Raw genomic sequence first — 109,571 nt, 5'->3', positions numbered from 1 at the left:
GTGCTCTGAAAAGAACTCAACGTACAGCCATTATTGTTAAAATAGCTGGCAACAAAAGTAAGTACACCCAAAGTGATTACAGCTGTATGTCGCTTAACCTTGCAAAGCCACATGTCCTATTCACCATGTTTTTGTCTGCTTGACATGACCATACAAATTTTTGTATCTTGTATTAAAGCTGGTAAAATTTGGTGCTTTGAGTACAATTCTCTCATACTGATCACTGGATGTTCAACATGGTACCAAATAGTAAAAACTCGCTGAGGATTTGAGAATTAGAATCGTTGATCTCCACAAAGATGCCGAGGCAATAAGAAGATTGGTAACACCCTGAAGCGCAGTTACAGTACAGTGACCAGGGTCATACAGAGGTTTTCTCAGATGTGTTCCACTCAGAACAGGCCTCACAAAGGTCCATTAAAGAAGTCCTCGAGCTGTGCGTGAAGTGCAGAAAATGGCTTCAAAAAACAGATGTATGGAGTGTATATATATATATATATATATATATATATATATATATATATATATATATATATATATATACACACACACACACTGTATATATGACCTGTGAGGAACTGTGAATTCAGAAAAAATGTAAGAGTAAGAGATACCTCTAAAAGGATGTACGGTAGCGTTGTTATATCACCAGATCATTGGCTTACATTAAATTGTGAGTCATGAGAAGCTCTTGGCTGCTTAAACACTGCTGAGGCACTAAGCTCACATCAGCAATGTTGCGTACTCAAGTCCCATGAAACCTCACACAGGCTTTCCATCCTGTAAGCTGGCCTTAAAATACACCTTCTGTCCATTCTCTTTGCACCAGGGATGTGTACGTGTGTGTATGTGTGCGTGCATGCGGGGGGGCGTATATGGCAGCTAATGAAAGAGATCAGAAAAACTTCTGGAATAGTTGTGAGAAGTGGGTGGCTGGCTGGCTAGCTGCAGGGGATTAGAGAGATGAGTATAAAAGTGGATGATGAGAGACAGAAGAGAAAGAAGAAGAGAGACTGCGGGAGAAAAAAAAAAAAAACAGCTCAGGATTCAAACTCATCTTTGTTTTGCATCTCTGCACGTGGCCTCTGAGCAGGAAATCCAATCTTCTGAAAGGCTCACCGCTGTGAAACGAGGTAAGTGTCCAGGTTTTCTTTTCAGCACCGAGCCCAGTGGTGTTGCAAAAGAGGTTTGTTCTTCATGAGATGATATTTAATCTGGCTGACTAAGACAGCTACAAGACTGGAGAAAGAACAAAAGCACAGGAGCAAGACAAGAAAAAAAATTGGCAAGAGAAAATAGCTTGCATTTCTTGTGAAAAAGAAAGTACACCCTCTTCGAATTCTATGGTTTTACATATCATGACATAAAAAAAAAATCATCTAGACCTTAGCACAGCCTCAGATGAACACAATCACATGGTGTTATGTCATGTGTTGATCATCTGAGGTAGTACTTTTCCTAAATAATTTCATCATTTTCTTGTCATCGTGTATTTTATAAAATAAAGTTAAATTGGAGAAGCCATGTGTGAGGTAGACCCTTACTGCTGGAATTTAGAGGTTAAGTAGACGCCAGGTGCTGTTAATCACATGCCCTTGATGCCTTAAATGTTTTGGCTACAGTCTTTGACTTTTATCTAGTATTTCTTGTTATAAGATTACAACAAACTCAAGTACAACATTATATTATTAGATATTTTACACATTTAGACATTTTACTCGTGTCAAACTTGTTACATTGGTATTTGCTTATTTAGGCATTTATTTGTAGAAAGAAGCTCAATTATTGAGCATGTTGAGTACAAATTTTCAGGATTATTAATATTAATACTAGTACTAATAATTGTATATTTGTTTTTTGGAGCAGGGAGGAAACCACAGAACCCTGATGAAACCCCACATAAGCATTAAAAAAAACCCTGTACTGTAACCTGGACTCTTTCTTTTGGGGTCTTTATTATATTTGACCATGAAAGAACACCTGTGAAACAAGACACTAAAATGTGATGCTAAGTTTCATTGCACTTTTTCAATTACATTTCCATTTTATTCTCATCTGAAACAACTTCCAAAATAAAAAGCATGTGAAAGGCTTAAAAGGTCAGAAGCTGCACTTTGACTCTTCTGGGAACTCTGAAGCTTGAAAACATAACCTTTAAGCTACCATTACCCAGCATGCTTTGTGGTGAGAATCAGGGTTGCAGTTAGAGTCTGATAGATATGAACTCAGATAATGGCACCCTCCACAGTGTCAAGAGCTTTTTCTGAATTCACTTTCATTGAATGCAAGTCAAAAGTCATCTGCCTTGCAATCCCTTGCACAAAATTTAAATGAGAGATCTCAGGCTCAGTGGCCTACATTAGCTCATTGAGGTCAGGGGTTATGTAAACATACTATAAATAGCCTAGTTTTTAGAAATAGCCAGGCTCATTTGGAATTACAGCAACGGAGTCAGTCGAATGATTGCACCGTCTAATTTGTCAGGATCAGTAATTGACCTGATAAAGCAGTGTGGAGGAAATGAATTAGTGAGAGAAAGAGAGAGATTAAAACATCCAGAGGAACGATGAACCAGCGGAACCAGACAAATTTACCACTTAATTGATGGCGTCTGATGAGGAAGGACTCGGAAATCCTGCAGTGGATCGTTTGATGTGTCTCAGCCAAAAGCACATTACTTTTGATCCTGGCACTCTCGGCTTTTAGCCAAAGCCAATTACAACTAAAGCAGAAATCGAATCAATATTTATGCATTATAGCTAAACACTTGCGACTCGATTAAGGGCCAGATGTGGCTCTCTGGCGAAACTAGGATTCGATAGTCACCGTCATCTTGTTTGGAGCGCAGACCATTAAACCTTAGGCTAACAATATTTGAAGTTGTATCAAATATGATATCAATCTCTAGCATATTTTTGTATTTCATATCCTTAAATAAAGTAAATACATATAATGAATGCCCAAGCACAGACAGTTATGAAGGGACCCCCCCCAGGTCCAGGCAGAGGACATTCAGGACTTTCAAGAGCTAAGCACCGGGACCGGGACAAAAGGGTTTCGGAGATGACATCCCTGGAATGGAGGGCCTTGGCACAGGTAACAATCCTCTGTTTTTCACATTAATTCTATCTCTCCAAGGATGAGGAATTCTTTGGAATCATTATGTTACACATATTGTGCAGTGGTAATAGTAGTACCCAGCTAATATACACTTTACAAAACACTAACAAAACTTTATCGACAGTTTGCCGATCTCATTCTATTTGAAGTCCTATTCATTTTTAGTAATAGATTCTATTCTTTTGGAAAACATTTACTAGAAAAGTTTTTACGAGATTTTTCTAGAACTGATGTCAGACGAAACGGTCTGGTGTCAGAAATCATCCTAAAGCTGCTCAGTAGGGTCTTCATTAGATCTCGACCGATTATTCGGTTTTGAGAATTAGTCGGCACCAATAGTCGATTGCTGACACTTAGCAAAAATCCATACGTATAGTTTTTCCGGCTTCCGGTCCGCTGTCCTTACAAGAGCAGCCTCTAGAGGCAAATTGCTGATGCCACGTGCTGTTTGTTTATATACTAGATAGCGTGCTGCACGGAGAGCACTATATATTATTAATTAATTATAAAATTATATTTATTAATGAATATATTCATATGTATTTCCTTTAGCACATTTTCATGCTTCAGTAGTTTTTTATATTTCTAATAAAGCTCAGTACTATTTTACATGGAGTGTTCGTTCCATTTCCAATATCCATGTTAAGATTTCGGGTTGATTCATCGGTTTTCAGCAAGTACGATCCAACCGAGCTACAGGTATTGATAAAATTTAAGTTGGCATACGACAACATTCTGTACAAACTTGTGTGTCCATCAGTAGGGTGAACAGTTTGGTGTGAAGGTTAAATGTCCACATACCTTTGGTAATACAGTGTACTGTATGCATTTTTCTTTGTTGCTCTCTTCTCCAGATTTCACCGTGATTTGTCCATGGGAGGCTTACAGCAACATGGAAATAAGCAATCTGGCTGAATATGGAATTTTGTAGGTTTCTGCGTTGTCAGGTTTTCCTCATTCTCAACAGTGGCAACATGTCAAAAGAAAATATTTGAAGCTGGTACATTCTGGCAATTAACATCACTAAATTGCTCTAGAAGCTTTGTATCATTTCCAGATTCCTTCAAGGTTATTTTAGGAATTGGCATGTCCAAAAAGATTGCACACGAGAAAGTAAACGTGAGGAATCCCTCCAAGCTGGATCCTGAAACTCAATTGGTTCCTACATTATATGACTCTGTTACAGTGTCAAACACAATGCTGTTGTGCTTCAGCTTAGAATTTAGTTGTTTTACAGAAAATTATATTATAACAGAAACTAACAAGCAATTTGTTCCGTTCACTAAATGTGGTGAAACGGTCAGGGAACCATCCCCAGCCACTCTCAGTGCCGGTCCCAAGCCCGGATAAATTGGGGAGGGTTGCGTTAGGAAGGGCATCCAGCGTAAAAACATGTGCCAAATCAAACTTGCGGAGGATCCGCTGTGGCGACCCCTAACGGGAGAAGCCGAAAGAAAGTTTTTTACTAAATGTGGTGAAACGACTTTTTCCCTGTAATAAAAAAAGACAAAAAATGTCAGCACCAATGAAGTGACCCCTTATTTCTGTCCTCTCATCTCGCAAATCAGTTACACAACGGTATTAAGAAACATCATTCGCTCCAGTGCATACAGCTGGACCTGAAAGGAATCGCTGCAATCGTTTTTTCAGGAAAACCTATTTAACAACTGAAAAAACCCAGATTTAATCTTTTTTAGCCTAATAGTGTGCTCCCCGACTTCTAAACTTATTAGTAAACTTATTTTAATTGAAAAAGTGCATATCTTAAACAGCTTATTACTACATTCATGATGGTCACATGGCCATTGCAGCCTGTTCAGAATATTTTTTTGTTATGGTTAGGATTTTTATAGATTACAAAAGAACTAAAAAATAAGAAACACATGATAAACTGTGTGAGGAGCCTAGAAAAACCTTCCTTATATAACTGAACATGTTCTACACACTTACACCATACTATAAACGTTTTTGACGCCTGACCATAAAACTGGAAGATGTTCCACTAGATTTTGGAGTGTGCTTGTGAAGATTTGTGATCATTCAGCCTCAAGGGTGTGAGTATTCAGGTCAGGTATTCATGTCGGTGAGGAGGCCTGGGGTGCAGTCAGCGTTCCAGTTCATCCCAAAGGTGTTCTGTAGGGTTGAATTCAGAGCTCCATAGCAGGCCATTCAAGATCTTCCACTACAATCCTTTTAAACCAAATCCTCATGAAGCTGGCTTTGTGCACAGGAATACGGTCATGCTGGAACAGGGAAGAGTTCATGCTACAGCATCCAAAAACATCCGATTCAAAATGTGTGCTTCTGGAATATGAGTGGAACATGTGGGTGCAAAAGTCAGGTGTCCCAATACTTTTGTCCATATAGTATGATTAAGAACCAATCAATCTATCAATCTATCTATAAAATCAGTCATTAGCTACAATTTAGGATTGTGTTTTTTTGATTGTGTACCTTGAAAAAGTGCCATTCACCGTGTGAGAAAATCAAACTTAGCTAAAAAGCCTTCTTGGGGCATTTATTAAATTTGATTTTGTATATATCTTTTATGGGATATTCTGTGAAGCCGACTATAAAAATGAAATACAAATAAGTAGGTGCCATTTTGTTGGAATTTACAGTATGTATGATTAATGTAGTTGTGTGGACGTATGTTGCAGCCAGAAAACTCCTATTTTGCTTGAAACCTATAATGAGACATTTCACAATTCTCCTGAATGCTAGGGGAAAAAAAAAAAAAATATATATATATATATATTATATTATGATCGAACGACTAAATCCATATTCAAAATCAGCACTGGTGCAACTCGGAACACTCTTTTTGGTTCTGCACACAAAGAAATTTACCTAAAATGATTTAATCTTAAAATAAAATAAAAAGCATAAAAAAAACCAAGATGGCAGACTTGAATACTTGTAGCTGGAATGAAACTCGGCGCACTCGTTAAGCTCGATGATTTTTGCACCCCCAAAGACAAAAACCCAAACTCGTTTGTGCATATATTTTAAAAAAAGGAAAACAGTTTATATGGACATTCAGATACAAATTACATCACAAATGGCATCAGAGTATGCAGAGAGGAAGAGTTCAAACCGAAAACACACTCACATTGTAAACTAAAGGATAATATGCACAACATGTATTTATATAATAATGTGCAAAGATGGAAAGGAGATATAGGATAAGGATTGGGACGCCGCCCGAGATGGCAGCTCGTTTCATTCCCACCCTGTACTGTACAGCTGGACGGTATTTAGTATAAACCTGTGCTCTATAAGAAGATCCAACAAATCTAGACTCGCACGCCCTTCGCCTTTTATTTTTTGGACTTTCCGGATATTTCTAATCAGATGCACAAATTCCTGTCTTGTTTCAAGCGCACGATGGAATTCGTTAATAAACATCACTGGACTATGATGACGCTAATCCTGTGATTTTGGAGTACTGTTTAAACAGTAGTCCATCAGTCACTAGAAAACATAGGAGGGCTACAAAAAATGTAAAAATCCATCCTAATTTATCTGAAGTTCTCAAAAAGTGGGGAAAAAAGAAAAGGAAAAAAAAAGGCATGAGGGGGGAATGAAGGCTTGAACGCAGCTAGTGATGTCTTAAATCTTCTTGATAACACTGAGAAACGTAGTGCATAGGCTGCAAAGTACCTAATTGACAGCGAAAATACACAAAAAAAAAAAAAAAAAAAAAAAAAAAAAAAAAGTTAACACCCTTCCATCTCAATGAGGTTTCTGAGAGAGGAGGGATTAAAACTGCTTAAATCTTAATACAAGTTCCACTTCCAGGACTTGGAAAGAGTGGAATATAATAATTCGACCTCTACATGGCATGAACACAAAACGGAAAAAAAAAAGAAAAAAAAAAAGAAAAAAAAAATGTAATTAAATTAAAAAAACAAACAAACAAAAAAAAAAACGCTTACAATGCTTAAAATGTTTGCTATTCTTTACCTACAGTGTAAGTGTTGAGTTGATAAGCAACACGGCTGAATTTTTTTCCCCCCTTCCTCAAATGGGTGAATCCAGAACACGATTAATACCTAGTAGCTCAGGTTTCATGCTTTTTTTTTCCAACATTCCAGCACGGAAGTACTGATACACGACTCGGGAATAAAAAATTAAGCACGTACACCGATTAAAAAAAAAAACTGGACCACAGAAGAACCTGCTTAATATTCCACTGATCCACTGGTTTTGCTAATAAATTACGGCGGAAACTGGATGGCAATGGCACAGCAGACAAAAAAAAAAAAAAAAAAAAGAAAAAGAAAAAAGAAACTCGTTTTCAAACCGTTTTTCAAATGCACTTCAAAAAAAAAAAGAAATTCAAAAAAAAAAAATTCAAAAAAAAAAAAAAAATTAACAGTAAAATATATTGAAACAAAAATAAAACAAGGCAAACAACAGAAATTACCATAGGCTCACACGTATACCAAAAAACAAACAAAACAAAAATGTGCTTCACGAAATCTTTGGAACCAAAATTCATAAGACATAATATCAATATTCAGATAAGAGTAAATACATGTAAAGAAGCGAGAGAAAAAAATAGCATGTCGTTTAGCGTTTGTTTGTTTTAAAACATCCAAAGTTTTCACTTGCTGCGCACCCTGTCGTGAAATGACGCAAGTTGCATATATGACAACAGGACTCTTGTAAAAAGGGCACGACGTCGCCCAAAATAATCCAATGAGGGCCATAACAAAACATAAAAAATTCTTAGTGTGCGTTTCTTTCTTTTTCTGATCAGAATAGTGTGTAGTGTTACATTACTCATGATAATTTCACGATTTTAACCTCCACGTTTCGATAGGAGTCGACAGGGACGGCGAGATAAAGAAATTGCCTAATAATAATAATTATAACAATAATAATGAAGTTTGGTAACTTTTGTGTTCTAATCTAGTTTATTTGCATATCGTCACTATTCAATTTTTAAAGGTACGTCTTTTTTTCCGAAAAGACCTCAAAAGCAGGAGGTAATTTTTTAAACACACACACACACACACACACACACACCAAAAAAAAAAAAAAAAAAAAAAAAAGTTCTAAGCAAGGTTTTTCTGTATGTTATTTTATGACACATCGTCCCGTATGTGTGCGGAAAACGTCCGATCCGTAACAGTTGTTGGTTTCGTTTCTTTCTTCCTTTTTTTTTTTTTTTTTTTTTTTTACATCCCCGGCCCTTTCTTTCCATTTAAGGAATGAAGGGGAAAAAACAAACAACAAAAAAAAAAAAAAAACAACAAAAAAAAAAAAACAACAACACTTCGAACAATCGTGTCCGTCCATGCCACGTTTTCTCAGTTCCTTTACTAAAGCACGTGCGGATTCTGTTTGTCTGTGGCTCGTGTGGTCCGTGTCGTCTTCCTGTCAGTGTGGTGGTGGATTGGGGCCAGGCTTCTTTGAGAAGGTTTAAGGAGGAGGATGTAGTGTGATACTCTGTGTACAAACTTTGTCCGTTGTAGTCCAGACACTCTGTGCACATGGAGTTTGTCGGCTGCTAGAACCGTTCCTCTAGAGCCATTACTGCATGCATATGTGCAGAGAAACGTGCCAAAAGTAGGAAGGAAAGAATTTTTTTTTCCCCTCAGTCGTGCAATTCCTCAGTCAGCGTCTCACTCGACATGTAAAGTTATTTTTAGGTATGTGATTTCATATGATTTTTTTTTAAAACCCATGTTGTAGTGATGTACTTTCCTTTCTCAAGTATTTATTCTTTAAACTGTGTGTTTTCAGGGGGGGTTTGTCCACAAAAAAGGACTTGTGTGCTCCTAAAGACTGGCTGTTGGTAAAAGATTGGGCGAAGTCTGGGTGGAGCTGAGAGGTTTCGGGTTCGAGTTTAATAGGGAGAAAACCTGCTGTATCCGCCCCTATAGAGGGTAGCCTGAAAGAAAAGAAAAGAAAAGAAAAAGAAAAGAAAAGAAAAGAAAAGAAAAGAAAAGAAAAGAAAAGAAAAGAAAAGAAAAGAAAAGAAAAGAAAAGAAAAGAAAAGAAAAGAAAAGAAAAGAAAAGAAAAGAAAAGAAAAGAAAAGAAAAGAAAAGAAAAGAAAAGAAAGAAAAAGAAAAAGGAAAGAGAGAAAGAAAAAGAAAAAGGAAGGAAAGAAAGAAAAAAGAAAAGGAAGGAAAGAAAAGAAAAGAAAAGAAAAGAAAAGAAAAGAAAAGAAAGAGAAGAAAAAAATGGTTAGCACAGTTCCAGAAAGTCAAATTTCATATATTCCTTAAATGTGATGAACAGACAGCGTGTAAACGAGTGTTAATAATAAACAGACATCACTGTATGAATCACAGACTTTCAATTTCCCGATTTATCCGTTAAAGAGAAATCAGGGGGGCATTTTCTTACAAATTATAAGTATTCCTTTTTTATATATATATTTTTTCGCCCTGGTGCTTGGAGATTTCCACTGTTCACTTATTAAATCCTTTTCACAAACTTTGTGATTTTAACATTTAACATCTGCAATGCAGTGGTACCAACATCACACCCTGATAGAAATCATTACACAATCACTCTAAGCATGTAGGACAAAAATATACAAATGAAAAGAAGAGAGAAGGAAATGAAGAAATTAAGGAAGAAAGAATACTGAAAAATAAATGAAGCAAGGAAGGACGAAAGGAAGTTGAGAAATGAATGAAAGAGGAAAACTGAAAGGTAGGAAGGAATGAAACTGAGATCGAAGGTAAAGGAGAAAGGGTGGAAATCAAGAAATAAATGAAGGAAAGATGAAAACCGATAAAGGTAGGAATTAAGAAAAGAATTAAGTAAGGGAGGAAGAAAGGAAGGAAGGAAACAGAAATAAATGGAGGAAAAAGGAAACTGAGAAGTGCAGTAAAGAAACACACAACCAAGGCAGCTGACAGAAATGGGGTTCGAGTGTGAAAGACTAGAAATCATTACTGTAAGAAAGAGAGGAAGAGGGTGGGGCTTCTTAGTTGTCTGTCCATATTAGAGAGTTCAAAACTGTCAATCATCAGAAAAGATTGGGAAGACGACTGATCTGTATTTTTAAGTGTTTGCTCCTATTGAACTTGTGAGCCCCAATTTAAAAGAACAAACAAACAAACACCTTTCTACACAAAATGCATTAGGTGTCTATAGGACTTGTCCCTAGCAGATGAAAGCATTACGACATGTTCTCTACGTAATGCTTCATGCGAATGAAATGGAAGAGCGAGCTGTACCATTGCTCCCACTCCGTAAGCGGCAGCCGTGGGGGCTGCTAGTGCTGTAGCGTAGGGATCTGCTGCGTACACACGGCCATAACTGAAATACAACGAGAAGAAAATTTTATTTTTTTTTTACAAACTTTGCAAGCAGTGGGTGTAAACAGGGCTGAAACAGCTGTACAGATGCTAACCTGTCGCTATAGGCTGCTGCGGCGGCGGCGGCTGCTGCTGCTGTAGGACCTGCTACGGCGGTGGGCTGGGCGTAGCGATACGCCGCATAACCACCCTAAAGACAAAAAGAGAGAAAGAGAGAAAGAGGGAGGGAGGGAGAGAATATTATATAGTTCAGATCAAGTCCAAGTTGCACCTATAGTAGCTTTAATAGTCTAGCTTGGTAGAAGGAACACATTAAGCATTAGGCATGATACAATATCAAATAACAAGCAAACTGCCATTAATGATCAGATGCAAACCACATTCTGAGAACAGAGCTGAATTTGGCTGTTTTAGCTGTGAGTGTGTCTCTTCCTCACTGGCAAATCACGGCCGTGGGATTTACCTCAAAAACTCGATTAACGTCATGCCAAAAATAAGACGAACAAGCAAACACCATGTTGACTTTTTTTTTTTTTTTTTGGTTGTTTTTTTTTGTCGATGAGGAAGACACAAACTGAGATCAGTTGTAATTACGTGTGCAGCCTGAGTACCACATCTCACCCTCCCCATACCCCCAATGCACACACCACACAACCCAGGGTGAGGCAAGTCATTTCACTGGTGCCAGTACACACACAGACTGTCAGAAACAGTGAGATTAAGGGTAACGTTCATTCACACTCGTGGCACCACAACCACACAGACAGACAGACATACAGACAAGTAGACAGACGGACAGACACGCATACAGACAGCATGCACCCCAAACTGAACAAAAAAAGAAAAAAATAAACAAGCGATTTCTGCCAATCACACCACTGCATTCTACCCTAGAGCCAATCAAGTAATACTCCCACATTCCACCACACACCTGCAGGGAGGGTGGGCGAGAGCAGGGGTACAGGGAGAGAGAGAGAGAGAGGAAAAGAAAGAGGAAAGAAGGAAACCAAATAAGACAGAATGTAAGAATCAAAGTAAAAATAAAAAAGAAAGAAAAAAGAAAGATTACGAAATAAACGGAAAAATAACTGGGGAAAGAAAGGGGACAGGAAAGACAAATGGAAAAAAATTCTTAAGCAATAAAAAAGATAACTAGGTAGATAGAAATAAACAGTCTGATAAACTAGAAGTAAGTGTGACAAGATCGTAAGAAAGGAATTATTAAAGACAAGAAAAAATGAAAGAAGGTAAACAAAGAAGGGTCAACAAATGTGAGAGAAAGAGGTTAGAAAATAAACAGGAAATAGAGAGAAGGAAAAAGGGGTGTAAAAGAAAGAAAAGAAGATTGAGAGAGGAAGGGGGGGGGGGGGGGGTATGGGGAGGTGAGAGCAGGTATCTAAGGGCGGTAAGTGTGCCTGCATGCCAACACTGCTCCAGTCAGCATGCCACAGTGAGACAGAGATACGGGGAGATTCTGGGAAGGGGTCAGAATCACAAGATCATTTCTTTACAGCTAAATAACTAAAAGCACTGGGGACCCAGATCGGATTTCGGCTGGAAAACTCCACACGTCTGGGAAAAATGGAGATTTGGAAATGGAGCTAGAGTGGGATTGAGTGGGAAACACGTTATTAGGCATGTGCTGATAATCGCTTGTACTTTCTGGAAGACACAAAATCAAGTCTACAGAGATTGGTGTATATTAATAAATACAAAAAGCGAAGGAATCAGCTTTTTCCTGACTGGCATATTGTGTGTGTATATATAAAGTTTTGAACCAATTCACCGGTTTCACCAATTAATCGGCACCGATATTCGATTGCTAGAACTATCGGCAAAAAATCCATACTGGTAGTTTTTCCGGCTTCAGTTCGACAGTCCTCACAAGAGTGGCCTCTAGAGGCGAATCACTGACACCACATGTTTTGTTATTTTAATTATATTTTATTATTTATAATTTATTATCTAATTATATTTATTAATACATTTATATTTTTTCCTTTAGCACATTTTCATAATTGAGCATGTTTTTATTTTTGTTAACTTCAGTACTTGTACAGTACGTGTTACGTATGTTTTTTTAAAAAAAACTATTGGTCGATTTATTAGTTATCTGCAATCCAACCTAACTATTGGTATCGGTTTTTATACCTGATAGATATAAAGATTCATCAGCCTGAAAAATGAATGACGGTAGAACAAATGCTAATATATAATGACTATGTGGGAACACGACAAAACAATAGGACCCAACCTAGAGCACGTTCCACACCATTAACCGTAAATATAAATGGACCAAAAAACAAAACAAAAAACAAAAACTATTTTGGAATAAAATGTAGAAGAATAAAAACACTTCAGGGCGTACTGTTATTGGCAACTCAATCGTTTCCTATTTACTATTTTAACAAATGGTCAGCTAGGGAATAGTCATGTGACCTGGCATAATAGCTCATTTATGATCTCGATGTCAATTGATTATGAAGTAACAGATATAAAAATGACACATGAACAATGAGCTAGCTATTATGGCATACAGAGAGGGTCCTGAATATGATTCAGCTCAGTAAGTTTCAGTAAAGTACAATTCGGTTCATTGTGATGTAGTTCAGGAAGACCTGGAACCAATTTAGTACGATTCAGTTCAGTAGGATTCAATTCAGTATATTTTGGTTCACATTGTAATGCGATGTGGTTCTGTGCAAAGTATAATGGCCAATGCATTAAATATTTTTTATACCAAATAGTAATAAATGGTAAATATTTGACAAATTAATATTAAATAAATATATAAAAATAAATATATATATATATATATATATATATACACAAATATATCGGCACATGCCTTTTTTTTTATACATTTATTTTAAATACCACCACATTTGCTTGTTTATTCCTTCGAACAGAAAGTTTTTTCTCTCTCACGTGAGTGGAAAGGCAGCAGAAAATCAATTCTTATGCTGGATCATTTTCTCCCCCTTCCCTTCACCCATGTCAGATTGCAGTGAGTTAGTAGGGAAACAGAAACGCATTAACAATCTCAAACAATCAATATGTCAAACAAATTTATTAATTGATAAATCAGTCAGTCAGAACGAGAGATGCACACTATCCATCAGAGAAACCCTACCTGCGGCAATCTGCTACTAACCACAGAGTCCTGAAACACTATTCTACGGGGAGAACAGAAAGAGCTATCGTCAACCTGGACACACACACACTCATACACACACACACACACACACAGGCAGGCGCTCAGTCACTCGCTCTCTGTCATACGTACACACAAATACACAGAGACGCTCAGGTTCATGCCGCTCTCGCACACACGCATGGAGCCATCCATTCGTCGACCTGCAGTTTGACCTTGATGGGATTTTGAAGGTCAGATTTATATGTTCAATAAACGATTGAGCTTGCTTGTGTCGATGGACTGGCCGAACGACTCGTGAATAACAATTTAGGAGGAAAAACTGCCGATCTGCTGTCATTCCGAATTAGATGACTCCATGCTGCTCGCCGTCACACATCCTGCAAACCACTCTGACTCAGAGTGAAGGAGAAAGAGAAGAGGATGAGGAGAAAAAAAGAGGAGAGAGAGAGAGAGAGGGAGCGATACTTACATAGAGGTCTGCGGGCCCATAGAAACCATCCTGGTACACCACGCTGGGAGAGAAAGAGAGATAGAGAGATGGAGAGAGAGAGAGAGAGACAGAAAGAGAGGGAGTGCGAGATTTGGAAAGAAGAAGAAACAAGGGGTGGGAGGGAGAGAGAGGGGGCAAAAAGAAAAGCAAGGACAAGAAAAGGCAAGAAAGATGAAAGGATGAGAAGAGCAGAAAGAAAAGCAAAATGTGTAGAGAGTGCCACAGAGTGGCCGTGTCAGGAGAGGCAGAAGATGAATGGAAAAGAAAAACAAACAATGTTGGAGAGAGGGTGGGAGGAAGGGGAGAGAAAGAAAGAAAGAAAGAAAGAAAGAAAGAAAGAGAGAGAGAGAGAGAGAGAGAGAGAGAGAGAGAGAGAGAGAGAGAGAAAGAAAGAGAAAGAGGTGAGGAAATTAGTACACACACATGCAGTGCACAGTGAAAATGCCGCTTTCATCGGGTCGGGTTGTAACCGATCGTTAAAGATGCTACTCTAAAACACAGCACTGAGCTGGAAAAGCTAATTAAATGAGAATAGCGATGAAAGTGGCATTTTTGGTGTCATTTCAGTGATCGGCATTTGGATTGAATTTTGTAAAAAGCACAGCACCCCAAAAAAAAATAACACATGCGACATGCACAAATCAACAGAGTGCAAGTACAGGAATAAAACAATAAAAATATAAACCTGAATTAATCCGTATTATTAGCGGTTTAGCGAATACACAGTCCGGTTAAAAGTCCCTGAACGATTGTACCTCAAATGTAACTGCTATTTTTTTACTTCGGTCTTACTCCAAAGCTATGAGGCAACGTTTTTCCATAAATACCGAAATTGAATCCATTAATACCAAAAGGAGGTCATGAAGTTTTGCACATTTAGAGTTTAGAGTCACGATAAATATTTACGACAAGTGACTCCGCATCCTACATTCGCACTGACAAACTAACTGTGCGTAATTGTGGGAGTGGCCTATCCAGCACAATAGCTATATGGTATGATGTATGTTATTGATGAATGGAATGGCCTGCCCAGTCTCCTCGCCTAATCCTATTGAACTGGATCGCAACATCAGAAAAAAATCTTTAACTAGTGAAGAACACCTTTTACAAGTGGCATGGCAAAGAATTTCCACTGAATATTTGGGGGAAACAAACTGTCCAGATGCCATAAGTGTGTAAAACTGTTATCCTTGATAAGGGAGGGATTTTTTAATGGAAATAAAGTGTAATATCTGTACATTTATATATATTAGTTTGGTCAACGTAAATCTCAAAACCGCTAAAAGATGTTTGTTGCATATAAACAAAAAGGAACATGCACGTGTCTCTCAAAAACCATCTAGACTAGGGGCTTCCAAATTTTAACAGGGACTGTACATGCCTACTAAAGTTAACTAGTTAGGCACAAATGAAAGCAATGCATTAATCAGTGGCTGTTTGATTTACTTAGTAGTAGACCTGTTAGCAACACAAGCTAGCTGTAGCATCAAAGGCACCAGCGATCTCTGCGACTCCCAGCTTTATTTGTTCATGTCTCTAGACATGTTTATTAAGAGGACAAGCTAAAACCACATTCTACTTTTTATTTGCATCAAACTGCACATTCCAAACTGGAAAAAAAATCTAAGACCACATGAAACATATGGCTGGTCTGAGGACTCATCGGTGCTAATTTTTTAGCTAGCTTGTCAAAGCTAATTTACATACAATTCAGAAAATCCGCTGCTGGACTTGTGGCTTTGTGTCGTTCACATACATATGAAATTTATTGAACTTGTTAGTATGAACATAGAGATACCTGTTAAATGCGTTCACCTCAGAGCTCCAGGACTAAACCAAAGAAACTATTAGCCTCGAAATGTTGCGGCTAATCAGCTAGATTTGAGGTAATTAAGAAATTGTGTACGTTTTTTTGTTAAAGGTTTCCTTCAATTTGTTTTTACAAGTCTAAGTTGTGTTGTTCGATGTAACTACGAAGTGTTAGAATTTCCTGTACAGCACAATCTTTATCCTGTAACACACCTCATTCAGCTAATGAAGCATTTAGAGTGTGTGTTAAACAGTGAGGTTTTAACTGTTAAAGTTGAAAAGATAGTGTGTGACTGTGTGTGTGTGTTTGTGTGTGTCTTACCCTGGGTATGCTGGAATCGCGGGCTGCGGTATGGCTGCACGCACAGCACCGTAAACGGGCCGGCCGCGACCCCGCAGGTGGGCTCCCCTGAAGGTGGCGGCTGTAGTGGCTGCTGCCGCTGCAGCTGCTGTGGGATACGGAAACCCTGGAACTGCAAGACAGGAAGTGAAAGCGTTTAATAGACAAGCAAATAATCTACAAGAGTGCATCGATTGCATATATATTGTGTATAAATTAGAAAGAAAAAAAAGCAGTCATTTTAAATGTGGCGTACTGAGTCAAGTCTGATCCTCACAAGACCGTTCATGACGAAGGACATCCACAGCACTCCCTTCAGCCATTTACAGGGTCTGACATTTGCTTTTATTTATGTTTTGCTCTTTATGTCTTTATGATCACGTCAGCAGTTCACGAGTACAAATCGAGTGTATCCACTAATGCAAAAATGAACTTCCCCCTATTCAATTTATTTTTATTTTACGTTTATTTCTATAGCGCTTTTTACATTGGACATTGTCTCAATGCAACTTTACAGAATGTAAGAATTATAGCACAAAAGTCTTAGATTTAAATGTATGTGTATTTATCCAAGATGAGCAGCCTGGGGCGACTGTGGCAAGGAAAAAAAAAAACCTCCCTCAGATAGTATTAGGAAGAAACCTTGAGAGGAACCAGACTCAAAAGGGGAACCCATCCTCATTTGGGTGACACCAAGGGTGCGATTACAAATCATTTAAACATTACAAACACCAGAGAGTGAGAAATATTATGAGTACCAGAGTGTGTGATGAGTAATGTCCTTTCTACAGTTTTATACAGACAGTTGGAGTTGTGTAACCAGGTGCTCTTGAGCGATTAGCTCAACATATGAGATCATTATAGATTCAACACCAACTTTTCCATGCCAGAGCTTTAAATGTTCAAAGATAGAGAAGCAGCATGTGTAAAATGTTACTTTAAATCTTGTCTAACCTCTTAATCTCTTTTCCCCTATAGAGAAAGCAAAAGCTAAACATCTACCACATTTTAGATGATTTAATACGCTGCACTGGGATGAAGAGGAAGGACGAGAATGTGACTTCGACGAGCGCCTAGTATAGAAATAATAGTAAGACGCAGCAAGAGCTGGATAGATAACATGCAATTAGAAAGCACATACTCAACACCTCACCTGCGTAGAGTTCCGGCCCATACATAGCACCCACCATGGGGCTCAGCTTCCAACCAGCTACTAGGGACAAGGGGAAAGGGGAAAGACAATAAAAAGAAGAAAGACTTTTGCTTTGAAATGTGGTTTCATTTATAAAAACAGCATTCACCCTATTATCATAATGAAGTATCTTAAGCTCATTTAAAAAAAAAAAAAAAAAAAAGAAATCCCATTAGACCCCTATAGCCAGGGGTCCAGGAGAGTATACACAGCCATGCAGTATTAGAGGGAGGGATAGCATACTTCTTCCTCCATCAATCACAGCAACACCAAATAATCACTCTTCCAAATAAGGTGAAAACTGGCTAATGAACATAATTGGGAGGTTCAATCAAATTTAAAAGCCAATGTGAAGCCCAAACATTGTTTTAATGTTTTAGTGAAATGGATGGGGGGCTTAACTTATAGATAACCATCAAAAAAACAAAAAACAAAAAAAAAAACAAAGCAAAAAAAATTGAAGGTCAATACCAGTCAATTGAACAGCAATGCTTTAGTAAAACCCCCTATACTAAGAAATGCCTTCCTATCTGGAGTGCTTGCTTAAGCTCTGCACGCAAAAATACAGAGCAATACATTATTGGTGTTCCAATGGCCAATATAATGATCAGAGTCCTGATATGGCAGCACGAGAGGCTTTAAGAAGTAAGGCTACTATAAAGGGATCCAGAAGGGGCAATATTGTTAATATAACCCCCCCCTCCAGAAATAAACCACAAGTCATGGTAATTTCGTGTGTATACGTGAGCACCTCCAGCATTACACACATTAATTAGCATGTTGTGGTCTGTGTGTGTGTTTGCGTCTGTACTTTACCATAAGGCAGAGCACTGAGTCCCTCTCCGTTAGCGTATGGACTGACGAGCTTCTTATTGGTCATCACTCGAGCTGTAGCGTTGTTCACCTGGCCCCGACAGACAGAAAAAAACAGCTCAGTGCGACCACTCGGATCCGGCTTCAGAGCAAGCATAACATTTAACACACTGCATATTTCTGATTTTGCATATTTATTACTGTTATGTACTGAAATCTTACATCTATCCGTCAATTTGATCGCGTTGTACAGGGAACTGATTTCTGTTTCAGGGTTTCTGTATTTAGGTATAAAATATTATATTATATTATATATATATATATATATATATATATATATATATATATATATATATATATATATATATATATATATATATATATAAAATAATTTTTTTTGTACAGTCAATAAAGCTCTGCACACGAGGCAACAAGAATCGACTAAAAATATAGTTTTTTAAATTATATTCTGTGACATTTGGTCGGGTTGGGGATGATATTTGGAACTTAAGCAGAAATTGTGAGCTCAATGATATTCCCTTATATTGCTTAAAGACCCCCCCAACATGCACGGCATTCCCACTGATCATCCAACACAGAATCAATAAACAAACAAAAAACCGATAAATAAATTGGCATTGAAGCAAAGGAACAAACGGTGCATTCCGTCTCTAAATATGGCAGAGAGAGAGAGAGAGAGAGAGAGAGAGAGAGAGAGAGAGAGAGAGAGAGCGAGATGGAGATTCAACATGATGAGATTCAGAAAATGCACACCATTCAGCGCAATCACATTCAGCCAATTACGGTTCGATACATGACCAGGAAATGAGCAAACGCCAGCCAATCAGCAAGCATCGGATGCAGCATATGGACCAATCAAAACACTTTCGCAGCCCAGACCTCACCCCCTTTCATAACACCTCAATACAGAGAAAGAGAACAGGAGAGAGAGGAGGGGGGGAAAGGGATGCAGGAAAAAGAAAAGAGACGCAGTGCACATTCAGAGAGAAGGGCACATGGAGAGAAAGAAAAATAAAATGAACGACGTAAGAAAAGATCGAGTGAGAAAGACAGAGTGAAAAAGAGCCATTGTATCATAAACTATAATGCCAAAGTGTGTTAAATGAAATGAAGCTTGTCATTGATTCCTGACAGCGAGCAACAAAAGGAAACCGAAGGTAAAAAAACAAACAAAAAAAGAAAGTAAAAACAAAAAGAGAAATTGAGATGGAGAGATAGAGAGAGAGAGAGAGAGAGAGAGAGATGCATATGTCACATGACACAACAAATCAAATCATGAAGGCCAAACACTGGCAGGCATTGACACTGATCCGTCACACACCAAAGACCAATATGCAAACACCATCATTACACACACACACACACACACACACGATCGAAACACAAGCTCTGGGTTTAGCCAAAATAAAAAATAAACAGAAATCACCCCTCTGTGAATATAAGGGGAGTAATATCGCCTGAGAGACAATTTCCCAGAGAGAGAGAGGGAGAGAAAGAAGAAAGGGAGAGTGTGTGTATGTATGTGTGGAGGGGGGGAGGGGTGTACACAACTCTCATCCTACACAATAATCAATATCTTCAGCAGCTCCTCGGTTGGCAGAGTTGGGCAGATGGATGATGGGTAAAAAACATCCTAAATGTGTCTTTGGGGAGGAATCAACTCGCTGATGTGTAGCGCTCATTAGAAACATACAGGATGGACAGACGGACGGATGGAGAGAAGAAATGAACGGGGGTGGACGAGGGGTTGGGGGAATGAAAGAATTTATTGGAAGAATCTCATCAGCCATGTCAGTGCGGGGGAGGAGTGATTATGTGTTAATGGCGATGAGAATGAGACAGAGAGAGACAGAGTGAGAGAGAGGTGGAGGGAGGGAGGAAGGGAGAAGGAGATGAAGTAGGAGGAGGAGGAGGGGAGCACATCATTTCTGTCAGTAGCCTGTGGTCCTTGGCGGGTGGTCGAGACGCGAGACATGGCTGTAATTTAATAAAGATTCATCTTTCTTTTTTGCGTGAGATCTTCCACTCTGTTGAATAAAACATCACAGCAGGACTCGAACTAGGAGAGAGAGAGAGGCGGCTAACGTGCGAATGCGGAAGAGACGTGATGGCACGACGCCCACCGAGTTCAGAGCGAATAGCTGCTGCAGCGGTTGCTAAAACCAAGCTGCGCTTTTTAACAGCGACCCCGTGGCTGAGCGGGACAGCTGAACACTTACATAACTAGATTTATGACACTTCTTTCGATGACACGCTACACAACCTTTGTGTGGATGAAATGCAAAATGCAGCCATTAGCTTATAAACAGTGATTCATACTACTACTAAGAAGTTGGATGTCCATCATCTGTGCTTCAGCATGCCAGTATTACAGTATACCATGCTAAGGGGGAACATACATCAACATTATACCACAGCGCTGTTGTGTTCTCAAATCTGATTGGCCAGAAGGTGATGATTAACTTTCTATGAGAGCAGCTCTAACACTGTTTTGGTTGCACAGTACATAAAATTCACGTTTTGGTACGTACCTCAGTTTTTTAAATCATGGATCGTATGGTTAGGAGGAAGAAATGCAAAACTTAAAATTGCTTGACGTGTTTTTTTTTTTTAGTAATGCAGTTTATTACTATTATTAACATTTATGATCATCAACATTTGAACAGTTCACATTTTAAAAACAATTTTAAATGATTATTCTTACAATATTTTATACAAAATAATAGAATAAATTAAATGCAACACACTTATTTGATTAAGTTGAGGAATCAAATAAAGTCGACAAACTATATTGATTAAATCAAATTAAATAAGTGGAAAATCTTTATTGAATAATTTACATTTGTTAGACCCTAATACAGATGTGTGTGTGTGTGGTTTACCTTTAAAATTTTGTTTTCAAAAGATATGATCTACTTAACTGTTCTACTTATTTCAGCATACTTAAACTAATGTCTTTATTCCCCTCCATTCTTTATTCATTCACTGACTTGATATGTGCAATTGTCATTTGTCATTTTTGAAGCTGGAACATAAGGCGCTAAAGAATCCATATCGCTAGCATTAGCTGCTGGCCACTTCCTGGTTAGCGGCTACGCTAGCGCTATTGATTCTTTAGCGTTTTCAAGGGCGTGCAAAACAAATCCTATTTCTGGTACGGAGTGAGTAGCCACAGTGTCACTGCACTAACTCTAGTTTCTTTTTTATACAACTGCCATTGTTGTACAAGTTTTATAATAATAAATATAAAAAAATGCAAAACAAAAAAAAAAACACAGTACATATATGTGTACCGATACACCGCTAATATATAGTAACAACTAAACACACACTAATGTTGTGATTTCACAAAAATATGATATATCAACTCCAACTTGGTGGCGTATCCTTTAAGAAAAGGCTGCAGCTGTTTTTTTGGTAACTGTGATTATTGTCTTAATATGAACTGGTTATTATAGCTACTATAGAATAAGTGATAACAGGAACTAACTCGCTAATGTCAAACATTACTAACTGGATCTATAACCGGATATAAAGTACTTGCATCATCGTTCCCACAGGCGAATCACTGTTGTACAAGAGGAATAAAACAGTTCAGTATAGAAACTGTTATTGGAAAATACATAGCAGTGGTAATGGTATCACACCATTCTGTGATGATATTTTCCTATAACAGTTGCGTTTCTTATTTCAAGATTTCTACATATGAAAGAATGTGTGCCCCATGACACAAAACAAGGGGTTTTTTCCATTTGAAGAACCGTGATCAATAATAGTTCATCTAATCATATTCATGCACTCCAAAAGTTTGAAAATGCACTCTAAACTGGTATCGTATGCAGTGTAATTACACGTGTTTATTAGCAGTTAGCGTTATTGCACCCCAAACACCCCCCACCTCTTGTGACTTCCTCATTCCCACATCAACTGTTTTACAGAGTAGGATGGAGCTCGATTTCGCTGAATGATTGCTGTGTGATAAACTTTTGCATGATAAAGAACACCAGTGTGTGTGTGGGGGGGGTAAAAACCTAGCTACAGCAAAAGACTACAGAGAAGGTCAGGTGGGTTTTTGCAGGCGGTGAGGGGAACGGGGGAGGGGGGTGGTGGTGTATGTGTAAAGGGGAGGAGGTTGAGTTTGGAGTTTGTGGGGTGGTTCAGGAATGAAGCCGTACATACACACACTTACCATGTGCCAGGAAACGGCATGACGACACGCGAGCGGTTACCGTGGAGACTGACAACGATAACAATAACAACAACAACACAGAAGTCGTCAGGGAAACAGAAAGAAAAAAATTTTTAGGATAAAAAAAATTTAATATGAACAGAGTAGGCTAATGGCCAAAGGAAAAAAAAATGCCTAATATAACAAATAATGAGAACAATCAGATAAGAGAGAGAGAGAGAGAGAGAGATAGAGAGGATGAATTTTCAAAGGGGAAAGAAAACTTATAGGATGCAAAAGAGGCACAAACGTAAGGATTTAAATAATGGGAGATGAGTAAACGCGTTAGAATGATTTGCATCTCAGGTCACCGTCTGAGGGTTTTAAAAGCGGGGAGGCTAAGAAACAAACAGGTAGTGTGTTAGTCTCGTTTACAGGATGAAGTGACTAAAGCGTTTGAAGAGCTCGCTTCGCTAAATAATTCAGCGCATTCACAAATACATGTTCGAAATGCATGAACACAGAAGCCTTCAGTCAGAAAGCTAGAGAAACTAGTGATGACTGAGTGAATCTAGCAATGAAAACAGAAAGATGAATGCAGACGGTGACATTTGATGCATAAACTCGGATTTAGGTAATAGAGAGACGGAGGGAGACAAAGAAATACAGAGATATAGACAGACAGACAGAGAGATAGATGGATAGAGTTGCACCTTTTCCACTGACAAGGTCCTGGCACCACTGTATGAACTAATTCAAGAACAACCACATAATTGTCTCAGGATTCTCTGGAAAATAAAGAGGATTATGTCCTGTCTTAATGTCAAGCATTAGCTGGCTGGTTAGCTAGAAAACATCACAACTAGCTAGCAATGCTTTACCACAGCATTCCCTCAAACATTATTCACCACAGGAAACACTATTACCTGCTATCTAAGCTGTTAGCTAGATTTGTTTTTTTTTAATTCCTCCCCATTTCTATATCAGTTAACATTTCTGCTCCAAAAACATTTAACACAGCAAATGCTGTGGTAAATATCAGTTAGCCAGGGTTTGCTGCTTTCCAAACGGCTCGGCATTTACGATACAAAAGCAAGCAAACATCACCACAGCACATGCTACAGTAAATGTGTTTGGAGGGCATGCTGTGTTGGAAGTTAGATATCGTTAGCTAGTTTTGTGCCAAACAATGAAGAAAAACCAAACACTTGCTAATTGGCTAGATAACATTTACCACAGCAGTCGCTCCAAAATTATTCACCACAGCATTTGCAGTTTTCTTGTCATTTACATTACTTTATCTTGGAAAATAGCATTCTTTTTATTGACTCATAGTATCAAGGCTTTTTCAGGGTTCAAGATTACTTTTAAATTAACCAAGATTAAATCAATAATTGCTTCCAATTGTGTCTTATTTGAAAGAAATTTTGTCCAGCCTCTGAGGTAAGTATAACTCCTCAAAGGACTAATTCTGTTGGGGAACACAACAGTTCCGCTTAAGGTGGGCACCTAATCTGTGGGAAAGAGCCATCAAGACAAAGAAAGAAAATGGAAAAAGAAAAAAAAGGAAAGGTGAGGGGGGGAAAAAAGGGCAGATATGAGAAGATTTTAGCTGTCTCTAATCCTCTCTCTTGAACTCTTCCCCAAACATTTACACACACAAACAAAAAATGGAAAACACCGCCACAAAATGCAATGTTCAATCAAAAGAGGACATGCCATCTGTTCAGAACAAACCATAAACCCCAAAAGTCCTTTTTTTTAACCCCATAGAATTGATTTGCTCAGGAAAACATCTAACAAAATGAAAATTCAGCTGTACTATTTTATATGGGAGCAATCAGCAAGAAGAAAAGTCATGCAAAAACAAAACCCAGCTCCGACGCGAGCATGGCCTCTCCCCATGAGCCGCGTGGGTAGGGTATGAAGGATGGCTAGGGGAAGGAGAGAGGGGGGGTGGAAGTGGAGAAAAGAAGGTGGAGGGGAGGTGGTGTCTGAGACCCATGCTAGCTACAGCCAACACAAGCAGCCATAGACACTAAAGGGGAGCTAGAGAGAGTCCTCCAGGCATCATGCACTTAAAAAACAACGTCTACACCACTTCGATAAAAGACAAACAACAGATTCAGCCGCCATCACTAAAGTACCTCCCCCTCTCCCAGTGCCCCCCAAACACAAGACTACACACAGCCTTGGGGAAGAAAAAATTAAAAATAAATACACCATGCAGAACATTCTGGTGATCTCAAAAGAAAAGAAAAAAGAGGCCAATACACTCCTAAGTGCTGAAGTCTCATGTGAAAAACCTAAAATCATGAGTCTATGAAGAGGGTAGGAAAAGAATCTGTTTCCACACACATACGCGCGCACACACGCACGCATACACACACAGTCTACATGCGTTAAAAGGTCACTAAGACGAAGAAAGAATTACACACTTCAAGCAAGAGACGACCCTCTAGAAAACTCCACAAAAGAAGAGTCAAAACAAGCAAAAATGAAGAACCAACCAGCGTTATGGCACTGCCTGCGACAGTGAACAGGAATCATCATGTACATTCATGAGCTTTAAGAATCAGTGGCATATACCGCTAGTTAAATGGGGGAAAATAAAAATAAAAGAACACACTCACTCACAGCAGGTATTTAAAATAAAATAATCAGCAACACATTGTGGTGACAAGCAAAGAGCAGGAAACGGGTCAAATCGAGGAACATGATTGGCTAAAACAAGCATTCCTCAACATGCTCAAAATAACCAAACCATGCAAGTAGCCATGTGCTGACAATCCTATCCCCTTTTACTGCAACCTGATAATGACCTAACTATATTTAAAATAGATTACAATTTCTCCCCGTACCCGTCCTGCAGTCGAATACCCAGGACATGTTTGGTGTATAAAAGATCTATAAGGCTAATGTAGCAAACACTCTGGCTAATAGTCTGGTATTATATATGGCTAAATAACAACAGCTTTAGTCTTTTGCATGGTAGCAAGCATGATAACTGTTGATACACACTACTTGAATGCTAGCTGTAAGAGCATATACAAATATAACGGATGATTTTTTTGCTAGGATTTTCATCCTAAAGTTTCAAAGTTTTGCAAAATACAGACATATTCCATTATTGTCTGACAATTTAGTATGTAAACTAGCTAGCTAGTAATACTTCTGGTACACAAAGTAATAAAATTAGTAAGATAACTTAGTAGCTAACCTAATGTAATAATACATGGCGAAGTAACTAGCCAGCTATTAGTAGGTTTATTAGTAGAGATTTGTTGATGCTGAGCTGCAAGTATGGATCGTTAGAGACTCGTGTGCAAAGTAAAACTGCTAACTTGAGGTAATTCACTTTAAATGCAGTCCAGCTGCTAAAACGTTCAAGTAGTTCTTGGCTGTGTTCCTTCAACCGTAAATAAACAAAGTATCTTGTTCAGGTGTAGTTAAATTGTACGAATCTGAAGGATTTCTGTGAAGGACGCCTGCGATACAGCTTTCAAATTTGTCCAAACGAGGGCTATACTCAAACTGTCTTTGTTCTAGTGAGTAGAATATCGGGTAACTGATTATCAGCACGTGTCTGCGTGCATGCTTCATAACGGAGCATCTTTCCATCCCAGCAGCAGTGGCGATCAAACCGAGCAGGCAGGACCCAAGACGTTCATTAAAAAAATAAAAATACATTCAAGTCAGACTTATTCTGCCATGCAGCTGCTTCCTGAGGACAACATGCCAAACACCCTCCAAACATGCTTCACCTGTCCATCCAGACCGGAGCACATGTACACCCAAGACCCGTATGCACACCCATACACACCCATGCACACAGCTAGAGAAGCACAATCGGTCACTGGTGAGGAGCAATCAAGACAGATATAAAGCTTACCTCTATCTTCCTGCCCTCCACTATCGTCCCGTGCAGCCTCTCGCGGGCTTTCTCAGCATCCGCGCTGTTCTCGAAAGTCACGAAGCCGAAGCCCTGGAGGGAAGAAAGTGACAGCGTCAATAAGACAGAATGATTTGGCGAGGGACGCCGTCTTCCAGAACGCTGTGTCCAAAATCCATCAACAGGAGACGACTGATGAAACACAATGTGCACTGCAGAGAGCTGGACTGCGTGTACTTTATAATAAATGTACATGCTGTAGGCTAGATGTACACTATATGGACAAAAGTACTGGGACACCTGACTTTTCCAGCCATATATGGTTCTTCCACAAACTAATTCTTAGCACTGAGGAAGTGAAGCACAAAATCACATCTTCCCAGAACAGTGGAGGTTATTATACCAGGAAATGGTAACTAAATGTGGAATGGGATGTTCAAAAAGAACATACACAAAGGTCCACGAACCTTTGTCTGTATAGCAGATTAACAAACGCTCGCAAAAATAACGCCAAATATTTAAATTAATCACCTAATCGTCATGCGATTAATCACAACTTTATCACATTTTTATCAGTTCGAAATTTACCTTAAATTAATACTTTTCAAGTTTTTAATACTCTAAATCAACATGGGCAGGGACAAATATGGATGCTTAATGCAAATATATATTTATTATTAGTGAATATGAGCATGAAGACTCTAAATATCTAGAAAATATTCTTGAATATTTTTGAAACGGAACTTCTCCTGTTTCCACACGAACGGTTTTAATTGCCGGACGTGCGCTTCGTGACGGATTTCAGTGCTTGAATTGAGACTTCGCGCATTGTCCCTTGCAGTTAAACGTACATAAATGTGCACTTCGTTGAAGGTTTCAATTACGCCTCATTTTTATTTCATTTCGCCGCTTATTATTTATTATGCCGTTTAAGTGAATTTGCGTTAACGCGTTATTAACGCGCGTTAATTTTGACAGTCCTAAAACATATGCTGATGCACATCTAATGTTACTGATATTGTTGTGGCACATGGCCACGTGGTAGTTTTTAAAAAAAAGTCTCACAGATTTATTTTGAATAGTGGGGCTCGCATTTCGATCTGTATTTAATCGAACCATTTAGGACAGATTTTTAAAATTACTGATGACATGAAAGAAACAAGAAGCATTGAAAGTCCCAAAGAGTCCCATTTATGACATTTTGGCAGACGGTCTTATCCAGACTGACTTATAATTATTCTATTTATACACCGGAGCAGTTGAGGGTTAAAGAATTGCTCAAGAGCCCCACAGTGGTAGCTTGGTGGTGCTTGGATCTGGACTCAACCATCTGATCGGAAGTCCAACATCTTAACCACTTCTCTCAAACTATATAATTTCTGTATATTAGTTCCTGGCACACTTGCATTGTAACGCATTAGAGATTCTTTAAAACTCTTTCTTCAGTGATTGGTTTGTCCGTCAGGAGGATGTACCACATGCTCCATTTACAGTAACTTTGCTCCATCATCGGTGGTTCTGTTCACAAAACCTGGATGATGGCTCCATTTAGCTAGAGGAATTCTTCTGTAAGAGATGGTCGATACATCTCATTCTGCTTCCTTACGCACAGTTGAACTAATCCAATGAAGCGATTTCTGCTGTCCGTGTGCAGTAAAGATGGTGCTGAGGTAGAAGATACTGTAATTGGATATATATTGCATTACCGGTGACTGGAGCTGACAATAGATTACGGTTTACGCGCAATACAATAAATACCTCCGATACCAAGCATTTTTATACTTATGTTTTTCAGAGAGACACGTTTGTTACTTTGGTTTATATGCATATATGTAGGCCATTTAATGTTATTGGAGTTTATTTACTATTAATTACTTTGTCCAATCAAATATATAAATTTACCAATGTTACACTTAATTTTCAGTTTTTACTGAAAATGAAGTGCAACATTGGTACATTTATATATTTATATATACAGTATCCTGAGGTCCCAGTTTATCCCAGAGCAGTTCAATAGGATTTAAGTGCAGTGACTGGGCAGGCCGTTCCATGATCGAGAGGGCAAACATTCATCTGGATTTTTCTCTAAGAGCTGGAAATATATATTCATTGGCTCATTGTCTTGTTGTATGGTGAAGTTGATTCCAATTATTCACAAATGCATGGTGTTTGAAGTATGGAGTGGTAGCCATGTTGGTTCAGGATTCCTCTCACCCAGGAAAGTCTAAATCCTTCTCATCTCTTAAAAAAAAAAATAACACCAAAATGCACCAAAAACGACAGCAAAGTGGCCTGGCCTAATATTTTATACTTGTTGCCATGGTTACAGTCGAAAATACCTACTGATTATATTTTTGACTGCTTGACATTAAAAGTGTCCTTGCTATTGCTGTTTTGCACAAACCCTTTTGTAAAAATTTTGTTCAATTACAAGGTACACTCTGTATAAAAATGACGTAAAAAAACAGCGAGCTGCAATGTTTATCTGTGGTGTTTTTACATAACGCGCTCAGGCAGCGCTGGTGTCAAGAAACCACTGTGTGGGTCTCGTACCTTAGAGCCTCTCTCGTTGAAAATTATCTCCACATCCAGGATCTTCCCGAATTGCTGTGAGGAAGAAATAAAGGCAAAAAGATCAGAATCTAGTAGTGAAGGCTTGAACGATACACGGTCTGCGGTCACCTGCTAAGCACCAGCACTCACGTGCAGATACATACGGCATGAATGCAGCATTTGTTTTTTTGTTTTTCCACTATAAACTAGTGCTCGAATACGCCTCGGTTTTACTGCCATGTAACAATTTTTAATAATTTATATATATTTATATATTTTTATTAAGTCTTTTACACCACTTTCTTACTATAGACAACGTTGTAAAATATTTTAAACGGGCAAATTTGCCCTTTTTTAATATACATTCACGTTATTTTTTTATTGATCTTGCTCACCTTTTTATATACATTATGGTTTTCATTTTTGATTATGATGATACCTTCATTTAAGTAACATACTACTTTGGTTTTTTCCCCCCCCCCATCATATTAAATGTTTTTCTAGTAATCACAATCAGGACTTCTCAGCACAAGGGGGCAGTGTTGTGTTCAGGGCTCACCACACCAACCCCTTTCTTTGTCCTTTCGATTTCTGCTTACTGCGCCAAAAATGTCCTATACCCCCTGAAACAAAAGCCCTGTGAGGTAAACCTGTATGTTTTTTTTTCTCCCCACCATTACAGTCTGGGTGAATTTTTAAACCCTTTTACAAAATGGCTTACATTTCCACTGGCTGAAGCCATAGCCCTTGCGTGATTGTTGTGCGAGTCGCAATGCGAGCTGTGATAAATTATAACCAAAGGATGATTTCATAAGTACGATTTGTGCCTCTGGCCCAGACTTTGGCTATGCAACTTGAAATCCTTCAGCGCAAGACCAAGTTCTGGTGCATTAGCAAAAAAGATTTTAAACAGATCAGTCTGCTACAGACCACTGACTGATCATTGGGAAATTCATTTTGCTCATAAGGCAATAATACTTATTACATTTGCACTTGTTATGCCTCTCTGAACAGTGGTTCGAACTGTTGTCAAGGCGACACTGCAACAAAGCGCCATCACCTTCTCCCAGTTGAAATACCAGGTAAATGTTAGATAAAAGCAGGGAAAGACGAGAGGAGGATCGTTACCCCGAACATCTGGCGGAGGTCGGGGTCTCGGAATCGGAAGGGGATGTTGGAGACGTGGAGACGTTTTGGGGTCGACTTCCCGTCTGCAGAGTCTTCGGCCCCGGAAACTCCTGAGCCGCTTCCGGACACGCACTGGCCCTCGGCTTGGGGAGAACCGTCTGATAACTGTGAGATGAGCGAAAGAGAGAGAAAGAGGTGAAAATGTTTTCAATATCATTACCATTCCTATGTTCTGAGATGACGTCTGTCCCGTATATTTGTTTTATAATGCACGAAAAAATCTATATCCTTGAATTGTAAAATATCCACAGCAAAAACCTCAACACATTTTAACAGTGGAGTGGTTTTAAAGTAGAATTTGTTATGCTTAAAGAAAAAAGAAAAAAAAAAAAGGTTTTATGAATTAAAAATTAAGAATAATCGTTCCATAATTGCACCTTGGCAGCCTGAATAAAAAAATAATTAATAAATAATAAATAAAAAGACGTTTTATTTTATTCAAGGCCACACGGGAGTGTTAAAATACTATATTATGAGACTGTAGATTAAAGAATAAAATAAAGATGGCATGTGCTAAACCACTGGTGTGTGACTGCTCCGGACATGTAACGGATTTGGATATTAATAAGTAAGGAACAACCGGCCGTACGTTTTATCCGTTTAGTCATGCTTAACTGCGTGGAAGTTTTGCTAAGCTTCCTTTAATCGCGTATGTCGGAGCACAATGCTTCCTCACCAGCCTTTCTTCTAATGTCAGCAAGAAATTCCTCTTTAGTAAAGGCGTTCCTTCTGCTGAAAGCGCATGAGGTGCAGAAACACCTTTCATAATTTAAAACATCTTCGTATGTGTGTTTTTCTTTTTGGTTATGTCAGAACGGGAGACTCCTTCCGAAAGGATCGCATAGTGCCGATTGTGAAGCGCTTAGAAGATCCCACATTACTATAGAAACAATAATACACTACAGTAATATGGGTATTAATATAAACCTTGGAGTGAGCAATAATGTCAAAGATGTTGTTATAGAGCGCTTTGCAATACCAACTGACCAATCAGAACTGAGAATTCAACAGAATAAGCTGCAGTTATGATCTTTAACTCTATTACTTGGAACAAATAACCTTCAACTTTGCTGTTCTTGAGGGCCATAATGTGTGTGCCTGTTACAATAATGCACTTCCTTTTACAGGATCAATACACTAAACATCTGTCTGCCTTTATGAGAGCCATAAAGCTAGCGTGCATGTGTGCATTAGAAATGTCAATACAGCATCAATAGATTATTCATGTTTTCATTTTTCTCACTATGAGACTAAGGCGAGTTCGCTGTATTCAAACAAAAATGCTTATTAGGCCGTATCTCTCTACCATGCCTGATGTTCTCAAACAGGTGTAAAAAGCCCAATCAAACCCCCCCTAATCTGGGTGGCTTATAAAGAGACAGCTATGCAAACAGCCCCCGACTTCACCATATGCCCCGAGTTCGTGTGAGAACACTCACTTGTGTGTTGAGTGTGCTGGGGGCCGAAGGGGGGTTAGTGATCCCCGCAGGCGCCTCCACTTGCCCCTGGCCCCCTGCAGGGTAAATGCCGCTGCCTCCGAAGTCTAGCGGCAAGCCGTTCTGCGGGGGTGGAGGTGGAGGTGGGGGAAAGGACGAGTACGGTGGGGGGACGAGGCCTTCCTGAGCCCCCATGGCATCCTGAGAACCCTGATGTAGAGAAAGAGGGGGGAAAAAAACAAGAGATTTTGTGTTGGGTTAATTGACTGGCTGGCTGGACTCCACTCCACAGAGTAGTCCAAAGGTTGAGGGGGGGGATGCAAAGGAAATGGAAGAGACAAGTGAGCTCACTTAAAATGAACTGATGGAAGAGTGTGAGTGAAAGGAGACATCAAAAGCATGAAAAGTGATGTGTGAGAGACAGAATGCACTCAAGCGATCGCTTAATGATTGTAGAAAAGCTCCTGATGGAGGAAGTGTCTGAAAGCCAAAGCTATTGCATTTCTCGTCTTCTCAACCTCACGTGTCACTCCATCTCCATCCGTTTAGCACTCTCACCTAACACCTGTCACTTCCGTCTGAATCTCAAATTCAATTGACGAAACCCGAAAAAGATCACGGAGCTCGTCGGCACAAATAGATCGGCCAGGTTGCACATAGTGTGCGATATTGATTACGGCTAGCAATTCACTATTTACAAAAAAAAAAAAAAAAAACATTGTGGTAACTGGATTAATCATCCGGAAACTTTGTGCATATGAGCATTTCCCACCTTTTGGGTTAAAGGAAGAGAAGAGACAGAAATATCACAGCTGTGAGGATTGAATATTAGTGGCCATGAGGTCAGGAAATGCTTGGTGGCAGTGGCAGTGCAAAAACTGCAACGTTCTCGACTTCTTTCTCCGAGTTGACTTAATGGAGTTAATGGAAGTGGAAATGGAAGTAAATGGAAGCTGAAATATATGCCATTAGTTGTTTATATACAGTATATAAATATTTTATTTATAGTTGAAGTGGTTTTATCAGGATAGGCGTGTTGTACGAAGTTGCCGTAGCGCTTCGCCCAGACTGCATGCGTTTTGTCGACTGTTCGTAATCTCTACATCCACCAGGCTTACGTCACATGGCATCACCCCGTATCAGATTTTGTATCTGCGCATTTTTTATGAGGACTAAAAGAGCGTGCCAATACCAGCACGAGGGCTTAGTATTAAAATTTAATCGGATCCAACGCATAAAACGTGGTTAAGCCTCTAAACTAGCAAAATGAACATGCGTTAATGAGCACAGCTGTCTCGCCTGCAGGAGAATATATTTCATGTTTGTGAAATGAAAGCTTTTGTTTGGTTTTTTTTCTTCCATATAATAAGTGTCAAACTGGATTACATCACTTCCACTAAATCATGCTAGAAGTTATTTTCCTCAAAATGGAGCGAGAGAATTCGGCTCTGCTCGACGAGCCAATAAACCGAAAGGCACTCAGATACTTGAGATGTTTATCGTCAGAATTTCGTCTGTAAAATTCTATTTAATGGTGGAAAATTTCACTTAAACAGAAACACCAAATGTTCTTATATCAAAATATTATACAATTAGAACCATTGGCTAAAACACGACCTCTCTCGGATTTCAAGTCTCTTTCTCTCTCCCACACCTTTTACTCCATCAGCACCATCTCTCCATCTCGCCCCAGACCTCTGTAGTGACAAGAGGATTTTCTGGGTCCTTTTAAATATTTATGACAAGCTCATGCATAATTAAAAGCAAATGGCCTCGACACATACTCTTCCAAATAACGCTGAGGAGAAAAAGCCAGCAGTGCAACGTGTGCAAACTGGCCAAACACACACACACACACACACACAGTCATACAACACCTGCAGCTATTCAAGTGTACCACCGAGCACAGAGCACATTACTTTATCGCAATGAACACACTGGCACGTGCAAAAGCGCTTGGCCGGAACGAAGCACAGGAGCATTAATTTCGAAGAAAACGTTTGTTATGCCTTTTGCGCCGTAATCAATGTGTGAAATATTTTCCAACAAAATAATCTACATAAATATATTTTTACACAGGATATATGAAATTTTAACAATTCAGACCTTAAACACAATAGGATATGCAGTTCTAGGCCATGAATCAACAGCAAGGTGGTGTGATGTAGCATAACACACTGCTGGGGTTTACCAAAAAAAGCATTCTCCCCATTTTATACCACTGCAACTTGCCAACAAAAAGAATTCCTCAGCACAGTTCAGTAATCAACATGGCCTCTGATGGAATTGAAAGCAAATAACTATATTGTACATATTTGCTTTCGATTAATCTTCTTATTCACCTGTCAAATCTGTAACATTGATTACACAGTTCATTGTTTTGAATAACGATTAAAAAAAAAAAAAAAGCTTTCCAATACAGAGGGCAATCCGAATCATACTCAAATTATGGTCATGCTACTGAGAAACTCCAATCCCTTCCATCCTGAGGACTTTCCTGTGATGGACTGCTTAAGCTTGTGCACTGTGCTTTCAATGGAGACTTATTTATAAATAAATCCTAATGAACATCGTGCAGAAAGCGTCATGGTTTCACCAGAAAATTGTTACTAGACATAAAACGAATACAATGAACATAAGGGCCAAATGTTTTCTTCTGAAAATCTCTGTTCGATTAGAATTGAAAAACGAGTCCATTTGTGTTCTAATCCACTTTTCACAAGATTATTGCTTCCAGTGCTACGAATTCGCATTACTTTCGCGCCCCAGCTGTGGCACTTTGGCAGTGCTCGGATTTAAACTCGCAACTTTCCAGTCAGAAGGCCACCATCTAAACCACCCGTTCCCGATTTACCACGCATGCTTCCTACACACCTGCCTGCTGCAACGCAAACGTCACGTGTTCCGACGTTCGGTGACGTGCCTGAACAAAAGTCTGCTCTAAAAAGGGCTTGCAACAGCTGTGCACACTCGTGCACCGTGTCCAAGTGCATGACCCAGATAGCCGACTCGAAAACACTTAAAGACGACGAGAGGAAAGTTCTAGCAATGACAGATAGAAGGAAGGAGATGGAGGGATGAAGAAGAGAGATTTGGAAAGTAAAGCAGAAGATCAACAGGAAGACAAATTAGAAAACCAAATCACAAGAGGCCTAAAGTAGTCTGAGCTCGCAGGAGGAAAAACACCGAGAGGATGAGGGGAAAATAAAATTGGTGTGACAAAGAAGGAAACAAAAGCAAGAGAAAACGGACGGAGAGGACGGAAGTCGAACAAAATGCACGAGACAGGATTTTGCAATTGCACAATGAAAATAAAAAGAGGTGAAATGTGGGGGGGAGGAAGCGGGGATGCGGAAAAAAGATTAAGAAGAGAGGAGGAGGAACGGAGACAAGGAGAGAAAGGAGAGGAAAAAAGAGAGAGGGGAAAGGAAAATCTGTGCTGTCAAGTGCACATTCTTTCTGGATGGTGAAACAGGCTCCATCACTTCCCTACATGGCAGCGCTGTGTAGACAGAGAAAAAGAAAGAGAGAGGGGGAGAGAGAGAGAGAGAGAGAGAGAGAGAGAGAGAGAGAGAGAGAGAGGGAGGTCTAGAGAAGTGGGAGAGCGAGGGAGCGAGAGGAAGAGAAAAGACAGAGCCTGGTAATAATAGCACTGCTATCTGCTCTGCCTGTGCTGGTATGAACAAGTGATTTATCACCTGCTGTCACACTGCAGCAAATACACAGCTCGCATCGTTGTGTGTGTGTGTGTGTGTGTGTGTGTGTGTGTGTGTGTGTGTGTGTGTGTGTGAGAGAGCTCAGCTCTGTACAGTCTCTAACACAGTTTACAACATGATCACAATATTACCATTTTTTTTTATTTTTTTTTTTTATAAATGTAATAAATAGGGGAAAAAAATATTATATATATATATATATATATATATATATATATATATATATATATATATATATATATATATAAAATTAACAAACATTTATTTAGTATAATAAATTAACAATTTGTAAAATTTTTTGTGTTCTATTTTCTATTTCTATTTCATGAATAAATGAATAAATATTTAAATATTTATTTTTAAATTATTATTTTTTCTTTTTGGAAATAAAAATGAGCAAAAATTAAAATACAATAAAAATTCAATTACAATACTACATTGTAAACAAGAGTGATTAAATGTGATACTAAATCTTAAAAAAATAATAAATTTACATATGATTCAAGGATCAAAATATTGCAGTTTATTTTTTTAACATCATAGCTCTACTGATTAAATAAAAGATGCGTTTCCCATGCTTGTCGTGACGCTAGTGAGCAGAGCCTGCAAATCAGACGCCAACTCCAAGCGCAGCAAAAAATGCAATATAAACCTCCTCCACGTTGCCTCGGCTGATAAGACTTTTGATTTATTGTTTCCAGGATAATAATATTGTGATACTGTGTGCAATAGATTGCAGACATCAATCATCAGTGCACGCCTGCATATCTACATGCTTGGATGGGGACTCGCTCATACTTACAGTGTTAGCATCGAATTCCTGCTTTCATTTCCTCCGATTCAGGAAGTGATCTGATCTTGGGGCTTTGGGGCGGTGGTGTTAATAAGAGGCGCGGTGTTAGAGAGCGGTCGGGATGCGGAGGCGCCGTCAGACGCTGTGATAAAGATGGAACGGGACGACGGCAGACGGGAAAATGAACTGCGCAAATGCGATTTGTGCAGGAAACTCGATTGTGTTTATTGCGAGATGCTTGGGGAGGGTGCAATGAGAAAGCAGCCTCTTAATGCAGTTAACATGTCTGCGTGCTGACGTGCGGTTGTGTGTGGTGTGATAATTCAGTGCTCTCGGCCTGGCAAAGTGCACAAGTGCGATGAAGCGAGAGAAGTGAAAAAAGCGCTGGTTATTTACAGGTCAGTTAGCGTGCGACTGTCACAGCGCCATCATAAAAGCTGCAGTGCCTGCATTGTGGGACGCCCCGTGAGTGATGTAGCTCTCTGCTAACTCGACAGCCGCGCTGATTGCTTTTCTCACCCATGATCGCTAAATGCTCTCGGAGGCCAATTTGGAGCTAATAAGAATCAGAAACGCAGAGGATTGACATGGAAAAAAAAAAAGAACACAAAGAGAGAGAGAGAGAGAGAGAGAGAGAGAGAGAGAGAGAGAGAGAGAGAGAGAGAGAGAGAGAGGGGGGCTGGCTGTAAAGCTCAAAATATTTAAAATCATTCAGTATATTTTATTATCATTTTTACAGACAGTGTTTACAGTGGCACCTAAAACCGACTAGAGGAAGACCAGCTTCTCATATGGTAAGGTATTAGAATTGTTTTAAGACAGTTAACTCATGAATGTTGTCACCAATTATTTTACTGCTTCTACATAAAAATAACATTTGGAAAAAATAAAAAAAATTCAGCTGACTCAGCAAATTCTAACAACATTTTCATCCTACCTCATACAAAAGATCGGTGTTTTTTTACAAACAAAGATAGCTCATCATCTCACGGTGTTTGCTGCTACGACCTACACCTACTGGCTAGCCAATAAAAAGTCAAAAAGAAGTGATTTAATGATCAACGTGGTGCTGAAACTTAAATACCAGGGAGGCAAAAAGAGCTAAAAAGAATACCAGTAGTTGGGTATCTGTCAACAGAGGTCTTGCTTGTAGGACGTGTCGAGATGGATATTGTATGGTAGCAAATGTTGAAGAAACTGTGGATCCCTGGTGAGAAGTAAGCAGGGTATACTCGTGCAGTCCTTAAGACGTTTCATTCTTTTATACCATCCTTGTGTCTCATCCAATAATTCAATAGGTGTTTTTGTGGTAAAGTCTACATACCTTAAGTTTATTATGTAGAAGGCGTAACAGTAAGGACTCCTTCTCTATATAAGAAATCTTCTCACAGACAATCAAGTGACCATTAAATAAACAAATAGCTGCATTAGAACAAATGCACCAATATATATCCCTGTCATTCACCTTAAATCCGCATGTTAGAATGACAACTCTGACATTCTGATCAACCGGAAACATTATGCAACTGCCTTATTGAGCACACACACACACGCGCACACTACATGTATAACGTTTGCATCACTTTCTTAAATTGGATAACTTACAATGTAAAGTCTGATTAGGCTAAAACTGGTTCACTGTTTCATTCAGTTGATCTTTATCTGGAAATTCCAAACAAATCAGCTGCCTTCAGCCCAGCAGCTTTCAGCAGGAATTCGAACAATTAGCATTAAGCTTTCTTTAAAAAAACTGAAATATGTTCATCTACAGTTCCCACTGTTGTGTCTTTTGGCAAGAACATGTGTCAGATGAACCCTGCAGTACGCTGCCTACTAAACAGTAGGCTGAGTGCATTATTAACTATGCAGGCTTACTAATTTGGGTACGTCATAACGACATCACAGCTCTGGGACGCACTTACACATGCTAACGCACTTTCCCATACAGTCGCACTGAAACCACCCAGCTGAGTGGAGTGTTAAGTGTTAAGATAAGGATGTGATCGGAGTCCTTCCGAGGTGCGGAAACACCTCGCCGTGTCCGGTGAGTGTTGCGTTAAACGTCCCGAATCGCTCTGCTCTTCTTCCCCGTCCTCGCTCTATATTTCACGCTCTGGAAAAAGCCCAGATGGGACCTCTGGTGCGCGGCCTGCTGTCCCGACTGTCCGTCAAACTGCCGATTGGCTAGCGGCTAGTCAGCACCTGTCCTTATAGGGTCGGGATCTAACTTCGGATCCTGACCGATCGGGTCGTGAATCTACATTGCTCCAGAAATCTGTAAAAGGCTCCTGAGATTTCTTGGATTTTGGCCATGTGCTTCAAAGGTGCGAGTGCGGATGTGTGTAGGTGTTTGTGCATAAACACAAACCTGCTAAACGCGCACACCGTCACACACACAAACACGCTACATACAGAGCATGCTGAATGTTTGCATAAGTCCTGACACGCACCCCTCCTTCTGCACACTGCAACTGACCGAGAAACGAGTTGATCTAGTTTGGGCCGAGCTGAGAGCCGCTTCGCATGATGACTGATGCACAAGTGGGGACTTTTTCTATTTGATTTGTTTATTTATTTATTTAATTTAACCTTGCAATCACAGTTCATTAAAACGGCAATAGCAGGTCATTAACAAACACCTATAGACCTGCTGGAACTGACCCAAAAATGAGAACGAATATGGATATGAGATTGAGACCCTCGGAAAAAGGAATTATCCCAAAGATTATCGATTAAAACCATGTGACTTTCAGCAGCGCACAAAACCGTTTTCTCCCAAAAACTTGCAGAGCAGGTCAGCATTCGGAAGACAAGACTGTGCTTTACAAAACTAGCCTTTAATCCTAAACCATAATCCTGCTCCGAATACTCGCATGATGAGCTAATGTGAAGTCATTTCCTGTTATTATGTAACGCCTGTTTGGATTGAAATGGAGAGGAACCTGGATGATTCACGCTGTTCTAGCGCTGTATGCATCAGCAGCCATTACAGTCGGAGAGGACAGAGACGAGCCGGATGACTGTCATGAACGACTGGATTGTAGCACGAGTGCAAACTTGGCGCTTATGTAAAACACAGAGATGCATTGGCACGCATGCAACAACAAATCGCTGTGAAACGATTTACATACGAGCGTCTATTTTAAGACCGCAGCTATCCTCGCGCTGAAAGTGGGCACATATCTGAAACGAAACACCATCGAAAGATCGTTTGAATGGAAAAACGAAAAAGAAAGAAAGGCATGGCAGGCAGGAAGAAGGGAAAGATTTCACAAATGAAGGGGGGGGGGAAATCATGTAGGAAGGAAAAGTAAAATAGGACGGTAAAAAAAGGATGAAAAAGGACAAAATCCATAGACAGAAAGAAAAGAAAGATGAAAGGAGGGGGGGTGGGGGGAGGGGAAGAAGAAATGTCACTGGAAACTTTTTATAGAATGATGCGCACACAAAAAAAAAACAACACAAACTCCCAGTACTTAATTTCTTATTTTTGAGACCCCATAAACTCAATTTGACTTTCAGTATTTCTCACGTTGTTATTAAGCTGAACGTGACAGAATGAAAAAACAAAAACAAAAAAGACTTGCTTAGAATATCTGTTCAACACAGCTGTCAACGATGATAAAGCTAGAAACGTTCCAAGAATGGAAGGAACTGTTAAGTGTTTATGTAGGACATGATAACTAAATCACAAACTTAATCGGCTTTCCCAAATTTAAACACGTGATCATTCGCAGTAAAAAAAAACTTAATAAAGTCAGGTACTGATGTAGGGGAGGTAAAAGAGGCCTGGGGTGCAGTCAGCATTTATAGCAAAGATATTCAATATAGTGGAAGTCAGATCCCTATAGCAGGCCATTCATGGAGCTGGCATTGTGCACAGAGGCATTCTGTCATGCTAGAAGAGATTTGCGTCTCCAAGTTCAAATGAATGGAAAATTTCATGCTACCACATCCAAAGACAACCTACTCAGTTGTGTGCCTCCAACTTTGTTGCAACACTTTGTGCAGGAACCACATATAGCTGGAAAAGTCATTCGTCCTAATACTCGTCCATATAGTGTACTTTCAATCGTTTGAGCGAAAAAAACTCAAATTTGCTCATTCATATTTAAGGGTCAGGGTGTCTGACTATTATCATGGCACCAGCTTTGCTACCCGACACTTCTTATTCACCTGCAATGTATCGCGAGAGTATTCGCTTCAAGATTTCGCCAAACACATTGAAGTCAAATACGTCTCGGGGGTTAGACGGGCTGGAATGTGATCGCTCTGAGTGTCTGTAGGCAGATCAGTTCATTACAGCATCGTTCTGAAAGTCGAGTGATTCTGCTTTATGAAGAAAGCTTTTAAGATGGCTGCCGGATCTAAAGTCCTGATTCATCGTATAGTTTTGGGGAAGTGGACAAGTCATTAGGAACTCTTTCTTTTTCTTAACTCCTTTTTTTTTTTTTTAATGGTTAAATAAACATTTGTTTCAACACACTGAAAAAATCAATATCCTTTATGATAATTGGGTGTGCATTTATAAATATTTGCTACTTTCTTCCAAATCCCACTGGTAGCCTGATACTGAGGTGGTCCTGGTAAATAAAAAGGTTTTTTTTATACTATTGATAATTTCCAAAAAATTCTGATCTGCATTTGTTTGGAAACGCTTAAAAAAACAGTAGCTTTGGTCGGTCAGCAGAACACCTCAGTATTAAATAAATAGTGATGAGGGAAGGTAGGGGAGGTGGTAGCCTTAGGCATTGGACTGTGCCACACCAAGCTGCCACTCCTGAGCCCCTAAACAAGACCCTTAACCCCAATGCTGCTCAGCTGTATGAAGAAGATAAATGTAAGTCACTCAGGATAAGGGCGTCTGCCAAATGCCCTAAATGTAACTAAATAAATACTCAGGGGGAAAAAGAGCAGATCTGAATGAAAATTGTCATGTTCTATAGCTAAGTGTTGCCAAAGATTTCTTGTTTATCCACGTCAGAGTACCATAGTCTGTATCGATGCCTTTAACTAGACAAGTCACTTGCCATAGAGTAGCTACGTTACATTTACTCTAGCTAACTTCTCAGGTCTTGTCACTTATTGTTTCTGGCAAACCCCAAAAAAACAAAGGGAAGCACATTGGATCGTTCATCTGCCTTGTGGGCATGCGATTCAATTTATAGCTTGTCCAACCTTGCGTTTTATACCTCACATTACAACAAACATTGCAAATATGCGATTCTACTCTTGTAGAACGTGCGACAAATCCTGAACAATTTTAGGTGATCGGACGTTAATCTCATTGCAACTCAATTTGCATAATCCCAATCTGGCTGCGACCCTGAAATGTGCATGTGACCCGTGCTCATGGATACGGCCGAATACGTTGGGATACTGCTAGACGTCATGTACACATTTAACGTGTGGATCCCTGTTGAGCTTTTGCGTAAGCCAGACTTGTCCTTTTAAGCCTTGTGTAGTTCTCGCTTTCCCAGGAGTGAGAATTCATTTGCGTGTGTGTGTGCCTGTGTGCGAGTCTGTGTAAAAGCCATAAATGGCAGGTAGGCGTCTCTCCCTCCCCTTAGGGCACACGCTTGGGTGGGGCTCTGCAAATATTTCAACAACCCTCCGCTTCTCTCATAACACTTTTCTGCCCTGGCGCGTGAGAAGCCACTGGCACTCCGGACCTTCCTGCCTGTGTCTCTGTGCTGAGTTAAAGCCGCTATAACGCGATAAGAGCGGGAAAAGTCTTATCCCTTCATTTCTCTGTTCATATCCAGGAATCTATTTTTAACCTACTTTGCCTTTTGTTTAAAAAAAAATGGGGGGGGAAAAGAGAAGGGGGGGAGGTGGGGGTAATTTTCAAATCAATTCCAGTGCGTTCTGGCCAAAACCCCCCCTCAACCCCATTCCCCACCACCGCATGCTCGACTTTTAAAGGAAAACAGAAAGATAACAGCTGCTTGAGCCTGAGGGGGAGAGAACGAGGGAAAGGAGGGAGGGAGTTAGCGAGGGGGTTTAAAAAAAAAGAAGAAGAAAAAAAAAAAAAAAAAGAGGTCAAAACTGTAAAGGGAACAGGATTCAAAGGTATGAGGCAGATTTATAAGCGGTGTGCATGTAAACTGTAAACAGAGTAAAGTACAATCCAACAAGAATATTCTATATTGGGGTGTGCGTGTGTGTGTGAGTCAGACAGACAAGGATAAAGAGATAAAGAGATAAATAGATAGATAGACTGACAGACAGACAGGAGGCATAGTGTTGGTGGAACAACTGTTTCCAGGCACCTGCCCCCTTCGCTCAAAAGCCAGGGGTGAGGTTATGGGGGACAGCTGGAAGGGTGGACAACAAAGAACTTTCTTTCTCCAACCAAACACCCCCCACCCCTCTTTCTTCACCATGGGCCATTTGGAAGAGTCTAGGCCTGTCTGTCAACGTGGCCCAAACGCACACACTCGGATACACACACACACACAAGCGGTCGATATGATGTCAGTCGCCTTCTTGCATTTAATATATGATGTAATGTCGCAAGATCTACAGAGCACACGAGTGGATGTTTGCGCTTTGCTGTTTCGAATCTGAAACACGAAATAGAAACTTAAGAGATGCAATATATAACATGCACGAGTTGTCAAATCCACTGAGGAAAAAAAATAAAAAGGCACCCAAATCTACTTACCGGCAACACGGAAGGGTAATACAGTCCCATCATCGTATTCGGCCCAGGACCCTGTCGCTGTTTGTGCGCGTTCTCGCTGTCCTACTGTCTCGCTGTCCCGCACATTCAAAATCTCCCTCGCTCTGTCCCCTCCTCTAGCTGCTTCCGTCTAGCGCCCCCTCCCCACCTCGCTCTCCTCTGCAGCTCCAGATCGCTCTCGGTCACGCTCTCTTGCGTACTGTCGTTTGTGGTGCGCCGTCCTTGCCTGCTCATCTCTTCCCTCTCTCTCTCTCTCTCTCTCTCTCTCTCTCTCTCTCTCTCTCTCTCTCTGTTCCTGTTTGTGTCTTCCTACTCTCCTCCCCTCGCCCAGATACCATTTGTTCGTTCACTCGCTTGCTCGCTCCCTCCCTCCTCCCCCATCCACCTCCTCCCTCTGCTGTGTCACACCTGCAAACTTTTTTCCTCTCTCTCTTCTCCCTCCTACCGTTCCTCCTGTCTTCATGTAGGTGAGCAAATTGGGGCTGTTTGCACCTCTGGGAACCAGAAGGTATTACAAAAAACGGAGACAAAGTACGCTTCAGTTATCCTCCTTTGATGGTTCAGGACAATAATCCTGCCGTGTCTCTATTGACAGTACGTACGCTCCACTCTCGCTGGCTAATGGACGTTCAGTCAAGAGTGCGCATTTCTGTTAATGGAACAGCACAAAGCCACAGCGAGCTAGAAGCATATTCCGACGCCTGGATGAATTTTAGATCGGATATGGAAATATTGCAGTTTCAGTCCAGAGTGATGCTTTTAGTCGCTTCTGTCTTTCCCTGTTGTTCTCATATCCAAAGAGTGGCAGGATGAACTGGGCAGAAAGAGACCCGGCTTCGGAGTGAAACGGATGATGATAAATGGATAAAGACAGGGATGGAGGGATTACACAGGGAGAGAAAGGAGGATAAACCGGGGATGATATGAGGATTAACTACAGCGACTAGTCAATCTGATAATGTGCAAAGATACGGCCGAGAACGCTGTGAAAGTGACATATGTCCAACAGGAGGCCAAAATATAAACACACACACACACCAGAGTATAAAAGATGCTTATGCATTCATGATATTGCAATGCAAGTAATCATCACAAATATACTACTGAGGAATATTAAATTGCTTGGAAAAGCAAAGTCTGGGCTAAAATATACATGAGCAGTATATGACATCAATGGCCACTATAATAGGAACACTAATATCCCTGAACATTAATGCAATTATTTGAAATCAGCCAATTATGTGACAGTAGCATATTGTTCACAAAAATCAGGCACATCTAGTGCCAAATATGCTTTTTTTTTTATCTGAAGTTCTATCTATCCATCCATCCATCCATCCATCCATCCATCCAGATCACAAAATGCAAAACTCATTATTTGTCTTTATAATCAAATCCTATTTGGTATACAGTATGAAGTAAAAAAACAACACACAATAACTAATGCAGATATGGTTCAATACCATATATGGCTTTGGAAGCACTAAGAAGATGCATGCACATAAACACGCTGTCTATTTCGCATGGAATTTCCTTATCACATCAATTAAAATGAAATGCACGGTGTTCCCAATTTGAGTACTTCATATACATCTATACACACACACACCCAAACCGACAGACACGTCAGCATGTCAACGGCGTTCAAGCCTTGCTCCGATGAAGCGGACATTTTGCATGCTATTGCAAGTTACAACAAGCGCTCCGAGAATGTTAAAAAATCCCGAGCTGCAGTCAACCAATAACCGTCCAGCTGCTATTTTATACACTTAGAAACTAAACAGCGTGTAATTTCAGCAATCTCAATGAAACACTTCTGCGGTGAAATGGCTCTGCCTCTAAACATGCTGCAGCACTTTTGGACAAGCAGTGATTTATTAATATGTGCTGTGATATCTGCATTTTATTTCTTGTTCTACAGAATGAGCTTTTTTTTCAAAAATAAATAAATAAATAAATGCAGCTGTTAGAACTCGTAAAACAGCATGGTTAGCAGTCTGTATGAGTCTGGATTGTCTAATACAAACAGCTGGATGCATCTCCCCACACCCACCACACACACACACACACACACACACAGCACAGAGTGTGCTTTTTTTTTTTTTTTTTTTTACACTTTTGGCTAACAGGTGGCGCAATTACACACAAGCAGTAAGAAACTGTTTACATAAAATTCGAGGTGTGTGCGTGTTTTACTTTTAATTTGTATCTGTTCTAAATGTAGCTTAAATTAATACTTTTTCCAAGTTTTTAATACTACAATCGACATGGGCAGGGAGAAATATCGATGCTTTATACAAATGTATGTTGATTATTAGAGAAACCAAACTCGACATAGAGCATGGAGACAATATATTTTTGTCAATATCAACAGGACACAAAACGGAACTTTTGCTATGTTTCCACACGGACGGTTTTAATTGCGGGATGTGTGCAACATGATTTTGGTGCTTGATTTTTTTTACTTTGGCAAACTGATGTTTAGTGAAAATGATTATAAAAATATTCGTAACTTTTAATCTTTCGGTGGAGTTTATTTTTTTTATATCTAAACGTCTTACGTTTATACGTCTTGAATAAATGTGTTTTTTGAAGTTTTTAATTTTGTCTCTTTTATATTTATTTTTAATTAAAATGTTTACACAGAAATGCTGCATTAATCGCGCTTTAACACGTTGTGTTATTGTGCCATTAACACGTTAATTTTGACAGCCCTAATATATATTTACACACACGCATACACACAGTATCTCACAAATGTAAGTACACCATTTACAGCATTTCAGTATATCTTCCGAAGGAACAATACTATAGAAATGAAACTTGCTTATATTTTCACCTCACACAAAATATTGACACTTTGGACACAGTTGTGACATGTTTTCACTTTTGTCGACAATGGTTGTATGTTGAGTTCTTTTCAGCACTGTAAATCTGTACTGCTATACAAGCTGCACATTGACTAAAATATATCCAAGTTTTATTTCTATAGTATTGTTTCATTAGAAGATATACAAAAATGGGTGCTCAAATGTGATGTGTGTACTATAGATTGTATTATTGCATTTAATAAGCCCCACCCCCTCAAAACCATGTACAGTTAAATGATTTAACACAGTCATGTCTTACCTGACTGGCTGGGGGATACCCGTGGAAGCCCATGTTGAGTGGATCGTTGTTCTAAAAGTAAAAAAAGGAAAACAAAACCCACTTAGTACAGAAAAAGAAAAGGATTATTGCTCTAAAGAGAATCTAAATTAAATCTACTATTACTATTGCATGTACTATTGCATTGTATAACTGCTCCCATCAACACACTAACGATAGGCACAATGCAGACGCTCGTAAAATCAGTTACACGCTTATCTAAAACCTTTAAACGTCAGCCGTTTTTTTTATTTTGGACATGCAGACAATTTTTGCAGGGTTTACGGGAAAAGGGGATTGAGCGAGTGCATTTGGTTGCGCAATTAGCGACTCATCAGATCCTTTCCAAAAAAAATAAAAAATTATGCCAATTGTTTCCGATACAATACCGGGTGCTCGGGAGCCTGAGAAAGTAATCAGTTATTCCAGAGAAAAAGCATCACACATGAGAGAAGGAGAGGGAAAGAGGGAGGGATGGGGGGAGAAACAGACATACACCCAGATGAACCTACACACTAAGCAAGACAAATTGTGACAAAGGGATCCACTAAAAAACACAGAGAGACAGAGAGACAGAGAGAGAGAGAGAGAGAGAGAGAGAGAGAGAGAGAGAGAGAGATTTGGACAGAGACACAAACACACCGTCTTTCTTTCCATAATAAACATGAGCAACTCTGCTAAACACTACATACATTGCTTCTCTTTTTAACGGGCCTGGACTCAACCCTTGCGCTGCTCCGTTATCCCCCCCACCCCCCTTCAGCTTAATCACCAGGAAGTCTTTCGGCTGAATCACCGAGCTGCTGTGGCTACAAACCACAAATACAGAGTCGTACACGTGATTCACAAACAACAAAATATACAGTGGCATAGGACACACGATGGCCTTGCACTTTGCTCACTAAACCTTCCAAATGAATTGGCACCTTTTGACCAATCAGGAACGAGAACCGGATAATAGTGAGTTTTTTCCTCCAGCACTGATTTGGTGTAAAGTGTAAAAGCTCTCAGCCTGAGTGAGAGAGTGAGAGAGACAGAGAGAGGGAGAGGAAGACAGGCAGCCATTATAGCACAGCTTTAAAAAAAAAAAAAATTGATTAAAAAAAAAAAAAAAAATTCTAAACATTTCGGAACAGCCGTCATAAAGGAGATAGTACTTTAAACACTTACTTAAAGACAAAATGTCAAAAGACAAAACTGGAGCCTGTAGCAGCATGGCATGGAAAGAGACTCAAACTTACATGGGCCATGCTGGTGCACTTCAGGCTCTCGGTGTGTGTGGCTTTACAGGCCTTACTTGGTTAATTGTCCTATAATGGGCTCTAATCAGATTATTGCTGCCCTAGACACTAAACTGTGGAAGCTTTGCCGAGTTCCCTCACTCCACTGGAGCTATTGTTTGGGCATTAAACCAAGAGGATGCGATAAAGGGAGTGAAAGATGGCGAGAGGAAGAAATAGGGAAGGTCACGACCGCGAATCGAACTGCATGGATTCGGATACGGAAAAGTGAGAGTCACTGCAGATGTTAGAAAACGATGAAAGGACGCACGTCCCGAACCGCATCGCGCCCAGCTTGCGTTATGTCATTACTCTCAGGAACGAGTCTTAAAACAGACTTTTGACAGTTAAATTGTTATTTGTTCCACTTCAAAAATGCCAAAACGAGACAAAAATAATTGTTCTGGGTTTGTGCGTGTTCCCCTGAGAAACAATACCCGGCTTTGTGTTGAACAGTTACCTATTAGTGACCAAAGGATCAGGTTAATGTTTGCTGTAGATAATCGAATGTGGCCTTTACGTTGCTCTGAAACTAAATCAGTCTGCTTCATTCGCTAAAGAATATAACCACCTTTGTACTCTATCCAAGATCTTATCGAAATCTTATATCATTTACAGAAGGAAAGATTGCTGCCGATGGATTGAGATGGGACTGGTTAAGCAGGTTTGCGGTTTTCCAGAGTAAGATATTACTCTGCAGTTTTTTTTTTTCCTGAACCAGCCGATCTCAGAGGCGCTCTAGAGTGGGGAAGGCATGGCAGAGATTGCAGTCTGTCCTTTCTAGTTGCGTAAGCCAATTAAAATAGCAAGGAGGGGCTATGAGGCAAAAAAAAAAAAAAATTGCCGTCACTTTTTCCTCTGCCGCATGGTTTCTATCACTGGATACTGTATTATAAACAGCTGTTCTCCGGCGTTTCTCTCTTGCGCTCTCTTGCTCTGCTGGAACCGATGTCCCTCTGCATGCGTCCCCTGGGGCAACACAGAACTGCGCACGACACCCACAGCACAGTCCAGACAGCGCGAGAGGGACAGATAAAGCGCATACAGTCGCTTAAAGCGACAGCACAGCTCGAAATTTAACATGCGCACTGGCCATTTTAATAGGAACTCCTATGCATGATAATATAAAGCTCCTGTGCATGCTGATTAAGAGCTTCGGGTTAATCATTTAATCTTAGTGACTGTGACCACTTTATCACGGTACTTCCTGGGATTTTTCACATGAATTGCAGTCTCGAGTTGGCGCCAAAATAAACACAAATATAAAAATGTTTTTATAATAAAATAAATCACGTGAGCTGCATTTCTAAAGGGTTTAAATAAATACTTGCCAAATAGCTGCTCTTTACAACCATGCTGAGCAGAAAAGCATGCCAGAATGCGGAAGACTTAACAACAGCTCAAATGACAGAAATCTGAGCCTAAAACAGGCACTTGAACCAGACAGCTGAACACAAGAAAAAAACATTGCTCATATTTTCCCCCAATGTGCAATCATGTAATGGAAGGCTACAGCTGCTGGTTTAGCCCACTAGTGAAGAATCCTAAATGTGATTCTTAACCCGGAATAAAATTGCAAATCGATGTCCTTTGCTTTGAAAACTGGTGCATTTTCGATTTAGGCGGTTTAATGGGTGGAAAAAATATGAATGCTTTTCCTGATTGACAGATTGTCCAGTTGTGTGCAATAATAGCTTTAAAATAAAACAAGATTTGAAACACGTTTATTTTTTTATTTTTTTTGGTACATGGCGCACAAAACCTGTGATCGAAGCTCTGGCAATTATCGAGATGTGAAATTGAAGAGCGGTACCAGCTGAACCCTGACCTCATAAACATTAATAGAGGATGGGAGAACGCGTATCCGTGTCAGCGGGGCGAAAACGAGACGAGAGAGACGAGGCAGCGACGGGACACATCTGTTCGCCATGTGTTTGCAAAGCGGGAGGAGAAGAGAAAGGGATGGAGAGATTTGAGACGTGGAATGTCTTGGAGGAAAACCAGACCTAAAGGAGGTGGAGGACAAGGAGAGCGGGAAGCGAAGAGGAGGGGTGGGGGGGGGGGGGGGGTCGAGTGAGAAAGAGCGCGAGAGAGAGAGCCAGAGAGAGAGAGAAAGTGGGGGAGGGAGAATGATGAAGAGCAGCAAAATAGACGCAGAACAGAGACTGTGAGTCATACATAAGCAGAGGCTTGCACTAAATTTCCTTCAGGATCTGAGAACTGTGCGGGCCTCTCTTTCTCCACACACACACACACATTTTTCAATGCTACATATACGTATAATAATTTTTTTTTTTTTACATTTTCCTTCTACTGACTTAAAATATTCATCACTCTAATGCACTTGAATATTAAAGAGCTTATAATGTTGCACTGCTGCAGACAGAGCAGACATCAGCAGTAATGCTACACTATACGTATGTATTACATTAACAATGGAGGGTAAAAAGTGTAGGATAATAATAATAAATGTATTTCTTTACTTCGAAAAAAAAGCTTTTATTTAAATGGGTTTCGGTATTTCGACTTATTCTCTACTAAAACAGAAAGCTGTCCGTTTAATCTGCTTCATTCGAGGTAGTCCATGACCCCCCTCCTGAATCTAAACAAACTGGAAAGTAGAGAGTTGGAGAATAGCTCGAGTTCAGAGGAGGGTACAGTGTGTGTAGAAGGACGTGCTGGACAAGAACTGCCTCTATGGGACATATAAGGCATGTACTTACAGGATGATATTCCTGGAAGCTAGGGATGCCCCCAAATAGTCAAAGATATGTTTCGATAGGAGGAGCCTGATTTGAATGGTGATCTCACAGTTGAATCTTTGCAAAGGTCTTATGCAACGAGCATCATGCCATTTGGGTTATATGGGGTGCTCAATGTCTGATTTCACACAACTACTGGTTTGCTCCTAATACGTTTATGTACGGGTTATTAATGCTGTAAATAAAAATGTGAAATAAATATTTTTAATGTTTGTAAGTAAATCCAACCAGCCCTGTGACAGATGTAAGTTTCATTTTCCACGATCCGTGACTTACACAGCAGTAGTTTGGTGGCAGGAATTTAAAATAATGAACACGGTCTGGGATATTCTGTAAGGGTGTGTTCTGTTCAAATTTCATTCTGTAAATTCAATTTGGATTGTTTTTCAGAGCAGCGATGTTGTGCTGTAGAGCACGCTTGCGTGGAGGTGTGGTCCAGAAGAAGAGTGAGCAATTACACGAATGAGCGTACGCCGGTGTGCGATTAAAGTCTATTTGGGTTTGTTTTGCAGGGAAGGAAAAAAAAGACTTGCGTGTCCATATACGCTGAGCCGCGGCAGAGCAAAAACATTCGTGTTTTCCATTTCACTTTAACTTGGAGCAAAGAGAAGTACTGGAAGGGGGGGGCAGAAAGGAATGTCCAGTTGGCTAATTTTAAGCCTCTACCTCACAAATCGACCATCGTTCCAGATCATTTATAAACATAGGCAAAAAATGTATAAAGCATTGATTTTTAAAAGTCCATTTTGCTGAAGAAAATACTAAATAAGCGAACCCTTAATTATAAACTTAAACTGAGCATAAAATCAGACCATCAGAATAAATTAAATAAAAGGAAACATTTTGAAAACTGGAAGTGTTCCAACAGCTTAGAGTTTGTATATGTATATGTGTGTGTTATCCGATCCTGTATACGCATTAAAAGCATGCAGCTGTTCAGCGTGGACTTGAGGCCCCCCGTTTCCCTTCTCCGGCTCTCCTTCTGTTCCTCCAGCTTTAAAAGGTCCCAGGTAAAGGAATAAAAAATGAGGGAGAGTGACTGAGTGAAAGAAAGAATGAGGAAAGACTGCAAGCCACCAGATGGTGAAGGGAGGGAAAGGAGGGGGGGGAGGTAAAGGAAAGGAGGGAATAAGATAGGGCCGGACTGAGGTACGCAGTAAAGAACTACAAGTTGAGAAGGGCAAGGCACTTGAGAGAACAAGGCGCGAGTGTATGGGGGAAATGTGTGGCACTTTGTATTTTCGTCGTGTTTTCCTGCCTCTCACGTTTGCCTTTTTCATGTCCAAACAACACGTTTGCTGTTTATAGGCGATCTAGAGGAACGAATATGCGTTGCACTGACGTTCTACGTTCTTCCTGCCCATCCATCACATACGTTTCTCGAGCTGCTCCACCCCCCGAAGTAGAAAAGATACACTGTGGTGAACTTGAAAAGTCCACAGACTTTGAAGAATATGAACACACTTCAGTGTCCTTCTAAGTACTAAAGTAGATCGGATGCACAGTACGGTACACTTGGTCACTTTGTGGTTAAACATACCGAGACGAAACAGAAGATTTTTGCCGTGTGATGTAAAGACAGAAATGATATCACTCGTTTTCCTCAGCCTCGATTAACCCACTCGGCTAGCTACCTAGGTTGTCATTACGTTAGCTCATTTTTAGATCAGGTTTTCTGGCAACCAAAGCATGGTATTGGATGAAACACTGAAGCTTTTACTTGCCTTTTCTCATACCAGACCCAACTAATCTTTTAATGGTACCATTCCATAGCGTTGAAAAAGGAAAAGGTAGAAACTCGGGAGTGTTCCGATTCATACAGTAGCATCAATCCTATAAATGGAGTTGTACCCATTGGTTTCTCTTGGCTCAACACACCAAAGCTCATGAAGTTACAGGTCTGAGGTAACCTAGATGAAGTAGGAGACGCAAGAACCAGAAGAAAAAAGCATGTCCTTCACCTCCTTGGTCTTTTCCCTTTCAGTAAATTCATTCATGTTTGTTCTGGTTTCTTTAGATAGATTAGAAGGTAGGGCAAAAAACAAATACAAGTTTTAAAAAAAAAATAATAATATAGGTCGGAAAAAAAGTCCAGAGATGAGAGCTGCTGTAACCGGCTGATTGGTGTCATTTTGGATGAAGCTGAAAGTTTTCAGATGTCTTTGTATCAACATAAAAAAAGGTCAGAATTTAGAGGTTCCAGACTGACTTGATATGGTTTCCAAAGCACCACTTAACCAGCGTTGCAGAAATAACTACAACACGCCTTTACAAAACAAGACAATCATAAAATGTGTTCTGTTGCTGCAAATAGACTACGAATTTGCATTTTACATGTTAAAAAAAACTTGATTTAGAGGGGTTTTTTTCTTCACAGAAACTGAGCGAAATGATGAGTATAATCAGTGCTGACATATAAAGCTTGAACAAATCTCAGCTTTGATGTGGACTCTTAATGCAATTAATGAAACTTTCTGGAGGGCTAACCCCTGAAGAATCTTTCTGAAGTTTCTTTTCTTCCTGAAGAAAAAAAAAACTAAAAAAGGGCTCAAGTTTCCATAGGCAAGATTCCAGTTAATAAACTTCTGGGGAAAAGACCGCCCCAGTGTGTGTGTGTGTGTGTGTGTGTGTGTGTGTGTGTGTGTGTGTGTGTGTGTGTGTGTGCACATAAGAGAATATGAGTGAGCTCACTCCACAGGCTGTTGCAATCCTTATTCACTACCACACCCCAATTTATTGCACAAACCATGGAGTCAAAGGTCATGACTGCCATGGTTACACATATGCAATCCCATACAGGTAATTAACAGTGGCAAAAGGCTACAACACGACATGTAATTAGCCTGATGGGGTAAATAATCAAGATTGCAGCACTTCCCCTCATATTAAAAATGAGCCAGTTTAGCCGATACGCTTTTCGCTGAAAGCTTTATTTTTCAAATCAACAGTGTATCATCAGGCTTAAATCAATTGTGACTGTATATATGGTTTAGCGTGGCCATTCAAAAGATAACACGAGTACACAGCGCAGAATGTGTGCACACAAGTGTGAGTGTATCGGCTAGTCGGCAGTATGTGTGTGTGTGTGTGTGTGTGTGTGTGTGTGTGTGTGTGTGTGTATGCGTGACAAATCCACCCCCACCCATCTGGCTGGCTTCATGAGGGATCAGAGTGCTTAATGCCGAGGCCTAAATGAGCGCAGATCTCGTTAGTGCAACAAAAAGCCGCTTTACTGTTAGCGATAAGGCAAATCAGCTTGGGGGACCAAACTGAGATGATCGTTGAGGGTAAAAAGGAGACTTTTTTTGTTCTTTAACTTTCGACCTCCTGCGTTTTTGTGTTTTAAATAATAAGCTGTATGATAGATAAGACTATGTCCTGAGAGCAAACATTAGCATAGTGTTGAGTGCATGGGCATTGCTAGCAGCATGTCAGAATCACAGTTATGTGCAATTAGCTTTAGCCAGTGCTACATTATTGTATTTAAATGTTCTTTTTTTGTGTGGCACCATGGTTTCTTTAATTTCCGTTCCTTCAGATTTGGGATATCAGAGCTAGCAAATTTGAATATTAATGCAATCGAGGAGTTTAAAATTTCTTTATTGGTTATTTGATAATGCTTTTCTCCAGAATTTTGACAATAGCACAACACAGTATGAAAATGGAAACCAATTATATCAATGCTACGGTCCTCTCTCCACTATATACATCGAAAGACAACAAGAAGTAGCGTTTTAAGCAAAACAATGCTAAAAGGATTCTGTAGTTTGGGCAAATTTCATTGAATATATCAACAATGAGTGACAGAAGAATTTAAATGTCATTATAACCTTTTTAAAAGTATTAACAGAATAAAACAAGTTTCTCAAAATGGTAGAAATATTACAGTCCAGCAAAATATTACTGGACATTGAATTCTTACAATCATGAAATTTGATGTGTAAATCATATATTTATATTAAATACACATTTGTTAATCTTTTAGGGAAGAATAAAACAAAAGTCATTTAAAGCATGGTCTTATAGTGAATAACCAACAATGTGGTGCAATAAAATACGTCTTTTGAAGTGTAACCCCAAAGTTGAATGTTTTCCTATTACATTAAATTCCCAAACTGTGATTCTTCTTTGATTTGTTTCTAAATTAAAAAAAATAATAATAATTTCAGGACTTTCTGACCAATCAGAATTAAGAATTTAACAGTAGAGAACACACTTTACACTAGATTATTGTCTGCTTTACATCCCATGACCTTTGTGTCCAACATTAAAGGTGCTAAATAAAAGTCCGTCCATGTTGTTGAATAAACCAATAGGCCGCTATACTACGAAGCGCGCTTGTTTTAATATAAGCACTCCATGTTGTTATCAGCACGCCCAGCATTATAATTACAGCGTCACAGTTTCACAGTTAGTCGTGGTGTATGATTGGTCCGTTACAACTGTCTAGCGGTTCTCCTCTTCACTCAATCAATTTCCTTGCTTTCCTTACTCCACATCCCTATCCCCTATCTCCAAATCCCCAAAGTGTTCACAACTCTGTCCCCCCTGGATTCTCCCTAAAACACACTACAGTAGTGTCCATAACTATTCAAACCGCTACGGTTATAAACAACATTCCATAGCTACCTCTGCTGCCACACTTTGCATGTTCGTAACCTTTTCGTATATGGTGGACATTAAACGCAAAGAAACGTGCACTAATATCTGGTTTTGGCAAGCGGTGCTATCTTTGTGCAGTCGATGTCCCTTTAGGCTTAAGACAACAATGCATTAAATACCGACAGCTTTTATGGAAAACGTCTTTTGGTTAATAGCATAATTCGACAATGCCCTCAAAACGTTAAACCTTAACACTACTCTACTCAAATGAACCATTTGTGTCTCATATTGTGAATTATTTAAGATGTGTACATATGCTGTTACAGGTTATTTATTCAATTAAAGCCGTTCAACACAATGGAACTGCCAAATTAACAACATATGTATTAGGTTAAATATACATTTTTATACGCACAATGGAATGCTGATTCTTTTTTTGTTTTTTTAATAACAAAAAGAAGCACGTGCATGTACTTAAACCAGAGGTCATGATATAATGACAATGTTGCCACATCCTTACATTTTTAGACAATAGGTTGCTCAGGGGTTCTCCAGACTTTCGACTGACTCTCGCTTTTGGCTTCTGAGAAAAGTCGCTTGGAACGTTTAAATTGTTATCTATAAATGGAATTAAGACAGGAAAAAAGTTAAATTGTAGTGCAAGCGGTGTTTTTGTCAGTGCTTGCGTTCAGTATATTTCACTCAGGAGGGTTTACTGGATGTAAGTGATGTCAGTGTAAAAGGGCCTGACATCTGTGTGGAGTAAGAGGTTTCATGACGAGCAATCATTCTCCACTTCACCACCCCTCTCTCGATTCTCTCTCTCTCTCTCTCTCTCTCGCTCGCTCTCTCTAATGCGTAAAATGACTCATTCTCAAAGTTTTTTTTTCTATCTAGCAGTAATATACCTCCTCCCTCTTTCTCCCTCCCTCCCTCTTTCGCTCTCCCCTCTCCTCTACAGGCAGGTTTCCAGACGGCCATCTGAGTGCAGATCAATACCATTTTTGGGCTGCAGAGCCACAGCAACCCCCTCCCCCACGTCCCCTTTCCACCCCGAAAACACAATCACACCTACATCTCATCCCCGTCCATCTGCCCTGTGCTGAGTGTATTACAACCAGCAGTGTGTCTCACTACGGTTTGGAGAACCTTTAACGCCATTAAGCCAGTACAACGAGCCATTAGATAGCACAGCTCACACTCACTCAAACACACACACACACACACACACACACACACACACACACACACACACACACACACACACACACACACACACACACACACTCTCAGGCTCAATTACTTGGAGGCCCTGGTCTGAAGGAGGAGGGGACGAGAGAAGCGTTTGAAGTCAGACATATGAGGGGAAGGGAAACTAAATAATGCATCGGCAGAGGAGCACTTTGGGCGCGAGACATCCTCTAATACTCCTGCAGATGGAAGACGTTAAGACATAAAGCCTCTAGCTGAAGCAGGGAAAAAAAGCAGGGGGAAAAAGCGCAGCCGAGGCTATATAAGGTTGCTGGAATGACTAATAGTTGTTGACTGCTTGGGGTGAAGTTTTAGACCAGACAGCGTCATGGCACTGGATAATAAAATATTGCATGCAACACTGTCGAGATGTCAAAAAGAGCCGCCGCACTGGTCTGGAAACAGAGCTCAACATCCGGCCTCGAGTCTCCTGAATCCCGACCCCCCTTACTCTTGCCCAGTCCCCTCCCCCTACTCCTCGGCTCACACACAAACACATACAGATGTGAAACAGATTTAAAGGTTCTTCCATGTTCGTTGCATGTTCTGATGCTACTAGCACCAGGATAGAGAAAACCTGCCTTTCTATGTATGTATATCTAGAATCTGCAGCGAAGATAAATGAAGACATAAAAATCCTGTCACATACGTGGCACACAAGGCAGAATGCTGAGGAGGCAAAGAGAACCGGGAGGAATAACAAAATACGAGCGGTTTTAAAATGCTCAAGAGTGCTGAATTCAGGTTGCTTATTTAAGATGAGCACACATGCTATGTACTGTTTGTTTTCCCCCCCGACACTGTTTATTTAACGTGAGTAAGTCCATATGGAACAAAAGGGGTGGGCCGAGGGACAACACAATGCTGATATGCTGACGAATGACGCCAGAGTACAATGATCTGCATATAATAGTACGTTGTATAAAATGTACTTTGTTTAACTATATATGTAGCATGTAGTACATTTTTAATGTTTGGTTTTTTTTTTTATAGTAAACCAAATATACAAACTGATTAAGTAACAAGAATAAGGTCGGGAAAAAAAGCTGCAAAATGTTATTTTCCTTACTGGCCTAAAAATAAATAAATAAAAATACATCTATATAAATTCCAAGGTAGAAAAAAATAATAATAATAAACCAACACCCTCTGACCAATCAGAATGCAGACAGCACTGCAAAATAAAATACCTTGAAGAATAAACTACCTTTATATTCCTAGACATCATGATACACACTGTTGTGATGATGTTCTCAGACAGGGTTCCTCAGATGTTCTCCGAGTTGGAAAAAGGTTCAGGTTTTGTACAGGGTTTCTACCTGGAACCTTCTGTAATACATTACATTGTTCTCCAGAGAAAAAACATAAACGACAAATAAAATCAATATAAACCCTCTGCCATGTTGCCTAGCATGCAGGGGTGGAACTCCTGTATCCCTTACACCTTTAATATGCATGTTAAACCTGTGTTTACAGTTTACACAATACACATCCTTTCCAGGTGCACACGCGACGCACCAAAGGTGTCAACTTCATGATAGACACCCTTCGCGCCCCCCCCACCAAATGGTACCGTACACAGTGTACAGTACAGCAACCCCTCAGTGTGTGTTTGTGCGCCAGGAATGTGCCATGGATACATATTGGCCTGTCTTCATTTACATTACACGGAGCATGTGAATGCAGTGAGAGCTCCGAGAGCTCGACACACTGCAGCAGGGAGACTATTTCACAAAACATTACATCACGTGTAAGCATGCAATTCTTAGAAAGGTGAAATGGTGCTGCGTTTTTTTATTACTTTTATTTTGGATGTATATGTAACCTGTATGGTGGTGGTGGCGGCAGGCTGTTAATGCTGTGCTCTCTGAAGGATGGGGGTGGTGGTGGTTGGGGTATCTACAGACGCATTACATGCACCTTTCTATGCAAATGACATAATACATAATTAAAGGTTCACCCTTGAGAGGGAATCACCCCAAGTGATCTTAGCAATAGAGTACTAATTATATATCCTTCTAATACACATAATACTCATACTAATATATATTTTCTTATTCTAATATATAAAATATACTCAATCTGATATATAATATATGTTTTTTTAAAAGGGCACTATATAGACAATTCCAGATAGAAGCTAGAGATGGTGAAAATGTGCAATGAAAGGTTCCCTCCCCTGTATTAGAACCTATGATCTACAGCAGTGTGTGTGTGTGTGTGTGTGTGTGTGTGTGGAGTCTTTGTGCTCTTACCTGGCTCATGTCCCCTCCGCCCTCCATGCGGGGTCTCTTACACTCGGCCCCTACCGAGTCCCCGAGGGGGGCAGCGGCCGCTCCGTGCGCGTCGGGCTCCGGGTCTCCGCGCTTCATCCCCCGCACCGGGTTCGGGTTCGCGCTCTGGTTCTGCGCCTGCGGGTTCTGGTTGGTGTTCGCCTCCAAGTCCCTGGTGTCCCGCTCCATCAGTCCCCGACTAACGGGCAGCATGATGGACGCAACGTCGGTCGACATTAACATTGAAAACGCGCCGACGTCCTTTTTTTCCTCTCTGTCTTCTTATTAGAATAATATAGATTTTACTCTCACGATCCACGCAGTGCGGCTTTAATCCCCGTATCAGCGCCTGTCCGAATAATTATGATTTATTTTTTGTTGCCTTTATTAGAAACGACGTGTTGTTGTTTTTTCCCCCTTTTCCCTGACTGAAGCTTTTGTCTTCAACACACGGACGGAAATGGTTGAATCGACGGCTTTAGGACTGAAAGCTTGAATGAGTCCGACTCCGGATTCTGAACCCCGTTGTTACATTTGTTTCCAATTTCCTACCCAAAGGCCTAAAACGCGCTCCAGCACAAGGAGACAATCTTGCAAAATACACCGAGTAGCGCACGCGCCCCGGGGACAGAAGAAACAAAAACACCCTCTGCGGATAAAAACCCGTGCCGCGAAAATATTATGGATAACAAACAAATGTTAGTAAAAAAATATATATAAGTATTTCAACCCAGTTCAAGGAGAAAAATGAGGCGCGCGCTTTCTAGGCTCGTGGACGCTCAACGCTATTATACTCCATATCCTACCTCAAAGGAAGGGCGAATTTTTCTCTCCCCCTCCCTCTTTCTCCTTTCCTCTCTCACCGTCCTCCTCCTAATCCTACCAAAAAATTAGCCTGCGAGCACACACACACGCGCGCATACAAAAAAAATAAGAACGCGCTCTTAAAGATGGCTGTCACGAGGACGCGTCCGGGATCACTGCATTCATCGTCTGGAGCGGCTCCGTTCCGCCGCGGCCGCGTTCGAGGTTACAAACACACGCACAAGGAGAGCCACGTTCGAGCTGCTGGCGTTCCTCTCTTTCTCTTTTTCTCCCTCTCTCTCGCACTCTCTCTCTCCCTCCCTCCCTGTCGGTTCGCTGTGTTCCTGCGGCGCGTGTGGAGAGGAAACCGCGTCCTCCTCCTCCACTTCTTCTTCCCCCCTCCTCCTCCTCCTCTCTCTCTCTCTCTCTCTCTCTCTCACACACACGTTCGCTCACCCGTGCGCGTTCTCGTTACAGTGGAAACCCCCTCCCGTTCGTTCGTTCTCGCTCTCTTTTTTTTTGCCCGCGCTGCCCCCGCTACTCCACAGTGCTGCCTCCTCTCTCTCTCTCTCTCTCTCTGTGTGTGTGCGCGCCTCTCTGCCTTCTCTCTCTCTCTCTCTCTCTCTCTCTCTCTCTCTCTCTGTGTGTGTGTGCGCCTCTGCCTTCTCTCTCTCTCTCTCTCTCTCTCTGCAGTGCTGCTGCTCCTCTGGACTGCGTCAGATTTCTGCCCTGGAACAAATCAATGGAACGAGCAAACCTTCAAATGCGCACACACACTTTATATATTTATATAAATAGAAAGAATGTATATATGAGTGTATATTTACAAAGAGAGAGAAATAGATATTTACACATTACTATATATATATATATATATATATATATATATATATATATATATATATATATATATATATATATAATATTGTTCATTTATATTTACATTTGTTTTGTATAGATAGATAGAGAGATAGATAGATAGATAGACGGACAGACAGACTACTACTAGATTGTCATATTCACTCTTTGATTTTTGCAGGAAAAACAATGTAGTAATAACCCTTATTCAGAAAAGATACAGAAAAAGAAATACATAAATCTTTTAAAGAATAAAGGAAAGACAGTAAAACATTTTTGCATTTATTTGTTAGTTTATACGTTTGTTTTCCTTTTGCATTAGTGCAGGAAAATAGTGATACGATGCAGCAATTAATGTATAAAAATAAATGGTAGATATAGTTAGATATTGTATGGTGTATTTATGATAGATAGATAGATAGATAGATAGATAGATAGATAGATAGATAGATAGATAGATAGATAGATAGATAGATAGATAATATAAATATAATGTAAATATTATATATAAACATGTGTAAATGTGTTTTAAAACAAGAACAGAAAAATATAATTGTCAGTAGGCCCAGAAAAAAAACAAATATGAAACCGAACCTCTTAAATTTTCAGCACATGACATTTTGCTGTGTATAGCCTTGCCTTAGGAAATAAGAAGATAAATACTGTTTTCAGTTACATTTTTTGTGCATAATAATAGGCTACAGTGTTTAGTCTGCGTGTGTGTGTGTGTGTGTGTGTGTGTGTACATCAGTAAAAGACTGCAGTAGTTGAAAAACTCTCTGAGCTGTAGGTTTCGTTCGCCCCCTAGTGGTCTGTTCAGACTTTAGAAAACCACACAATGGACGTTATGTGTTTTACTTTAGGCCTGTGTAACAGTTCAGAGCTAAAATAAGAACCGAGTCACTTCCTCTTTCTGAGTCCACTTTGGGAAAAAGACACAGCAGTTATTCAATGTTCCATCTATCATAGTGTAGTATATATAGATTCTCACAAAAAGTCAGTTTGACAGTACAAATGAACAAACAAAAAAAACAATTGGATCAAACCAGGAGATTTTTTTTTTTCGGTAATAAAAGTTTTTATTGTTGTTGTTGCTGTTGCTGGAACTGGATACTGGTGTGAGTCATCACCTTGATTAACAGGACATTTTCCAAACCCCAAACAATGCTTACAAAAAGACCAAGCTGCTCAAGTTTTTGTCTAAAATTAAAGACTAGATGAAAAGACCTTACATCTTTCCACCAGTCAAAAGACACTGCAGAATCGGTATCATTCTCTGCATGACTTTTTACCTCCCTTGAGCCTTTCCCTATTTTGTAGCGCTACAATCTTGAAATTAAATAGTCTTGATTATGATTTTATTTCTTGAGTGCACACAATAAATCCAAATACTTGAATGTGTGATGTACCTATATAAATACCTCAAAGCAAGTCCAGCAGCATCTCTACTTAATCAGAAAGCTGAGGTAGGCCCAGCTCCAATGAAACATTCTCGATACGTTCTACAGAGGGATCATCGAGAGCATCCTGATCAGCTGCATGACTGCCTTGTTTGGGAATTGCACCATCTTTGATTTGAAAAAACCTTTAATGGATAGTTCTCATAACGCCTGAGAAGATTATCGAGGTTATTCTTTCCTCCATCATAGACATTTACACCACATGCTGCATCCACAAAGCCACCAGCATTGTGGCTGTACACACACACACACACACACACACCTCACACACACTTTTCACTCTCCTGCCATCTGGGGAAAAGGTGCCTCACAGTCAGACTGTGTAACAATTTCTTTCCTCATGCCGTTCGTTAGTTTTTGTGTATTTCTGTGTTAATGTATGTTGTGTTATGTAGCCCCTCAGTCCTGAAGGAACATGGTTTCGGTTCACTTTGCACTCTAATGTATATGGTTGGGAATGACAATAAAAGCCCACTTGACCTCAAAGTTGTATGTGTCTAAGTGTGTACTATCACACTGCGGCGAAACGGCAAAATTAATTACATAATTAATTGGGGGAAAAAAGACCACCAAACATTACAATAAAACCCTTATTGGGTCCATTTCATTTCCAGGTTGTATGCCTACAAAATGTTCAAGGATGGTGAGTACTTATGTAAAGGTAAATATGTTTTGTGGGCTCCGAGCTTTATAAAACACAGAGAGTCCAAAAAGACATGATGGCTATGTGGGTGGGCTGACAAACCGCAATGCATTTTGTCCATGTGGAATTGGAGCTCCTAAAGTTTTTAATCAAGGCGAAGACCGTACATAGCTCCCCAGATGGCCACACACAATGCTTGGTGAAATTTAATATGAGAAGGGGAAATGACAGAACGGAGGGCTCACACATAGCAACACAGAAATGGGCACCGCTGGGAAGGGAGAAGACCTGAAACCTGCAGACAGATGGCATCAACGTCCTGCACCTAAACAACAAAGAATTTCAGATTGTAAACGGTTCTTGAGTGGTCCATGTATCTAAAGTTAGTAGACTTTTAAATGCTAATTACATGTTTACAAGTGGAGAGCGTAACTGATAAATAAAAGCTGTACTTTCATCACTAAGTCATTACAAGCATGTGGTATCTTTTGTATATAACGTATGAAGATTGAATGAAAGATTACCGCAATAACCTAAGGCAGAGGAGAAATCTATTAATGATATCAATGTTCATAGATCCTGTACAAGGACAGTCATTTTTACCATTTAAAACAAATAAATATATACGGTATAAAGCAGTGATAATACACATTGTCTTTTAATTCATTTGTTCCAGACCTTTGTGCAATTACACAAGGAAAAGTTCCTGATTAAAAAACTCAGGTAAAAAATGCTGCTGTGTTTAGACTTTTTCAGTTGGATTAAGGTACATTACAGCGACGCTGAATGTTCAAAACAAATCTGTGAGTAGGTGTTAATTAACTTTTGATAAAAGTAACATTTACATGATCATTCAAATCATTGAAATGAATGAGGAAAGTGCTTTATACTCGTCACATGTTCTTTACAGCACAATGAAATCATTTCTTTGCATATCCCAGTGATGTTAGGATGTGATCAGAGCACAGGGTAAGCAATAATACAGCACCACTAGAGCACTGAAGGTTAAATAACCGTTTGGCGATACCAGGGCTTTAAACTCCCGACTTTTCACTTTTTAGTACCAATACTTGACCACTTGAACTTCACCAACAACCATATGTTTAATGATACTTTAATGCCATTCACTCTTTTGCTGCTAGACTGCTTACGATGTTCACGTCTGCATTAGCACTTTAATTCTCCTCACGTCTCCTGGTAATTCAGTAATGTTTACACAAAACAGTATGTACAAATATAAATACCACAAAGCAAGTCCAGCAGCATCTCTGCTTGATCAGAAAGCTGAGGTAGGCCCAGCTCCAATGAAACATTCTCGATACGTTCTACAGAAAGATCAGTGAGAGCATCCTGATCAGCTGCATGACTGCCTGGTTTGGGAATTGTACCATCTTTGATTGGAAAAAAACTTTAATGGATAGTTCTCATAACGTCTAAGAAGATTATAGTGTTAGTGTTCTTAGACTTTGTCATCCTATTGTATGCATATTTCCAACGCATTTTAAAAAATTCTCAAACGAAGAGAAATTTGCAAAACATTGATATTGGACATGTAATATTTTAGCTTAGGGAATTTATTTATTGGAAAAAAATACTCAATAGTCTCATGCTTCCATTCTGTCCGTTAACTGTTTCCTTCGTGAACAGAAATTAAGCTGACTTTCAGAAACCGGCGTTTGTAATATGTTACATTAGATTTACTCATTTCAGCCTTGCATCACTTGTTTACCTCGAAGTTCTGCTGTCTCCTCACAGTTGCATCACTGGTACCGAACGTTCCCTCCCATTATGGGCATCTTTACTAAAAGGATGTTTAAATGAACACGTCCTCTTACGACTTTGACCAATCAGACTAGTGTACAATTGTAGGCAGCCATCTTGTTCTTAGAAATGTTCTGCAGTGATTGGTCCTGACCAAAGTGCCATAACTTGTTCTTCTGAAGGGTTTACTTATATTTGGAAAGTCTGCAATTGAGAACGTGTTGAATAACGGAAGGGTCAAGGTGTGGTGGAAAGAGAAGCTTTTCGTGGCAAGAACAGTTTGGTGATTGAGAGTGGTGAGTGATCCTAATGCCTAAAGTACGTTTTGTTTGGGAACCATTGGTATTCGCTGGTATTGAAGGTTGACTATATAATGGACTGCATTAGGAAAAGGATTAAAATCCTAACCTTTTAATTTTTTAGATCCAAGATGAATGATACCTCTAAACTACCCCCAAACATTACGGCTCTTGGTTGGCGTCAACCGCTGTGGTACCAGTATGATGAGTGTGCCGTGGCTCCGTATGCCTTCGTCTTTTACTTTATTGTCAAAGTTTTCAACCTGGCCTTGGGTTTCCCCTCCAACATTCTGGTGATGTGGCACATCGCAACGTGCAAAAGTGAAAGCTCCACATCCGACACCTTTATCTTCAACCTCGCTGCACTGGACGCCTTTTTCTGCTTGATGACACCTGTGGAACTTCTAAACCGCTTGTACCTGGACCACTGGGGTGTCTGGTATTTACAACGGTTTGCCTACGGTGTGAAAGACATGGCACCTTTGTTCCTCACCTGCATCTGCTTGGACAGGTATATCGCCGTGGTGCATCCTATCGTGTTCACAAACATCCGCGATAATCGCATAAGGACGGGTATTTCCGCAATTGTATGGGCGCTGCTCTTGGCCTATTCGCTCGCCAAGAGCATTTTAGGAGTACTGAGCGTGACCGAGGTTTTCAGCAGCCTCATCCTGTCGGCCTTCTTTATCATGGTTTTCTGCAACATATCCATCATCTGGGTGCTGCGAAGGAGTGTCGCCGGCAAAGAGGTCATGAACCCCGTGAAGAAGAAAGCCTTTAAAACAGTACTCATCCTGCTGGCTATCATCGTGGTAAACTATTTGCCCCCCGTGGCGCTCATGCCGTTTGCCTCGACCTACACGTTCTTCCAGCTGGTCTGCCAAATCAGCGTTGCCGTCTTCTCTATCATGGATTTGAGCAGCACCATCGAGCCAATACTTTACATCTACAAGATGGACAGGCTGAACCCATGCTCCTGCCTGAAGGGACCAGCTAAGAAACCAGTCAACGCCAGCATGTAAAAGAATGTCAAAATCTTCTCTTTCGAATTTACAAGCAAGAGATTAGATCAGAATTCTTAATCTAATCCAACTGCCTAATAGTCATGAAATTTGACCTATTCATCTTTGATTAGTTCATCAAAACAATACGAAAATATAATTTTCTCTCAATTTCTTATCTTATAAAGTCTAAAAAGCCTGTTTAACACATCTCACAGAATATTTTTTAAATGTACACACTCATAGAAATGATCGATAATGTTTACTATGGCAAAATATTATCATTAGAACTGTTTTGGCTTTGCTTGTGACACAAACTTCTAGTTTGCACATTAGAATGTGAAACCTATGGTTCCTTGATCTTTCCAATGTTTAGTATAAAGGATGTCCAGGAACTCTATATCAGCATTTTCCCGATCATCAGAATTTTTTGAAATTTGTTACATCATTACTTATTTAATGCATTCCATATAAAATAGTACATTTACTCAAATATTTATTTAATCTCAAAGAGCCCATATACTATTGTACTCTACATTCTCTATATTATGCAGAGAGGAGAACCTGACTAGAAGATAAGATAAGCTACAATCACTCGGAACACTTACAGCAATCGTATATTCATCCAACATCCAAGTTGAATTGCATCAAAATCAACATTTTTTAGAAGATAAAACAGATATTAGAGAACATACCTTTTTCTGTGTGTTTTTAAGTTTTAACAGTTCCATGCTGACAAATCCTTTCGTTTCCATTCCATCCACCATACTGACAAAATCCCTGTTTCTTCACGATGACACCATCTATTCAGTAACATAAAACCTGCTCTAATTAAGCTGTTAATGAAAACATCTAGGGATTAATTAGGAGGAGGTTGAGAGGTGGAAAAAAACGAGTAATTGTGTAAATACATGGCGCTACCTGCTTAATTAATCCTGGAAAATAACTGGGTACTGGTAATATTAATGGACAGAATTACAGCAATGTCAGAATTCTTTTTTTTTTGCTGAATGTTATTCTTTCATATAATTATAATATTATTATTAATAATTATTCTTATTTTTATAATAATATAATAAGATAAAGCACAATGTTCTAATGTTCTCAAAGGGTTCTCCTTTTTTTTTCATTATCATTTTATGAACAATAAAACAATGATAAGTATATAATTATTTCAACTTAATTGCTCGTGAGATACAATTTATGTAATACCTGGATTATTAATAGCTTTTTTTTGATCATCACAAATTATTTGTTTTGACATTTTTCATTTTTCATACTGTAATAATCCTTATATAAAAAAATAAAACAAGAATATAAAATAAATGTCTATAAATGTGCATTTATCTCTGTCATTAGACATGTGTACAGATGTGTTTAAAGTAATCATGTCCCTTGGGGACAACGGTAAAAGTTGCATTATATTCAGTCCCATATGCAGGCAGCTGACGCTAATTCTTGCATAATTGTTCGTTAAGCATCGGCAACACAAGTGGTTTCGGAGTTGTTAGGTGACATTTAAAAGCAGTGGAGCATGAAGAAAAAAATAGCAGGTTTATTTTAAATTATTTGGAGCACAAATTGCATAGAATCCTATATTAATAGATGTTAAATGCTTCCTTGTCTTAAAAAACAGGAGAGTTATGTGTTTGGAACTCATTTTCTTCTCTTTAATAGATGTTGAAAAAAGCTGATAAAACTGCACCCAAGTGTCATTTAGAGATCAGACAAAAGTTTGCAAACACCTGACCATAGAATTTGTATGTGCTTTTTGAACATCCCATTCCACATCTAATCCCTATTTGCTCTTACAATACTATTCACTCTTCTGGGAAGATGTTTCACTCGATTTTAGAGTGTGCTTGAGGGGATTTGTGTTCATTCAGCCACAAGAACTTTAGTAAAGTCAAGTACTGATGTAGTTGAGGTGAGGATGTCTGGGGTCCAGTCAGCAATTGATCCCAAAGGTGTTCAATAGAGTTGAAGTCAGAGCTCTAAAGCAGGCCACTCAAGATCTTCCACACCAACCCACATAAAGAATATTTTCATAGAGCTGGCTTTGTGCGCAGAAGCATTGTCATGTAGGAACAGGTTTGGGTCTCCTAGTTGAATTAAAGGGAAAATGTACTATTAGCGCATCCGAAGACATGATATACAATTGTGTGCCTCCAACTTTGAGGTAACAGTTTGTTCAAGAAGCACATTTGGTTGGAAAAGTCATGTCTCAGTACTTCACTTTTGTCCAATTTAGCTGAATTTAATCCAAATACAAACCTGAATGAGGGGATGTTTAGGGGTCCTCAGGCTCTAATAAATTAATAACTGAACTGAACTTCACACAAAAACACTATTAATAGTAAGAAAAGAGCAAAGATGTCCAGTGTCATCCCACCTTCAGAAAATCATGAACTGCCTTAGACATCCGTAGCAAAGAACCCATACAGGAAAAAGGGCAATGCAGTCTGGGTGAGAGGCAGATGTGTATACTCTCTCTCCTGTCAGCCACAGTGACACTACTCAATCATAGGCATCTGTGAGCTTGTGGATGCAGAAGAGTGCAGATATCATCTTGCTCTGAGCGTGATACATCGCCTTATGATGTAGCAGTTGGAAAAAGCTGCCACAAGTTGCATTTCATGTGTCTCAGAAGACACGTTTTAGCCTTCACCCTACAACTCTTTGCCCGTTGTATGTTAAAGGAGAGCTGATTGGAATGTGGGATCAAAAACACTGTTTACTATAAAAGAAATAAAAAACTCACACCCATTTGGTTTCTTCTTTTGGGTCACAAGACCAAATTTCATGATTCAGATTTTAAGGTTCACTAAGCTCAAGCTGGCTCAAAGTTAAAGTTATTGCTAAAAACTCAAATGTTATCACTTCTGCTAAAAACTTAAATTCCCTCACCAGCCTCGTTTTTTTTTCTCCCTTGAAAATAAAAACGAAAAAAAAAAAAATTGTTTGTCATGTTGACAAGGAAACTCAGACGGGAACACATTCCTGTGTAGGAAAACATTCAGAAATGTTACATATGACTGTAAAAAAGCAGTGATTCCAGAGACTCCTTTAAAACTGATGAAAAAAACGTTTCCTTATAGAACATGGAGCATATCCCATACAAGTTCCTGTGTCTGTTGGTACTACAGAAACATTAGAACATTAGACCAATCAGATTTCAGCATAAATAAAATGAATGAAGGGAACGGGTTAAGGGGTAAAAGAGATGTTCAATGAATTGCAGTGACGAATTATTATAACAATTAAACATACAATTTTGAAATCCATGTAGACTGAAAATATTTTGGTTTCCAAATATTATATATAATTATTAATGTATGATCTGATATGAAAGGCATCCAGTCTGAGGTTAGAAAATAATGAGCCCACAAACTGCATGGAACAAGCAATGAACTGGATGTAAGCAAGACATTGGCTTTGTTTAAGAACTCAAATATGGTAAAGATAAAAAAAATACAATTTGACTTACACAAATAGAAAAATGGTAAAAAAAAAACTTTTCAAAAGCTTTGATATGAAACATCAGTTCTATGACATTTGTGTGATTTTGTCATGTATTTGTCTTAAATGTTCAGAACTGGCTGGGGGTCCATTAGCTGAGCTCACAAACCCTGGATACACATCATAAAACTCTGGTACTGAACACACAGCTCTCTGTGTCACATTCCCCGGTGATGAAACCAGAGGAATCATTTTAGCGTGAGCGTAGTCAATCTCAAACCCCTCAAATATCACCCCTACTCCCCATGCTCCCAGCGCTTCCTCCAAGAGCCTCGCAACCTTCCGGGTTGCCAGCAAAAAGTCAGTATAATCCCCGTCCTCTAGACGAAGGATGTCACTGGTGAGAGGTTTGCGTGGAATCACCACTGTGAGACCTGGAGTGTTAGGGAAGGGTGTGAGAAAAGCAATGTGACCTTTGTCCTCCCAAACCCTCCACTGCTTCTCCTCTCCTCGTACGATACGAGAAAACAATCCTGGGTGCGTCGGTTCTCCGAGGAACGTGTAATCAAGAGGGGCGTCCGGTGAAAGAAGCTTTTCCCGAATCCGATCTTTAACAGCTACCAGGTTAATATCAGTCCATCGTGGACCGCTTTTGGACGTTATGTACCCGGGATCGTTAAGCTGAAAGTCTTCCTCAGGGGCGAGATGCGGCCTCCATGTGTCCTCCAAGCCATGAAGAGGAAGAAGCAGCAGATGTGCAGGTGTGCCATCGTCACAATCAGGTCTGTGCACGAGAGCACAGCGCTGGACGCAGAGGCGCTTGCAGAGGAGATCTCCGACTACCTGGGCACCTTGGAAAAGACTCAGGAACGAGGATTCGGGGAGGTGGAAGAGGCTGCTTGGGTATTTAGGGGGATTGTGGGTCACAATAGTGGCCCCTGGTGTCCAGGGAGAAGGATGCAGGTACGCCTGAACATGTCCTGATCTCCAAATCACGTGGTTCTCGGGACAGGACATGCTGGCTGATGTTCTAAGTGTAAAAAATAATAATGATGAAATTATTGATAATTATTATTATTATGTTAATGGACAACTAATATTAATGCTAAAAATAAATACTACTAATAAAATCATTCCAAATACAAATACTAAAACTGTTATAAAAAATATTAATTATCATAAAATACTGAAAGCTGCTGGAAAATCGGTGATAAACCTAAATATGTCTACTTATTCCTCATTTGTCATTATTATTATTATATTTATTATTATTACTCACTGATAAAGCCTACCTCCGTAAAACACTGCTGAGTATAAAACACCAAATCGATCTTTTGAATATGAAAGTCTTCATTTGACAAATTCCGGCTCAAATGATGAAACTCAACAGTTTTGAGGTTAAATCCCAAACAACCACCTCTAAATTATCTAGGGTACTACGGAGTGGACACAATGACGTTTCACCCAAATTACTTTTAAAGTCTGTGTGTAGTAACCAATCAGGCAATTAAAGCACAGCCTTTCCGCTTCTTTGGTTACTTTTCTGACCCTACTGTCCGGATGTTTGGTGAAGAGAATCGAACAGCGCCACCTGCTGTTCTGGAGGACCAATAAAACCATTCAGCTGCCCTCCCTAACCCTTTGGGAAATTGACATATGCAGAAGTGGTCTTTAAAAAATTTTGTAAAAAAAAAAAAAGAAATAAAAAAAAGAAAAATGCCTTAATTCTTTCTGTGCTTATCTATCCATTTGTTCGTCTGTTTTTATGTCTTTTTTGGTGTATTTTATTTACCTGTTTATTTTTTTTTTGTTTCCATGTTTTTATTTGTTAAACGTATACATTTAAAATATATTTTAAAAGAAAGGTTTAAACTAATTGAAATATAAATAAAGAAATAAAGAAATATTATTTTTTTAAACTCTTGCTAAACTGTTTATATCTATTAATTTGTTTGCTGTATGCTTTTTGGGGTTTTATTTATTATTGTTTACTTGTAAACAAGGAAGTAGTATATATAGTATATGTATTTTTTTTTCTTATTCGTTTTTACTAATATATTCAAAGTTATCTTTTTGGGTGGTTGCTTACATATTTCCTTTATTTCCTATATTTTGTTTATCTGCTTATTTGTTTGCGTCTTTGCTTTTTTTGTTTATTTGTTTATTTGCTTTCTTACATGATATTTCTCCTGCAGCTGATAACAAGACATAGACAATAATCTAATTCTTTTCTATTCGTTTCTATTTTTTACAGTAATGAAAATGCAACTGTCTGTAGACAGTAAATAAAAATATATATAAATTTATTACAAAAATTTGGGGTTTTTATTCCAATGTAATTGAGTAAAAATACACATTTTGTTTATTAGAATGAACAGGGAAAAAGTATAGAAGTAGACTTTGTGTCCGCTAGAGGGCACCAAAATCAAATAAACGGCCCAGATTCGATTGCGTGTCCGCGCTGAGAGAAAATCTTCTATAAAAGCCGCGACCTGAACTGAACCTGAAACGTCACGGAAGGAACTAATGGTCCTGCCGCTGAGGGTCACGTGGTTCTTCTTTAGTTTTTACTCATACCATGAAGCATTAATTAGCGTTATTATCGGGATTTTCTTTTTTTTTTTACTTTTACCTGTACATTTACCATGTGTACATGTCAAAACTAACGATATTTCTTCCGGATTTTTTTTTGTTTAGTCAGTTCTTGGTAAATGGAGGGCGTGGCCAATTTCACTTCTATTACTACGGAACTTCCTGGTTGGCCAAACCAGTCTAATCCGGTTTGAGCCGGTCTGCGCTCGCAGCTCCCAGTCTTTCCCGCTCTCTCTCTTACGCGCGCACACAAATACGCATGCGCTTTTTAATCCCTCAGGAGCAGCAAGTCTGCTCAAGATAACATCTCTGGACCGAATTAGAAGGAAATATAGACACATGTGTTGTGTCTTTGAATTATTTAGATCTTTTCCACTTTATTATTCAGTCATGAAATTGAAGACTTGGCGTTTCTTATATAATTACACATTTATTTATAGTTAATTAGGTAATCATGTGCACTCTAGGCGTAGGCTGATACTCAGTGGGAGTGGTGCTTATAGGTATTTAGTAAGAAATGAGACACCAAGTGTATTTTTACTAACTTGCTTTTTGGTGAAGTGGAAGCTCAGTGGTTAAGACCTATTGGAGAAGTCAGGGGCCCCAGTATATGGCTCTCTTGGGCACTTGAGCAAGGCCCTTAACCCTCTGTGGGCCCTCTGTATCATGGCTGACTCCAGCTTTCTAACATCACTGGGAAGGGCAAAGAAAGAATTTCACTGTGCTGTAATGTATATGTGACCAATAAAAAGTCTCTCCCGAGATTTCAGATTCTGACAATAGCATCAGACACCACCAGGATATTATTTTTTGCCTTCCCCAACCCTGCTTTACTAGATACACCACGTAGAAAAGGTGGTGGACATCAAGTCCATATGTAGTTCTTCCCCAATCTTTTGGCACAAAGAACAGTTTTTAACAATTTTCTTTCTCTCGAAAAAAGAAGCCCAAACCTGTTCCATCAAGATGATGTTTTGTCCTCAAATTGAGCTACTTGAAGAAATTGTGTGCTACACTTGTAATGGAAGAACTTGAGTGGCCTACAAAGAGCCCTCATCTCAACAAACACAAAGCAGTTTTGGGTTGAATATTGACTGCACCAGATAATCTTGGTGGAAAGTGTTGGTAGAAAGGAAAGAGTTTCCCAATTGCTGGTCCTAATGCTACATTACAGACAAGTTATTTAGAAGAAATTAAAAAGCAGTCAACCAATTAGAGGAAAATATCTTGGTCAGTATAACGAACTTAACCTATGATTTTATAGTTGGTAAGACCAAGCTGTATATTAACTACTCAGTTGCTGACCACACTTTCATCGTTGGTTGGATATTTTTGGTTGGTAGACTGTACTCCAGCTCAGCATTTATAGTGTGGTGTAAAAGCTGAGCTAGCATCACAGCTTTTACACTTTTACCAGTCCCTATCTTAGAACCGGTATGAAAATGGTTCACCACCATGTGGTCCTAATGGTCCCCTTTTCCAGAAGAGGAAAAGCAGAAGTCTGTACAACTGATGAGCCTCATTCTGTAAACACAGGCAAAGCATTTAGAAATCACCCTCTGTTGCAGATTTTCTGTTTTAAAAGACCAGGACTGTGAGATACATCGTTGCCAGCTGTCTTTCTCTCTCGCCAGGGAGGAAGAGGATCAGATTTCAAAAATACGTCTTTGTTTGAAGTGCAAATGTTTCTCGTGCCACGGAGGTAATTGAGTGCCTGCAGCCAAAGCTGTTTAAAGGGCTAAATATAATCCTCACTTTTCCAAAGTCGTCAAAGGCCTACGTCTTTCCCTTCACAACTAGGTCTAACAATTATTCTCTTACCTACAGGCGTCATCAATTTTGTCCTAAATGTAGGCCATGCCATTGCTACGTGTTATTTCATTAAAATTCTTCTATTCAATATTTGAGTGTTGATCCATCGTCAGGGTTGGAAGACAGGAATCTTCTTAATGCGACACACAAACACACAGATGTGTAATATCCAATGCAATGCTAAACATCTTACACCACTTTTGAAAAACTGGCCATTAACGCATTAAATGCAAAGCTGTCTCAGAACTGCATTTATCATTAAGTGATAGACACTGGCATTAACCACTTAAATCCACTGTTCACGCTGATATTGAACAGCCAATTACATTACAATATTACTTAATATTTAGTATTAAGTAATAAATTATTAAAGTCCAGAGCACATTATGTAAACTTGTTATGGTCGATGACTATGGGCGGCTCTCCTGTTTAGAATTTTGTCGACTGTAAACAAATTTCACTTTGAGCACAGGTTTGTTCACATCTGCGAAAGTCAAAGGGGGGAGCGTCTGTATATAAATACCCTTTTGCTAACTATTTAACCAAGTGAAAATGCTGCCAAAACAGAATTGTTACCTCATAATGAAAACCTTCACAATTTTTTGTAAAGCCCAAACTTTTTATTGAACCTATCGTATTTGTGTGGTTTTAGCAAGAGATAGCAGCTGTTATCAGCTGCCCCTCTAAATAGTATTTCAATGCAAAATCTGGAGCTGGTAATTTACCGGCAGGAACAAGTCATGCAGTCACCCTACTTATTTCTGGGCCCCCAGGCTTCATACATGGTCAAAAAGAAAGCAGAAAAAATAAAAACACCAAACAAACTGCAATCAGATTTAAAAGCTTTATTAGAAAACAGATAGAATCACACAGTAGCATACTACACCATAAACGCACCAAATACCAGTTTTAAATAAAGCCAGAGAGCAGCTGAAGCTATGTACATGCAATGACAGCAACATTCAGTGTAACAAAAATATCCACTGCTTGATACGAGGCCCCTTACTGGACAAGGATGTTAAGAGGTGGGTTGAAAAGGATAAAAATGGGAAGTGAATGGGCTTTAGGTGCATGAGTTTGTGCATTGTCTACTTTTAACTACAGTAAATATTATGTAACTACACTATGATCTGTGAAAAATGTATGGATAGTGGATTGTGAGGGTGTGAGGAAATGCTAGCACAGACACGCCTACTCTCTCCCTGTGCCTTTTTCATAAAATGGTGCAGATCGACTCTCCATCTTATGAAGAGGTTGCCTTGGACTTGTTTTTTCGGTTCTTTGCTGACCGGACTTCCTCAATGAGATCCTTTAGATACTGGATCTCCCGGCTGATCGAGTCTGCCTTGTCTTCCAGCTCTCGGTTTCTCTTCTCCAACTCGGCACACTCAACAGTCAAGTTCTCCTGCTCCACCCGTTTCTTCTGCCTGTAGCGGGTAGCTGCCGTCTTATTCTGCTCCATTTTCTTCAATTTCTTCTCTACTGGTTTTGTCTGCTTGGTCGTTCCTGATACAGTCTTTACTTTGCCAACATTCATGACTGCATCGGGATCAGTTTTAGAATAGGGCTTGGTTCTGGAAACACCTGCAGATTTGGGAGATGGAACAGGACTCTGGACACGAGGAGGAGAACCGGATACCGATTCAAAACCACTGTCAGATTGGTCTGAAGAATTGTTTGGATTGCTTGGCTCTTCTTTGGTAGTGAGAACCACCACTATGTGGGCAGGGGAGAGGGAAAGCACAATACTTGGGGCCTGGTTATCAACACCGGCCTTGGGTACCGTTTTCTCCAGCTCCGAGATGGAGATGTCTACTTCACTGCCCAACTCTAGAGTAAATACAGGAGATGGAGATGGAGAGACTGGCTCAGATTTGATTTCAACAGAAACAGGCTCAGGGTGCACATCTGACTCAATGGGCAGATCTAGAGGGAAAGAAGGCAGGTTGAGCACTTCTGAAACAGGTGTGGATGCTGATGGGAATGGGAGCAGAGGCAGGTCCAGATCCATTTGGGACTCCAGGGATGCCAAGAGCTCTTCTGGAGAGCTAGGAGGCTCATCCAAATCGCAGGACCCGATAAGCGAGTCCAGGTCAAAATCACTGAGGTCAATCTTCTCAGTCATCCAGTCCATGCCTGAAAATGCATCCCCTAAAAGAAAAAAATAATGCTTGTTAGCCCTAACTTTTGACTTTTACATGTCTTTAGAAGACAGACATCTTCCAATTATATTTAACCACAAGTAATAGAAATGAGTAATTATCTACATGCGTAAACGTTAAACGCCTTTACCTTCTCTCTGTTCTGCCCCAATGTGAGCATTGATCTGCTCACTGGCAGACAGCCAGGGGAGCGGCACATCACACCCGCCTTTACATCCTAGAGGATCGAGGACAGAGGGGGAAGAAAACGGGGAGGAAGAGTAAGAATCGGAATATGAAGAGGAGGAGAGGGGCGACGAAGACCCCTCAGAAAGAGCTCTCTCTTCATCTTCGTCCAGAAGGGGCCCAAAGGGGTCAGCCATCAGAGTCGAGGACTCCAAGAACAGGGTCCCCATATCTTCCATGCACATCTGTGAGCTCAGTGTCATGGTGCTTGGTCAGAGACGGACTCAAAGAGAACAGGAGTTCTGACGACGAGTCGAGAAGGATTGATATGCTGTCAAATGCAGCAGTGCTGAGGGTGGTTGCCTCGAAGGACCTAAGAAGATAAAAAATAATAAAGATTAAGGATAGGTTTTTACCCAAATAAATAAAAACATGCATACTAAACATGTACATACATTGTCCAAATGCACAGTTGAGTTTTGAGTGCTTGTTTGAACAGTTCACTAATGACAAAATGCGACTTCTGTTAAGTGGCTAAAATGATATAATTCAAGTTCCTGGAAGTTTATTGTGTACTACTAAAGAACACAGGCGTTGCTTGATGGTAAATCATGAGGGCAAATAGTTAGGAAACTCCCTCCTCCCTCCATCTGGATGACATTTCCTAATATGGTCACGAAGCAACATTGGCCACGCCTTCACTTCCGCCTGGCTGCAGTTGTGCCCTTGGCGCTCGCGCCATTTTCATAACAAAAGCACCCGATGTCACGAGTAGTAACGCGAGCGCCATTTTGAATGTGCCACGTTGTCTGGGCCACAAAAACAATACGCAACTTTACTTATTCATTTCCTCGTCTACACAGACGCAGTTTTAATACGATATTTATTTAAATTTGCTCGTCAAGTTTTAAAACCTGTTAGACCACGTATATACTATTAATCATGTCAAAGGGCGGCGAACGCGGATAACACTAGCGGCATTGACAACTAGCCGGATTTTTTTAATAAAAAAAAAAACGGACTCATTTTATTTTGTTAACGTAAACAATTTACGTCAATAACTTAAATACAATTAATAAACAACTAGTTAAAAGATTCTTCCTCGCCATGTGGTACCATATGGTTCCTCCCCCGACTAGGTTACTCAGCGGGATATTCCCGTGTGTACGTGATCTCAGTTAACAATTTACAAAATAGTACTTACGCCATTTTGATGAATAGAGCCAGTGCAATTAGCCGTTGCACTGCAGGTGTTGCCGCTGCGAGTTTTCCGCTGCAAGCCGCTACACTGCCATTTTGAGCAGGGAGCCGTGTGCCCAAATCAGTATAACAGGTGTGACGCGTGAGGAAAAAACGACTCTACGGTATCACATGACTTTATATAGTGCCGCTGAACACCCGGCGATAACCTTCCGCCTGTCTCGGCGTAGCAATATCACTCCGCGCGCATTCACACTCCTCTGATTAGCTCTTGTTAGCAAACAGGGCGTGGTTTGTTGTGCGGGAAAAGTAGTTCCAAAAACTGTCTAGACAGGAAAAGTAGTACGGGAAGTCACGTGAACTAATCCGGTATTTTGAGGTCGTGATGAAAATAGGACATGATCACCAAACATTCATATTAGACTGGTTCAGTTTGATGTGAATTGATTGTTTCGTGTATCAGTGTCGCACAAACATTTTAGAATAAAATAAAATGTTTGTTATTACCCATTTATTTATTTTATGACATATTTTATTAATTTATTTCAAGGCCACTTTAAAGACATAGTCTTTTAAATTAAAAAAATAAAACATAAAAAAGGCATTCATTATTTCTTAATCTAAATAAAAGTTGAGTCAATATAGTGCAATATAGTTATACAGTAAATAGCACAATGCTGCCCCCTAGAGACATTAAGTGATAGTTTTGCGAGAGGAACCACCCAATCCTTAAGATGGCCAAGACCATAAGAAGATTGTGGATCTCAGGAGGATTAGGACCACACCAAACACAGTCTGCATTCTGGATGAGGAGGTGGTGGTGGAGGTGGTGGAGCTGGTGGAGCTACAGGAGCTACAGATACATTCGAGTTCACACTGACAACAGATCGAACTGGACATGCATCACAGACACTGTCCACAGGAAAGGGCAGAGCAGACTCTACTTCTTAAGAAAACTCAGGTCCTTTAATGACTGCAGCAAAATGTTGCAGATCTTTTATCAGCCTGTTGTTACAGGTGCAATATTCTTTGCTGCAATCTGCCAGGTCAGCTCCATCAGAAGCAGTGACATTAGGTAAATCAACAAGCTCATCGAGAAGGCTAGCTTAATATTGTTGACTTTCCTGGAGTGCTTGTAGCTGGGAGTAGAGAGAAGGATGCTACACAAACTGTTAACAATCACGGAGAACACGTCACGTCCCCTCCAACACCTTCTGGCTACTCAGCATAGCACTATCAGCAGGAGAATACATGTAACCTTAAACCCCACAATCATTACTGCTAATTTAAGATTAAGTCACAACAATGGGTATCATGATGCTAACAAACTGCAGGGTTAATAGCTATAAGAGGTTCATTAATGTCAGACTTTCATGTACTACACTGTGGTAGAAATAGTAACACCTTTAAATGTTAGCATTTTCTAATTTGGTTGGTTATTCTGTCAGTACATGTGCTCTATTATACAAAAAACACAAATCACACTTGAAATCATTGTAAATACATTTAATAACATGTATTATAGGTTTTGTGTGACTATGTGCCAGTGAATGCTATGGTAAATAGATTTATCTTTGAATCATATTCATTACAGGTATATATAGTAGTACTTATGAAATATACTCTATATAATATGAAAAATATTTAATACACAGTATGCACAAATCATGTACTACATATCTGCAGATTCCACCTCTGTTTGAAACACCATCAGTGCATCAAGGACTGCTTCCATCTGCTTTGTTATTACACGGATTTGCATGGCAAATCTGGATTTGGCGCCCAGCTGCTTGCTGTCATCTCCGCCGAAGTTTGTTTTCATGCCCATCATGAAGCCGTGGATCAGACCTGAGCACTTACTGACTGCACTGATCACTTTGACACAGTCTCCAAAAATATGTGCCATTCTTACAACCTTTTCTGTTTTCCAACTCACTTCCTTCAATGTGGACAAGTCATATCTCTTCAAACATTCCACATGAGTGCTGATAAATATTAGACACTTCTCAATTTCCTCTATCTGGGTAAAGTCTTCGAAGATCATCTTTAGTTTCATGCTGTCCACATCCATATCGAGGTTGTTGAAGATGGAAGCTGTGAATGATGCAACTCCAAACCCAAGTGCTGCCACTGTAAATGAAGCCCCCCTGGACAATGGGGCAAATTTAATACTTATGACAGCAGCTGCCAGTCCTAGAACCCCAACAGTTACCCCAGTAATATTTGCAGTCTTCACCTTATTGTCAGTATTTTTGGCCACTTTCTCTAGTTCTTTAACGTGACCCTGCAGAATTGTTCCTCGTTCACGGAGGAGGTAAGTATACACATAAAGAGCTTTTTTCAGATTTTCTGCTTTCTTTTTTAGGGATCTGGAGAGAGAGAAAGAGACAGAGAGAGACAGAGAGAGAGACAGAGAGAGCAAAAGACAGACAGACAAAACAAGTTTTTGAGAGAGAAAGACAATTGTTACAATCTAGGTTACAATCCTTGCACCATACACATACAAGACATGATAGTTCTAAAGAAATATGGCTGGTGGAAAACTCACTAAACCCCAGTTAGTTGTCTGTACGAATTAATAGTATGCCGTACACAACTGAGATTTTTTCCTTCCAAAAAGAAAATGCATCAAACATATCTCAGTTTTTGTCATTCACATTCTATTTTTTCATTTGCTCCTAACAAATGTCTTACCAGATTTAATTTGCTTTGGTGGAATTAGGAACAATACCATAATCAATACATAGGATGTGTTGTATATTCATACATTCATTACATTTAGGGTCTAGTATGGCACTAATGTATTTAAATCAAACGTAAAACATAAGATGGGTGTTTTTTTTTCTTGATGAGTGATTTTTCAATCTGTATTTGGAAGGGAGAATTGAAAAATAAATAAAAAAATGTAAAAAAATGTATGAAGTGACAAATGACACAATTGTTATTTTTTGTAATGATAGGTGTCTAATGACTAGCACAGCTTTTCTGTTCACTTTGTTTGCAGTGTGTTACTAAGCTACTAATGAATAACAAAAATCTTTGGCCCAACCATCATCACAAATTATGCAATATTCATTAAAGTAAAAATCTTTCCTTCTTTTCCCTTCAAAAAATATCTTCTTACCTCCATGAAATTCATTTTGTCCATGAGATACTTTGTCATATTTGTAATTAATTTTTTTTCTTTAAATGCGACATTTTTTTTTGGACACTTTATTCACCGACAGATTTTGTAAGGTTTTTGAGATGTAGTTCTGAGGGAACCCTGTCAATGCTGTACACCCAATGCCATTTTTAGATTCAAGAACATGTAGAACTAAACTTATACTTTCTTTCGGTTTCTCCCGTTAGGGGTCGCGGCAGCGGATCCTCCGCATGTTTGATTTGGCAAATGTTTTTACGCTGGATGCCCTTCCTAACGCAACCCTCCCTATTTACCCGGGCTTGGGACCGGCACTAAGAGTGGCTGGGGTTGGTTCCCTGACCGGGGATCAGCGGTGGGAGCACCGCATCCTAACCACTAGACCAACAGGGAACCTATGTAAAACTAAACTTAAGTACTCTAATAATGTCACTGGTGTGAGGGCTTTTAAAGAACAACCTGTACAGCTAACCGTAACTGTAAGCTCGAGAGTTAATTAGGTCATTTTGTAAAAATCATGTCAATTAGGAATATGTATTGTTTTGGTTGTGTTTGCTAATCAGCTTACAATATTACAATATTAATTAATAGCATTCAAAGTTAAATGTAAATTCTCTATAGCATTACTAATCGATGAGCTTAAAAATAACACACTGAGGGTTTTCATTCAGATGCACCGAATTTACATTTTGACACTTACTCTGCATCATCTTTCTCTGCACCAGGATCTTCAAATTCCTTCCAGGCTGAAAATAAAGAAGGTTCACTTCCAGTGTTTTATTGACATAATACATCATTACAGTGACATTACAGCAGCTTCTAAATTATTACTGCCGCTTTGGCAAATCTTGGAATGACGCCTCAAATTGCTTCATCTCGCATCTTGTAATGGTTGACCAGTGATGGAAATCTTTAGATCTGTGCTTGTAAATTGAAATCTTAGGCATGTCGTGACTGAGTTAAGGCTTAACTGCTGATATGCAGCTATTATATGCAGCTTAATTCATACTAAATACTGCTTCACTTTTAAAGAGCTTTGATTAATTAAAATAAGTAAATAAGAAAAGATTGAATATCCTCTATTATATATGGAATATTATTGTAATATTATTAAACTTACTTTTCTCTGACAGCCACCATTCCATGAAATCTGCATCGTCGTCCTAGTATAGGGAAGAAAAAACTAAATGAAACACTGTAGATGTGATACAGTCGATGATACGATACATGAATTTTGCTATCCTATGAAAAATAACATTTGTGAAATATTAAAAACAAATTCTGCTGACCTTTAGCCAATTGAGTTTGTTACATTAGTGATGTAGTGATAAGGCATTAATTAATATATTGCCTTTATTGGAGACAGCTTTTGATAATTTACTTAACGGAATCAGCGCATCCTGTTGTAACTCTTATTGAAATATTTCCCAGAGAAATCTTCTGACATCAGTTGAAGTTCAACAACAGAAAATTTAGGCAATTTTTGTCAATATTGAGTAAAATATATATTAAAATAAATTATAAACATTCAGCACAGAGGACAATCCTTGGCCTCTTAGGTTCTGATTGGTATGATTACTGGTGTAATTATTGATATAGTGGAATCTTTAGAAATTTTAAAAAAAGCATTTTTGGAAGCATTTTGTACCAGTCAGAACTGAAGCTGTAACCCGAGACACACAAAAGATTTCAACACATGATTATTGTCTTCTTTTACTGAACATGACAAGCTGCAAGAGTCTTCAGGAGACAAATGATTTTGCATATAAATGACTTTGTGAAAAACATAGTGTATGCCAAATTTATAAAAGGAAAATGTAAATTTCTAGTAGAAAATCAGTCCTGTGTTACCTGCACACTGAGCTCTTCTCTTTCGATGTGTTGGTCAGATTTAGGAATGGAGCGGGAACGCACCATGCCAGGTAGGGCTTGGCCACCTATTTTGATAATCCTGCTGATTATGGATTCATCTAGTGGTGGCTTCTCAGCGAGATCAATGTGCTATTATAGTGTTAAACATAGCAACAGTCATAACATACAGGTGTATAAAGACACAGTAGAAACAGGTTCTGGACTTGTTTCTTCGGTACATATTTAGTGAAAGTCAGATGAATGCTGTTATGGGCATACATATGCAAAAAAAATCATGAAAGCCAACGAAACCAATACCTGCACAATAAACTTTAGGATTTTAATTTGGTGTAGTAACCGGTGTAGCTGTATTACTGTTCAAGCGTGTGCTTGGATTAATGTAAATCACCCAGATTTTCCAGCACTCCCAAATGAAAATAACAATAAAAAAACAAACTTGCACTATTTCATTGTGCTCAATCAGCCACACGGGTACTGAAGTAGGTGAGGTGAGGAGGCCTGGAGTGCAGTCAGCGTTCTTATTCATTGCAAAGGTTTTCAGTGGGATTGATGTCAGAGCTCTACACTCTAACCCATGTAAACCATGCGTTCATTGAGCTCGCTTTGTGCACAGAGGCATTGTCATGCTGGAACAGGCCTCCTAGTTTAAGTGAGTATTACATTTTTTGCCACTATATCCAAAGGCATCTTATACAATTTTGTGCATCCAAATTTTGTGGTAACAGTTTGGAGAAGGACCACATATGGCTGGAAAAGTCAAGTACTTTCATCCATATATTGTAAGGCTGTTAATCTGAATGCCTTGTTATTTCCTTGTGCGATAATAGTAACATGTATGTATGTATTATCTTTCTGCAAGTGTCTTCACATAAAGTGATTTAATTTTAAATGCCTACTTTGGTTCACTAGTTAAGCTTCGTAATTCGATCTATTCAGCCTTATATGTCAAATCACAACCTTTCCTGGCACCTGATACTGCAACAATTAAACAAATTTTCTTTTAAACATGTATGCATATGAACACTGCTAACAAGATAGTTTACAAGAAAAACGAATTGTTGTTTGGTCGATCAAGCAAAACCTTGAATGTGTCTATGATTTAAAAAAAAATGCTAATTCTTACCTTTGACATTTTAAGAATGTTGTTGCTGGATCGAAAGATCAACACTGCTGTTGAGGTTGAAAGCCAGGATCGTACTGAGAGTGTTGTGATAAAGTGTAAATGGATGTGATATATTGCTAGCCTTAAAGTGAAACACTTCTTTTCATTTGTGGTAATGTGGAATCTCTTGTCGTCTCTCTTTTAAAGGACAAGTCATTTGTAAAATTATAAGTATGCATTCATCAAACAAGTTTATCAAGTAAGAAGTAAAACATGATAGGGTGTGCTGTTGGAAGAAACTTTTTGTGATGTGGTGATGAGTTTTTATTTATCTTAATCCACACCTATTTGGCAATGCTTTACAAAAAAATAAAAAGTAATGAACATCGTAATTTTTTTTTTCAACTACTGTACAGGAAAAATCCAAGTGCGTTTACGAGGGTTCTCCTTTCCTCCAGCAGAGGTCGCCCGTTCCTAAATTCTAGGTTTCCGAAATTGTATTCTGAGTTATTTTCTTAATTAGCCCACTTTAAGGAATTAAACAAATTTCTTATTGTTATACTAATGACATTCTAATATATTAAATTAGAAGAGGACATAGAATATGCTTTGGAAAAACTACTATCTTTTTTTCCTCACAATTTGAAATGAAGGTTAAATCCTTATACTTCCCTTTCATTGATTAAAGATGTCGATTTACATTTATACCATTGGGCAGACACTCTTATTTAGGGCGACACTGGGATCTGAACTCTCAACCTTCCGATCCAGACATCTTTAACCACTGAGCTACACCTTACATGGCTGTAGATGCTTCTAAATGTGAATAAATAGCAAAACCACCCTTATGCGTGTAGAAAGAATGAAATTAAGAAATTGCACAAGTATGGAGAGATTTCTTGGAGAGTAGAGAACACCGTTCCCTAGTTCACAAACAAACAGTTATTTCTCTAATATTTATCTATAGTTTTCTCTTTTTTTTTTTTTTCTTTTTTTACATCAGGCTGTAAGGCACTTTGGAGTGCTTAATAAATTATATATACAATAACATTATGTTATTAATATAACACAGGCCCATTGTAGATATTATTATAGCTTCTCAATTTGATTGTTTCAAAATACTGACATAAGAGACTCCTTTCAAAAGTAACAAACAAACATAATTTAAGAGAGAACAACTATATCAACAGTGGTAAAACTCTTTCCATTTATGTGGAACCTCTGCCACATGGCATGTCCCTGTTAACATTTTCTAACCAATCAGAATCAAGCATTCAGATCTGTGGTATAAAATGTTATGTATCATCACAAGATGGGCATCAGTTAATTTCAGGGTCATAATTCCGGATGGAAAGTTTAAGTGAAAGGATAAACAATAGCTTATACGTTGCTAATTGATCACTGTAATCGCTGATCATTTTGCTCAACATTATCATCAACTGAGCGGAACAGGTTTTTAATCCGCAACAGTTGATCCATGCACTCTTTGAGATTGTCAGCCACCTCATGGACTTTCTGTGCAAGCTGGCTATTAGAGTTTTTTTTCATTCTTGAATCGTCCTCCTCAAGAAAATAGTACTCCAAATCGTGCAGGATGTCAAAACACTTGACAATGGCATCTGTGGAGTTTGTGCTTTCCATTTCCTGAGCAACTTTGGCTATTTTCTCCAAATGAGGACCTTTTTCATTCAGCTTTGCGCCATCCTGCTTTCCGAGGTGCTTCATTCCTATATCAATGAACCTTAGGCATGCTAGAATATCTTTAATCTGTGCTTCAAAGTTGGTTATGATTTTCCCCACCTTGTCCTTCACCTGAGTCCATTTTATTTTTTTGGTGTAGGAGGCGGATGCCCCTGTAGCCCCTCCTGCCGCAGCAATTCCAATGCCCACACCGGTTGCCACCAACGAGGCTCCGAAGGTCAATGGGGCAAGAGCAAGGCCCGCCACAATAGCAACACCACCGACAGCACCTGTGGTACCTCCTGTGAGCTTGGCAACCCGAGTCCTCTTACTCGATTTGACGAGACTGTCTGCAGTGCAATGGAGCTCGGTGATATGGTTCAGAAGGTCTGTGCCATGCTGAACTAAAAGCAGCTCATACAGACGCATCGCCGTTTTTACTCTTTGTGCCACTGAGATCAGTGGTCTAGAATGGAAAGAAGACAAACAGCAACATGATCCTATTCTAATCTCTGCTTTAATAGAATTCATTAAAAAAATAATACTTATACATACTTTGCTACTGTTTTCTCTTCTTGACTTTCCATTGGTAAATTCTCCAACCCTAAAAGAGAACATACTGTTTTGATGCTTAATTCATTTACACCTGCAGCCATTAAATCCATTAACTCAAATAGAGGTGAAATTTTGGTTTAATTTTTGTTTATATTTTAATTATAGCACCACCTAGTGGTGGAAAGGGAGAACACTATCGCCTAGGACATGGTCATTAATTTGGTATAAATACAGCAAAGATTTGCTAAGATACTGAGATGTAATCTCGCGTCCTAACATTCTGATAATTGGACCACATTTGTTGGAGTAATTTAGAATGATGCTTTTCATAATTAGCGGTTCAGTCAGACTGCATACCGAAAGATTTGTTAAAAGTCTTGTGAACACATTCAACAAAGCATTCAGATAGTCCTATTTGCAGCTATACACTAATGGCAAAAAAAAACAAAAAAACCCCAAAAAACCCACATTTATTATTATTATCATTAATAATATAATATTTAAATTTTGGTGCTTGGACCCCTAACAGCCAGCAATTATCAAATGCTTTTGAACTATTAATATTTATTTTATACTACATTTATAGTATATGAAGAGCATAATATTTTATTCAATCAAGCAAATTCCTGCAATATTTCAGATGCACTTTCATGTTGAAAATCTCTTTTTTTTCCAACAAACCACCAGCACAACAAGATGATGCCGGCTCCATTGTATGGTGTTCTTCAGAATGCAATCTAAAGGTTTTGTCTCAATACATAGTCCTAATCCTTAGCCAAATCAGAACTCTACCATATCTTCATCAAAAAAATATAAAACTTCATTATTATTGCTATAAGTTGTTACTGTTGAGTATGTAGCTTTATTGACAAGTAAAGACTCACTCACCTCCTATGTTTCTCCACCACTCTAACAAGATGTCCAGCTCCTTAAAAAAGGTAGTTTAAATTTAGGTTTAAAATTGACAAAAAGTGACTTTTAGCCAAGTTTTTATAATTTTTCTTTTGCATTTTAATTGGCCATTTCTGATCTGATAATTGATGACATGGCTTGCTAAAAAAAGCTGATGATAAAAACAACGTTATTTTGGATTTTAGCTTAAAACTAGAGGTCGACTGAGGATTTTACGGATACCGAAAACTAGTTTACACAACACTCCATGTAAAATAATACTGAACTTTATTAGAAATAATGTAATTTCAATGCTCTGGCCTTTGTGAAGACATTCTGAAGATGGCCATTTCAAGCACAATTATTTGGATTTATGTGAAATGGTAATGCTTTACAATAAAATTCTATTTGTACCATTAGCTGTAGTTAATAAATCCTTTGAAGTATTGTTTATAAATTTCAACATACTAATATGTTAATTTTCATTTGATCAGTTAGCTTTAGTTAATACCCTATAAACTAACATGAATGAGGTACAGCATAGTCTCACTTGTAAAAAATAAACAGCATGTGGTATCAGTGATTCACTTCTAAAGGCCGCTCTCATAATGTATAATGATAGTGAACCTTCTCAGCTGCTACCCGGAAAAACTATCGGTAGGATAGTTCCAGCAATCAACTACTGTATTGGTGCTGATTAATTGGCAAAAACGATGAATCAGTTGACCTCCACTCAAAACAAGTCTTATCTGTTCGCATTGCATGGCGCTAGTCAAAAGATGAAAATGAAGCACCAGTTAAAAAAAAGGAAATTTCAATTCATATTTTACACAAAAAAAAAGCCACAAATGACATTAAAAATGAGCTCTTGTTGACATTCAACCACAGAATCTGCTTATGTGGATCTTTTGGAGGAATATTGTGTCAGACCTTGAAATACCAGATGCATCGTTAAATCATCTTTTTGCAGAGTCTGACATCACATCTGTAGAAAGGATCTGTTTTACCCTTGCTGTGTGCTCTCCAACCACGCTAGACCGTTCACTCCACGAGCGGTAAGAAGTGAAACGCCCTTGTCTTGCTAGGCCTGCGGGTAAACCCATGGCTCCACCTTCACCCTGTGGGGTTTGTGCAAGTCTGAAATGCATTCATGTAAACAAGTAGCTCTGCATTCCTTTTATGTATCTATTTACCATTTTCATTACCTGTGACAGAACGTCGTCTATGCTTTCATACACATGTTCAGTCGGCTCAGCAGAGCGGGTCTGGCAAAGCACATTTTTTTTGGGTTGTAATGTTAAAAACCGAGGTCGAAAAACAGGGCGAGGGGGAGGACCATTTATGGGCGTGGTATGATCCTAAGGATAAGAATGGATAAGAACATAAATGTCTAAAACATTTAATTCAAATACTAAATATCATACACGAGTCATTTAAAATTTTATTAGGCAGCAGCAATTTGCCCACAATTTAAATGTTTTAAATGTATTTATTATTATTGTTGTTGTTGCTGTTGCTGTTATTGTTATAGTTACTTTAATGTTGTGTACTATTCCCAAATCAACTTAGTTTTGATGGTCATGTTAAAGATGTCACCTCATCCTCACTGAACACTTTTGGGATGGACCAAGTATTCCAAGATGTATTACAATTTATGTGCCTAGATAGCATTGCTCATAGGAATTGAGCAGTTTTTACATTACACAGCAGAATTATCCATCGTCTAATCATAAACCATGATCGCCAGCTTACTGTGAGGTTTCTCTCATTGGGAAGAACATCAAGGTATGCTGGACCGTCCACTGTTGCCTCATCGTTCCCCTTATGCCAAGAGGATTCTGAATTTCTGACATCTGACTCCTCTGCGTATCCATTTAAATCCTATAAAAAGGTTTATTATGTTACTAAATATATAAGCCCTCGGAAAGGACGCACATAAAAATTATTTTTTGTTTCTCTTTTTTCTGAAAGAGAGAAGACATCATCAGTAGTGGGAGTGGAGACCTGGCAGGAGCTTCTGACAAAAGTTCATTTCACTTATGAAAGCTTTGTACACAATTGCAAAAATGTTCCACACTGTGTACCTTACCCAGAGACTTGTCAGACACAAAGTCTATGTATATATGGAGGTTTTGTCTCACCAGAAATAGATTGCATGTTTCAGCTTGTAATTCCTTTGTGCTGGTGAGTCTGGGAGGTAGGAAGTGCCGTAGCCTTAAGGGGTCAGGAGGTGGTGGGCGAGTTGGCCGTATAGGCTTGGGACTTGCTTTCTAAAAACATACATTTAAGCAGAACAGCAGAAGAGTGGAGGTTATTATAACAGTAAAAAAAAAGGGAACTAATTCAGGAATTGAACTCTGGCTATTCCAAAGTATTAACACAAGAGAATCTTGTCCCTTCACAGAAAACTTCTTCTATACGAGTCCCTGTGTAAGTTGACCTAGTAGACTTAATGCATTGTGTACATTTACAGCATTCAGCAGATGCCCTTATTCAAGTATTTAATTTATTTAACAGAGCAGTTAAGAGCCTTGCTCAAGGGCTCCACCGAAAACAACTTGTGGTGCTGGGATATGAAGTCCATTGTCGTTCCCACTGAGCTTCCGCTTACCACGATTAGAACGAGCACATCAGTATAGCTGTAATTTAGCTTAAAGTGGGAAGTACTTTTAGAGATAGTTTTAGCATCTCCTGAACAACAAGAAAGCACTGTGATATTAGAAATGAATAAAGTATAGCAATTATTATCGATACTTGCTATTTACCATCTTGTGAAACTAGTTTTTATTCATTCTTGCATATTAAGTCACTTGGTCAAGGTTCCTGTAAATCCAGATCTCAGGAAAACTGAGCACAAATTTGGAATACACACAGAATATATGTTGCTGTTCCATCGCAGGAAATATGCACAAACTCATTCACATCTAGGAGCATTTAGTCCACAATTCATCACTTCAACATGGAGATTGTAAAACTGGAGGTAATTCCATTCTGATAGTAACTTGAGCTGAGCTGATTGAACTACACACCCCCTTGTCCTATGAGATGATGATTTTCACCCACCACATCAGTCATCAGTATATAAATAATTCCAAGTCATATATAGATTTATGTACCTAGATTCCTATTGAGAATCAAGCACCTAGACACTATAGAGCCATCAACAGATTAACCATCATCTCGAGCTTACTGTAAGGTTTCTTTCATTGGGAAGAACATCAGCGTATTTCGGGTCGTCCACTGTTGCCTCGGCATTTCTGATGCATGATGGCTCCGCATGGCCATCTAATTCCTAAAAAGGGTCAAAATATAACAATTGTAAAATACAATGGAAAGGACGTGTAAGGATGTAAAAAAAATGATGTAACACTGATACAATGAACGGTTTGATATGTCAAAAGATGATCTGTGTTTAAAATACTATTTTATTTACATTACAATATGCAGTGTTTGCTTGTTTGCATTTCACTTTCTTTTGCTGTAAGCTTAATGATCTCTCTGTGATCGATTGCTAATGCCTCGTTCAGCCTGTGTGCGGCGCGTGCAGCTCACGTTCGTCCATTACAACATTGGACGTGACTGAAGCTACATCGTGTCCGTGTTTTATTTTCATATTTCCTCTTATACAGGTAAGAAAGAGGGTTGTATATTGTGTGAACAAGTCATATATGTGTTTAATACTGTAAGGAACATGCGGGGAGTAAATACTAATGATTGTATTTATGTAAGCGCATTTAGCAGACTAGTGTGAAGTGTTGGCCAGTGTAGCCTGCATGCTAGCTGTGTAGCACATGGTGGAGCACGTTGGATTTAGGTTAACATCGCAGCCACCATTTCTCTGTGTCTGTATATGTTTATATCATAGGGATGAGTTAAACGTTTTATTGTTGAAGTGTAAGAAAAATTGTGTTTAAAGAGTGTTTAATGTGAAGAGGCAAGTTAGTTTATTTGTGTAAGCACAATGCTATTACTGAGGATAAAATGGTGTGTATTCTGGATTAATAATAACTATAAAACAGCATAAATAATATCTATTGTACTGTTTATTGTTCAAAACACTACAGAGTAAAGTTTAATCTATTTTGTTTAAATAATCTTTTATTAAATGTACTTTTTCAAGGTTATTTTTCAATACTGTTTTAAGATGCTGTAAATACATTTTGATATCTACTGTTTTATGAATGTTTAAAAATGAATGCTGTTAACACATTTGGATCTGTGTTTTGGTAACTCATGTTAAAGGTTAACTCAGGTATTTTAGTAAGATAGAGTTATAACTTACCAGCTGATATTTTTCCTAATCGTGAAGTTTCTCAGAGGGACAATATGTCATGCAAAGGGAAAATAACATGTGTAAGTGTGATACTGTGTAAATGTTTTATGCTGTTCATGGTAAATACATTACAACATTGGACGTGACTGAAGCTACATCGTGTCCGTGTCATATTTTCATATTTCCTCTTATACAGAGGCGTAACATTTGGAGGCACCGCTGGGATTGGTGTGCAGCATGGTCCAGCGTCTACAACAGATGTACCCAGCCGTCACACATCCCTTTTAAACAACCCAGAACATCAGAAAGCAGCTGGCGAACCAGCGACAGTGGTATTCCGATTGTCTTGGGCAGCCTGCATGTGATCTGAGGTATTTCTGCATACCAGGAGAGCTGCTACGACTACCTAAAGATTGAAAGGTACCACTTCACTGCTAGTATATACACACACTCAGTTGGGAAGATGGAGTCGACAGGGTTAGAGGAGTTACAGCTTGAGGTGATAAGGCGCTGTGTCTGTTGCCGCGAGAAGGTTTGGTGGAGCTGTGTGACTATCTAATCATTGCGGGAGCAGAGGTCGAACATGCTACCAACAAGGGTCGAACTGCTCTCATCACGCTAATTTCAAACCACATACAGAGAGGAGAGCTAGACGAGCGTGAGGATAAAGGTATGGCTGACTTACTCCATCTTCAAGACAAAATTTCTGAGATCCAGATAGCTGCTAAAGCTGGAACATCAAAACAAGTAGGCGAGCAACAGGATGGGGAGGAAAAAAAAATATTGGAGGGAATTAAGGCCTTGCAGCTTCAGTTGACAAAGGTACAGAAACAGAATGAGAACCATAACCCAGAGACAAAAGAAATTAAAAACATTACCCCAACCAGACATTCACCACAGAGTGTAGTTCACAGTCCTGCACTTCACCCATGGCAAAAGGACTTTAAGATAGCTGGACAAATCGGTGAGCCTGGTCAGAAAGACAAACTGACTTTCTCAAGTTTAGCACGTCAAATTGAACATGGCTTAAGTAAAGGGTTTCCCGAACTGGAGATAGTAGATGCAGTGATAAGAGCGATATCTCCAGGCATGCAACTCCGCAGTTATTTAGAAGGCAAAACCAACCTGACCTTACCCACACTGCGGCGAATACTACGATGTCATTATCAGGAGAAGAGTGCAACCGACCTTTATAAGCAGTTGACCTCAGAGGTGCAGGGTATCAAAGAAACCCCACAGAACTTCTTTATTCGCACTTTCGACCTGAGACAAAAAATCTTGTTCGCTTCACAGGAATCTGAGTCAGGTCTCCAGTATGACCCTGGGTTAGTGCAGAAGATGTTTCTTCACACTGTGTTGACTGGCCTGCAGAACGACAACATCAGGCGGGATCTTCAGCCTTATTTGGAGCAAGCTGACATCTCTGATGAACTGTTGCTTGAGCGAGTGAATACAGCATGTGCTTATGAGACCGAGAGGCAGAACAAGAAAAAACTGTCAGGACAGCAAAGACCTGTTACCATCCATTCAGTCCAGTCCAGCGATGCTCCGGCTGAAAAGAATGAAAATCCACAAACTCAACAAAAGTCTAAGGTTTCCCCAGCTGTTCTTTCCCAGCTTGAGGAGATTAAATCTGAAATGGCTCTGTTGAAAGATCTTAAAGCTGAAGTGTCTCAAATTAGGGAATCCATGCACCAGCCCCAGCACATGCCTAGACAACCACCGCCAGCAGAGGGGGGCGATGGCTCACCAGGACTGCAATTTACAGCTCAGCAGATACAGGGCCCGGCACAGGGATACTGGTTTACTGCGGGCCCCAGACACCGAGGAGGAACTGCTCAGTATCAGCAAAGGTTTTCCCCACAGCCCAGCTTCCCCTATCAGATCGCGCCAAAGGAGAAAATGTTTTGGGTGTCAACAAAGTGGAGTCGAGGATTATTGCACACACTGTTACAGGTGTGGCAGTAGCAGCACTTTCTGGCTGGTTGTCGAGCAAGGGGACGGAGACAGTTTGGAGATGAGTCTTTAAATGGGGGAAGGTCACTCGCACGGGACAGGGAGTGACCAGTAATGCAGTAAGGTCCCAGCAAGGTATGAATTTGGGACAGGGGGGTGAAAGACTAATTCTGAAGCAAGGTGTATCCTGTAAGAAAATGCTTTACTGTTCTACGCCATGTCAAGTTAATAATGGGACAACACACAAGAGAGAATGTCAAGCACTCTCATGTATGACTACAAACACCACTCCAAAGTGGAAAAAGGGGGCTAAAAGGGCGCCATTGGTAGGGGGAAAACACATGGTTGATTGCTTCATCCAAGGCCAAAGGGTTCAGGCTTTGTGGGACTCGGGCTCCCAAGTGACCATAATTGATGAGCTATGGAAAGAAACACACCTGCCAGACACAAAACTAAGAGACATATTAGAAATTCTGGATATAACACAGACTTTTGACATACAGGCAGCAAATGGGGAGAGCATGCCATACACGGGTTGGGTCGAGGTAACTTTTAGATTAGCTTCAGGGGCTGCATCCAACACAGAAGTTATTGTTCCACACTTGTATTGAAGGCGGTAAGCTTGTTCAACCCATCATTGGGTCTAATGTGATCAAGATTATCATAGACAGTGAACTGAAACAGTCAAACACCACTGACAGGGAAGGGCTAAGTAGAACAGTAAGGGCAGCCTTCCCAGGGCAAGCAACAGCTTTTGTAAAGCAGGTAGCTGCTGTTGTAGAGCAAGTTAGCACCCCACCAGTGGATGAGTATATAGTCAAAACAAAAAGGGAGAGGATCAACATACCAAAACGCACATCAGTCAGAGTTGAATGTTATGTAAACATGGATTCCCCACATAAAGACAACATACTTCTCTTCGAGCCAGATGTAAACCCCCGCTGGACAGAGGGACTCGAACTATGTGACATGCTCGTGAAAGTCAATAAGGGCAGCAAAAAACCCTCTATTACTTTAAGTGTGCAGAATATTACAGATCATGACATGATGTTAGCAGGGAAAACTGTAATGGGGACTGTCCAGCAGGTCCAAGCAGCCTACCCGGCCTCCATACTAGAGGGGTCCCGCCCCCCACCTTCAGCCACAACAAATCACATCAGAACTGATAACACTCAGGCTACAGGCAGTGTGTGGGATCCACCTGTGGACCTGGACCACCTCAGTGAGCCAGAACGAAGTAGTTAATAAGATGTTACGAGAGGAGTGTGCCTCCTTTTCAAGAACGGATGATGATATTGGTTGTATAGAAAAACTTCAACTCAGCATCTCCCTGAAAGACACCGAGCCTGTCGCAAAAGCATACCTCTCTGTGCCCAAGCCACTTTACAGGGAAATGAAGGACTACTTGAATGACCTCATCGCTCAGGGGTGGGTGGAGAAGTCTAACTCACCATACGCATCACCAGTCGTGTGTGTTCGAAAAAAGGATGGGAGTCTCCGACTGTGTATAGACTTTCGTGAAGTGAACAGAAAGACCCTCCCTGACCGCCAGCCTATCCCCCGAGTGCAAGACATAATGGATGGCCTAGGAGGAAACTCATGGTTCTCTCTTTTGGACCAAGGAAAAGCGTACCATCAAGGCTTTATGTCGAAGGAGAGTAGACCCATAACTGCTTTCACACACCATGGGGTCTCTATGAGTGGATTAGAATTCCCTTTGGCCTGATGAATGCTCCAGCCGCCTTTCAGCGCTGTATGGAAGAATGTTTGGAGGGGCTGAGGGATGAGATCTGTATCCCATATCTAGACGACACCCTGGTCTTCAGTAGAACCTTCGAGGATCATGTTGAGAATGTGAGGACAGTGCTACAGCGGCTACGGCAGCACGGGATAAAGTTGAAACCAAGTAAGTGTGAAGTGTTCAAGCGTGAGGTCCGCTACTTGGGGCGCATTGTGTCCGCTGAGGGCAGTAAGATGGACCCAGCTGATACTGTGGCTGTTAGGGCCTTAAAGGAAAAGAGGCCACGGACTGTGGGAGAATTGAGAGCAGTCATGGGGCTACTGAGCTATTACAGACAGTATATTAGGGACTTCTCCTGCTTGGCCAACCCTCTTTATGCCCTAATGGAATTAGACCCTGGCCTAGATAAACAGAAGGACCAGAATGCCAGAACAAAAAGAGTGAAAGGAAAGTTTAAAGGGACACCATCACACAAGCCAATAACATGGACTGAAAAACATCAGAACATATTGGAGGGATTGATTGACTGTCTGGTTGAGCCGCCAATACTTGGATTTCCAGACTTGACAAATCGTTCATCCTACACACAGACGCTTCACAACAAGGCCTGGGTGCGGTGCTATACCAAGAGCAAGAGGGAAGCTTCGTGTAATCGCCTATGCATCTCGCACACTGACCAAAGCAGAAAAAAACTACCATCTGCATTCAGGGAAACTTGAATTTCTGGCTTTGAAGTGGGCCGTTACAGAGCGCCGAGACTACTTAATCAGCTCATCGTGCACTGTATATACAGACAACAACCCACTCACCCACGTGCTATCAACGGCCAAGCTGAACGCAACAGGACAGAGATGGGTTGCTGAATTAGCAGACTTCGACATAACAATAAAATACCGCCCAGGCAGAGAGAACTGTGATGCTGACGGCCTTTCAAGAATGCCCTGCGACATAGAGACAATGATTGATGAATGTTCAGAGGAAATGTCCTCCCCTTCTGTGCAAACAACAGTACAAGCTGTGGAAATGAATGTTTCACACACTGTTTGGTCTATTATGGCTACTGGGTGTGCGAAACAGATGAAGACATGCCTACGCCCCTTTCAAGAGCAGCCCTCTGTCAAGCTCAAAAAGAGGATAAAGATATTGGCCCCATCATCGCCTGCAAACAGTCAAATGAAAGACCGGTAGGAAGCAGTTAAAATCATTCGTGCACAGAGCAGGTGTCTCCTCCGTGACTGGGAGAAACTCAGCTTTGACGGAGATGGGATACTTCATAGAAAGACTGCAACCAAGACACAACTTGTTCTCCCTGAAATATACAAGTCAACAGTTATGAGACAGCTCCACAATAACATGGGACACCAAGGTGTGGAACGCACAACATCACTTGTTCGGGACCGCTTCTTCTGGCCACACATGCAGAGAGAGATTGAACACTATGTCACTCAAAACTGTACCTGCCTTAAACAGAAAAAACCCTGTCGAGAAACAAGAGCTCCACTCACACCGATTGTCACCACTCAGCCATTCGAGCTTGTATCCATTGACTTTCTACACCTAGACAAGTGTAAAGGTGGATATGAATACATATTGGTAATCGTAGATCATTACACACGCTTTGCACAAGCCTACCCCACCACATCGAAATCGGCAAAAACTGTAGCTGATAAGATATTTAATGATTATGCGCTGAAGTTTGGGTTTCCTGAGGATCCATCACGATCAGGAAGGGGAATTCGAGAACCAATTGTTTGCGCAACTGAAGAAGAACTGTGGAGTGATGGGCTCAAGAACAACACCGTACCACCCACAAGGCAACGGGCAGGTGGAGCGCCTGAACAGGACACTACTGCAAATGTTGAGAACACTCACCGAGAGGCAGAAGTCAGATTGAGAGAGTCGTTGCCCAAGCTTATCTCGCATACAACAGCACTCGGTGTGAAGTCACAGGTTTCTCCCCCTTCTACCTCCTATTTGGAAGATCACCAAGATTACCTGTGGATTTATTATTTGGCTTGACACCAGAGGCTGGGAACGGCTGATCATCAGGAGTATATGAGAAGGTGGAAAGAACAGATGCAAGAGGCTTATGAGATCACAACGGCAAATGCAAAAAAATGTGCTGAAAAGAGTAAGAGAAATTACGACAGCAAAGTGAGGAGTTCTGTATTGCACGAGGGTGACCGGGTTCTTGTCAGGAATTTGACACCCAGGGGCGGAACAGGGAAGCTCCGAAATCACTGGGAGGATTGCATTCACAAAGTTATCCGTCAGGTGGGAAAAGACATGCCCGTATATGAAGTAATATCAGAACAAGGCAAAGCGAGAGGACGTAGGATACTGCATCGTAACCTGCTGTTACCGTGTGACCATTTGCCACTGGAAATACAACTGAAACCAGCTAAAGCAAAAAGACAAATCACAGCATCTACCCGCAAAGGAACTGAGCAGCAACACCAAGCGGCAGATGTTGAGGATAGTGATGAAGATGACTATGGATACTATCCGCCCAGGGATCAGCCTTTTTATGGGATACAGCCCGAAGTAGACACAGATAGTCGGGATGCTGACAAGGAAGCTGAACAGCTCTCACAGGATGCTGGGCCCCAGCAACAGGACATTTGCCAGCTGGAACAGGATAGTGGAGATACACTGACAGAGTGGGACACATCAGGACAACAGGAGATTATTGCTCAAGAGGAAACTGTTTTGGAGGATAGACCGTCCATAGTGCAGTCACCTGAACAACTATATCAGCGGCCAGTCAGGAAGAGACGGCCTCCAAGAGTCTTCACATATGACCAGTTGGGCAATCCTGGTTGTTATAGTACCAGGTTAACAAGTAAAACTATGCAGTGGTACCCACCAACACCTTATAGAGCCATGCAAGCGGCAGGTGCATGGGTGACTCCAGTACAGCACTTTGGCTACCAGCCTGTTGTGGTACCAGGGTACTGAGTGTGAAACATACTTACTAATACACATACACTATACACTCATTGATGGACTGTTTAACAATCTGAGTGTTAACATACTTACCCATACGCATACACTATACACTCATTGATGGACTGTTTAACAATCTGAGTGTTAACATACTTACCCATACGCATACACTATACACTCATTGCTGGACTGTTTAATAATCTGAGTGTAACATACTTACCCATGTGAGCATAAACTGAGGGACAAGCTGAGAGCTAACGTGTGCACTATAAACACTATCCTGGACCTTTGAATAACCTGAGTGCTCGTATAAGAACTGTTACAAAGGTAATCAGGTAATATCATATGTACTGTTTAATTGCCTTCATCATTACCCATCTTTTAGTTGGGATGTCGAGGACGACATCTGTGTTGAAGGGGAGTATGTAAGGATGTAAAAAAAATGATGTAACACTGATACAATGAACGGTTTGATATGTCAAAAGATGATCTGTGTTTAAAATACTATTTTATTTACATTACAATATGCAGTGTTTGCTTGTTTGCATTTCACTTTCTTTTGCTGTAAGCTTAATGATCTCTGTGATCGATTGCTAATGCCTCGTTCAGCCTGTGTGCGGCGCGTGCAGCTCACGTTCGTCCATTACAACATTGGACGTGACTGAAGCTACATCGTGTCCGTGTTTTATTTTCATATTTCCTCTTATACAGGTAAGAAAGAGGGTTGTATATTGTGTGAACAAGTCATATATGTGTTTAATACTGTAAGGAACATGCGGGGAGTAAATACTAATGATTGTATTTATGTAAGCGCATTTAGCAGACTAGTGTGAAGTGTTGGCCAGTGTAGCCTGCATGCTAGCTGTGTAGCACATGGTGGAGCACGTTGGATTTAGGTTAACATCGCAGCCACCATTTCTCTGTGTCTGTATATGTTTATATCATAGGGATGAGTTAAACGTTTTATTGTTGAAGTGTAAGAAAATTGTGTTTAAAGAGTGTTTAATGTGAAGAGGCAAGTTAGTTTATTTGTGTAAGCACAATGCTATTACTGAGGATAAAATGGTGTGTATTCTGGATTAATAATAACTATAAAACAGCATAAATAATATCTATTGTACTGTTTATTGTTCAAAACACTACAGAGTAAAGTTTAATCTATTTTGTTTAAATAATCTTTTATTAAATGTACTTTTTCAAGGTTATTTTTCAATACTGTTTTAAGATGCTGTAAATACATTTTGATATCTACTGTTTTATGAATGTTTTAAAAATGAATGCTGTTAACACATTTGGATCTGTGTTTTGGTAACTCATGTTAAAGGTTAACTCAGGTATTTTAGTAAGATAGAGTTATAACTTACCAGCTGATATTTTTCCTAATCGTGAAGTTTCTCAGAGGGACAATATGTCATGCAAAGGGAAAATAACGTGTAAGTGTGATACTGTGTAAATGTTTTATGCTGTTCATGGTAAATACATTACAACATTGGACGTGACTGAAGCTACATCGTGTCCGTGTTTTATTTTCATATTTCCTCTTATACAGAGGCGTAACAGACGCACATAGGAACGCTGTTAGAGAAACCCTCACCTGTGTCTCTGTGGTCTGAGAGAGGGAAGATCTCTTCAGTACGGGAGGTGGTGGCCTGGCAGGAGCTTCATCCTACTGACAAAAGTACATTTGAGTTATAAAAGCTTTGTACCAAATTGCTAAATATTTCACACTGTGAAACTGTATACCGTAGCAGTCAACTTGTCAGACAACACGTGGATGTATGCAGGGAGGTCTTGTCTCTCCAGTGATAGATTACACGTTTCAGCAAGTATTTCTTCTGTGTGGGTGAGGCCGGTAAGACGATGGTGTCGTAGCTTTGAGGGGTCAGGAGGTGGTGGGCGAGCTGGAGAATTAAGTTTGGGACTTGCTCCCTAAAAACACATTAAAGCATAACTATGTAACACCATAACAAGAAATTGTGAATTAATTATACATAGTCAACACTGAGCTATGAATCATCTATATGGAATACGGAGACACAATAATGAAAAAAAAAAAAAAAAATACTCACTTCAGACATCCCTTCCTTCCGAATGTCACTTTAGCCCCTGCTGATACCTTTCTTCCTGTGACATTATCATATATTAGAGAGAAAAGTTTCGTTTAGGATTTCACACCTCTTTTTATCTAAGTGTACTCACTCCGATGCTTCGCCATGCCCAAACACATACATGCCTACACACGTGACACTGCAGAACCTGTTTGTCAACCTACATAACGCACATTGTACATGTCAATCGTGCTTAAGCTGTCAAAACATGCAAGCATTCAAAACAGATATATATTCATATGCAGATTGATACACACACAAACAGCAGTCATGACAGGAAGTCAACAAGGGAATCAGACTCTTTTCTGAATGCACCCCAGGCCTCTTTACCTGACATAAGTGCCTGGTCTTGTGGTTGAATAATCACAGATCACTATAGACCAGTTTAAAAACTGAACGAAAAACATTTCCTGAAGAATGGAGTTTATGAAAACTGTAAAGGGAGATATTCAAGGCACATATGGGTGTGTTCAGGTGCCTACAAACATCAAGCCATATCATGTAACTTACTTCCTGTGTAGACTTTCACGTTCCATTAATACGATTTTCCTCTGGGCACTGTTTTCCCTCATACTGTCTAATAGCATGCCTGTAGTTAGAATGACAGTTCTTGGGATTTCACAACTCCTTTTTTCAAAGTGTATTGATCTGTTTGTAAATATCAAATCAGCTTGGAATAATTGTCCAGTACATATTCCCTTTTTCTAAGTAAAATCATTAATTTAATAGTTTTATTATTTTGACAAAGGGGATTCATTTCCTGTATCTGTACATATTAAAAAATGTTATGTCTCCAAATCAATATTGTACCGTTTGTCTACTATTTAGCTACATATAATACGTTTTCTTTGGAGTCTATTTTGATTATGGAACATTCTGTCTTCTGAAAACATTCTTCTAATTTCAATGATTTTTAATGAACATCCCCTTACAAAAATAATAACAATGAATTCACTATGATATATTCTGTCAACTAAAATGTCCAGTTTGCATATTAAAAATGTAGAAAAAAAAATGAATAAAACTCATTTGAACAATCTCAGACAAACGACCAATATAATAAAACACGAAACACAGATTTTGGCAAACCGGCAAAGAAATATTTATTTGTAAGACACAAAACAAACAAAAAAATTAAACGTTTCACAATAATGGAAACTGAAAGTCTATCCGTGCTACTTTTCTAGAAGTTTGTCCTAGAAAAGACTTTAAAAAGTCAAAAATGAGATCAACGTTTAGAAAAGTATTCCTGCTGGAACTTCTGGAATTCCGCCTCTGTGAATATGGATTGCTTTTCTTGTTTCTTGACGGGTTTCTCGGGATGGTACCGGGACTGCCGGCCTACGTTCTGCTGCACGATCTAAAACACAGAGAGGAAACAGTGAGCATCGATAACAATGAGGACATTCGCACTTTTTGAGGATTTGCATATTGTAAAAACATGTCTTAAAATCTAAATTCACATGTAGTTTCAATGAGCCTAAAAATAAAACCGATGTATGTTATAGTTCGGGAGAGCAAAAATGCCTGCAAATATAACAAATAGGAACATTTCGAAATAATATTAAAAATAAAGGTGCTTTAAACTTATCACGTGTACTTTATGGTACAGTGAAATTCTTTTTTCGCTTATTTCCAGCGATGTTAGAAAGCGGGGGTCAGAGCACAGGGTCACCCATGTTAGAGCAACCCTGGAGCACAAAGGGTTAAGAGCCTTGCCATAGGGTCCCAAAAGCAGCAGCTTGGCACTACTGAGGCATGAACCCCCAAACTTCACTATGCTGTCTTTTATTGGTGCAGCGTGTTTCCTTGGAACTCACTGCATAATACACGGTCATGCAGTCTTCTAAGGAAACCCTCAAGCGGGCCATTCCAGGTATGTTGAGGAAGTGTTTTTTTGTCTGAGAAGAATTACATTATTTTTTTTTAACTCTGAAACAATTTTAATACACTAAAAAGAGAGACAACAAAATGTTTGTTACATTACATTTAAAGCAGATATTTAATTCAAAACAATTATAATCAAGCAATAAAAAAATCCCACAGTATGTTAGTATAAGTGTCATTTTTTAAATACATTTCTATTTTTTTTAAATATTTCTGAAATATTTCTATATTTCACTTCACAAACCTCTTGTTTAAACCCTAGTAATTAATAAGGCGCGTTAGAAAAGAATGTGTTGCCATGTGATCAGAAAAATGTATGACATCACAACCATCTAAAACAATGAAGCCAGAAGTGAGCAACCAAAATATTCAAATACATTTCAATATATTTAAAAAAAACGAGACTCCAAGGTAGAGGGCATGAGCAGTTCATAATCTCCACAATCCCTACATTACTATACGTCAGCTATAATATGAATGGATCTTTATATTTCAGTACCTTCTTTGTGCAGCTGTCCTGCGTTTTACAGCTGCTTTCCAGGAAGTACTCCAGGTTGGAACTGAGCTGACTTTTCTTCTGCTTTTTTTGGTATTCCTCTACAAAGAGACAACATGTTAAGTTTCTGCGTTAAAGCCGGTGCCTCTCTACATCTATACACATACAGTTCAGTCCATAATTTTCGATAGATAAATAAATTAAAAATGTTCACCTAAGGCATTTCTGATCTGCTTATCTTTGACTGTGGCTTTGTTTTTCCTGGTTTTGTTGTTGGCCTGCAGTCGCCGAATCTGCTTCTTAACCCCCTGCTTATTGGTGCTAATCTGATCCATCACTGATGTTTTCTTGGGGTTCTTCTTCTTCTGACCCTTGGTTGTACCTTCAAAAGAGGGAGAAAGACCATGAGGTTGATAGTTACATTTCGGAAATGTTTACAAAGACGGTAGATTCGACACAAACATAAGAGCTAATAAATAAAAAAACAAGAGATTGCCTGATTCTGCTGAGTCAGTAGATTGACATAGGTTCAATGAGAAGACGTGAAATATGCAACCCGACTGGCAGACTTTTATGAAAATTAGTTTTTCAGCAGACTCGGAAAAATGCCTACATGCAGGCTTGACGGGCATAACCGCAAAATAGAAATAAACAGTAATGTAGAACAAATAGAAATTTAGAACAAATTATTAAACTAATTAAATAAAGAACTTTCACCAATAATTATATACATTACATCTGATTTTCAGTGGGTCAAATGTTCACAGACAATTATTATTTAGTGCCGTTCCATTGTAACTACTTGAACTAGATTCATCCACTTTACAGTTGTTTTTCCCATCCAAGAACTTCCACAATATCATGCAGCTGCTCCCCTGCTTCACAGTTTCTTTCTTCCATACAAAGCAATGAACTTTAAGGCCAAATAGATTTTCACCAAAGATAAGCAGTGTGACAGGGTGCATATCTGAGCAATGACATTCTCTGGACATGTTAGTACTTATGTAGGGTTTTTCTACAATCAGAATGTATTTAATTTTTTAAAAAAAATAACTTTTTCTTCAAACAGGTATATTTTTAATTTATAGTATAAGTAGGGGAATTGAGATCATTTGCAAATTAATTCTTATGACAAGCAGCAAAGCAGGAGCTTCTAAATAAAAAATAACCAAAGAGATAAAAGCATATTTACATCAAATGCATGTTGGTGAAACCTATATATCTGTCCGTCTGTCTCTCTGTGGATTTAACACCAGGTTTTTGTCTCCAAAACCCCCCAAAAATAGTGTTGCTGCAAAATTCACATATGTGGAGGGAAAACCCTTTTTCATTATCTTATTTTCTTAACTAATGACCTACAATTAAATAAAAAATTCTGTTATGACTTATTTCGAAAAATCTGCAGGCTATTATCAGTTAGCACAGTTTACTGACAGTTTACCTTTTAGATCTTCATTAAGCAGCTCAAGTCCTCTTTTTAACACTGAAATCGACATTGTGAAATATTAAAAAAGTTACTAAATGCGCATGTAAATCTATTACATTAAAACAAAAACGCTCTGACTTGAAATGAGCACTTCCGCAGCATGTGGCACATATTATTGCGCTGCACTTTTTAGAAGTCGTCTAGAAACCACGACCGCGGTGGAAAGTTCCACACTAGAAAGTTCCGGTGACTGGCTTTGTTAATTATTGAAAGTAACAAACTAATCAAGAATTGTATTTTAAACAAAAATAACAACATGGTTAACATCAGGAATAAATATAAAACTGGGTGAGATGATAAATAATTGAGAATCATCATTACTATGTTATGTAATTCTTGTGATAATTTTATTTAATTATAAAGAGCAAGACGTCACTGATCTAATAACTGTATATCTATCTATAGAGATGGCAAAAATAAATAACAAATCATTGAAACAAACATCAAACAATGCTTTAAAAGCACAGGGTGACATTCGAACTATGGGCTATGATTGCCTTAAGATCTCATCTCTTATCCAGATACAGAGATATAGAAAGACAGTACCATGATTGTTGTTATCACATGTAAATATTCACTTGTAAATTAGCCACTATTCTTTTTTTTATAAAAAAAAAAAAAAAAGAATATGCTTAGCAGTGCTAGAAGCTATAAAGTTGAAAAACACCTGACTCCTTCCAAAAAATGCTAAAAAATGTCACCCTACCACCAATTACGCATTGTGTTTAATCCGCCATTGTGGCTGAGTTATTGCACAAGTTTTTCTATAGACATTATAACTTAGTTAGTATGTGCACAATCATCTCTATACGTTTATAAAAAAAATGGTGATAGTTTAACATTTTGACTGTAACATTCTTCCTGAGTACTCACAGGTCAGTACACTGTGTTTAGAAGAAGATTCAGTACAGGTGGCCTACAACAGAAATGCTCAAACCAGGGCCAGTGAGCCAAAGCTAGCTTTGATTTGGCTCACCGTGGCATATATGAGAAAAGAAGAAGAAACAACTTGGAAAAACTTCTGAAAAAATACAGACAAGTTTTTTGCTTCTCATTAGAGGTCAACAGAATAGCCATATTACCATTGAACATCTATAGTGAAATAAACTGGATTGTTTCTTATTGTAATATAAATATTACTGAACTAGAACTTTGAAAATAAAACTGCACTAGTTAAGCAGGCTACAGAGTCATAATGTAAATTTTTTTCTTTTTTTAATGACCATAAATGAGAGGAACCAGGTGAACCTTCATTTCAAAATAATAAATTATAAAAAATAATGCTTGTTATAAACCGTTTTTCTCAATCAGGATTAATTTTTGCTCTTTAATAGGAAAATCTTTGACTTCTTCCTACAGTCCTTTATTGAATCTCATAATTATTTAGTATTTGAATATGCAAATACAGAGGGCGGTATTGGCCACACCCCTTCCCTAAGGTAGACTACGTTGCATATTGTAATTGCGTAATAAAGCAGAATACGGTGGTGTATTCTTTTAGGATACAATCTTTACATTAGTACTAATAGAAGCTAATACTAATTCTAGCAATTTCCGAATAGAATAAATACTTGATTTATTTTTATTAATTAATACGTAATAAATAATAATCTCATCGATCCGTCACCTGGATTTATTTATAAGACGTGCAGTTCAGGGTTTGGCACATTTCTACTTCGGCGATGTCTCTCCAAACAAAAGCGCTGGTCACCGCCAAATGGCTCTCCGAGGCCATGAAAACGCGCTCCCGTGTGAAGGTGCGCGTCCTGGACGCGTCCTGGTATTTGCCCAAACTCAGGCGCAACTCCGCGAGCGACTTCAAGAAGTACCACATACCCGGAGCGACGTATTTCGACTTGGACCGATGCAGCGACCGGACCTCACCTCTTGATCACATGCTTCCGACGCCCGACGCGTTCGCCGAGTACGTCTCGGGCCTCGGGGTGTCTAACGACGCTCACGTGGTGGTCTACGACGCGAGCGAGCAGGGCGCGTTTTCCGCGCCGCGCGTCTGGTGGATGTTCCGCGTGTTTGGTCACCGCGCCGTGTCCGTGCTGGATGGTGGCTTAAAGAGCTGGATGCATGATGGATTCCCGCTGACGGAGAAGCGCATAAAGCCTGAACCTGCGGATTACCGGGTCACGTTTAACCGGTCCTGGGTGAAAACATACGAGGACATTTTGGACAATATCGAGACCAAAGAGTTTCAGGTGGTAGATGCGCGACCTGGAGGAAGATTTAGAGGAAGAGACCCTGAGCCCAGAGACAGTAAGTGTGTGTGACCTCATAATAAACCCAGTGCACAAAACTGATTGCAATGAAATATATTCTTGTGACTGCTTAATTCTGATTGATCTAGTAGGGATATATTAATGCTTCGATACTTTATTGCACAATCCAATAATACGATTTCGAAACGTTTATTTCCTTATAACATTCTTGAAAGGAATAGAGCCTCCCTTCAAAAGCCTGCAGAGGTAAACCTTTCCCAGAAGCATGACCCTATAGTAGGGCTTTTGTTTTGTTAACTTATTAACAAGACAAGGAAAAGATCTACTTAGGGGTGGTAACAGTAACTCTGTTCACTGATAGGACACACTACATAACCTGTAAATACTCCCTGACTCCTTTCTTATACCTTCATACTCAACAAATGATATCACAACCTTAATTAATAGTGCAGAAATGTAGATTGGATCATATTGTGTTTTTTTGTTACTTCAAGCTCATAATGCGTACCCGTTCACTGTGGACCCCTATGTAAGAAAAAGCATGGATCCTTCTTAAAGTACTAAAAAAAAGGAAGCAAACAATTATAGAGGCAGGCTTCTGATTTTTTTTTGGTGGATCTCCACAATCAGTGTAATTGCACAGTTTTGCTGAACTATGCAGCAGTCGCCTTATCAGACAGCGGGTTAATGATAAACATTTGCTTTATCTTTAATTGCATGCCGTGGATCTGTTTGTAGTGATTGCGTCACTGGTTTAATGAAAGCATGCATACGTGCTGTCATGCACTGACCAGCGGACAGTTACACAGATTTCCGTATATCATTCTTGATTCAGAAGAAATCTTTCTTTTATTAAATATGATATTTGTTTGAGAGTTCATTGCTATATTATAAGTTTGGACATTACTGTAAATAGTAAGACCATCTCTTACCTGTTGTCTTGTTTATGTTTGTGTTTGTGTGTGTCAGACACTGAACCCGGCCATATCCCTGGTTCCATCAACATACCTTTTACATCTTTGTTGGCACCCTCAGGACTGTTTCTTCCCCCGGATCAGCTAAGGGCACTGTTTGATCAGGCTGGTGTCAATCTGCAGTGTCCACTATGTGTCACCTGCGGCTCAGCGGTGACGGCGTGTCACGTCGCCTTGGCAGCCCATGTATGTGGCCAGCCGAACGTGAGCATATATGACGGTGGCTGGTCTGAGTTTTATGCACGTGCGGCCCCTGAGGACGTCATCTCAGAGGGACGAGGGAAACACTTGTGACAAGCTTGAAATAGAGAGGAAGAAAGCACAGACGATCATAAACTTTTTAGTACAAACGTAAAATGAATTTCTTGCTCAGGAGATCTCGCAGCTGCTTTTTAAAAACAATCTCACAAACTGGCTAGTTAGTTTGCTAGCTAGCTAACATTACACGTAGCTAGCAGTGTTAACAATATTTCTTGCAGTCTGTCTAGATTTACATAAATAACCCGTGTTTTATACTAGTTTTTAATATTCCCTTGTTGACTTTGCTCACACAGTTAGCTATAAATTTTCTGCAGAGGCGGAGAGTATAAGGAGGAGTCGATTTGTGAAAAACACTAAACCTTTTGACACAACAAACAACATTTGTTGTGGAAAATCGGTGTAATTTTTCGTTTAATTTTGCCTTTCGAAGTAGATAGGATGCTCGAATAGATAGTAGACTGGCTAGTTAGTTTGCTAACTATCTTGAATTGCAATGAACACTCAATTTGTTTAGCAATATGTCTAGAAATGCAGAACTATCCACTGAGTTAATACTTGATTCGATTATACTTGATTGATATTTTCTCACCTTTAATTTACCAGAGGGAAGGAGGGTATAACAGGGGGTTTTATAATGTTAAGTGTATCATATTGTTTTGGATATAATTTATTTATATTAATTATATAGGATTCTAATCTAGAAATGTAGTTTGCTAACTGGTTATCATAGCATTAAACTAACATTTTAATTTGCTATACCTTTTGTTGATTTTTTTTTTTTTAATCCAAATGATTAATGCAACATGATACCCAAGAGCATAATAGGTATTGTGTTAAAATGAGTTAATTAGTTAGCCTAGATAGATAGCATTACAGAATCGAAGCAGGTTTCCAACTAGCAAGTAGGAGAAAGTAATAAACAAATGTATTGTAGCAAAATACATAGTCTATTGTTTAATTATTAAGAATGTATAGCTACAGTTTACACACATTTTCTACAAACCCAAAAAGGGTCACAAAACCTCCTGAGTAATTTCTGGAGAGAGAAATGTTAAGAGGAGGCTGTTAAAGTGTGTTTAAAACATTATTGTAACAAATCCAAAGATCTTATCCTGTAGGTGTCCCATTGCCTGAATGACCTTCAAACTGGACTTAAAGAATCAGAGTTCACTCTAACTTATCTGTCCTTATCTTTCATTCCCCCTCTCTCTTTTTTTTTAACTTGATTTTCATTGCTGTGTGATTAAATTAAACAGCCTTTGTTCTTAAACCATTAAGTTACTTGTACAACCGAGCTGCATTGATTAAACAGCAAGTTAGTAAATTGTATGGTATGTCCGAATTGAATGAAATCCTTCTCTAAAAAAATCTCAGCAGTGATTTATTTGTATTTTTTTAACTTGGAGACCATTTATATAAAAGCCCAAGTATATTCATTGCGCATTCCTTTCCTTGTTTAGAAAAACCTAATATACTATAACTTAGTGGGAGAAATAATATATATTTTTCTTTTTTATTTCACACCACCACCACCACCACCTAATAAGTCAATTCCAAGCATTTCTCTGTAAAAAATTCTTTGAATTTTAAGATTTTCTAAGTGCACCGCATTTCTATATAGTGTGACAGTGGGCATCTTACATCCATGAACCAATAAACTCACATTGAATAATAGGTTTGAGTGATTTTAGCTACATAAAAAGATGCAGATCACACACACAAACACACACACACACACAATAACATTGTTCACATACCTGTACATTTTGCATGTTTCCTTTATTAAGCAAATTATTAAACAATAATTTTATTGTATATATTTATGGCTATATAGGTATTAGGTTGCCAGGTTGCTAGTTAAACCCCTGATAAATAAAATTTTATAGTCCATGTGTTCCCAAATGCATCTCAATAAACCACTGAAATAGGAGTTTTGCAGCAACATACTATATAAAAATTTGTAGCATTTAAACATAGTTCAATTTAATAGTGTCAAAGGTCTTATCCGTATCCGTAGTTAGGTTGATACATAAAAATGAACCATTTATACTGAAAAAATAGAACTGCAACATACATCTAAATATATTTATTATATTACAGTTACAAAATTCTTCACTAACATAACTAAGGATTGGTTTGCAATAGGGAGGTGGTAGCTCAGTGGTTAAGACAGAGTTCAAGAACCAGCACCACCTAGATACAACCGCTGGGCCCTTGAGCAAGGCCCTTAACCCTAAACATATCAGTTGTAAGTCGCTCTGGATAAGAGTTCCCATCAAATGTAAATGCATGTTGAGTAAGGATGTGCACATACGATACCCTACTCAGTGATCAAAGTGACCATTTACATGTTTCAGTCTTCATCACTTTACACAATTCAATCGTATTGTTTTAATGATTAGCAAACAAGTCAAGTCAAGTTTATTTGTATAGCGCTTTTCACAACAGACATTATCTCAAAGCAGCTTTACACAAATCAACAGTTAAGGTGAATGGTGTGCATTTGTCCCTGATGAGGAAGCCGTGGCGACTGTGGCAAGGAAAAACTCCCTTAGATGTTATGAGGAAGAAACCTTTAGAGGAACCAGACTCAAAAGGGGAACCCATCCTCGTTTGGGATGATAGATTGGACAGTCCTTATAAATGACTTCCTCTTCACCGAATGTGCAGTTACCAATTGCTGCACTAGGGGGTAGTAGCCTAACATAGTTTCATATGTTAAGCTAAAAAAAACACAAAAACAGTCCAGGAGCATCTGTATAATTTCACCCTCATAAGAAAGATGTAAACACATCTGGAGATTGGAAACACTAATCATTTCAGTTCATTACATTTCATTTTATTCTTCACAGTTTGACACAAGTGGGGTTTCGGTTTTAGCCTTACCGTATTCTCAGCCGTTTATATTTTGCAATGGCAAAATCTGTCAAAATACAAACTTAACATTTAGCTAAATAGGAAGTTTAGTGCACAGGTTTTTTAGCCAATCTGAATTTCTAGACATGACTGGTCCAAAGCATTAGAGCCTAGTGTAATCTTATTCTTTAAATAAAATTGAATGAAAAAAGAATTCAGCATATCTGCAATCAGATTCATCCAGCGAAGTGAGGATAACGTCAGAGCTGCTGAGGTGAAGGTTTAAAAAAGGTGGGTCAATGTATATTGATTTGAAGAACTTAAGTATTTAATTACCTCCAAATAAAGAAGTTAACTTGTGGAAACAAGACACAAAGAACTTAATTAGACTCCGCTCACATCACCTTGCAGTGAATTCTTTAAACTGAACAGACTTTACAGCATTTGGGTGACCCCCTTATGCAAAGTGACAAAGTTACTGTATCTTATTCATACAACTGTAGTAGTTGAGGTTGAAGGGCAGTGCTCATTGCCATGCCTTATTAAATTATAACCACTATGTCACCTCAGAGAATAATAAGTACATTCTGTTTAAGTGTTCACAAATTCGAACAGCTAAATCCTTGCACTGGTATAAAATTTCAAAGCGATATATTGTTAGCATTATTCAATGAAATCTGGATTAATAGAATGTACAGTTATTAAATTGTAACTTCTTTATATTGTTGAACATTTAATGACTTCAGGGGAATGACTGTAGACTTTGTGTGTAACATTTGCCTGAAAAGAAATGAGATCAGCAAAGCCTTTTTCTTGAAAAGAAAAACTACTGATAGGAAAGGCTACATGAGCTGAGGGAAAAGCCGTCAGAGAATGTCTGTGTGGTCATGGTGACGCACACCTCGTAGACACAGGATGTAGTTCTG

At 39.4% G+C, this 109,571-nt stretch overlaps 8 protein-coding genes across 13 annotated transcripts; 2 read left to right on the top strand and 6 right to left on the bottom strand.

Moving 5' to 3' along the window:
* Nucleotides 1-6,110: 6,110 nt before the first annotated feature.
* rbfox2 (RNA binding fox-1 homolog 2) lies at nt 6,111-59,328 on the bottom strand. Of its 4 annotated transcripts, none has more exons than XM_046853888.1 (13): nt 57,955-59,327; nt 45,787-45,837; nt 31,467-31,673; nt 29,968-30,132; nt 28,840-28,893; nt 26,287-26,379; nt 18,209-18,296; nt 17,354-17,413; nt 16,183-16,333; nt 13,538-13,580; nt 10,500-10,594; nt 10,324-10,405; nt 6,111-9,022 (listed from the first exon to the last, which is right to left on the bottom strand). In XM_046853888.1, the coding sequence occupies exons 1-13, from the start codon at nt 58,213-58,215 to the stop codon at nt 8,978-8,980; spliced, it is 1,395 nt and encodes a 464-aa protein (XP_046709844.1). In that variant the 5' UTR covers nt 58,216-59,327; the 3' UTR covers nt 6,111-8,977. The 4 variants fall into 4 exon arrangements, 3 of the variants coding, with proteins under 3 accessions (XP_046709844.1, XP_046709837.1, XP_046709852.1); XM_046853881.1 differs by lacking the exon at nt 13,538-13,580 and adding an exon at nt 14,031-14,073 and having other exon boundaries at nt 57,955-59,325; XM_046853896.1 differs by lacking the exon at nt 13,538-13,580 and adding an exon at nt 14,031-14,073 and having other exon boundaries at nt 17,354-17,410; nt 57,955-59,324.
* Nucleotides 59,329-63,928: 4,600 nt separating this feature from the next.
* LOC124392687 (P2Y purinoceptor 1-like) lies at nt 63,929-64,819 on the top strand. Its single transcript, XM_046859859.1, has one exon. It carries the CDS (start codon nt 63,929-63,931, stop codon nt 64,817-64,819), a length of 891 nt encoding a protein of 296 aa, XP_046715815.1.
* A 1,514-nt stretch (nt 64,820-66,333) lies between these two features.
* Nucleotides 66,334-69,763, bottom strand: LOC124388167. 2 transcript variants are annotated; one of them, XM_046852861.1, is made up of 2 exons: nt 69,537-69,763; nt 66,334-69,287 (listed from the first exon to the last, which is right to left on the bottom strand). In XM_046852861.1, exon 2 carries the CDS (start codon nt 69,272-69,274, stop codon nt 68,345-68,347), a length of 930 nt encoding a protein of 309 aa, XP_046708817.1. In that variant the 5' UTR covers nt 69,275-69,287; nt 69,537-69,763; the 3' UTR covers nt 66,334-68,344. The 2 variants fall into 2 exon arrangements, with proteins under 2 accessions (XP_046708817.1, XP_046708816.1); XM_046852860.1 differs by having other exon boundaries at nt 69,550-69,760.
* A 3,728-nt stretch (nt 69,764-73,491) lies between these two features.
* atf4a (activating transcription factor 4a) lies at nt 73,492-76,349 on the bottom strand. The gene is made up of 3 exons (XM_046859886.1): nt 76,193-76,349; nt 74,954-75,361; nt 73,492-74,812 (listed from the first exon to the last, which is right to left on the bottom strand). Exons 2-3 carry the CDS (start codon nt 75,249-75,251, stop codon nt 73,905-73,907), a joined length of 1,206 nt encoding a protein of 401 aa, XP_046715842.1. The 5' UTR covers nt 75,252-75,361; nt 76,193-76,349; the 3' UTR covers nt 73,492-73,904.
* Nucleotides 76,350-77,719: 1,370 nt separating this feature from the next.
* Nucleotides 77,720-82,494, bottom strand: LOC124389176. Its single transcript, XM_046854489.1, has 5 exons — nt 82,326-82,494; nt 81,182-81,331; nt 80,451-80,493; nt 80,031-80,076; nt 77,720-78,557 (listed from the first exon to the last, which is right to left on the bottom strand). Exons 1-5 carry the CDS (start codon nt 82,332-82,334, stop codon nt 77,861-77,863), a joined length of 945 nt encoding a protein of 314 aa, XP_046710445.1. The 5' UTR covers nt 82,335-82,494; the 3' UTR covers nt 77,720-77,860.
* A 957-nt stretch (nt 82,495-83,451) lies between these two features.
* LOC124390827 lies at nt 83,452-98,859 on the bottom strand. 2 transcript variants are annotated; one of them, XM_046856878.1, is made up of 12 exons: nt 98,785-98,859; nt 98,416-98,470; nt 98,090-98,275; nt 97,941-98,012; nt 88,621-88,722; nt 87,572-87,700; nt 87,183-87,311; nt 86,636-86,788; nt 86,438-86,548; nt 85,428-85,467; nt 84,540-84,588; nt 83,452-84,450 (listed from the first exon to the last, which is right to left on the bottom strand). In XM_046856878.1, exons 2-12 carry the CDS (start codon nt 98,422-98,424, stop codon nt 83,703-83,705), a joined length of 1,728 nt encoding a protein of 575 aa, XP_046712834.1. In that variant the 5' UTR covers nt 98,425-98,470; nt 98,785-98,859; the 3' UTR covers nt 83,452-83,702. The 2 variants fall into 2 exon arrangements, with proteins under 2 accessions (XP_046712834.1, XP_046712842.1); XM_046856886.1 differs by lacking the exon at nt 98,785-98,859 and adding an exon at nt 98,546-98,711.
* A 673-nt stretch (nt 98,860-99,532) lies between these two features.
* On the bottom strand, nt 99,533-102,463 carry rps19bp1 (ribosomal protein S19 binding protein 1). Its single transcript, XM_046859875.1, has 4 exons — nt 102,279-102,463; nt 101,052-101,219; nt 100,841-100,938; nt 99,533-99,814 (listed from the first exon to the last, which is right to left on the bottom strand). The coding sequence occupies exons 1-4, from the start codon at nt 102,331-102,333 to the stop codon at nt 99,683-99,685; spliced, it is 453 nt and encodes a 150-aa protein (XP_046715831.1). The 5' UTR covers nt 102,334-102,463; the 3' UTR covers nt 99,533-99,682.
* A 1,487-nt stretch (nt 102,464-103,950) lies between these two features.
* LOC124392695 (3-mercaptopyruvate sulfurtransferase-like) lies at nt 103,951-107,225 on the top strand. The gene is made up of 2 exons (XM_046859864.1): nt 103,951-104,591; nt 105,524-107,225. The coding sequence occupies exons 1-2, from the start codon at nt 104,006-104,008 to the stop codon at nt 105,820-105,822; spliced, it is 885 nt and encodes a 294-aa protein (XP_046715820.1). The 5' UTR covers nt 103,951-104,005; the 3' UTR covers nt 105,823-107,225.
* Nucleotides 107,226-109,571: the final 2,346 nt, after the last annotated feature.

This window comes from Silurus meridionalis, chromosome 1 (assembly GCF_014805685.1).
Source record: "Silurus meridionalis isolate SWU-2019-XX chromosome 1, ASM1480568v1, whole genome shotgun sequence".
NCBI lineage: Eukaryota > Metazoa > Chordata > Actinopteri > Siluriformes > Siluridae > Silurus > Silurus meridionalis.
This window is presented reverse-complemented; position numbering and strand designations above follow the sequence as displayed.

What these genes read in the sequence shown, in the direction of transcription:
- LOC124389176 (XM_046854489.1), bottom strand. An exon ending in ATGGTGGCTGTCAGAGAAAA is followed by an intron (nt 80,077 to 80,450) that starts GTAAGTTTAATA and finishes CTTTATTTTCAG; the next exon opens with CCTGGAAGGAATTTGAAGAT. An exon ending in GCAGAGAAAGATGATGCAGA is followed by an intron (nt 78,558 to 80,030) that starts GTAAGTGTCAAA and finishes CTCTCTCTCCAG; the next exon opens with ATCCCTAAAAAAGAAAGCAG.
- LOC124390827 (XM_046856878.1), bottom strand. An exon ending in AAACATGCAATCTATTTCTG is followed by an intron (nt 87,312 to 87,571) that starts GTGAGACAAAAC and finishes ACCTTTTTATAG; the next exon opens with GATTTAAATGGATACGCAGA. An exon ending in TTGGAGAGCACACAGCAAGG is followed by an intron (nt 85,468 to 86,437) that starts GTAAAACAGATC and finishes ACCTTTTTTAAG; the next exon opens with GAGCTGGACATCTTGTTAGA.
- atf4a (XM_046859886.1), bottom strand. Translation starts at nt 75,251, where the DNA reads ATGACACTGAGCTCACAGATGTGCATGGAAGATATGGGGACCCTGTTC. An exon ending in TGGGGCAGAACAGAGAGAAG is followed by an intron (nt 74,813 to 74,953) that starts GTAAAGGCGTTT and finishes TTTTTCTTTTAG; the next exon opens with GGGATGCATTTTCAGGCATG.
- LOC124388167 (XM_046852860.1), bottom strand. Translation starts at nt 69,611, where the DNA reads ATGAAGACTTTCATATTCAAAAGATCGATTTGGTGTTTTATACTCAGC. An exon ending in CTCAGCAGTGTTTTACGGAG is followed by an intron (nt 69,288 to 69,549) that starts GTAGGCTTTATC and finishes TTTTACACTTAG; the next exon opens with AACATCAGCCAGCATGTCCT.
- LOC124392695 (XM_046859864.1), top strand. Translation starts at nt 104,006, where the DNA reads ATGTCTCTCCAAACAAAAGCGCTGGTCACCGCCAAATGGCTCTCCGAG. An exon ending in AGACCCTGAGCCCAGAGACA is followed by an intron (nt 104,592 to 105,523) that starts GTAAGTGTGTGT and finishes TGTGTGTGTCAG; the next exon opens with ACACTGAACCCGGCCATATC.
- LOC124392687 (XM_046859859.1), top strand. Translation starts at nt 63,929, where the DNA reads ATGAATGATACCTCTAAACTACCCCCAAACATTACGGCTCTTGGTTGG.
- rps19bp1 (XM_046859875.1), bottom strand. Translation starts at nt 102,333, where the DNA reads ATGTCGATTTCAGTGTTAAAAAGAGGACTTGAGCTGCTTAATGAAGAT. An exon ending in GCAGATCAGAAATGCCTTAG is followed by an intron (nt 100,939 to 101,051) that starts GTGAACATTTTT and finishes GTCTCTTTGTAG; the next exon opens with AGGAATACCAAAAAAAGCAG. An exon ending in AGGACAGCTGCACAAAGAAG is followed by an intron (nt 99,815 to 100,840) that starts GTACTGAAATAT and finishes TCTGTGTTTTAG; the next exon opens with ATCGTGCAGCAGAACGTAGG.
- rbfox2 (XM_046853888.1), bottom strand. Translation starts at nt 58,215, where the DNA reads ATGTTAATGTCGACCGACGTTGCGTCCATCATGCTGCCCGTTAGTCGG. An exon ending in TCAACGAGAGAGGCTCTAAG is followed by an intron (nt 26,380 to 28,839) that starts GTACGAGACCCA and finishes TCTTCCCTCCAG; the next exon opens with GGCTTCGGCTTCGTGACTTT. An exon ending in ACTCAGTGCTCTGCCTTATG is followed by an intron (nt 17,414 to 18,208) that starts GTAAAGTACAGA and finishes CCTTGTCCCTAG; the next exon opens with TAGCTGGTTGGAAGCTGAGC.